General features: G+C 41.6%; 1 protein-coding gene and 1 non-coding gene across 6 annotated transcripts; one reads left to right on the forward strand and one right to left on the reverse strand.

Annotated features, from left to right (window-relative positions):
• Positions 1 to 18,783: 18,783 nt before the first annotated feature.
• Setx (senataxin) lies at positions 18,784 to 105,049 on the reverse strand. Of its 5 annotated transcripts, none has more exons than XM_046451418.2 (26): positions 104,908 to 105,049; positions 103,535 to 103,636; positions 95,579 to 95,762; positions 91,092 to 91,299; positions 88,999 to 89,108; positions 81,897 to 82,116; positions 80,810 to 80,929; positions 78,041 to 78,212; positions 77,854 to 77,941; positions 73,215 to 77,393; positions 62,436 to 62,535; positions 51,569 to 51,742; positions 48,911 to 49,143; positions 47,746 to 47,913; positions 47,022 to 47,178; positions 41,403 to 41,504; positions 41,189 to 41,304; positions 40,077 to 40,148; positions 37,186 to 37,335; positions 35,137 to 35,244; positions 31,766 to 31,953; positions 30,908 to 31,000; positions 28,792 to 28,956; positions 24,395 to 24,493; positions 22,871 to 22,958; positions 18,784 to 19,850 (listed from the first exon to the last, which is right to left on the reverse strand). In XM_046451418.2, the coding sequence occupies exons 2-26, from the start codon at positions 103,609 to 103,611 to the stop codon at positions 19,128 to 19,130; spliced, it is 8,094 nt and encodes a 2,697-aa protein (XP_046307374.1). In that variant the 5' UTR covers positions 103,612 to 103,636; positions 104,908 to 105,049; the 3' UTR covers positions 18,784 to 19,127. The 5 variants fall into 5 exon arrangements, with proteins under 5 accessions (XP_046307374.1, XP_046307376.1, XP_046307375.1 ...); XM_046451420.2 differs by lacking the exon at positions 104,908 to 105,049 and adding an exon at positions 104,459 to 104,531; XM_046451419.2 differs by lacking the exon at positions 104,908 to 105,049 and adding an exon at positions 103,916 to 104,200.
• Positions 67,512 to 67,584, forward strand: Trnaa-ugc (transfer RNA alanine (anticodon UGC)). Its single transcript has one exon. It is a non-coding gene; the product is annotated as a tRNA-Ala (tRNA).
• Positions 105,050 to 105,897: the final 848 nt, after the last annotated feature.

Here is a 105,897-nt window from a genome sequence, read left to right on the forward strand (position 1 = left end):
TCCCACCCCGGCCAAACGAGCGCATCTTGGCATTTTGCTACAGGAGCCAGAGGAAGTGGCCCACAGTGAATTCTCGAAGGCCGAATCTAATGCTCTGATCTGTAATCTGTCTCTACAGCTGTCCAGCATGGGCGTGGCATCTCAGCCCTGTTGGACCCCAGGCCTCAGGTCCAATATCAGGTCACAGCCCCCCAACCCCACACAAACCACACTGCTACCTTGGCCATGGCCTGCCTGGCCAGAGCCCTTTTGCTGGTCAGAGAAACCAGAGATTCGCCCTGCAGAGATACACCTCAGGCCATCCACTTCTTCCCCTTACCTTCAGAGGACCAGGGAGGGTGGCAGAGGGGAGAGGGAAGTGAGTCTTGAGAGGAAGCCGCCTAGAATTCAGGGTTTAACTCAGGTACTTTGCTATCTGAGGACCCAAAGGTCTCTGCAGCCACTCAGCACTCCAGCTTTGGGGGGTCACCATCCCCACTGCCTGCCCTCGCTTCTCAAGGCTTCTCCTACTACCTGTTTACTTCTGAGTAGCACCATGGCCCCATCTGGGTTCCTAATTGCTCTCACTATTCCTGCTGGTCACCCCTTATTCTGGCTTCTGCTAGCTGCGTCTGCTCTTTCCAGGCTGGGAAACAGACCTGGATCCTTTGCTCAGGTTCCTGGAGTGAAACTAAGACTGAGCTGAAAGAACTTGGCCTTGGGAATAATAAGAGATTACACCTGGAAAAGGCAGAGCATCTAGGATGGGTATTAAATATGACTTGAGGCCCAATGCTGCCCTCTGCTGGCCGCTCTCCACTGCATTCACATCACCAGGCTGCCTGTCAGCTCCCAGCCCCAAGGAAGTGCCTTCTGTCAGTTCCCCTGCAGGTCTCCAGGCTCCAACTCATCTTCAGAGAACCCCACTTAGAGGGACCAAAGTGCCCAGGTAAAAATAAAACACATATGTGGGGCTACTTGTGGGCCAGAGTGGTCATGCAACACAATTCTGGCCAACAAAGTATAAACAGGAGTGATGGATGGTGCTTCCAGAAAGTTCCTAAAAGTCCTCCCCTCTTCCCCACTCCCACAAAGCCTCAGTTGGACCCATGTTGGGCCCTGGCTCTCTCTTCTCTCCCTCCCTGGCTCTGTTCAGGCTAGGGCTGGGGTGGGCCGAGGCAGGAGCCCTCTGGCAACATTGATATGAGCACATCTCCCTCTGGATGGTGGAGCCCAGAACTTGCCTCTGAAGATCTAGCAGAGCCGAAGACATCAACTGTGCTGCTGCCCCATTCTTCAGATTGTGTGAGAAAAAATAAAAAATAAACCTTGATGTGATGCAAACTTTGGAAATGAGGTTTTCTGTCCTGTGCAGATTCACCAATTCCTAAATCTGAGGCCCTCCCTGCTTGACATCCAGGCCCCTGAGTCTCCAGGCCAGAGACTAAAACCCACCCCTGCTGCAAGGCCCTGCCCCTCAAGTCCAAACACAGGCGACAGCTGTCCAGAACAGGGCCTGCTGCTGCTTTCAAGGAGAAGGGGGCAGCTGGCCCAAATCATCTTCCTTCTAGTTGCCAGGAAATTAGATATGGAAGAAGGGGACATCAGTTAGAGCCACACAGCAGGGGCAATCCCACCAGAGCAGAGTGCAGAGGAGGCCGTGGTGCAGGACCTGTAGAGGGCGCTATTCTCAGAAAGTCGTGAGGGAGGGGAGCTAGGAGAGGGCCGGGGAAGGAGTGGTCAGCGTCCCTGGAGCCAGGCTTTGTTCCAGTAAAGGGGCAGTGTGTGCACGCTAAATTAGAGTGGCAGCCCCAGACCCAGGGGACCCAGCTGGCCCTGACCTCTGGGCCTGACGCACAAGGACAGCGGGTGGGGTCTGGGGGTCTGGAGAATGAATGCCACTGCAGCAGGGCGGTGGTCTTAAGGCAGGGGGTACTTCCCGTCAGTCACTCCGTGCCGGAGCGCTGGGAGCTGTTAGGCTAATGGGGGGGGGGGGGCAACAGCTCCTTCCGCAAAGCTCCTGGGGTCCAGCAGGAGAGGGCCCCCATGGGCACCTACCCACCCTCCCTGACCTCCCACCACTGGGATCTGCTGTGTCAGCATCCTTGGGACCAGTCTTTGCTCCCGGGGGACGCGGCTCGAAGGTCGGGCCCTGACCTTGGCCGGAAGGTGGAAGGAAAGCTGCCAGTGGCCATTTGGAAAACTCTGACATCCTCCAGACTGCGGGGAGAAGGAGAGGACAAGGTCATTGGAACCAGAGTCGGAGCCCCGCCCCTTTCCTAAGGCGCTCCCTCCTCCCCCAGCTCCCGTTTTGACGCCTGGTTCTGAGCGGTACCTGAGCAGAACCGAAGCTCCCACTTCACAGCTGGGGTAGTGCGTGCCCCTTGTCCTAACCCTGCCCTCACCGAGGCACCATCGTCGTTCAGGACTGGACCATGCCGACGGCGGGTGGGTGGGGCCTGCCCTGTACGCCGGGGATGTTTAACAGCACCTCTGACTTCAGCGCGGCTACTAGATGCCAGTAGCACCCCTTCCTCCCTTCTGGCAGCCAGCGGTGTCTCCAGAGCTGGGTGCAAAATCGCCCCAAGCTGAGACTCACGACTTTAGGAGGAAAGGCTGTTGTGCCCATTTTACAGAGAGGTAAGTAGAGGCTAAGAGAGGGGCAGTAACTGGCCTGAAGTTGCTAAGGAGCAGGGGCAGGGCTGCACTCAGGGCTGCCTGAGCTGGTAACCCCCAGGCAGGCATCCACCCTTGCCCTGCCCTGCCCTGCCCTCGCTGCCCTCCTTCCTCTTCCTCACCTGCAGCCAGGGCAGGCTAAGCCAGGAGCCCTATCCTGGCTTCCTCAGGAAGCTCTGCTGGGAGGGGCGACTCCCCTACCACCCCCTAAACTCCATACCTGCCTTCCTCACAGCCAGGAGGTAGTGTGGGTGCCTGGGAAGCAGGCCACTGGTGTCTCAGGGCAGGCCTGGGTGGCTGGGGCTCAAGGGGGTTCCCCTGCCCTGGCTGCCCCCCCTGCCCTTCCCAGCCCACCTTGGGTGGGGAGAGTTAAGGGAAGACGCTTCTGGGGAAAAAGCTTCACTTATTTATTTATTTTTTCCTTTTTAAAACATAAATCACAACTTGTAGGGAAGCCAGAAAATAGGAAAATGAGCTAGCAATAATTTTTAAATTAAAATTATCCACAACCTCCATCCAGAGCTAATAACTGTTAATAATGTTTTCAGATAGATATTTCTAGTATTTTTCCATAAAATAAACCCACACACAGATATTACCCCTGCCTCAGTGTTTGTTAAGTTCACGTGCTCAGGTTCAACATTTCCTTTTTGGTTTTTGGTTTATTTTATGAGATGGGTCTCGCTCTGTTGTCCAGGCTGACCTTGAACTCATGGGCTTGAGTAGTGGACCTCCCAGGCAGCTGGGACTACAGGCGTGAACCACCACATCCAGCTGTTTTTATTTTTAAAATTTTTGGAGGGATACAGTGTGATGTTTTGATACATGTATGTAATGTACAATGATCAAATCAGGGTGATTAGGGCTGGGGCGGGGCTCCATGGCAGAGCACTTGCCTAGCATGTGGGAGGCACTGGGTTCCATCCTCAGAACCACATAAAAATAAGTAAATAAAATTTAAGAAATCAGGGTGATTAGCATACCTATTACCTCAAACATTTATTATCTCCTTGTGCAAGGAACAAAGTTATCCCTTGGAGCTATTTTGAAATACAGGAGAGATTTCTAACCACGGTGAGTCGCCTACCACACTAGAGGACAGGGCGCTCTCTCCTCCCATCCACCCTGGGAAGGCTGCCGGCGCGGCTCTGTGGTACACCAGTGCGGATTCAAACCTGTCTGGCTGGGGATCTTCATGACCAGCACCAAAACCCAACTCCAGGGATTTAAGCAGCAAAAGAGATTGTTTAGAGGTTCCTGGGACCCATGGACACATGCCAGGAGAGCCAGACATGACTCAGAAGCCACAAAGCTGGGAACCACAGCCAGCATCCTCCCATGGCAGAGCCCAGAGATGGAGCCCAGGGTTGCCCTGGGCGCCTCTGTCCAGGCCCCTCTGTCTGGGCCCCACCAGGCTTCCACTGCACTCCATTCCCACTCCCTTGAGGGAGGTGGAATGTCTTTCCCCAACTAGAGGAAGGCCACGAAGAAAGAAGCCCTGGCCACCGCTGAGTGGGTGTTGCCTGTGCGCCCTTCTGCCCCGACAGGACCTGTGTCTGGGTTCCTGGTGGCAGGGCAGGGCAGGCCGGAGGCTGGAAGCCTGCAGACAGCCAGTGGGTGACCTGCAGCCACAGTGCTCCAGGTGGCTTGTAGCCAGAGGATGCTCTGTGGCCGATGGAGTAGGTGGCCCTGGGGACCCAGCCAGGAAGAGGCGGGAGAGGCTGGAGGCCTGGGTGCTGGTGTCTTAGACAGCTGCCCGGTGCCCACGTGGTGGCTCCAAGGGAGGGATGATTCCAAAGACAGAGATGGCCACAAAGGGCACCGGGTCTGGAGCCCGGCCAGCGTTCCAAGCTGTCTGGCACCACCTTGCACTGGCTGGGTGACCCTGAGCAAGTCTCTCAGTGTCTCTGCCTGCGAATTCTCAACAGTAAAATGTGTGCCCCTGTCCCAGGGCTGTTTTGAGCAGTAAGTGAGTCACACGTGGAGTGCTCAGGGCGGCGCCTGGCACACGGGTGGTCTCCACTCATGCCAATGCCAGTAGAGCTCCTCCTTCCTCCCTCTCCAACACCCGCCAAGGGCGGCAGCCACACTCCCTCGCTCCTCCCCCTCCCTTTCCTCATTCACGTGAACTTGAGGACCAAACCGCCAGGCCCAGGCAGCACAGCCCCTGCCCTGAGCCCAGCCCTGGGGCTGGCAAGGTCACGCTCCCCACCCCACCTACCTTCCTCCAGGCAGGGCCCAGATGCCCCAGCTGTGGTACCAAGAAGGACCAGAAGTCTTGGCAAGCCCCGCCCACCCCTAGCTCCTCCAAGGCCCCGCCCAGGCCCTCCTGGCTCCTCCAATGCACACCTCTCCCCCCCCCACCCCCCCCACCCCCCCCCCCCCCCCCGCCCAGGCTCACCCCACCTCCCCAACCCCTCTCCAAGGCCCGCCCAGCGCCCTTCTCCTCCAAAACCGTGCCTCCCCTCCAGCTCCTGCCCTTGAGGTGAGAGTGGGGAGACTGGCAGGACTGGAGTGGGGACCAGAAAACACAGGTCCTGGGAGAGGAGGTCCTGGTGCCCTGCCAGCAGGTGCAAGGGCTGTGCTGAGCTCCCGCCCAGGAAAGCCATGGCAGCTCCTCCCAGGCCACCAGCTCTTCTCATCTCAGTGTCACTTTGTGACCATTGTCCCTTCCAGTGCTCCACCCTGACCCAGCAACCCCCAAAGAGGCCTGGAGGGGCTGGCCTGAGGACAGAGGCAGGGCCCTTCCTGAGAGGCCTTGAGAGCCCAGGAACCCCGGAGCCTAGGGGGGCAGTGGGGCTGGCCCCTAAGTGGGTGTGGAGGGAGTCCTGGCCAGCCCCGCTGGTTGCAAGGTGTGGGGGCAGGGGGGCCGGGGACTTGGGCAGCACCTTGGCCTGGAGGCAGCCATGAGCTGGGGGGACCGGGTTCTCTGCTCCCACATTTCTGGAGCTGGGGAGGGCACAGATGAGACCAGGTCTAACATCTGAGGTCCTCCAACCAATCTGCCACAGGCAATCCCCGCGACCTGCACTCAAGTGACCCTCCCTGGACGGCTCCAGACACAGCCAGCATATGATGGGCTGAGGCCCCCCAGGTCCTGGGCAGTCTAGAAGGGGTGCAGGCTCTGGTGGGCATGCCATTGGGCCCAAGTAGGAGCAATAACATCTGTAGTATTAGGGTAGGGCCGGTGGGAGGCCAGGGTTCCGTGGGGCAGGGAAGAAAGGAGGGAGGGGGCCTCTACTGCTTGGTGCCAAAAGCCTACCCCACCCCTCCCAGGCCCCCTGATCCCCCACCTGACACCCAGGAACTGGACTGGGAGCTGCCCTAATTGTAGCCCTCCTCCCTTGAGTTTTACGAACTGCTAAGAACTTCTAGCAGAGGAGTTGGAATTAGAGGCCTGGAGAAGGGAGGTCTGGGCCCTGATCGTGGCCTCTTAAACCCCCTTTTCCATGAAGAAAAGGCAGGACTCTGGGCAGCAAAGCCTGATTCAATGGCTGGGCACCGTGCACACAAGGAGAGCCTTCTGATATCCTGAAGTCAGGAGGCCTCCCAGTTCAGGAAGGACACTCCCAGAGCCCAGGGCTAGCTGGTGGGGCTCCCATTGCCCTGTTGGAAATCACTGAAGTATAAAAAGAATACCATTGTAAGGCCAGATTCCTGGGACCCCAGTAGACCTCCAGGAGCCGAATCCGATGCGATCACACAAGAGTCTTTATTGCAAGCTCGAGCCTGGACTCACAACCGTTCCCGACGCAGCGGTCCCAGGGAGTGAGTCCCGGTCCTTTGTTCAGTGAGATTTGATAGGTTTTGGGGGATACTCTATGCGTCACAACATCACACAGCAAATCATTCCACACTGCGGGAAAGTCAAACAACATTGATTAGCACATTCCCTGGCGGGAACAAGTTGGGTAGGGGTGATTGGCTAGTACAAGAGGGGGTTCCTTTGAACTGATCGGTTTAGGCCATGAGGGGTGTTCGTGCTGAACGACCTGGTTTCCCAACATGTTATCAACCACCATAAACTACTGGGGGGTCATCTGGCTTCCCAGGTATTTCCCTGTCTCATGCTGATTAGAGGTTGCTAGGGGGCTGCTTTGGGTCTTCACCTAGCCTGACAGAGTCGGGGACACCTGGTGCCACAGACCTCTCCTGTTATGTGCAGACAAACAACTCAGCAGGGTGGCTATCTGCCTAGAAAAGCTTTGTGTGTTTTCCAAGGACAAGGGTCACACCCCCTTCCTTAGGACAGGCCTTGAGGTAGAAGCTGCTATTCTTTATTTTCAAAAATGGAGTCTCATCAGTTTCTCACCATCAGCAAGGACTGTTACACCACATGAGTTTTCTTCTTAAAGGAAATCGTGTGTTAGGCAGCCTTCCATCCCTGTGATGAAATACCTGAGAAAATCAGTTTAAAAGGAGAAAAAGGTTTATTCTGGCTCATGGTTTTGGAGGTTTCAGTCTGGAATCCCTTGACTCTTGTTTCTGGGCCTGTGGTAAGGCAGGACATCATGGAGGAACATGTGGGGAGACACCTTATGGAGGCCAGGAGCAGAAAGAGAGGAAGGGTTGGGGACAAGATTCCCCCTTTGAGGACACGCTTCCAGTGACCCACTTCCTCTGAGGAGGCCTCACCCCTACAGTGTCCTTCCCACCATCAGGGACCAAGCCTTCAACGCAGGTCCCTGGGGCACATTGTAGATCCACCTGTAACACCAGGGATCTGCAGTGATATTTAAGAAGCGCCCACAGGGCGTGGGAAGGGTGTGTGGAAGGAGAGGTACAGGGATGGGAGGGGTAACCCCCATGTACAGCACAGCAGGGAGATGTGACATCCACTGACCCAACCACTCAGAGAGCCAGAGGACAGGGCTCTGAATGCCCCCAGCACAAACGATAAATGTCTGCAGAGACAGATGAGCCAGCCACCCTGATGTGATCCCTGCCCATTATGTCCACGTACTGAAAATGCCACACTGGGCCCCAAGAGTGACGACTGTCACCAAGTGTCAATCAAAATTAATAAACAAGGACTGGGGCTGGGGCTCAGAGGTAGAGCGCTCGCCTAGCATGCACGAGGCACTGGGTTCCATCCTCAGCACCACATAAAAATAAAATCAAGATATTGTGTCCAATAGGAAGGGCAGCAGAATACAATAGACACTAGTATGGCCCTGTGAATACACGTGGCTGTATACCAATGTGATCCTGCAATTTGTACACGTGGAAAAATAAGATTACGTACCCCATTTGAATCAAATATATGATATGCCAAGTTCATTGTAATGTTTTGAGCAACTAATAAAAAAATAAAATAAAATAAAATCAAGTTAAACCTGAAAAAAAATATTGTGTCCACCTAAAAAACTAAAAAATAAATATTTTTTAAAAAGTAATAATAAATTTACAAAATGAGCTGGAGGAGAGGTGGGCCGTGGGGAGCCGTTCTTTCTAGAAGAATACCAGCCAAAGAGTTTTAGAATGACACATTCAGGAGAGGGCACTTTAGTCGGTCACTCTTTGGCAGTCTCTGGTGTGACCACTCATGCAGACAGGTGCTACGGCCACTGGGTCAAGCTGCGGGCACTGTCATGGCGGCAAAGCTCACCCTGCAGTGGCTGGTTAAGGGCCAAGAGGGGAAGCTGCTGAACACCCCCCAACAAGTGACCCAACCCAGCGGCACCAGCAGTGGGAGCAGCAGGTGTGCTTCCTCTCCTGATGGGATGCGGCAGGACATTGCTTATTTATTTTACTTTAAAAGCAAAGAGTTTCACGCAGCTCAGGATTACGGGAGCTGGAAATCCAAGCCTGGGCAGCCGCACTGGTTTGGCCTCCGGTGAGGAACCTTGGGCTGGGTCACCACATGGTGGGTGGCATTGAGGTGGGTACATGGGTGAGGCAGGAAGCCAGAGCCTGCTGAGAATATCTAACCTGACTCTGTGCGGGATGTTTTAGTCAGTGTTTGGCTGCTGTGATGAAAGGACCCGGCCAGCACAATTGTAGGAGGGCTCACTGTTTCAGAGGTCTTAGTCCCTAGAAGGCCGGCTCCATTCCTCAGGCTGAACCTCAAGGAGGGAGAGGGTTGGCGGAGGGAAGCAGCTCACTTCAAGGTGATCAATAAGCAGAGAGAGACCCCACTCTCCAGATACAAATATGTACCCCCAAGCCAGGCCCCATTCCCACCTCCTCCAGCCACACCCACCACTTTAGTTACCACTCAGTTAATTCCTGTCCGATTAAATCACTGATTGGGTTGAAACTCTTACAACCCAATCATTTCTCCTTGAACTTTCTTGCATTGTGTCACACGTGAGCTTTTGGGGGACACCTCACATCCACGCCATAACACAAGAGGACAGGCAACTCAAATTTTGAGGCATCTGGTAAAATCAGTGGCCTTTACTCTTCAAAAATGTGTATTTCATAAAAAAGGCCACAAACAACAAAATGAAAAGGGAAGCCAGGCACAGTGGCGCACACCTGTGATCGCAGCGTTCAGGAGGTTGAGGAGGAGGATCCCAAGTTCAAGGCCAGCCTCAGCAACTTAGGGAGACCCTGTCTCAAAATAGAAAAGAAAAAGGGTTGGGGATGGGCTCAGCGGTAGAGCACCCCTGGTTTCACCTTGGTACCAGAAGAAAGGAAGGAAGGAAGCCGAGTGAGCTCTCCCATACAGAGGGACAGACATCTGCATCAAAATTGTTTTTAATGTTTTAATGATGGTGCAAGCCTGTAAACCCATGGCTCAGGAGGCTCAGGAGGCTGAGACAGGAGAATTGCAAGTTCAAAGCCAGCCTCAGCAACTTTGAGGCGCTAAGCAACTCAGTGAGACCCTGTCTCTAAATAAAATACAAATAGGACTGGGGATGTCACTCAGTGGTCGAGTGCCCCTGGGTTCAATCCCCGCAGCAATAAAAGACATTTTAGGACAAATGCAGAAATTTGAATATGCCTGGCAGATAACATTATTTACGGCCAGATTTCGATGTGGTGATGCCATTGTGGTTGCGTAAAGATGTCTTTATTCCTTGGAAATGCATGCTGAAATATTGAGGGTATTGTGACATCATCCACACTTTCAAACTGCTCAGTGAAACTCAGGGCATGGAGAAGAGGGTGGGTGAATGGAGAAAGAGCACGCTGAGGTCAGACAGCAGGATTGGCGCTGGGTGTGGCTCAGTGGTGGGCACATTCCTGACATACAGGGGCACTCTCCCACAGAGTCACACCATCAGTCCTTTAATTTTTTATTTTGAGACAGGGTCTTGCTAAGTTGCTGAGGCTGGCCTCGAACTTGCAATTCTCCTGTCTCGGCCTCCTGAGCATTGGGATTACAGGTGTGCACCACTGTGCCCAGCTTCAAATTTTCTTTACATTAAAATTTTTTTCTACTAAAAAGTTGTATAAAAATAAAAAAAATATAGGCTAGTTAACCAACTACAGCTAGAACAATGTATTTTATTTATAAGAAGTAGGGAGTAAAATTATGTCCCTTCCTCAAACCTTACACAAAAATAAATTCATATGGTTAAGGACATAAATGGGAAAAGTAGGTTTTTGAAGCTTTTAGGAGACTGATCAATTCAACAACATTAAAATAGAACCCTCTGAACAACCAAAGACATAGTAAAAAAGCAGGAAGCACAGACTGAGGCAAAATATTGGGAATGGATTTGACAGGAAAAGGATCAACACTGAAGATATATTAAGAATTTGTAAAAACTCAGTGAAAAAGACAAATAGTCCAAGAAAAAGTGAGCCAAGGATGAGGGCAGGCAACTCCTAGAAGAGGCCCGTGAGTGGCCCACGAAAACCCGGACCTAAAAGGCCAGGCCTGGACGGTCCAGCAGAGCCAAGGTGCGGAACTGGGTTCTGCCTAAGGGAGGTGAGGGGCTGGCAGGCAGCAGGCAGGGGGGCAGTGACCAGGGCCAGCTTCCTGGGGAGGCCTCCTGAGAGGAAGCTTCTGGAAGTGTAAAGAACATTCCAGAGGGCCAGGGCCCTTGGAGAGTAGGGGAGGTCTGGGAATGGCCTCCAGGGCCTGTGTGGGGTGTTCTCTGTGATAAACAAGGGCTACAGGGTGAGCCCTGGTGGGGCCTGGGAGAGGGTAGGTTTGAGGTCAGGCAGGTTGGCGGTGATGGAGGGTGGGGATTCTGTAGCCCTGCAGGAGCTGTTGGCTCTGGATGCCAGACGGTGTGTGGATAGGGTCTCTGCCTCCAGCCCTTTGAGGATGAACTTTGCGGGGTCACTTCTCACTGGGGAGGGGTTTAGGTCTGCACACCCTAGCCAAGAGGGCAACTCTCCCCAGGTGCCTGCTCTCTCCTGGGGATTTGGCCAAGAGGCTGGACAGGTGCAGTTCCCATCACAGCCTCCCCAAGCAGAGGGAAGACCCTGCCAAGCACAAGCCCCAGGTTCTCAAGGCAAGAAGGGCCTGACATTCAGCTCACCACTGCTGGCCAACGGGCCGCGGGCTGTCCGCCTTCCGAAGTGGTCAAGGGGAGGACCCGGCAGCAGGCGCCTGGACAGCCAGAGACCCACAGATGAATGTGTCCAAAGCCCTAGTCCTCCCCATTGCTCTCCTGGACGAAGAGCATCTATCCAAGGAGCCCAAAGGGGGAGTTCTTAAGGGTCAATATCCATTGAAGTATTAATGAACTAGGAGGAGCACTCAGTGCAGCTCCTGAACGCCGGGTCTGTGCAGCAGCGGGAGTCGACGTCCTCCGGGGCTTCCTCCGCTGTCTGCACCACGCAGGCTGCTGGGACGCAGGTGCAACCTGTGCGCAGGCCTGCAAGCCCGCGGGGCTCCAAGGCCCCGAGCGGTCGGCGGATTCCGCGTGCACGCGCTCATCTCCTCCTGTAAGCAGTGTGACTGTTGCCAGCAACCAGGTTCCTTTGTCTTTCTCCTCCTGAAAAGTGGCAGGAGTTCTTGTGCTCTAAGGTGTCGTTGGTCAAAAGCGTTTGAGAGCCACCCACGTAGAGCGGTGGCTTGCACACGGCTCCCCAGAGACCTCACTCCCTATTCCTCGGTGCTTCATCGTCGCCCACAACTGCCAGGGTGTCTCCCAAAGGAAACGCCCCTGCACTGCTCTGCTCCTCCTCTGTTCCTCTGGCTGCACCTCTGCCCCGCAATGGGCAAGCTGGACCAGCAGCTGTCTAGGTCCCGGGAGATCCTGACCTGGGGGCGCAGATCCCCAAGCAGAGGGAAGACCCTGCCAAAGGCGCCGCCCTGGCAGAGCCGGCCGCACCTGACCTCAAGGGGCGCCCTTGGCCCCAGCGTCTGGACACCCGCGGTGCGCGGGGCACAGGACCATGGGCGGGAGTCCCGGCCAGTGCCCAGAAGGCTGGGCAAGGACCGTCGCCGCCTCCGAGCTCGCCCCTGCAGGGTAGACGGCTGAACACCGCTTCCTGCGCAGCTGCCCCTCAGGCCATCAACAAGCCCTTTCCTGAGCCCCCACTGTGTCCCAGCCCCGGGGGCCCAAGGTACAGGAAAGGAGAAAGGAAGTCAGGGGTGTACTCAGAGTTGGGCAGATCTGGGGCACCTGGTGAGGAAGAGGTGTTACACTGAACCCAAGATAGGTGTGTGCCCGCTAGCGCCCCCCAAGGGACGCTACTCCAGGACATATCCTAGCTGGGACCTTGAGTGGTCCTCAATGCCCACCGGGAGAAATCCAATTATCACATGGCAGAATGGAGATTTGCCAACTCTGTCAGGTTTGGGGGTCTTTTTAAAAAGACACATTGGCTAAATAACTGGTGTGTTTTCATTGAAATTACTATTATAAATGCAATTGGCCTTCATTGTGAAATAATGGAATGTGAAAAAATTTGCATACAAATTATCACTTAGAATAGGTGGAACACAGGATTTTTAGGGGGTGGAACCAACTCTGATGCTGTAATGGTGGAAACATGCCATTAGCCATTTGTCCCAAACCACAGGAGGCCCAACACCATGGATCTACATGACTTACTCCACCGGAGATGCAGTTAACCCACCTCATGGACTTCGGACTTTGGATGACTAAGACACAGTTCATCCACAGGAATAAATGGATCACCTGGGAGTAGGGGAGTGATTGCCAAGGTGATTGGTGATTATCAGAGAGGTGTAAAAACAGCTGTTATAATCATGCGAAGGTAGAACCTCTTGAGACAAAAGAGAGAAGTTCTCAGCAAACAGAAGGCATAAAAAAGAACAAAGTAGAAATTTTCAAAAACTCAATATTTCAAGTAGAATTTCACTGGGTAGGTTCAATTGTAGAAAGATTCAATGAACTTGAAGATCAAGAGAAAATTGCCCAATTTGTAAACAAACAAACAAACAAACAAAAATGAGATAATATCAGAAGGTCCTAGGAGAATGAGATCGATGAACAACAAATTTGAAGAAATAACAGACATGAAGACGATGGTATTTAAAGTGAATTTCTAGGGGTGGGGCTATGACTCAGTGGTAGAGCGCTCACCTAGCATACTCGGGGCACTGGGTTCGATCCTCAGCACCACATAAATGTAAAATAAAGATATTGTGTCCACCTAAAAACTAGAAAATAAAAATTTTTTAAAAAAGAGAATTTCTAACCAGCTCTCACTGTTGTGGTGTAAGCTAATCAATAAAATCAGTAAGAGTTTAAGTTATAGGTTATAGTTTTGAACAATTGTATTCGCTTGATCATATAGACATAAGGCTTCTAGATATCGGTAGTAAAAGGATGAGTCAATGAGAGAACTGCAAGCATCAAATAAGTTACCAGTACTGGGTCAGCGGGATGGAGTCACTGTGGCTATACGAACAGAGTGTGGCTGTGGGGACTCCGTCTTAGCTGTTCTAGACTCCATTCTAGTTTCTCTGTTACTGCTCCTGTCAAGAGGGATCTGCAGATCCATTTTTGAGAAACAGAAACAAAAGCTGTCTTCTTTTAAAAAAAATTGTTTTCCTGCACTCTGTACCCCACAGAGTGTACCCAACTCAGGGTATGGCAGTTTGTAGTGCGCCATGTCCTGGGTTTGAGTCCATTTATGGGTCTACATGACTTTGAAATAGATGATGGCCCCGCTCAGCTGAAACTCGGACTTGAGATGCAGTTAACTAAGTTGTAAGCTAACTGTTTTTTTTAAAAAATATTTTTTAGTTATAGTTGGACACGATACCTTTAATTATTTATTTTTATGTCGTGCTAAGGATCGAACCCAGGGCCTCGCACATGCTCGGCAAGTGCTCTACTGCTGAGCCACATCCCCAGCCCCTAACTGCTTTTTTTTTTAGCCTCTGTAACTTGCTTGCTTGCCTGATGCTGAGAAAAGCCCCTGAGTTGTGGTTTTCATCATTAAATTCTCAAGACACAGGCCAGGAAGTTGCTGCTCTCCCACAGAGAGTCTCTGTTTGAATTCTGACTTAGGGTGTTTCCTGAGGCGACTCCCCATGACACCACCACTGTAAAAGGCCTACTCCCAGTAATCAATGACATTTATTTTTTATAGAGGTCCTGCCTCTTTAATGGAAATCTGGAATCTCCTCTTACTACTGTCATAGGGAGGGAGGACACAGACATTCAGGCCACAGCATAAGGGAATAACTGTTGCAATGACTGGATTTTTCATCAGGAACCATGGAGCTCAGAAGAGAGTGGACATCATCTTTCAAGTGCTGAAAGAAAATCATATTGTTGACCCAGAATTCTACATGCAGCAAAACAACCCTTGGAGAGGTGACGTGAGCATTCTTATGGCAAAATGGGAGAATCCATTGCCAGCACAAGTCCTCAGTTCTCTGGCTGAAGCAAAATGATGTCAGAGGCAACTTGGAACACCACGAACAAGGGAATGTGCACAGATGTGTTCCTAGCCGGTGAAGGCATTTTTCTCCTTTGACATTCTTTAACACTTAGATGTCCGTGGAATACAAAGCTCACACTACTGTCCACTGGGGCTTTTGAATGTATGCGGTTGTACTGTACTTCATCGGACAACCACACAATACAAGAGGGAGGGCAGCAGGACACTATGATGGCTGAATGTGCAGTCTCCAGGTAGGCATCAGGGAGAGGAAGATGGGTGTCAAGTGAGGAGCAGGGAGAGCTGGGTGACCAGAAGCCAGATCTGCCTGCCTCCGACTTTGGAGACAAGTGGTCCCACCAGACACCCACCTGGCAGGGACTAGAGCACAGGAAGCTGAAGCACAGGATGACCAGCTTCAGGCCAGCCAACAGGCCAGCAGGCAAGGTGACCCTGTTGCAACCTCCTGAGCCTAAGGGCCACAGGGCTGCCACTTCATTTCTGCCCTCCAAATCTCATGAACAGAAGTGTTTCCTGGGGTCTGCCCTGAGGGTTTTGGGAATTCAGCATGGAGGCTGACAAATTACAAACCCACCACACCCTTCTTGTCTCTTCCTCCCAGATCCCCAGAGGTCAGCGGCTATAATTTTAGATCTTATTGGTGAAAGGAATCACAAGAGAACTCAAAGCCCAATTTTCAGGTAAAGTAAGTAAAATGCATGGAGGAGGTGAACTGCTCAATGTCAAGGGCAGAGCTAAGGCCATCCCCAGCCTCCTTTCCAGGGGACATCAACTCCCTCCCAGGCTGATTTTTGCAGCTGTACGGCCTCTTTGCTCCTCAGCTGTACTGCCCTGGGCAAGCCAGTTCACCCACCCAATGCTGTGTGCACTGGGGATGAGGCAGTAAGCACATCTGGGCTTGGCACATCTGGCTGTTACAGACCCATTAAATCAGAAAATTCTGGGGTGGAGTTGAAGTATCAGAACCTTCTAGAAATTTCCTGACTTGATTGCATCCCCAAATTTGAACACACCCAGTGTGACAGCTTGGTCTGTGGCAGTGCTGCCTAGAAACAAGGCAGCCATCTGCCTCTGCCACCAGGGAGCAGCTCCCTCTGTGGCCTCAAACAGGGGACATGGCTACTGTGTGTGCCAACTGACTTGGCCCAGGCCTGTGTGCAGTGGTAATAAGGGCGAAACAACGCAGGTCTCTGAGGAGTTGTGGAGGGCTGCCCATGTTTTGTGGTGCTGCCTAGTACTATAAATTCCTTTTAAGCTGAAGCTAAATTTTAGTTTCCTCCCTGAATTATTAATTCCTCAAGCAGATGAATGGCAAAACCCAGAGGCGGGTGCTTTGGTAGATGTCTGGTGATGCTAAGAATCACTGCGATGGCTACTGCAATAAGGAATCCACAAATGAAGTGACCATCATGCAGCACCTTCTCTTTAGGCCATTTGCAAGAATGATGACTCCCGCTATGGTGCGCACACACCACTCGCCCATCCACCATAATTAGTGTATGCATACTGAAAGAGCTCTGGGTGCAGCACAGGACATGAGGTCAAGTGCCTTTAACAGCCATGAGGGTGGGCAAGTGCCTGCATTTCCTGAAGTCTCCGTATTTATTAAACGTGTTCCACGTCTGCAACCACTGGCAATTATGCTGACCTGGACTCCACGCTGCCCCCACTAGTGCCTTGGGGAGCTTGACTTGCTCACTGATCATTTCCTCCTCGGCCCTGCCCCCAAGCTGAGCAGTGAGCTTGCTGTGGGCTACAGGGTCCACTGCACACCAGGTGGCCTGTGCACCTCCCTACTGCCGAGAATTCCAACAGGAGCTGCTGAGCAAGGTGAGCTGGACTGGGGATGGATAGTGGACTTTTTTTATATCCAAATTACATAAATCCCCTCCAAGAAATTTAAGCATGAAACAATGAAATGGCAGATTAAATGGATTACCTGTTAGAACCTTGTATCTTAATTCCATAACATATAACTTATAGCCTATGTCAATTTTCTTGTTTCCACTTTTAATTCTGCCATTGTCTTAAAATTTAGGTTTTAACAAAGAGAACAGGTCCATTGTTTGTCAAATCCCAGCTATAAATATACAGCATAGAAAGTCAAAGCTACAGGAAAAAAATTGTCAATCTGCACAACTAAGTTCAGAAAATAGTTTAGTACATTTCTTATAAAACTAATTTACAGGAGGTTATTCACATGTACTTATCAAATTTGCTCCTGATAATTCACAAAACATATAACTAAACAAACTGAGCACAATAAATCTAAGGGAAATATATACAAAGAAGGTTAAATAGACTATATTCATTTTGAAATTACCAATACTCAAAGAAGACAGAGCACTTTCTTTGAACGTTGCTCAAGGACGCAGCAGCCATGTCTCCATCTTGCAGCAAGATGAGCCACGTCTGCAGCAGCGCCATGACAGACACGTCAGGAAAGGCCACGGCACACACACCCAATGCTTCCTGCAAATACTTTACCAACTGAAACAAATAAAACTTAATGTCAAGTACAGTGTATTCTGGGGCACAGGTTTGTTTGCAGGGATCAGGGATCAGCTCAGTGGCAGAGCACTCACCTAGCACCCGAGGTCTTGGTTAGATCCCGGCATCCCTACCCCCACACAAAAATTAAAAAAGGAGGATGAAAAAAAAAAAAAAAAAAAGAAAAGAAAAAGAAAAAAGGCTGCAGTTCTTGACAATTTTCAGGTGACTGGCCTCTGAGCAGTGACCCAACAGATGACCACAACCTGAGAACAGGGATCAAACTGGATGGAAAGAATGCTGTTCAGCGTGGGGCTGTGAAGGATGTGCTTGGGGGGGAAACACTTGGAATTCACGAGTCAATACGAGCAGACTGGGATATGTCCCCATACCAGCTACTTTTGTCATCTCCCTTAGAAGTCCACAGTTTTTAGACTACCGAAGCGGTCACTCCTACAAGTCTCTGTTGAATTTGAGCACTTTCCCAAGATAGCAGAAAGTAAGCTGAAAGGTCACATGAGGTCTCTTGACCAAGGCACGGGGAGGAAGCCCACAGAGCCATGGCCCAGGCACAGCAGGGCTCACCCAGCCCGACCTGCTCTTCCCTGCACCCAGGGCCCAGGGCAAACTATACCCGCAAACTGGAGGCAGTGGCTGACCCAGGGCCTAAATGCTCTAAGAAGGTGAGCTCCCTGGTTTCAGGAATGTCCCGCTGACATTTGTCAGGCATCCAGGCACCCACGGGAAAGACACAGGTGATGGAACAGAAAACTCCAACTCTTTTCAAGGCTCTTTAAAACCTGCATCAGCAGGATTTCTAACACAAAACCCTTTTTGCTGAAAAAGCGGATGACAAAGAAAATTTTAAATAGTGCACATTTATCTTCAGGTATTTGTGTTCCTGCCCCAAAATCAAGTTAATGGGCTGCACAGAATTCACTGTAAGTGACTGGTTATTACAACCGTCAGGTAAACAACTTTGGAAATTTGGACAAAATCAGGCATGACAGTTGGCACTCCCTCCCTATCCTGAGCCAGTCCTCTTGCCACCCTGCTTTCCTCCCACAGGGACCACCAGCTCCACAGAATCAGGGCCGCTGACCGCACACGGCCCTTTCACCCTTGGATGTCCCAAAGCCAACAGGAATCGGTCAGCTCTCTGCCTGGTTCTAAACTCTTCTTTGTTACCCTTCTTTTTAAAGGAGTCTCTTTCCTGCCTAAAATACTCTGCAGGGCCTACCCCAATGGTTACCATGCTGCCTGGAGACTGGGATTCGCTGGGAAGGGTTGACTTTCCCTGGCAACCCACCAAAAGCTCTAACAACCCACCCGAGTTGATTCTTCCGTGGCAAACCCAGTCCTCCTTATCTGGAATTCAGTAACCACATCCACAACCGTTTGCAGGTGCATCTGAATGGTGCTTCAAGAACTTCTTCCATCTCTTATTCTAGTATTTCAGGAAGTGTAAGAATTTCATCCAGAGAACAACATGTACTCTACAACAGGTAACTAATTAGATATTTAATACCCTGTGCCAAGGTGCCTGGTCTAAAAATGCAAACACCACATAAGCAGAACTTTACCTAGCATAACTGATCCTCAAACATCCCCAGGAAACTCCAGTTGTTTTTATTTAAGAAGAGCTAGAGGCATCTGATCCACTAGCACTAACTCAGATTATTCCAAATCATCTCAGCTGTTAGGGAAACTTGTCTTGCCATAGCAATGGCTGAAAGGACCTGCCTCCTCTTGCTCCCTTCCCACCCTCCCACCCCAATCCCCACATGAAGTTTGTTTTGTTGAAAATGATTAACATTTAAGCAGGGGAAAGAAAAGCGGCCTACTAGATTAAATTTTAAAAGGATTTTGTTATTTGCTATACAAATATACATTTCAACTTTTACAACATCCACTCCAGTCTGACCTCCTCTTCTGTAGAACAAGAGATCAACATTTTGAGTCTCTGACTTCAAGGACATTATCACAGACACACAAACGCCCTCTGAAAGCTTTAGCAACTGACAGGAATTACTGAAGATGACCAAAGGCTCAGCTGTTAGGATGCACGCCCATGTTTTCCCACAGCACAAACTCCTTTCAGGAAGAGACGGTCTTGTCCAGATGGTCCTACTAGCTGGTCACCTTGAGTTTAAGATACCGCCTGTGGCTGGCAGTGCAGGCACCTGGCTTTGCTATAAAAGCTTCCTCTTCTTGGAATAGCTCTCCTCTTTCTCCAGTCTCCTCTTCGTATGATATGAGACAGAGCCATGCTTCTCCTGTTCCCCCTCACTGAAAGCCCTGGTCTCTCTCCTGTGACAGAGCCCTGCTTCCAGGTCACATTTGCGTTTACTTGTGGAAGCATCCGAGCTCGCAGCTGGAGGCTCACCCGGCATGGGAGGTGTGTGGTTGCTCTGCAGGGGCAGTTTAGCAGCAGACAGTGGCAATGCACTGCCAAGGTCCTGGTGAGTTACGGGAAAGCCTGGCTCTCCCAGGGGAGATGTTGCTCCAGGATGCTGGGGGCTCAAGGGTTGTGGATCTCTTAGGAATTTTCCCTTGGCATCAGCACCCAATCTCCTCAGCAGTCGTGGGTCCCGAAGTCGGTCCTGAAGAGGAGGCCTTTCAGGGTCCTTTGAGGTCACAGTAACAGCAACTTCCCTACAGTCAGAGGGTGTGTGGTATACAGAAGATGCAAAAGATGTCTTGGCAAATTCACTGTCTAGCTTGTTGCTGGGCAAGCCACCTTGGGGTCTGGACACCTCTGGGGCAATGGTAGGTGGGTGCGTCAGACTTCTCTGTAGCACAGGCTTAAGTTTCAGAATCTTCATTGCATCATGTCTATAGTTTTTGTCGCAGGTCTTAATGATGGCACCACGCTTCTGAGCATCCTGAATCAGATGATTCCAATGCTGGTTTTCCTTGAAACAAAGGAAAGGGCGAAACGATTATACCCCAAAGAAACACTCCTATGGATGGGGACCACGGGGTTCCAACATTCATTTCTGAACAAATGATACATATACTTTTATGTGTAGATTCTCAACAATGCATTACTCATCAGACAAGGCTGAAGGAAAAAAGTAAATTCAAATACATAATGACAGACAAAAACTTTGACCATTCTCACAACTGTTACTCACGCTGCAAGGTGATATACCATCATGCAGCTCTGCACTACTCTCTGGAAACTTCATGTAGCTAAATTTCCATGAAAGAAAAAATAAAACTTAAGCTCCTCAGCTTCTGTGCCCCGTTTCAAGTGTGCAATGGTCACACACTTCTAATAGCTACTGCACTAGATGATGCAGGCATAGAACACTCCCGTCCCCGGGGTCCTTTGTATAATGCTGACCTAGGGTACTGCCTGCCCTTGGCAGAGCTGATATTCGGCAGCAGGAAGGCTTGGTCTCAGAAGGCAAGCTTGAATGCAGGTGGCTATTCTAGAAAGAGGCACGGAGCTTTACTGGCTTCCCAAAGGCCTCCCAAGCCCCAAAGATAGAAAACATATTAACTGACTGAGATAGTATCCCACAGGTATCACCCAATTTCCTGACTCTTTTCTGGAGCTTAACCATGAGAAACACAGCTAAATGTGGAACAGAACAACATGTTTCTTCTCTTTTCCCTTTATAATTTTCTCCAATAGTAATTCCTGATTTACAACCACTAGAACTTGAGTGAGTCACTTTACTAAGAACAAACAAGGGAAGAGATTAAAAGAAAAGAAAATGGACAGCGACCCTCATGTGGGCTCCTACTGAAAGGTGGTCAGGGCAGTGGGGCTGCAGTTCTGCTTGCTATATATAGGGGCTTGGTAAAGTCACTTGACCTCTCTGAGCAACTTTCCTCAGTATAAAAAATAGGAATAATATTTCATTTAATATTCACATTTCACCACTCCTGACTGTGGGCTGCCTCTTGGCCAAGCAGCAGTTTCCATGTGCTGATGCCAGGCAAATTCATGACTCAGCAACTCTAACTCCTTTGTAGTCAATGTATCATTTACAGATCTTCTCTGAAAACCTTCCATGGACATCATCTGATCGACACAAGAAAGCTACCACCACCTGGGGAATGGAATCAGGGGTTCTAAGACAGCCCTGGAGACAAGTGGCGGTGCTCTCTGAGGAAATGTTGATCCACCAACCTTTTAGGTGGATGAGGAGGACACTGACCCTAGGAACTGGGCAATGACTGGATCCTAAAAGTGAAATCCTTTCAAGAGTATCTTGACCTATTCATTTTACCTGTACGTCTGCTTTTATGTATGCACAGAGTGAAATGATAAACACTTGTCTCAAGTCCAAGACAGCAAAAAATGAGGATTCTAAGTGCGAGTCAGCGCTGCGTCACAGCCCAACAGCAGCGCACAAGGGTGGTGTGCACTGTGCTTGGTGGCTTCCTGGGTCCAGGGGTCAGTCACGTGAGCAGGGTGGGTGACGCAGCGAGGGCCATGCGGGCAGCCAGGTCTGGTGGCTCAACTCTTCCTCCTGCTGGGAGGCCTCTCCAGAGCCTCAGTCTGTGGCTGAGACACACGTGGAACAGATGGCCTTGCTGTTTTTGCCAAGACTATCATACCTAAATTGGCACCTAATCCAATCCTAAGAGCACAAAAATAGTTTTAAGGAGGGACTATTAATCTTGGCTTCTCAGAGGAAACCAAGTGCTTTCATGACTGATTCCATTTTCATGAGAAAAACAGAGCTAAAGAACTGCGGGGGAGGGGAGGCACCAGTGGTGGGGGCAGGCAGGTGGGACCCAAGAACAACAAAACAAGTTAGGTGGAAGCCTTGTCCTGGCCTCCCCACTCTCTGCAGTGCTGGGCTGGGTGGTGCTCTACCACGGGCCACTCCCTATCCTCCCTCAGTGGGCTGTTCTTTGTAGCACTGCCTCCCCAGAGTGAAAACACCCAGGCCATCAAGGGGAGGCCAGCGGCCAGCAAATTCATGGAAGTACGAACCTGGGGTTCCCAAAGACTACACGTCTATACTGGGGATTGAATCCAAGGGGCTCTACCACTGAGCTACATCTCCAGTGCTCTGCATTTTTTATTTTGAGAAAGGGTCTTGCTAAGTTACCCAGGATGGCCTCAACCTCCAATCCTTCTCAGCCTCCAGGTTGCTGGAGTTACAGGCATGTACCAGCACTCCTAGCTTGTAATCGTTTTATTTTTAATTGCTTTATTTCTTCTTCCTTATTTATCTATTTTTTGTGGCATTAGCGATAGAACCCAGGGCCTTGTGCATGCTAAGGCAAGTATTCAATCATTGAGCTTTATCCCCAGCCCACTGCCTCATTTAAACATGTTAACATTTACCAATCTTCAGCAATACTAAAAGATTTTTTTCATATCAACTTTTGAATGCCCTCTAGTGGTACTAACTAAAATGAAAGGCAAAATTCTGAATTTCCTTCTCTTCTAAGATGACTTTCAACAACAACAAAATCCCAAAAGTCATCAGCCCTAGAGAGACCAAGAGCAAGTACGCGCTGCATCTTGCTGTGACTCCACCAATGACAGCCCCCCACTTTACTACAGAGGCTTGGCTCACACTCCCTGCAAAGAAGCAGAGGAACTCTGAAGGCAACGACTTCAGCGGATGCAGGCGCAGGGCTCCAGGTGGCTCAGGACAGATCGGAGCACACCTTGGGCCACATTTGCTCAGTGTTGACTAAACATCAAGCACTGAGCTAACACGCATAGGTGTGATCCCACAGACGTGGGATCATTTTAAAAAGGTACCCTGAGAACCTAGTGGAAATACCTGGGTTGAGAAAGGGTAAGTGGCTTATGTGTACACAAAAACTTCCAGGGAAAATTTACTGGAGGACATTATAACCTTTATTTGCATTTTGATGGAGAAATAAAAAACAAAAACCTACTGATAGTAACAACGGGCAAACTTGAGCTCCCTGTAGCCCCCCAAAATGTACCTACCATCAGAGTCCTCAAATGCCCGAGGATGAAGAGGCTGTACTTGGCTCGTGTAATGGTGACATTCAATCTCTGCAAACTGGCCAGGAATCTAAGCAACAAAAAGAAGTTACTTCTTCTTAGAGGAAGGCCTCACACATTTGTTTAAAGGAGGCAGGTGGCATTTAAGACAACTCCTGTGCTCCTTTTAAGTCTTTTGAAGACAGTGAGTTCTTAGCCTTTTTGTCCCAACCCAGCACAGAAGCAATTCCCACTAAAAACAGTAAACAAACGTCAATCTCCTACTCTGACTTGGATATAAAATTTAACAGTATGACTTTTAAGTCTTAAAAATATCTTTAAAAAAATCATTTCAATTATTCATTCTTAAATTTAAATACATTTAAATTGTTGAACTATTGTGGAACTAGGGCAGAAACACAAACATCAGTCAGACAAATTAATAGAAATAAAATGGGAAAGAATCGACCACTTACAAAACAACCCTGTGGTAAATGGCCTCTGTGTGTACATGCAGCCCATCCCAATTATGGACAAAGATCATTTACATTACTAATTATAAGAATAAACAAATTTACAACCTGTAAATTCCATTGAATTGAACCCAGGAGTGATATACCACTGAGCCACATCCCCAGCCCTTTTTATTTTGAGGCAGGGTCTCACTACATTGCTTAGGGCCTCACTAAATGGATGAGGCTGGCTTTGAACTTGTGATCCTCCTGCCTCAGCGTCCTGTGCCACTGGGATTACAGGTGTGTGCCACCATGCCCAGCTCCCTCTGTATCTTATGAGAAGGAACAGAGAGTGATATGAAGAGTTACAGGCCTGGAGGTCGAGGGAGTCCTGAGCTAGCAGGTTAGGCTACTAAACTAAGTCAAAGCAGGAAAACAGAAGGGGGAAAAACTGTTTATGACACATACCATGTGGGACACACATATCTTGGAAAGAAATATAATCCAGCTGTTATTTCTTATTAAATGAAAGAACAGAGTCACACTATGGAATGGGCTAACATACAAGACATCAAGGAAAGCCAACCTAACAATGGATCTATTTTACAAAAAGAAATCTTCATGATATTATAAAAGTTTTCATAAAAAAAGTTAAGAGATGGGACTGGGGATGTGGCTCAAATGTTAGCACGCTCGCCTGGCATGCGTGTGGCCTGGGTTCGATCCTCAGCACCACATATAAACAAAGATGATGTGTCCGCCGAAAACTAAAAAAATAAGTATTAAAAATTCTCTCTCTCTCTAAAAAAAAGTTAAGAGAGCAAAATAATGGTGTTTTCCAACAGTGATAGATCTAATCTTAAAGGCAGCCAGGCACGGTTGCACATTCCTGCAACCCCAGAAACTCAGGAGGCTGAGGCAGGAGGACTCCAAGTTTGAGGCCAGACTCAGCAACTTAGTGAGACTCTGCCTCAAAATGAAAAATAAAAAGGACTGGGACATAGCTTAATGGTAGAGTGTCCCTCGGCTCAATTCCCAGTATAAGAAAAAGGGGACCGTAACAGCTACTCACCCAATTGAGCCCTGCATGGCATTTGCCCTGACACATGTAACAATGACACAGTCCTTCTGACGACCCTGGAAGGCATCCACAGTGTCCACTTCTGCTGGTCTATTTGCAAAAGAAAGACATGTTTACAGACAAACTATTAAATATTAAAACAGAGTCACATTTTAAAGCCTTTTCTTTTTTCGTGAGATTCTTAGCAGTTAGTCTTAACTGCACTATGTCTCACCCCTGTGCCCTGGCAACCATGAATCTCCTTTCTGTCTCTAAATTTTCTTATACCAAAAACATACAAATGGAAGCATAAAACGTGATCCTCTGGCACAGGCTTCTCTCCCTTAGCCTCACCATCCAAGACTCATGCATTGCTAGCCCATGGCACCATTCCTTCCTCTTTTGACTAGTATTTCACGGTAGACATACCACAACTTAGCCGTTCACACTGGATGGGCACTTGGGCTAGTTCTGGTTTATGACTACTACAAATCATGCTGCTATGAATACTCATGCAAAAGCTTATGGGTGAATACCTGTTCTAATCTGTTGGGTATACACCTAGGAGTGGAACTGCTAAGTCCTGGGGTAACTCTACATTCAACTACTTGAGGAATCATTAAACTCTTTTCTACATTCACTATTTTACCTTTTCACCAGCAACGCATCAGGGTTCCATTTTTTCCACATCTTCCCCACTTTTTTTTTGGTCTAGGTTCTTTTTTTTAGGTGATCTTAGTTGATGTGAAGTGGTATCTTGGGGTTTTGATTTGCATTTCCACAGTGGCAAATGACACAGCATCTTTTCATGTGATTACTGGCTGGGTTTATATCTTCTTTTGAGAAATGCTTATTCAAATCTTTTGCCTATTTTCGAAATTACTGAGTTGTTACAATTCTTTATGTATTCTAAATATCTTTTTTTTTTTTTTTTTTTTTTTTTTTGTGGTGCTGGGGATTGAAACCAGGGCCTTGTGCATGTGAGGCAAGTGCTTTGCCACTGAGCTATAGCCCCAGCCCCTAGGGTCTTAACAGATAAATGATTTCCAAGTATTTTCTATTTGAGGGTTTTTACCCACTTTGGGTGTGAGGCTAGGGATGGAACCCAGGGCCTCATGCATGCTGGCTAAGCACTCTATCGCTGAGCTATACCTTTCCACTCTTTGACACTCAGAAATATTTGAATTATTTTTTTTGTGTGTGCTGGGATTGAACCCAGGGATACTTTACCATTGAACCACATCCCCAGCTCTTTTTTAAATTTATTTTTTGGAGTACTGGAGATTGAACTCAGGGGCACTCAACCCTGACCCACATCCCCAGCCCTATTTTGTATCTTGAGACAGGGTCACTGAGTTGCTTAGTTCCTTGCCATTGCTGAGGCTGGCTTTGAACTTGTGATTCTCCTGTTTTAGCCTCTCAAGGTACTGGGATTACAGGCATGCACCACCATGCCCTGTCTCTTTTTACTTTTTTTTTTTTTTTTTAAAGAGAGTTTTTTAATATTTATTTTTTAGTTATCGGCGGGCACAACATCTTTGTTTGTATGTGGTGCTGAGGATCGAACCCGGGCCGCACGCATGCCAGGCGAGCGCGCTACCGCTTGAGCCACATCCCCAGCCCTCTTTTTACTTTTTGAGATGAGTTGTTTAGGGACTAAGTTGCTGAGGTTGGCCTTAAACCTGCAATCCTTCTGCCTCAGCTTCATAAGTCACTGAGACTACAGGTGCATACTACTACTGCATATAGCCAAAAAGCTTAATTGTTATGAAGTCCAATTTATTTTTTTTCCTTTGGTGTCACATCTCAGAAATTACTGCTTAATCTAAGGTCAAATAGATTCATACTTATATTTCCTTAAAAAATATATTTTCCCCCTTCGTACTAGACAATGAACTCAAGGCCTTCTTTCAAGCACTCTATCACACCCCAGCCCTTTTTATTTGTTGAGACCAAGTTGTTTAGGGCTTACATCAGTCTCCTGAGTAGCTGGGATTATAGGTGTGCACAACTAGGCCTGGCTTCCTTAAAAGTTTTATAGTTTAATCAGCTTAATCATCTCCCTAGAAAACATACTTGGAATCTTTTTCTAAAAATTTTACACTTTATTTATTTTTGGATTTGTTATAATATATTCATATGTGCAAACAGTATATTTTGATCAACTTCATTCCCTAGCACCTCCCCTTTCCTTCCCTCCCTCTCCCATCCCCTTCTTCTATTCTACTGGCCTCCCTATATTATTTACTAATTTTTTAAATATTTAAAAAAATTTTTTTAGTAATAGGTAGACACATACCTTTATTTTGTTTATTTATATGTGGTGCTTAGGATCGAACCCAGGGCCCCACATATACTAGGTGAGTGCTCTACTGCTGAGCCACAACCCCAGCCCACCCCTATATTTTTAAAAAATTTTGTTCTAATTAATCATATCAATAGAATGCATTTTGACACCTGTACACAAATGGAGCACAACTTCTCATTCCTCACACCAGTAGTGTAATCATACATGTATATAGGGTAATAATATCTCATTCGTGTCCTTCCCATCCCACAGCCCCACCCTTCCTCTCCCCTCTGCACAATCCAAAATTCAGGTACTTGGAATTTTGAGAGATTATCCTATCAATGTGGGGAGTCCTATTATCTTAACATCTTCAGATCCTTGAACACAGATGTCTTTCCATTTATTTTGGTGTTTTAAAATTTCTTGCAACGTTTGCAGTTTTCAATGTATAAATCTTAATCATCACTTTTTTGGTTATATTTATTCCCTAATTTATTCATTTTGATGCTATTGTAAATGGAACTGTTTTTATTTCCTTTTCAGACTAATCATAATGTATAGAAATGCAACAGATTTTTATATATTGACTCTGCATCCTGCAACTCTGCTCCGTTTGTTCATAAGCTCTAGCTGTTTCTCTGTATGGCTTCCAGAAGGTTTCTAAAAATAAGACATGCCATCCACAAAGGGTTTTTTTGTGTGTGGTGGTGGTGCTGGGGATTGAACCAAGGGCCTTGTGCATGTGAAGCAAGCACTCTACCAACTGAGCTATATCCCCAGCCCTATGAAGAAAACATTTTTACCTCTTCCTTTCAGATATAGATGACTTTTGTTTTTCTTGCTCAACTGCTCTGGCTGGAATCCCTAGTATAATGTGGAAAAGAAATGGGAAGAGCAAAGATCCTTCATGGTCTTAGGAAGAAAGGCTGTCTACTTTACTGTAAGAACAATGTTAGCTATAGTTTTCCTAGATGTCTTCTATTAGATTAACAATTTCCTACTTTGTTCAATGTTTTTATCATAAAATGGTACTGAATTCTGTCAAATGCCTTTTCTCTGTCTACTGGGATAGTCATGTGGGTCTCTTACTCTATTAATATATATATATCACACATATATATGTATATCACATTAGTTTCCATATGTGGAACTAACCGTGCACTCCTGGATAAATCCCACTTAGTCATGATGTACTATCCTTTTAATATGCTGCTGACTTCAGTCTGCCACTCTTGTTTAGCATTTATGCATCTATATTCAAGAAGGATATCAATCTACAGTTTTCTTGTGATGTCTTTTTTCCTTGGCTTTGGTATCAGGCTGAATTTTGCCCTCATAAAAACGAGTGCTTGCCTTGCATGCAAAAGGCCATGGGTTTAATCCCCAGCTATACACACACACACACACACACCAAAAAAATAAAAAAATAAAAATAAAAAAGAGTTAAAAAGTGTTCCACTTTTTGGATCCAAGGACTGGTGTTCTTTATTTTTCTTTATTTTTTTTAATTTGGTAGAATTCACCAATGAAGGCTGGTCTTGAGTCTTTCACTACCAGGAGGTATTTGATTACTATCTCCACCTTTTTACTTGTTATATACATCTGTTCAGATTTTCTCTTTTTATAGAGTCAATTTTGGTCATCTCTGGGTTTCTGGGTTAAAAAACTCTTGAGGATATATATACATATTAGTTGTTGATGAACCTTTATTTTATTCACTTATTTATATGTGGTGCTGGAAATCAAACCCAGTGTCTCACCTATGTGAGGCAAGCACTCTACCAATGAGCCAAATCCTTGAGTTAATGGATTTCTAGTATCTGATCCTTAATTTTCACTCTACATAAAAAACTACTTATATTCAAAATGAAATATGACTTTACTAGTCTCTCTAGAATTAAAATTCAGGTCAGCAAATCATGGAATAAAGTGAAAAAATCGTGTAGATTTTTTAGCCAGTTCCACTGTCAAGCACAATGTTGACATTCCAACTGGCAGGAGATGCCCGTCTCCAGGGCCCAGGACCCACCCAACAAGTCTAGGGAAGCTGGTGTCCCAGGCTCCTTCTGCCCTGTTAACACTTCACCGCTGCCTAGAAACAGATGTAAATATATCTCACCCTTTCCGATCAAACTCTTTGTCCAAATCCTTCTGAATCATTGTCTTCTGAGCCTTGTAATGGGTTATTATGCCAATGTTTCGAAAAGTGACGTCTCTTCTTTTGTCTTTAATAAGTTTAATTATTTCCATCACCAATTTTATTTCTTGAACATTTACATATGAGCTAAATAAGATTTAAAAAAAGGACACATGAAAACTAATAGCATTCTAATTGCTAACAAGTCCCACGTAGTTTGCTTCCCAATACAATGAAGGGCAAGTAAGACAGGCTCTCTCTTTTATTCAGCCAGGACTGACTCCAGGAGGATGTTATAATGACCATTAATATTGGACATACAAATAAGCATAAAACTGCACAGTGAAACATGAAGATTTAGAAAGGGGAGAGTCTGGAGTCAAATGAAGTTTAGTCACCAGTATTTCCACCTGTTAAAACACGGATAGCAGTAGTGAGAGCAACAGTATCTATAATAATGAGAATATACACAACGAGTAACACCATTTAAGGATGTGCTACCCGCAACACACTGAGAAAGAGCCTGGGATGTGTATCTTCCTTAATTCCCCATCACTAGCCATGTACCATGGGGCCAGGAAAATGCCACCTGCAGAGGGTAGATATGGACACTGTGGTCCCAGAGTTGAACATGGGACCCTTGCTGGCCTTTCTGCACTCCCAGCCCACCCCCCAAATTATGTGTTCTCTCACTGGTACACCAGACCCAACACACACCAATACCAAGGGACAAACTTCACCTGCACCATATGCTTGAGGCTGTCCCGTCTTGTTCTACAAGTCTCAGATAAGAACCCACTATTCTCACTCCCAGTCTTACTATACTATCTAGACAACCCTGTCACCTGGCAATGTCTCCAACCCCTAAAATCGTCATTTTCTTGGGTTGCTGGTGGGAGCCATTAGCCAAGTAGGTATGACAATTTCCTTGCCAGCGTACCCCATGTTGCTTAGTGGAAGGACTCAGTGGAAATAGGACATTTTGCAGTGACATTGCAGTTAGGTGACCTTGCTCAAGGACCAGGGCGGATCTGGGATTAGGGTGTTCCCGGTTTAAGATTATTCCTGCTGGGAATAGGGCGTATCCTGCTGCCTGAGTTCCCCTTGAGTTCTCACGGGATTCAGACAGTATTTTTTGGGAGTTAGAAACCCAGTGGAGGTGGATTTGGGCAGAGAATGTGGATTTCCCCAGAACGTGATTGTAGACGGCTGGTGTCAGTTCGGGAATAAAGAGTTGCTGTTTGAATCTATAAGCTGTGTGGTGGCTCGTGATTGTGTGCCCAGCCAGACTGTGGCATTTGTGCCCAGCCAGACTGCGGCAGGTTGCTTCCTGGGTCAAGCCTCTCTGGTCAATATTACTCCTACAAGCTGTCAGGGCATTATCTGTAATCTGACAGCTGACTCCTTCTCTGTCTTAACTTCTGTACTGAACGTTTCCCCTTCCCCCTCTTTACCTTAATACCTGCTTCTCATCTGAGGATGGTACCTGCTCTGCAGTCCTTTCTGGCAGAGTGGAAGCTGCATTTCCTACCTCATGTTGGGGAGGCAGTGTTTGTACGTGGGTTAACAAATGCTGCCTCTGGACTATTCCTCCCCTGCTCTCTCATAAGAATCCCTGGCTCCTCTGATATCTCCACTACTTAGCAATACCACCACTCCTTTCTGCTGTTAGTTATATAAACAGCCTGAACATGGTCCCTTATTCCTCACCCCAGATTCTTAAAGTATCCCACCCAACTTTTGTCTCTACTTCCTTACTCCCACTTCCACTTTAATTCAAATGAATCTATCTTTTCCTTCATGGCATTCAACGCTTCTGAAATGACCACTCATCTAGGAGACTGCCTGATTAACACCTGTCTCCCCCTCAGACCACAGCAGCCTCACAAAGGGGCTTGTCTGCTTCACTCACTTCCCCAACTCCACATGTGGCTCCTCAAGTAGGAACATCACCCCTTGACACAGAGAAAGGACAAGCTCTTGACAGTGCTCTGGCACGAGGCAGAGATGTGCATGGGAAACATTTTTAATACAAATCTAAATCAGAATAATGTAGAATTCTGAAACCTTCACTGGGGAATAAATAAAGAGAACATACTCATTATCCCGTCTTTCTGAACCGTCTCCAACGTCAAACACAAGGTAAGGTTGGAATGGCCAGTCTGATGAACACCGGTTGGTTTCAGTCAGCCTATAGAAAAGCAGTACCATTCAGAATGTAAGATACAAGTACAAATTTTATATTATTACCACCATTGTGTGTGTGTGTGTGTGTGTGTGTGTTCGGGAGGGCGCAGGGACTGCAGAAAGTAAGGGAATAAGAGAGACTTTCTGGTAAAACATACAAAATAGATTTTACTTCTATTCTGGTGCTAGGAAAAGTGATCATTATTATTTTTTTTGGTGGTGCTGGAGCCTTGTGCATGCGAGGCAAGCACTCTACCATCTGAACTATATCCCAGCCTTAGGCAAAGTGATTTATGTCATCAAAATGTAGAACAATTATGACTGGGAAGTTACTCATAACACTGTAACAAAAAAGCAACCCACAGAACACTATGTAGAGTAAGGTTCAGTTTTTTCCCTCAAAATTTAAAAAGAAAGTAAAAGACATGCACAGAAAGACTGGAGGGCTGGGGCTACAGCTCAGTGGTAGGCGTATAGCCTGAGGCCCTGGGTTCCCGCTCCAGCACCACCACCTCTACCCCCCAACATGAGACTGGAAAGAGAGGCTGAAACACCTTCAGTGATTACTTCTGGGTAAAATAAATATGGGTGAGTTCTCGCCCTTCTCACTTTGTTCATCTGCACTTGATCTAGTCAACATGTTGGCACCAATTATTAGAGGAAATTAATAATAAAAGTTAAGGACAGTTAAATGGCTATTTAAACAGTTAAACCTACAAAAATAAATACACAAAACAAAACAAAAACTTACAAGCAATGGGAAACCCACCTATTTGTTTTCAAACTTCTGTTATAAACATAATTAGAAGGGAAGAGACATATGTCTGGATGCATCCTGTACTGAATAGTGAGCTGTAAAATCGGCAGTCTGCCAATCGTGTTCTGCTCTACTTTCTCTTCCAGCAGTTTGTAGAAGCGAGCCATCATTGACTGGTCATAGCCATACTCCTGTGCTTTCTAAGAGGGGGAGAAATACAGCAATAATTTTAAAAAAATTGTTTATACTTTTTTCACAATTATAAAAGCAACTACTGAGCTCTAATATGAATATGGCAGTTCAGGTGGTATAAGATTACCAACAATCACAGATTCAGAGAAAGGAGATGTGTCTGGTTCTGATTCTCAAAGACTCTTGAATATAAATTAATGTGTGTGGGGATGTAGCTCAGCTGGTAGAGTGCTTGCCTCGCATGCACAAGGCCCTGGATTCAATCCCCAGCACCACCAATAAATAAATAAATAAATAAGCCGAGGTACTTTCTCCTTCTTTAGAACACCTACACACTGTTTATGAAAGGGACATGATCTTGAAAATGAACACAACCAGTGCTATTGTGATGTTAACAAAAGCCATCCAAAAAAATCAATGATGAATGAAGCCAAGAAATTTAATGCAAATTTTAACAATTATTTCTGGGGTATACCCTTCATTTGTAGAATCACTGAATGCCATTACAAGACCCATATCTTCATTCACTCATGTAGTATGCACTGAACATCTACAATCTGGAGTACTGAGACTGCTAAGGTAAATCAGATCAAGTGTCACAGAACCTACATTCTAGTGGGGGAGCAGACTGCAAACACACTAAAATGATTTCACAAATCAAATACTGAGTTACAACCAGCATTGTGAAAAACCATGATATAAATGACAAATGAAGAAAACTGACTTAATGTTATCACAGTTAGGCCTTGGGATATAATTTTCAATGACAGCATCATTCAGAATTCTAAAAATCTTCCTGAGTGAGGCTGAAGATATTTGCTTTGAAGAAGTCTGTGTAAAACTTGAATAAGGCTGTTTTACAACCTATGATACTGAAAAACAAAGCCATACTTCTTAATATATACTTTTTATTTATATATGTTATTTTGAATAAATTTGTGTAATTAAAATTATTATTACCAGAAATTTAACAGTTTCATCTATATCCCCCAAAGTTTTTATTTATTTGAATTAACCCCAAATCTAATTTGGAATCTTTGGGAAATCAGAGAAAAAACTTATACAGGATAGCACATCGAACTCGAGGAAAAAAAACTTGAGTCCAAAATGACATAGATTTATTTATATATTCTGACATAAAAGAATGTCCCTGGATCTATTTACTGATTGAAAGAAAGCCACTGTGCATAGAACTATCCCACCACACTTAAAACAAAATCCTACATATAAACCCATTCAGGCATACAAACCTTATAACCATCTTATACTGTTATTTCAGTGACTTGTTTTACTGTCTGTTATTCACTGGAACAGAAGCTCCAGGAGGGCAGGAATTCTGTCTGTTTTCTTCACTATTAAAACTCCACATCTGAAACAGTGCTGAATTATGCTGGCACTCAACACACACATACTGAAAAGAATGAGTAAGTGTGCAGAGACTGTCCTCAAAAATCTGGTGAAACACTACTCACAGTAATTAGCCCTGGAAAGAGATGGCTAGAAAGGCATTGTATGGAAATTAACTTTGTAATAAACTTCCCTCAATAAGCCTGTTCTATTTGTTTGATAATTAAAAAGCACAAATAGACAGATTTTTACCATTCTTGCAGTTTTTATCAAGTATCAAAGTAGGCAGTCAAGTCGAAACCAACTAACAATTCCTTCTCACTGCATGTTGAGGCCCCTCCAGAAGTAACATCAAGTAAACTCTGGGAGCCCTACATGATATGGGAGAGCTGTGGTAGTGCTCACTCTTCACTCTTCTTCATGAGCAAAGCCGCAGCCGCTCTTCTCATAGACACAGGCTTTCACTCGGAGACAGGTGTGTCTCTGGGCTACTAGCCTGCTCGTGTACCTGTGCTCAGATGTCACACAAGGGGTTGTGCTATGCTTTTAAATAATTTGAAGGAAAAAAGCATTAACAAAAACCACATGCCAATTATGTCCCAAAATTGAAAAGAAATACTCTGAAAATGACCCATTCCGAGGGATTACAAGGCCACTACTCTTTTATTACTACTCTCATATTTGTATACATCATATATCAGTAAAGAACACACTAAATTTCAAAACTACAGTCTAGGCCTATTCAGATGACCCCAGCCGTCCACTGAACGCCAGCTGTGATGTCCATCCCTGGGAGGCACGTTAGTAGGAGTAAAAAAAGCCTGGATGGACTGCAATCCAGGTACACACTCCCTGTAGGCAGGATCTACAACAAGGAAGATTTCTTTTTCTGTTATCTTCACTTTCAAATGATGTGAGGGCATAGCTGTTTTCTTGTTCAATTGAAGAAAGAATTCTAAAATTGAATATGTATCCCCAAATAATCTGTTTATGGTGCTTTCCTCAAATTTGAGCATAATTAAATATATCAGGAAGGCTCAGATTCTTTTTCTTGCACCATAAAGTTTTTCTTTTATGTTTTAGTGTTTGTGTTATTAAAATATACCAAATATAAGCTGGGTGTGGTGGCGTGTGCCTGTAATCCCAGCGGCTCAGAGGCTGAGGCAGGAGGATAGTGAGTTCAAAGCCAGCCTCGCAACAGTGAGGTGCTAAGTCACTCAGTGAGACCCTGTCTCTTAAATAAAATATAAAAAAAAGGATGGGGATGTGGCTCAGTGGTAGAGTGCCCCTGAGTTCAATTCCTGGTACAAAATAAAATAAAATATACCAAATATAGCCCTTAAAGTAGCTGCAGTTTTCCTTTTCCCTGGAACACTGGTGCACATGGACTAGTCCATCTAGGATTCCTGTCTCCAATGCTTACGTGCTCTAAACCCCAACCATAATAAGCCCAACAATGGACAAAGGGACCCTAGCAGAGATTTTTACTTATTAAGACTCAGACAAGCACTTATTCTGTTTTCTCATGTCCTACTATATTTTACCACATAATCACCATGCCAATTTTTTATTTTTTTGCAAAAAAATGGGGTATAACCATAATGAGATGCTTAAAAAAAAATTGTCAGTGTTACTTAAAAATCATTTACTGCTTAACTGTCTTTGGTGCAAGATTAGGATACATAGAATACCTGTGAATATGTGTTAATGCAGTGGTGATGATTATGCAGTGAAATATGGCATTTTCCCTCCATACAAGAAATGACAATCTAAGAAAGAACCACCTTCTGAAAACCGACGACAAAAAAGCCCCTTCAGCTTCTGTACAGAACAATGCAACGCACCATGGAAATGACTGTGGGAGGGAGCTGCTTGGGGTCGCCCACCAGGATGAGCTTATTGCAGCGGTGAATGAGCGGTGTGAGAGTCTCCACTTCACAAGACTGCCCGGCCTGGATGAGAGCAGAGGGAAGAAGCAGTCTTAGTTACCTTTGCTACTTATTTATCCACCATTTATAAAAGTACCACACCATTTCTATACCAAAGAGAAGGTTTTTTTTATGAGAAAACAAAAAAACAGCTGGGCACGTAATCCTAGCAGCTAGGAAGACTGAGGCAGGAGGATCATGAGTTCAAAGCTTCAGCAAGGGCAAGGCACTAAGCAACTCAGTGAGACCCTGTCTCCAAATAAAAATACAAAATTGGGCTGGGATGTGACTCAGTGGTCAAGGGCCCTTGAGTTCAATCCCTGGTACCCCCCCAAAAGAAAAAGAAAAAAAAAACACAACAGGGGCTGGGGCTCAGTGGTGGAGCGCTTACCTAGCACGGGTAAGGCACTGACTTTATCCTCAGCACCACATAATAAATAAATAAATGTTTAAAAAAAAAAAAAAAGAAAACAACAACAACAAAAATCAAATTTTCTAAGCACAATTAAAACAAAACAACATATTTTTTGAAATTAGCCACAACAGACACTACTATCACTTGGGAACCAGCAAATTACAAGGTTATGCACGTTCTAGGTTTGTGTTCTTTGTTCCTGCTGGGCATGAAGCTGGGAAAATTTTTTCCCCTCTGAAATTCTTTTAGAACCTTCATCTCTGAAGTTCAAGAGATACACTAGGTGTTGTGTATCTTTCCTCCCTGTCCTCAGTAGGATGCTTCAATCACGACATTCAAGTTTCTCTTTAATCCAGTGGCATTTTCTTCAATTATTTCATAACTTTCACTTTCTCTATTTTTTCATTTTGGCAAATATTGTTTTAAAATTTATTTTTATTTTTTATTTTTTTTGGTGGGCGGGGGGGCACCGGGGATTGAACTCAGGGGCACTCGACCACTGAGCCACATCCCCAGTCCTATTTTTGTATTTTATTTAGAGACAGGGTCTCACTGAGTTGCTTAGCACTTCACTTTTGCTGAGGCTGGCTTTGAACTTTGTACAGTTATGAGCATAACTGTACATATTTATGGGGTATGATTACTGGATCTTGGATCTTTTGGATCAATTCTCTGTTTCTCATATTCCATACCTTACCTGACTTTTCATTCTGGAAAATAGCAATTACCCAATAAAGGTATGCTAAATGAAAATAAACTAAGAATAAAGGATGTTAGCTGTAAACACTAAGGCTGAAAGTCATCTGAAGTTATAAATAAGAAAGCCAGAGATGATTTAAAGCACAAAGGAGGAAGTATGTAGGTTAGATACAAATAAGTACTTCTAAAGGTAACCAGAAGTTTCAAGTAGGATTTAAAAAGTCACTCAAGGGCTGGGGACGTGGCTCAAGCGGTAGCGCGCTGGCCTGGCATGCGTGCGGCCTGGGTTCGATCCTCAGCACCACATACAAACAAGATGTTGTGTCCGCCGAAAAGTAAAAAAAATAAAAATTCTCTCTCTCTCTCTCTTTAAAAAGAAAAAAAAAGAAATAAGAATTAAAAAAAAAAAGTAAATAAAAAGTCACCCAACAGGGATTTTGTTAAAAAAACAATCAGGCAATCTTAAAACTGCACTCCCAAACTGGGTGGTGCATGCCCATAATCCCAGCGGCTCAGAAAGCTGAGGCAGGAAGACCACCAAGTTCAAAATCAGCCTCAGCAATTTTGCAAGACCCTAAGCAACTTAGGGTCTTAAAAAAAAAAAGAGGGCTGGGGATGTGGCTCAATCCTCTGGTACCAAGGGGAAAAAAAAAAAGAGTACAATCCAATACTGGAAAGGCAGTTTCATTAGAGTGGACCATTAACAGCATATTACAATGTAAGAAAATACACATATAATGGCAAGTAGAAATCAGATGTTAAATATTTTATTAACATCTCAGCACCTACAATTATTTAGGACTCACTCCTCACAGCACAAGTCAAAGCAGTGTGGCCAAATGCTCACTGACCTCATCAATGATGACACAACTGAAGGGGACACCCCCCTGCCCTCGAAAAGCAGACTCCAGCAGCAAACCACCACTTGTGCTCAGAGTGCAGCAGATGATATGGGACTCCAAAATGATGATGCTCTGTGTTTTTTGTGGGCGACCTTGAACCTAAGGGGACAAAGAAAGGTCCATCACTCTCAGTTGTAAATAAACCCTAACCACAATAGGGTTATTTACTATAAATCACCCACTATTTTAATTTTAATATTTTTTAATTTTTAATACTCATTAAAATTTAGGGGACGCTTCTGATCTACAAAACAGCAGGACAGCATTCAAGATAATCAGAAGCTACCAAAAAGAACACTGTACTTTGCAGTCTAAGCTCAAAATATGACTTAGGCACAGGTGTATTTTAAAAAATTATTTACAATTTGATTTGGTCAAAGTAGATTACAATGCTTCTTGTAGCCTGATGTATAAAAGCAGGCATCAGCACAAGTAGACATTAAATAATTCTGAGTTGTGAAGCAATTATCTGAATAAAACCAGGATTAGAAGTAAGCGTGAATGAACATTTTTTCTCTTAGTTTTTAAGTATCTACTATAATATTGTAGCTTTATAAAAGCTAGTACCAACAAAAATGCCTGTGAACCAGACAAATATTTTACTTCCACAGTAAGAAAAACCACCTTGGTCTACCTCTCTGATGAAGGCCAATAGGCACAACACCTCACACTGTATACCAAGTTCCTTTAGCACTCAAGTTAATAAACTGACATTCTTACTAGAGGTTCAGTTTGCCTAATTTGGCTACTTGCAAGTAGCAGCGACTCATCCCATTGGATTTCAAGGTATGTGAGCTTTAGGAACAGGGTGCAAACAGGGCCCTCTAGTGCACACAGGTGAAATATTGTCAGATACTTTTCCTCTCAGCCATTCAGAAAGTAACCTGCCACACACAATTTTAACAGCCCATAGGAAAATGAACTTCATCCTTAAATTTGTAAAGATTAATTTGGGGCTCAGTTTAATTTTTTTTTAATATTTTTTTCTTTTTTTGTTTTAGGTGGACATAATATCTTTATTTTATTTTTATGTGGTGCTGAGAATCGAACCCAGTGCCTCACACTTGCAAGGCAAGCGCTCTACCACTGAACCACAACCCAAGTCTTCACATAATTTTTTTTAGTTTAAATAAAGAAATTGTAAATGGAAATATGAATTAAATTGAACTGCTTTTTCTCAGCTCAAAAATACTAACACTAGCAGTTGCTATTGCCCTCTCCCCCTTGAACCTGCTTGACTTGACAGGGCTACATTCTGATGATCACCTGGTTCAGCCTAGCTTCAATTAGTCTAATTTTTATCTAATGTTTTTACATCCAAAGAATATGAGAAACAGCTATATAGTTAGTTCTCTGTACCTGTGAGGACCGCATTTAGGAAGCCTACCAACTGTGGACTAAAAATATCTAGCAAAGAAAATGCATCCATACTGAGTATGTACAGGCTTTTTCTCCTTGTCATTATTCACTGAAAAATACAGTTGGGTAACTATTTACATAGCATTTATATTATATTAGGTATTATAAGTCATCTATCTATACATGAATGAGCATAGGTTATATACAAGAGCATCCTTAGATTTTGGTGTTTGTGTGTGTGTGTGTGTCCTGGAAGATAAGCACAAAGAGCATGCTTTAAGCCAAGAACGGGGCGGGGCATCAAGCTGTCCTTATGCCCAGCCCTAACTTAGTGAGGCCCTAAGCAACTTAGACTCCATCCCCCAAAATAAAAAGGGCTGGGGATGTAGCTAAGTGGTAAAATGCCCTTGGGTTCAATCCCAAGTAACCCCCCACCCCCCAAAAACCAAAAAACAAAAATCAAGACAGAGTGGAACTCTAGAGGCCTCACAGTTGCCACCCTTGTCCTAAAACTCACACATGTGATTTTCTTTCTTTCTAAAGGAAAAAAAACACCCACATACCTAGATTCATCAACTATTCATTTGAGATAGCAATTATCATAACAATTGTTTTTTGCAGGAGGTAGGAAAGAGAAAGAAGGCACATTCTAAGAGGTATTATTCATATTTATCCAGGTCTAAAAGAGGAAAAAAACCAAAAACAAAACAAAACAAAAAAACTACAATCACCTCTTTCTTAGAAATATCAGAACATGCAGGGCATGGTGGCTCATGCCTGTAATCCTAGTGGCTCAGGAGGCCTAGACAGGAGGATTCCAAGTTCAAAAGCCAGCCTCAGGGCTGGAATTGTGGCTCAGTGTTAGAGTACTTGCCTTGTATGTGAAGCACTGGGTTCAATTCTCAGCACGGTGTATAAATAAATGAATAAAATAAAGGTCCATTAAATAAATAAATAAAGAAAGAAAGAAAGCCATCCTCAGCAAAAGCAAGGCCCTAAGCAACTCAGTAAGACCCTGTCTCTAAATAAAATACAAAACAGGGTGGGGGATGTGGCTCAGTGGTCGAGTGTCCCTGAGTTCAAACCCCTATACCCTCCCCACTCTGGGAAAAAAAAAAAAAAAAAAAGAAAAGAAATCTCAGAATGTGCAAATTCATTCATTCTTGGGTTAAAGGGAGAAAGGAGATTACACTATTTTTTTTCCAATTCTGTAAGTGTTTGCACAATGAATACTTTTAAAAATACAACTTGAGGGGCTGGGGATGTGGCTCAAGCGGTAGCGCACTCGCCTGGCATGCGTGCGGCCCGGGTTCAATCCTCAGCACCACATACAAACAAAGATGTTGTGTCCGCCCAAAACTAAAAAATAAATATTAAAATTCTCTCTCTCTCTCTTAAAAAAAAAAAACTTGAAAAAAGCCCATAAGTTGTGTGAACTATTTCATAACATGAGAAAACAAGAAAATGCCATAAGTACTTACCTCTTTAATTTTAGAAGCAAGTTCTTGCCTTTCTTTTGAAACTCTGGCAATTTTTTCATCTAATTCTTGCCTCTGGAAGAAAATCAGAATGCCATCATTAAAACTAAACTCAGCACATCACAGTGCTTTCCAATGGACTGTTCATATGTGAAAAGAATGAGCCTAAAAATATTTTACCAATGACAAACTTAACCCAGCTTGTTTTCTCTTTACCAGTTAAGTCTGGACCCACTCTCGGCATTGCTGGGCAAGACGCAGTCATGCATGCTATTTGTCTGCTTAGCATTCTACCCCTGGGGCATCATTCCTCCACTCATCTCCAGGTGGTTCAAATGAGGTTGCCAATCACACCCCAACCATTCCTCCAGCCACAAGATGAGCACACAATACAACGCTGGCTGGCAAATCATGGCACCCATTCCCTTAATTACAGGGATTAGACCTGCTTGGCTACCCAGGGACTAATCAGAGTACTTCCTTGGAACTGATGCATAGATGCTGGGAGAGAGACCTTCTCTGGGGTTTCTAAGCTGGGATGGTGGAGCCCAGAGAATGCTGGCACTTGTCTTCTCCTGGAGAAGAAATGGTGACACACAGAGAAAAACAGATCAAGGGGTGGAGAAATAATATCATTTGAGCCTCTGGATCCAGCCATATCTGAAGCTAATCCACTCCTGGATTTCCCAGGTATATGAGCCAATAAATTTTCTTCTTATTTAACCTAATTTGAACTGGGTTTAACTTACAACTGAATGACACCTAATAAATTCAGTGTACCTTTAATATAATTTGGCCTATGGGCCAAATTCAATACACCATCTGGTTTTGCACATAAATACAGCACATCCATTTGTTTACACATTATCTATGATGGCTTTCCAAGTACAACAGAGCTCAGTAGCTGCAACAAAGACCAAATGGCTCAAAAAGCCACAAATGTATTTTCTTGCCTGTACAAAAAGCTTGCTAACCCCTGATATAAGGAATACCACTTTTGTATACATCTTTACATATGAATCATGCCATTTGCCAATAAAATGACATAAAATCCTCATAAACTGTGCATCTCTGAATTATCACTAAAGATCAAGCATTAAGAAATGTTTCCATACCTGTATTTCCCGTCCTCCTCGGCACAGAGCTCGCTGGCGTGAAAGCTCATCAAGCTGATGATCTAGATACTCTTTTCTTCTATGCATCTCCTGAACATGAGAAGGTAAGTCTTTTTCTAAAAAACAGAAAAGAAAAATCACATGCTAATTCGAACAATATCTTTACCACACAAAGGAAACAAAAACACAAGGGTATGCCATATTTAGCACTTACTCATTCTGTGGTTGACTTGGCTGTCCAGACTGAATTTCAGGACCTCATTGTTAATAGACTTTTCTGGACCCAGTCGTACTAAATTAATATCACCACAGTTTCCTGTTGATAAAAATCACAGTTAAAGGGCTGGGGTGGTGGTTCAGTGGTAGAGCGCTTGCCTACCATGCATGAGGCACTGGGTTCGATCCTCAGCACCACATACAAAACAAAGATATTGTGTCCACCGAAAACTAAAAAATAAACATTAAAAATTCTTTCTCTCTCTTAAAAAAAAGATATTGTGTCCACCTGAAAAACTAAAAAATAAATATTTTTTAAAAATCACAGGGGCTGGGATGTGGCTCAAGCGGTAGCGCGCTCGCCTGGCATGCGTGCGGCCCGGGTTCGATCCTCAGCACCACATACAAACAAAGATGTTGTGTCCGCCAAATACTAAAAAAAATAAATATTAAAAAATTAAAAAAAATAAAAAAATAAAAATCACAGTTAAAGATTAATAAGGACACTATCAATAAATCCTGTCTCCATAAATAATATCTATTTCTAAGCAAATATATTAACAGTCAGAAGGGGGTTAACACAAACTGTTAACTAGGTAGCAGGGGCCACAACAGATTCTCAAATTCAGTGCTGTTTCAGATATTCTTCTCAACAACCCCACAGGGCGAGTACTTATCACTTCTACCTAATAAAAGCCAGCAAGATGGGGCTGGGGATGTGGCTCAAGCGGTAGCGCGCACGCCTGGCATGCGTGCAGCCCGGGTTCGATCCTCAGCACCACATACAAACAAAGATGTTGTGTGCGCCGAAAACTAAAAATAAATAAATATTTAAAAAAAAAAAAAAAAAAAGCCAGCAAGATTACATAAACAGTACACTGCAGAGCTGAGATTATATTATACTAATGCTTTTCAAATTATGTTCTGTGTAACAATCACAATAAAATACTTGGGAAATGGTGAGTTAAAATAAAGCAGTTTTCTTAACCAAAGACTATTTCAAGGATTTTCATGTATGACTATGTATCTGAATTTCCAAAACAATCTTATTTGATAATCAAATCCTTTTTTGCAGAATACTCAGAAAGGTTTTAAAACTATGCTCCAGGGACTGAGGATGTTAGTTTAGCATGCTCAAGGCCTTGGATTCCACATCCAGTACCACAAAATATAAATAAAACTATGCTTCCTGTTACATTTGAGGGACACAAGATGATGAAAATTTCACAAATGGTAAACATCATATAGCTGGCCAATTTATTAACCAATTTTTATTTCTGGTTACCACATTTTATTATTTTTATTTAAACAGTTCTAAAGGCATCACAGGGATGGGTTAGAGCAACCCTACAGATTCATCAGCACTTTATCCCTACTGATACACCACACAGATGCCTGTTCACTGTCCTTCCTAAGTTCCATGAAAATAGGATTTTGTTTTGGTCACTTCCTAAAATAGTGGCTGGTACACAATACACGCAATATATGCTAAGTGAGTACTTTATTTAAATAGCCCATTCTTCTTAATTTGCAGCCACCTTCTCTGGCCAACATTTTCTTGGGGGTTTCAAAACTGCACTTGTTTCACTTGTGTGTCCAGCAGAAAGGGAGATGACATCACCTGGAGGCTCACCTCCTCTATCCAGAAATGCTCCCAAAGCTATGAGAGATATCGTTTGCATGATGGGGGAGTGTTTGTTTTGCGCTTCAAATCAACATTACTAAGTATGATCTATGTTCTGTAGAATGCAGAGATTTCTAAAATCTTTAATCCTATGAACTCGGAAAGTGTCTCCATTGGCAAAACTACCATTCCAATAAAAATACAGAAATTTTGATAATGGGGGCTTGGAATTTAATGCCCATCAGGAAGCAAAAGGACCTGGAAGAAGTAGAGGGATGAAAAAGAAGTGTATCTGTCTTGGTATGGGATCTGCTGGGGAAAAGAAATTTCTTCTGGAACTTTCCAACCACAAGTCTGTGCCACATGTGGATTTAGTTAATAAACACATAATACAGGGAATGATAAAGGGGAGCCAATCATAAACAAACAACAAAGGGAACCAATCAGAAACACAGTTGTGCTTTTTAAAAATGAGAACAAAATAAACAAATTTATACCTATCTATATATATAAAAACCTAACCTAAAATAGAAAATTATCTTGAAAAACTGGAATTGTTATATATATAGGATGAATTCTCTTTTCATTTTGTTAGTATTTTATTTTTAGTCTAATTTTTGACATAGGTAGGTTTTTAATGTATTAAATACCTTTAATAATTATAGCTCTATTCAATTTTTCTAAATTTGAGTGAGTTTTGCTAATTCATAAGAATAAATACAAAAAAATCAATTCATTTAAAAAGTCTGAATAGCTTCAGTACTCAAACTAGAGAAAGATATTATTACTAAAGAAAAATTATAGGCTGGCTTCACTTATGAACACTACTCTTAAAAAACCTAAACAAAATATTAGCAATTGAGCAATTTGTTAAAAACACTGAAATGCACGAACCAGGCATGGTGGCACAGGCCTATGAACCCAGTGACTCTAGAGGCTGAGGCAGAAGGATTCCATGTTTGAGGCTAGACTGGACAACTTAGCAAGACCCTGCCTCCAAATAAAAAAAAAAAGGGTTGGGGATGGGGCTAAGTGATAGTGCTCTTGGGTTCAAGCTCCATTACAGCATCCCCACACACAAGCTAATACAAGACAAGTTGACCCTATTCTAGGAATCAGATTTTAACATTAGACAAAATAATTTGCCATATTAAGAAATTAAAAACTTCATTATAATTTCAATAGATGTAAAAAAAACCATGAAATTAAATCCAACATTAAAAAAAATACTTTTAGTTGTAGATGGACACAATAACTTTATTTATTTTCATGTGGTGCTGAGGATCAAACCCAGTACCTCACACATGCTAGGCAAATGCTCTACCACTGAGCAACAACCTCAGCCCAAAATCCAACATTTTTTCAGGAAAAAAACTCTAATAGGACTAGAACTCTTTAACTTGCTCAAGTGTACCTATGAAACCCAGAAGCAAGCATCATACTTAATGGAGCAATGTCCAAGACATTTCTTTAAAAACACCCAGGACCACTGCAATTAGTGAAAAGTGAAGAAGAAAGCACTGGAGTCAGGCGGGGTGGTGCACACCTGTAATGCCAGCAACTGGTGAGGCTGAGGTAGGAAGACCCCAGTGCAAGGTCAGCCTGGGCAACTCAATGAGATCCTGTCTCAAAATAAAAAATAAAAAAGGACTAGGCATGTACCTTAATGATAAAGTGCCCCTGGGTTCCACCCCAGTATCAAAAGAGAGAAAGTACTGGGAGAAAAAAGTTCTCTTTTCTTACAGAAAAGATAATATTTGCTCTCTGATAAGAAATAAAAACATCCAACCTAGACACCTGGCTCATCCTCACCCTGGCCCCTGTGTGCCATTCAACCACAAACATGCCAGGAAGCTTACCCTCAGGCAGGCAGGGAAAGCAAGCTAATACTGAATCACCACATGTGCGCTACGTGGGAACTGTGCTCAGGAGGGCAAGCAAGCACAGCCACTTTTAAGAATCTGACACTATTTAGGAAACGGGAAATGTACAAATACTGCAACCACATTTTCACTTCTAGACAGACAAATGTGAAACCCAGAGTATTCCCACACCTCTCAAAACAGAAACAAGTTTCATTAGGCAGTATTTATCCTCAGACCTATGGTCTGATCCTTCTACTTTCTTCTGTTCTATTTTAACTTTCTAGGTATCCCTACGCTGACTTTACAATCCACTAAGTGATCAAAGCCCTGCACACACCAGATCCAATTCTGCATGCTGTGCTGGGAGTGCTCCACTACATTGCACACCGTGCACAGCAGCAGGCGTTTCTACACCCACACTGGAGAACATGTGCAAGTACAAGAACAATTACTGCAATATGAAGTGCGAAATGAAAACTGACGAGAACCCACAATTCTAATCCATGGCTAATGAATAAATTGTGAACCCATACAATGAAGGTAGCCTGTAGCTGTCAATACGAATGACCACAGCTATACATAAAATCACTAATCTAACATGCAAAGGCAAGTTGTAGACTGATGATGTACTGGAAAGTTTTAAGAATAAATGCACTCTGTGTAATAGTAAAAGTGCATATGTTGTAGAAGAAAAAAGAATATGATCCCTCACAATAAAGATCACATGTCCCACTCTTTCTTGTACTGAGGTGTCCCACGTCATTTCTGGCCAAGAGGAAGTAGAGTTGCTACTGACAGTATCTAAGAACCCTTCTTAAAATATGGCTAGTACACTCCCTTTGTTGCTTTATCAACTCTTTCCTCATGCTTAATAGATGTGATTACTGGAGCTGAGGCATTATTTCTGACCATGAGATTCACTAAAGTGGCCAGACACAATGGAGCAACAAGATAACAAGGAGCCTTGGTCTCTAAAGACTGAACCAGTGTTACTAGTACCAAGTCCTCAACTGCCCACTTCTGGGCTTTTGAATTTGAAATTAGAAAAAAAAAAATCTATATCATATTTAAGCCACTGTATTTAGATTATTTGCAACTGATTCTAATTCTAATTGATAAAAGGCAATGTCAATTACCCTCAAGGAAAATAAAATCTGGTGGAGAACACAAGGTATTCCACGAGCTTGAGAAAGTAGTATAACATAAAGCCAGGGCAATATCTCTGAAAATCAGTGGTATGAAGAGAGAATTAAAATTAATTAAAAAAAAGAATTTTACATCTTCATCCAAGTATCCTGAATCACTTGTAGCAATACTCATCACAATTATGTGCATTTCAACAAAACGTTACTCCTATGGTGCACAGAACATCTCTACACTTCAGCTTCCCCCAGCCAGACACAGAAAGTAGGGCTGTTTGACACCAGCTCCCAGGATGATTCTGAGGACTGCTCACACACAAACACGCAATAACTATGAACTATGATTGTTTTTATTGCTTTCAAAAGCCATTGCTCAACGTCAGCCTATCTTCATCAGCCCCCAAGGCCCTAGCTCTTCAGTCACGTGAGAGCCTTGACTGAGTGCTGGGCAGTGTTCTGGAGGGGCTACAGTGAACACGCCGGAGCCCCTACCTCATGGACCCTTTACTTCCCAAGGTTCTCTTACCTGATTTTTATTTAGACCTACCTCTGCCTGAGTCCCCTCCTCCCTTATGTCCTGTGGCCAACTCCTAAGTGCTCTTCTGTTTTCATCTTAGATATCATTTCCTCCAAAAGCCCTCCCTAACCCTCAGACAACTGAATCAAGGGTCTCTCAGAATTGCCTGAAAATATACCATGTTTAAGTCCCATTATAGAAGTTATCACTCTATACTATAATTGCCCATTGACCTCATTACATCGTATGTCACCTTGAAGGTTTCAATGTTGAAACTTCAGTATTTGGCACCATGACTTCCACAGAGTAAATGCTCAATAAAAAATATGCTAGATGAACCAGCAAGTACATATGGGCAGTGACCCAGGCAGATGTTGTCACCAGGAATAACTGGCTCTTTTCATTCAAAGTTGCCCACACCAAACACTGAAAACAGAAAACAAATTAAAAACCCATACGATTATCATACCCAAAGGATTCTTCTTGTCTTTGCATTTTTCTTTGAACTCGAGGATGATCTTTTTCATGAGCTCATCAACAGCTGCATTAGAAGGTGCACACACAAGTACACGGTTCTGTTTGATTTTGGCATTGGAGTTTTCATCTGAATGCCCCTTCCTCTGGTTCTACAATTTGCCATAAGCCAAACACACAGACAGACACACACACAAAATCTGATGAGCTCTATTACAAGGTTTTAAGGTTTTTCTCTATTTCCATGTATGTTCAAAAGCTCCCATAATAGTTAAAAATAAGTAAAAGCATCTACATCTTACATTGATATTAAAATCATTGCCATAAAATTTTATCCTAACTGCTATGCACCTTACTTACTGTACATACCATCCACTTACATTAATCACTATTCAGTACAACCAACACGTAGTTCAGGAACACATTTTGAAATGGTTTCCTGGTGTCACATGTGGCCTAAAATGAAGCCTGAAGAACATCCTCTAGTTCTCAGGACTTGCTTCACATAAGACAATGCCCTTCTGACTTCTTTCCTCCCTCTGCCACCCCTTCCTGATATAGTTCTACAGAGTTGTCAAAAATACACATCCTAGTACTGCAAACAAAATAAAAAACAAGGGGAAAATATACTACTTTAATACTTATTTATATGTCAGTTGATTCAAGAAAAGTAAAATAACACACCCAGTTAATAGCACCAGTGTCCTCCCCAGACCTACCTCTGTCAATAATCGGTAAAGGAGGCCAACAATAGTTTTTGATTTTCCTGTGCCAGGTGGCCCATGAATCAGACAGATTTTGGCAACTGATGGTGACTGTTTCACCATGGCATATGCAGTTTCTATTGCTTTCTTTTGGTCTTCATTGAAATCTCTTAAGTAGGCAATCTGTAGAAAAAGACAGTTGTGGGAATGAGCTGTTTTTTTTCCTCCCCTGTAGTGATGTGTGAGAAAGGTAATGGAAAACTTTTCAATTTCTTCCAATCTGTGCTACACAAAAGCTTTGGTTGGAGCTAGGCAAGATCCTAAAGTGACCTTAAATCCAAAAACCACTTTAACTACTGAAAAGAAAGCTAATTAGTTGCTAATTACTAATTAGCACTTGTAGTCTTCAGCCTACTTACAAGTACAAGTGTATTTTTAATTTGTAATTCTTACAGAAATAATTGCAGTAAATTTCATTTACTAATTTATATTTTTCTATTTTCCATATTTTTCTTCTATTTTTTTTCCCATTTAGTGAATTCTCTCCTTGCATAGTAGAAATATTTCATGACAATTTCTTTTTTTACATAATGTGATGTAGTAGAAAAAACATGGATTTCAGGGTCAGGTCTGAGACTAAATTTTAGTTTTATTTTCAAGCTAGTTCACTAAACTCCTAAACTCTCTGAGTCTCAACCCATCAATGAAGTCCAGGGTTCTCTGAAAGGTGAGAACTGACTGAAACAATGCTCCATACATTGAGGGGTTCAATATTATTAGCTTCCTTTTGCCTTTCTGTGTTGATTTTCTGGAATCTATACACTGCTCTTTGGTGGAAAACACGTGTGCATACTTCATCTTTGCATCTGCAACAGTACTATCAATCATTCAAAGGCAAAGCTCAGTCCACGAAACCAGAGACGACTCCTCTTGAATTCTGGTCACCTACTAAGCCTTTCGGTAGGATGCTGACTCTTTATTGTCCTGTACCTTCCCTGGAGTAAGCAGCCTAATTACACATTTTGCAATCCTGAAGAAAACTAAATACCAAACACTACTGCATACACATAGTGAGCACATCTTGTAGACACATAAAAGTGCACAAGCAGCTACAAACATGACATTTTAACATTCTGACATAATAGTGCCTGACCTTCCCTGGTATACAATCAGCACTCACAATTCTCTCAGACGTCATAGTTGGTAAATCTGTAGTACAAAAGTCCATAGGGTTTGGAGACAGAATGGCTCTGGCTAGTTGGTTCCGACCACTCAGCAGAGACATGGCTTTCAACTTCCTTTGTGTAGTTACCAGAGAACTGATTACAATGCATTTCATAAGGTCATTCAGGTTGGCTGGCAGGTTATCTTGAGTCTGGATGCAAAGGGAACACTCCGATTTCCCGTTACGCACTATTATCAAGAAGGAGAAAAAGCAAAATTCAGTTACCAGTGAATTCAGAATACCTAATTCAGAATTAGATATTCCCCATGTCTTTGTATGATATAATATTTGAATAATTCACTCAATAAATATTTACTCAATGCTTCCTAAGAACCAGGTAATGTGCTTCTCTCACCAGAGACTTATTTTCTAGACAAGGGAGCAGATACCAAATAAACATTCTGTGGTTGTAAGTACTAGAAAGAGAAAAGGGGATGAGAAAGGGAAGAGGAAGGGCACAGGCTGGTCAGGGAAGGCCTTCATGCTGGAGGGTCCTGGGCCCAGACTTGAAGTAAGGGAGTAAGCCGCACTGTTAGCAGGGAGGAAGAGAGCTACTGGTGGACAGCCACCAACTAAGGTCACCAGGCACAGATGTGTTGCAAGTATTTTAGAGACATGGCTAGAAGGAAAAGAAGGGAGAAAACTGCTAGAAGAGCTACAACATAAAATAGGACCCACAGACCATAGTGATGACTGAACACTATTCAGAATAAGCTGCAATGAGCGAACGCCAAAATCCACTTACAAGTTGCAGCACTTCCTACTGCAGCAGTCTAGGAAAAACTACTGGCAGTTTGGACCAGAATGTAGAAGTGAGGACCAGATTTTGGATACACTGCAGAGAAAGAGTCAATGGGATCTGCTGATGAATTAAATACAGTATGAGAGGAAGAATGGACCATGGATGAGCCCAAGGCTCTTGGCCTGAGCAAATGGAAGAATGGTTTAGGACAGAGCAAAGGAAGAGCAGATGACCGGCAGAAACCAGGCGTTCATGTTGGCTTAATAGGTTTGAAACACTTAACCTTTCTCCAGATGGAGAAGCCAGAAAGTTTTATCTGTGAGGAATTCAGGGAAGGAGATCTTCTTAGAAAAATAAAGTCCTACATCTTTTTTTTTTTTTTTTTGTACTGGGGATTGAATCCAGGGGAGTCACATTTCCAAATCTTTTTATATTTTGAGATAGGGTCTCGCTAAGTTGCTTAGGGCTTCACTAAATTGCTGAGGCTGGCCAAAAACTTGAGATCCTTCTGCCTCAAACTCCCAATAATTTGCTGGAATTACAGGTGTGTGCCACTATGCCTTGTCTGCAGCTACTCTCCTAAATAACCTCTACACAAAGAATTAAGCTCTGGTCACACTAATGAACATGGGATATCTGTCGTATAGTCTAAGAAGGCAAGCTTATTGCTACTTTTTAAGATACAATGGGCTGGGGCACTGGGTTTGATTCTCAGCACTGCATATAAATAAACAAAATAAAGATCCATCAATGGGCTGGGGATGTGGCTCAAGCGGTAGTGTGCTCGCCTGGCATGCACTCGGCACTGGACTCGATCCTCAGCACCACATAAAAAAAAAAAGAAAGAAGTTGTGTCCACCGAAAACTGAAAAATAAATATTTAAAAAATTCTCTCTCTCACTTAAAAAAAAAAAAAAGATCCATCAACAACTAAAAGAATATATATTAAAAAAAGAATATATATTTTAAAAAAAAGATTCAATGGAAGAAGGAGAAGAAATAAAGAAATCATGTTCTTCTCTTCATATTCAAGTTGCAGATGTTAAAAAGGCAGCTTGTCATAAAATAAAGAATGTGGACTCTGAAGTCCAACAAAAGGAGGTTTCAAGTTAGATATCGTGGAATATGTTTGTGGCCCTTAAAACCTCGGAGGTGGAGGCAGGAGGACAGTTTGAGCCCAAGGAACAGTTTGAGACCAGCCAGGACAACAAAGTGAGACACCTATATCTCATGGGGGGAAAAAAGGTTACATTTCAATTCTGGACTGACCTCTTGATGTTGACAACAATCTTGGACAGTTACTTAATATTGCTGAGCCATGGTTTCCTACTGAACAAGGAATAATTCCTACTGACTTACAGGGCTTTGGAGAAGTTTATAAATGTGCATGAGTCACATTGATATATTAGAGGTATTTGTAAAATTCAAATCCAAGCCTGCATTATTTTTGGTAAAGAAGTCCCTCTCATATAATAGACAAAGAATGATGGAAAGAGCATATTCCTCAAGCCACCTTTTAATGAGTTTCATGTTTAGTCTTCTTATCAGTAATTAGTCAAAAACCAAGTCTGGAATGTAACTCAAGATACAACAAACAGATGGTTACAAATGATCTGTGTAATAGCAAACATAATTTACAGATAAAGACATGAAAAGAGGAGGATACTGAAAAAGCAAGCTTTTAAATCAGAAAGCTATAGCAATAAATATAGGGTACTGAATCTAGAAAAACTCTGACAAGGAACTCTGGCAATACCAAGTACCTGTTTGACAAATAGGCAGCAAATACAGGGCTAGGAAAGCATGAGTTAGTTAGGAAGGAGATGAGCTTGTATCCACAGACTTCTCACATTGCCTTATCATCTGCTTACCAACTGAAGTGCGGCGGAATTTATGGACATAACCACAGTGATATTCCTGGAGATCGTACAAGCGGTTTCTCTCTGTATCTTTTTTCTCTCCATTTAGTCTCTCAGGAACCAAAAACACCAAATCATTTTCCTTTGGATGAAGCTGTTTAGCCAGTTCACATTCTTCCAGATAAACTACAAAACAATAAGAAACTGGCATTTATGTGACTCTAAATAGCATTATTTTAAATAAGAGTAACAAAATTAAACCCTTGTGTTAAGTTCCAAAGTGTACAGCCCTAGTAGACTTTGCATATACTTTAAAATGGTCATCTAATCCTATAAGAAATTAAAAACATCAATTAATAATATTAAAAAATTTTTCTTAAAAATGACTACTAGCTGGGTAGGGTGGTGCACACATATAATCCCAACTTCTTGGGAGGCTGAGGCAGCAGGATCACAAGCTCCAGGCCAGCCTGGGCAACTTACAGAGACCCTATTTATCTCAAAATAAAAAATAAAAAGGGCTGGGGTGTCACTCAGTGGCAGAGCAACTGCCTGGCATGCTTAGACTATGGGTTCAATCCCCAGTGCAAAATGAGAGAGGAGGGAACCATCTACAAAGTCAATATTAAGAAATAACTGATTTGGGGCTGGGATATAGCTCAGTTGGTAGAGTGCTTGCCTCACATGCACAGGCTCTGGGTTCAAACCCCAGCACCACATACATACACACCAAAATAGAAGTAACTAATATATTTCATCTATCTGAGGTTTATTCTGGCATTTTAATTAAAAAAAAAATGCTCTTGTTTGTTCCCCACTTTCAAAACCTCAGAACAAAATTCAGAAACAGATTCAAATACACAAAAGAACTTCTCTTAAACCTATTAATGGTATTCTAAATAAGGGAGATTGAGAAGACAGAGCAAGCAATGAAATAAGAAAATTCAGTGTCAATTGTTGAATCCAGCAATAACGCACTGATTTAAAGGACTAAGTACTGGGACTAGGTAGACTAGATTACTAATCAACAAATTTGGCGTAATTCCAATAAAATATGTGAAGAATTATACCCTGAAAAATATAAAACTCTGATGAGAGAAATCAAAGATAGCCAAAAAAGGTGGGGGGAATATATGAAGATTAAAGATTTGATACTGGACGGGGGCAGTGGCACACACCTGTGATCCCTGCTACTCAGGAGAATGAGGCAGGAGGATCCCAAGTTCAAATGCAGCATCAACCACTTAGTGAGACCTTGTCTCAAAATAAAATAAAAAGGGCTGGGGGTGTAGCTCAGTGGTAAAATGCCCCTGGGTTCAATCTCTGTTACTGCAAAATAAACAGACTTGATACTGTTAAAATGCCATTTCTCCCCATGTAAATCTGTAAGCCCATAACAACCCCTGTCAAAATAGCAAGGATTTTTATACAAAGTCTCATACCGATTCCAAAATCTATAATGAAAAAAAACTTTTTTGAGTGTGGGTGGTACTGGGGATTAAATCTGGGATATTTAATCACTAAGTTACATCCCCAGTCCTTTTTATTTTGAGACAGGGTCTTGCTAAGTTGATGGGGCTGGGCTTGAACCTGTGATCCTTTTTACATCAGCCTCATGAGTCACTGTGATTACAGGCATGCACCATCTCACCCTGCAAAGAAACTTCTTTTTAAAAACAGCAGAACTGGAAGGCTTAAGTCATTATTGAAATTAGATTTCAATACTTTTTAAAAATATATATTTTTAGTTACACATGGATGATATCTTTATTTTGTTTATTTATTTTTATGTGGTGCTGAGGATTGAAACCAGTACCTCACATGTGGGAGGTGAGCGCTCTGTCACTGAGCCACAATCCCAGTCCTTCAATACTTTCTTTATGGTATAATAATCAAGAGTGCAGTGCTGGTGTAAGGTACATATACAGATGAAGAGAACAGTGTCAAAAATATACCTGCACTTAAGGTCAAGTGAGATTCTGACACAAGACCAGGAAGACATGAAAAGAGGAGGATACTGAAAAAGCAAATATCAACAAATATCACTGAAACTGATAATGTGATTTAAAAGGGTCGGGGGCATCCCCAATCTTGCATTGTATCATGTACACAAATAAACTCAAGGTGGATATGGTCAAAGTATATATGACAGATACAATGAAACCCATTATTCTGTATAATTAAAATGCATTTAAAAATGGGATTACATAACTGAAAATAAGCAAACTAAACCACTAGGTATCAACATAAACATGAAAGCTAAAATTATAAAATTTTGAAGAAAACTGTTGTGATCCTGAGTTAGGAAACCATTTCTTTCTTTCTTCTTTTTTAAAATATTTTGTTTTTAGTTGCAGATGGATACAATACCTTTATTTAATTTACTTATTTTTACGTGGTGCTGAGGATTGAACCCACCGCCTTGCACGTGCTAGGCGAGCGCTCTACCACTGAGCCACAACCCAACCCCGGGAAACCATTTCTTAGGACACCAAAAACACAAACCAAACAAGAAAAAATCGATAAAATGGTGCCCTCAAAATTTAAACTTTTGCTTTTCAAGACACTATTAAGAAAAATCAAGATAATCCACAGACCAGGAAGACATATTTACAACATATCATCTGATAAACACTTACTTCAGAATATATAAAAAATTTCATCAACTCAAAAAAAAAACAAAAGGACAAGCCAGCCAACTAAAAATACAAGAAAAACCAGAAGGGGACACAGAAATGGCCATTAAGTCAAGAAAAGTCACTCAACATCATTCTTTTTTTTTTAGTACCAGGGATTGAGCCCAGGGGTGCTTAACCACTGAGCCACATTCCCAGCTTTTTATTATTTTATTTTTAGACAGGGCCTCCTAAGTTGCTAGAGCTGGTTTTGAACTTTCAATCCTCCTGCCTCAGCCTCCCCAACCACTGGGTTTACAGGTGTGCACCACCACACCCAGCAACATCATTAATATTCCTGAAACAAACTGAAGCCACAATGGCACAGTACTACATACTCACTGGAATCACCAAAATTAAAAGCACCAACAGTGCTGACAAGGTAGTGGAGGGACTGCAGTGCCCACACACTGCTGGTGGCACTATTCAAGGACTCAACCACTCTGAAAACAGTTCAGCAGCTCTTTATAAAGTTTAACCTACTCATTGTACTATGTAACAATCCCACTCCCAGGTTACCACAGAGAATATAAAACCTGTCTCCATGCAGATCTGTACATAAACATTCATAGCCACTTTATTCATAACAGTCACAGGTTCGAACTTAAAGGTCAATCAAACTAGTGAACGGATACACCACTGTGATAAATACACAAACAATGGAATGCGAACAGCGAAAAGGAACAACTATTGGTACATTCAATGTGAAGAAAAAAAATCTTAAAAGCATTAAATAAAAGTAGCAAGACATAAATGACTACATACTGTAGAATTCTATTTATATAAAATTCTAGAAAAGGTACAATGACAGTGACAGAAAACAGGCCAGTGACTAAAAGGGACAGGAAAAGAGAACAACCACAGAGAAACATGGAAACTTTTGAGGATGACAGAAATGCTCTATGTATTTTAACTGAGTCAGTGAATATTTAAATGTATACATGTGTCAAACTTTTGAATTGTGCACAAGTGTTCACAATAGCTCAAATGTTCACACTGAAGAGATGAACAAATTATGGTACATAACCATACAATGAAATATTATCTAGCCATAAAAGAATGAAGGGCTGGGGGAAGAGCTCAGTGGTAGTCCACTGGCCTAGCCTGTGTGAGGACCTGGGTTCAATGCCCAGCACGGGTTAAAAACAAAACAAAACAAAACACAAAGTTATACTCAACATCACCAAATGGAATATTTAAAAGTGGTTAGATCACCAGTTTTGCATTGTCTTACAATTTAATTATGTGAATTTCACTTCAAAAAAGAGTCTATGTTTTGGAAGTAAATTATACTTCTGTAAAAGTGCCTTCCATAAGCAGATGTAAAAATACCAGAAGTAGCCGAAAGCAATGGAGCCTCCTAGCTCAGCCTCTCATAATACTTCCTCCCAAAACAGTATAGTAGAGGATTTCTTAATGTTGGAGTATCAACTCCAACCCTTGACCCCAGTTTTGATAACCAAAAATATATTTTGAATATTACACTAAATACCTTCTGCACCAAAACCTGTTATGAATGACTGCTAGCAACAAGAAAAAAAAAATGAAGATGCAAGTCATGCTCTACAATATGTGAAGATAAGCAGTGCCCAAACTTCAAATTTTCTGTAAATGATAAATTTAAAACTACCAAATCCCAGCAAATGATTATTCAGCTCTCCACTCACTTCCCATCCTTGCAGTGAGCCAGGACACACGGGAGAAAACAAGTGAATAAAAGGACAGTCCATCAGCCTAAGGCAGCTTGAAATCCATGGTCTGAAGACTAAGACTACGTTAAATGGGAAAATACTACAGACAGCCTGATAGAAATCTGTTCACAACAGAGAGGCTAAGGGCTCAAAAGTAGATGTGATTTAAATGAAACAAAAGAAGGGAAAGGGGCCCTTTTACAATTGTGTGGTGCAGGTAGAAGCAAGAAGAAAATTTAGGGTCCAATGAAATCAGTTGTAATGGGTTAAAATACAATTATACTTAGAGCCATACATGAATCTTTGAGCTTACTAGAGTGGTGAATCAATTTATTATTTTGAAAATTGGTCAGGAATTAAGTATTTTTTCTTCCTTTCCTTTATAAACTATATTGCTGAGTAACCAAACAGATATACAGAAATTTCTCTCCATATAAGTATTTCAGTTAAGGAAAAAATTATAAAATTAAAATACCATTATTTTGACTTTTGTGAGTTAATGAATCTGGTCATTAAGCATCAACAGATGCAAATATTATTAAAAAAAAAAAAAAAGAAGAAGCTAGACATCATGCACCTGCTGTCAGAGGAGCATAGCACTACTACAAAGAAATCACAGATATTAAACCTGAATCTCATCAACCATGTATGTCAAACCTTGATTTATAGGAAATAATAGAGGACAGAGGAACATTCTAAATACCACCAAGTGAATATAATCAATAAAATCTAGACGGTGATTAACTCTATATAGAGTCAATGACCCAATGTTTTAAACAAATTCAAGAGGGGAAAAAATGAAAGAATTACAGTTTTAAAAAGACCTATTAATAATGTCATTTAATGGAAGTAATCTGCAAATTGATTCAATAAGCTTAAAAAAATTGGTTACTAATGAGAATAATGGAAATCTGAATATGGATTAAAGAATTACTATTAACTTTTTAGACTTTTTTTAAAGAAGTCTTAAGTTTTTAAATAATATGTATTTTTAGGTATATTCACTGAATAGTTACCCAAAAAATAAGCTGTTATACGAAACCTCTCCACAGGTCTGGGGGCGGCTCAGGGTTAGAGCACTTGCCTTGCCTGTATCATGTTCCACAAACAAACCTCTCCACTGAAAAAATTAAACCTAAATAGTTCAAAATACATGCCAGAAATGAAATAATTATTGTAAAGGGATCAATTCTTCCAAATTTCCACTTTTTTCCCTCTAAAATTCACATCAAAATGCAAAGGCCAAGAACAACGGAAGCACTCAAAAGTACAAGTTAAAAGTCCTGTGGAAGAATGGAATTTCTTATGAAGCTAGATTAAGTAAGCAATGTGATATGAGCAGGCACAGTTATCCAGATTTAAGAAACACACTCTTGCATCAAATGGACACTAGATAAATATGATAAGCCAAGCACTGCAGCATAACAGGATGGTCTCTCAGCAAATATTCCTGAATTAGAATGCCACTTGGAAATAACAAGAAACACAACCCCTACATCTCAGTCATAACACAAAATCGACCTCAGGTTAGAAAAACAATGGTGAACTGTAAGGTCTACCAACCTCCCCTATAAAGAGCCAGACAATTAGTAAACTTTTCCAGGCTTGGAGCCATATATGCTATCAATTGTATATTCTCCTCTTCATAGTTATTTAAAAATGCAAAGATCTTACTTTAGGGCAGTACAAAAACAAAACACAGGGTAGGGAGATGGGCAAGCTGTGGTCAGCTGATTGTGATTCTATAAAGTTATTAGATTATAGTCTGCAGCAGAGAAAAGTTTCTTAATCTTCATAATAAGAAATGGGACATGGAACACTAACCATAAAAGAAAAAAATTGATAAACTTATTATGTTAAGAATAAAATAAGGGGCTGGGATTGTGGCTCAGTGGTAGAGTGCTTGCCTAGCACTGGCAGGACCCGGGTTCGATCCTCAGCACCACATAAAAATAAAGGCATTGTGTTGAATCCAGCTACACCTAAGAAATAAAAAAAAAAAAAAAAAAAAAAAGAATAAAATAAGAATTTTTGTCACATCACTGAAAGATTAAAAAATAAGCCAAAGTGGGAGAATAACTTATTTCTAACACCGATAAGAAAAAGATCATGGGGCTAGGGTTGTGGCTCAGTGGTACAGTGCTTGGCTAGCATGTGTAAGGCACTAAGTTTGATTCTCAGCACTGCATATAATAAATCAATAAAGGTCCATCAACAACTTAAAAAAAAAAAAAAAAAAAAGACAAGTCACAGAAAAGGAACAAGAGACTCCCAATAGGTGCTTTTCCACAGATGCATTCAGCTTCACAATAAACTCAAGGGTCAACTCTGTACTTCCATTGTAACAGCTAAAACTATAACAACCAGTACCAAAGTTCTGGCAAAGACAGAATAATATTACTTCTTGTGCACTGCTGGTGGGATTTAATTTTATACAAAAGGCTTGGCTTTATCTCCTAAAGTTGGACTTATGCCGACTCATACTCCATGATCCACTTCTGGTTGTAGACTCAGCAAAAATGCCGTTATTCATCAATGCTGTGCAGAAGAAGAGTATAGTGCACCTGCTACCTTTTGAAAGGCCTGCTTGCAAGACTGCCCTTGGCTGGTGCCTGGGAACTTGAGTCTCGGGACAGTTCTCATCATTCCCTGGGAAAAAATGGCTTACTATGTCTAACTTGTTTGTGAAAATAATAGTCTCATATCAAACACTGTTTTTCCTAAAGACTAGAACTTTGGTATATTTGGTACATACTTACCTTGGGCTTAAGTCTCTAATGAGCTTTTCTAGAAGAAACATTTCTTGTGTGTTGTTGCAATGGATTTCTGAGAGAATACAGCCCGTTCTTTGTGACTTCACTAGAAGGGAACTCGTAGGATACTGATTTCTTCTAGACTTGATCCAGCACGCCCCCTCCCTTTTCTGTTGCTTTCTTTCATGATTAAAAATCATAGCCATGAATATGACTATATGGTCAGTGTCATGACTCCTCTTTTTTTTTTTTAAGAGAATTTTTTAATATTTCTTTTTTAGTTTTCGGCGGACACAGCGTCTTTCTTTGTATGTGGTGCTGAGGATCGAACCCGGGCTGCACGCATGCTTGGCGAGCGCGCTACCGCTTGAGCCACATCCCCAGCCCCTCATGACTCCTCTTAGTAAATCATCCAACACAGCAGAGGGGTTGTCAGAGACTCCCCATTCCCACCAGGGTTGGGGTCAGAAGTAGAATTCACCAGAACAACCCTGACTCACCAAAAGCAGTGTTTGGGAAAAAGGAAGGATGTAGGTGGGTATTATAAACTTTTGGCTGGTACCTGGGTAAGTTACGAAGTTATCTAGTGTAGGAGAGGTAAAAGTTACCCCAGGAATTTGAAAACGATAGAGCCAACTCCAGGAGGGCTGACAGCTGGATCCCCCCGTTGCTTCTGGCTGTGCTGGCTAGAATAAGGGGAGAAAAAATATAGCCCAGGAAATAATAACCTTTGTTTCCGTTTTTCCTTCCAGGTGTGAAGAGAAAGGACACAAATTTCCCAAGGGCGGGCTTTGGGTGGCACAAATGGTAAACATTTTCACATTTCTGTCTTCCAAGCGGAAGGGAAAAAAATTAAATCAGTCCCCAGGATTGAGACAAAAATTTAGATAAACTAGAAGCAAAAAATGGTGAAAACAACCCCACTGGATATGGAAAATAAAAAACCCCAAAATAGTGAGGCCTTGGAAAAGAAAATAGAAAAGAAAGTCATACAATGATGACTTTCTTCTCTTTCAAGATAAATCATTCCCAGACACTGGCCACAGGTGGGGAGACAGAGTGTTATCCAACCTAGAAGTGATACTAATCTTTTCAAGACAACTTCACTGACCCCCCCAGCTCAAGGACTCAAATTCTTGAGTGCCCAGACTGGCACACTCACTACATCACCCACAACCTATATAAAACCAGTCCCCTCCTTTGTCTGGTGGCTCATCTTCCACAGGAAAGTGGATCCATTCCCATAGGTGTAGTCCTGTTCCTGAATAAAGGCTGAACTGATTTGTGAAGTTTGTGTCTGGCCCGGTCTCTTTGTTCTAACAGTGAGTAGATGCTAAGACGGGCTGTGCCCCAGCCCTCTGCATTCCAGTCAGGACCTCCCCAGCAAGCTGAATGCACTGCTAGGAATCTGTACCAATTTACAGAGAGATATAAAACAGATGTTTGTGGCAGGGAGGGGGGACTTATATTTAAATGGCTTTATGTTTTGTGGTTATTGCACCTAGATACATAATAAAACTATAAAGAAATAAATATGGTAGTTTTGAATACATAAAAATAAAAATTATCTATGCCTCCAAAACAGCAAGACAAAATGGAGCAAACAATGACACTGAAGAAAATAACTGCAATGAGAGCTACAAGTGAAGAGAAAAATAATACCCCAATATAAGAAAAAGGAGAAAAGGCCATAAATAAGCAGAACTATTCCCAAGAACACAAATAACCAAGTAAATGTTTGGTAACAGAAGTACAACCTTAAATGATATACATTTTTCACACATAAAGTGTCAAGTTAACAAATGTGAAAAATGTACATCCTACCATTGGAAGTGAAAGTGGTATTCCTTTCAGTAGCCAAGACAATATGAATCAGAAGTCTTAAATGTGCATATGGTCTGACTGAGCAAAGAGATTCATTTACTGTTTAAAATACTAAAAAATGATACACAAGGGCTGAGGCTGTGGCTCAGTGGAGAACACTTGCCTAGCACTGGGTTCAATCCTCAGCACCACATACAATTAAATAAAATAAAGGCATTCTGTCCATCTTCAACTACAAAAACATTAAAAAAAAAAAAAGGAAGAAAAATGATACATAAGATAGATAAGTCTAAGTAGGAATGACTGGTTGATGAATATGCTCACAATGGAATAACTATGACTATTAAATATACTATTGTTATTATTTTATAACACTGAAGATACTTACAATATGTTAAATGAAAATATGTCAAATATGAGCTTCCTTGGGCACAGTGGCACATGTCCATAATCCCAGGCACTTGGGAGTCTGAGGCAAAAAGATGGCAAGCTCGAGACCAGCCTCAGCAACTTAATGAAACCCTGTCTCAAAAAATAAAAAAAAGGGGACCGGGGTAGAGCTCAGTAGTAGAGTGTTTGCCTAGATGTGCAGGCCCTGGGTTCAATTCCCACCAATGTAAAAACAACCTAAATAAATAAATAAATAAAACATTTAAAAACTAAAAATAAAAAAAGGGATTGGGTTGTAGTTCAGTGGCAGAGTGCTTGCCTAGTATGTGTGAGGTTCGATCCTCAGCACCACATAAACAAATAAATAAATTAAAAAAATATTTAAAGAAAGAAAGAAAGGGCTGGGGATGTAGCTCAGTGGAAAAGCACCATTGGGTTAAATCCTCAGCACACACCGTCCCTCCAGAAAAAAAAAAAAAAGGTGTGTGTGTGTGTAACCTTCCTGAAGGCAGGAATTTTATGTTTTCTTCACAGCTAAGCATCCTGTACTAGATTCATCTATCAGGTCAATAAGTCTGTATTTGCTGAATAATGAATGAAAACTGTTGTGAAGTAAGTACAATGATTTAATGTGCATACTCTTAATCAGGAAAAGGATAAAGTTTGCAATAAGATAAGTACCAAAATGTTAATAGAGCCAGGTTTGGTGGCACACAACTGTAATACCAGTGGCTCAGAAGGCTGAGACAGAAGGATTGTGAGTTCAAAACCAGACTCAGCAACTCAGTGAGATCCTGTTTCTAAATATTTTAAAAGGCTGAGTATGTGTTCAGTGGTTAAGTACCTCTGAGTTCAATTCTCAGTACCTGCCCCCCCCCCCAAAGTTAATGGAAATAACTCTCAATGATGGGAACTATGTGGGGGTGATGTTACTGCTTGCTGATATTTCTTAAATGGCCTACAAGGAATGTATATTACCATTTCCCCCAAAGAGTCACATGTGCTCATTTTTCCTAAGTGGACCTATGGAGTAGGATGGGATTTGCATGGTGGGGAAGATAAAGAGGAGTGATGCAATTTATTTATTTATTCAGGTGTTAGGGATCAAACTCAGAATCTTGTGCATACTAATGCGATTTATTTTAAGGAGTTCTGATGTTTGGTTCGTTTTTGTAACTAAGCATCAAAGCCAGATGGGGTCAAACCAAGTATGAACCAAGACTACAGACACCAGGAACACTTACTTAGAATGTATAGGCAGCTACTCTCACACCCTCACTTAAGTCTTTTCTCACACTCTCCCCTCCCATCCACAGCTTCCACTGATACTTTAGCCTGCAGTATTCTAATTACACAGTGGGAAAGAGAAACCCATGAATTTTATATTCATAACTGTCCTATTACTCATTAACTAAAACTTCACATATTGTCGTAAGAGGTTGCAAAGCTATGTCCCAGAAAACTCAAAACAACAATAATGTCTTTTCTTATATGGAAATCTCTAATTACTGTATTATATACTCAAGTTACATAAGAAGAAACTTACCCACAAATTCCCAGTTTTTCTTATAATCAGCTGGAAATTTTCGTAAATGCAACTGATAGAAATTTTCTTTATTTGGAGAGCTGATCCATTCCTGTGCCACCTATATATAGCAATAAAAGAATAAAGAAAATTAAGAATGCAAAAATATTGTGGAAAATCACGCCAAAACAGCACAATTTCCCAAAGTTAGCAAAAATAAACTTAGAATCCTAAGGGACAACCTAAAAAGTAAACTGTGGCAGCTTAATGAAATTGTTTAACACTCCCCTGCCCAATTCAGCAGCTGTTAGCCGAATGTGTCTATTTACACTTATGTTAGTGAAAATTCTAAAATTAAAAATTTCTCTTCTCAGGAACTAGCCACATTAGAGCGCTTGACAGCCACCTGTGGTCACTGCACTGTATACTGCAGAAACAATAAAGCTCTGCTAGACAGCACTGGTAGCGTGCTCAAGGCCAAAGGACCTAGATTTATGGCATCTTTGGGATTTCTCACCACTATATCATCTCACCAGTTTCTAAATCGGTCTGTATCCCTCTCCCAATTTGCTGAAGCCCCAAACTCAGAAGTGCTCTTGAGGATCTTCAGAGAAAGAAGACTCCTCCCAAACCTCAATTTATAAGACTACAAGTACAAATAAGTCATTCTATATTTCAACTGTTTGAAAACAAATTGTTTAGGCCGAAAGAAAAATTTTATCTAAATATAACATTATAGTCCTGAGTAGTTAAATCTATAACTGGTCACAGTTCCTCTGATAAAATTTAACATAAAAAACTATTGATGGTTGGGCTAGGGATATAGCTCAGTTGATACAATGATTGCCTCGTATGCACAAACTGTTGGGTTCATTCCCCAGAAACACACAAACAAACAAACAAACAAACAACAACAAAACTATTGATGGTCAGCTGCTTCTGCACCCAAGTTAGTAAACTCAAACCCACAATGACAATAGGGACAGGGTATGGGAAAGGAACTGAATGTGCATCATCTTCTAATAAGGTAGAACTGTGGGCCACAGTCAGTCTGTACCACCCAATTCACAGCTAGAACACCCCATGGTACTACACGTATTGGAATCATCTTCAAAAATGCATCACTTGCTCCCAGCATTATTCACAATCACCAAAACCTGGAAACAACCCAAATGTCACCAACTGGTGAATGGATAAACGAGTGAAGTACGTCCATACAATGACAACAGAATCTCATTTGGCAATAAGACCATGAAACACTATGTAATAGACACTTCAACATGGGTAAGCGAGAGGAGCCAGACGCAAGAGACTAATGTACTGCCTAGTCCTGTGAGGTGACATGTCCAGAAAAGGCAAATCTACAGATGAAGAAGATCAGTGTCTGCCTGGGGCTAGTCCTAGGAATGGGAAGTGACTGCAAAAGACATAAGGGATTGTCACAGGGCTACAGAAATATTCTAAAACTGGATTGTGGTGATGGTTGACTGACTCTGCAGATTTACTAAAATCACTCAACTGAACACTCTAAAAGGGTAAATTTATACATTACACCTCAATAGCATCCTAGTGTGTACAACAAAGAAAAAAAGATTGAGCCAGTAAAACTTCATCACTGCTTATCCTAGAGAACATGAGATGTGCCTAAGACTGCCCAGAAGATCCTAGCTAGTTCCCACCCTGGAGGAAAGAGGGCAGACAGTTTTATTTTGAAATTATTTGGGCCTAATATGAACTTCTACATGAACTCCACAAGTTATGATAGCCCACCAATGATTACTGAACTTCTGCAGACATCACAGAGAAACTTAGCTAGGTAAGAAATCCTAATTAATATACTCAACATAATATATAAGTCACTGGCTTGTGTATTTGATGCAGTTAGTTTTATGACCCATTTGGTTCTTTTTCTTTTTCATAACCTATTTGAATCTAAGAAATTTAAAAATCGTGAAAGGCAAGAGCTAATCTTTTTAAGCCAAGTAACAGCTGAAAGTCAAACAAGTGGATGCTGTGGTCTACCAGAGTGTTACCAAGGTGGATGTAATCCCAATTCCACAATTCACCAAGTTCAGAGGATGAAAAGAATCACACACAAAAATCAAGCTCCCTGAATATAAGAACATTTAGAATACACTGAACAGAAACTGACATTCAGTGCCTTTACAAATATGAAAGGAGTGGTAATGATGTAACAACCTTACAAAGCACTGTAAATGAACAAAGAACACCCTGCTCCTTCCTTCCTCAGTGTGGGAGATGGAGACCTAGGTAGGCTTTTTTCTCAAAGGAGGTCTGAGTCGCCCCCTGTCTAATAACTACACAAAAAGGATCATTCTAGCTAGCAATTAGAGAAATGCAAATCAAAACTACTCTTAAGGTTTCATCTCCCTCCAGTCAGAATGGAAGCTATTATGAAGACAATAAGAAGTGTTGGTGAGCCTGTGGCTTTGGAAAAAGGTACACTCATATACTGCTGGTGGGACTGCAAATTGGTACAGCCAATATGGAGAGCAGTATGGAGATTTCTTGGAAAATTCGGAATGGAACCACCATTTGACCCAGCTATCCCTCTCCTCAGTCTATACCCAAAGGACTTAAAAACAGCACACTACAGGAACACAGCCACTCAATGTTTATAGCAGCATAATTCACAACAGCTAAACTGTGGAACCAAACTAGATGCCCTTCAGTGGATGAATGGATTTAAAAAAGTGACATATACACAATGGAATATTACTCAGCAACAGAAGAGAATAAAATCATGGCATTTGCAGGTAAATGGATGGAGTTAGAGAAGATAATGCTGAGTGAAGTTGGCCAGTCTCCAAAACCCAAATGGCGAATGTTTTCTGTGATATGAAGAGGCTGATTCATAATGGGGTAAGCAGGGGGAGCATGGGAGGAATAGATGAACTCTAGATAAGGCAGAGGGGTGGGAATGGAAGGGAGGGGGCATGGAGTTAGAAATGATGGTGGAATGTGATGGATATTATTATCCAAAGTACAGGTATGAAGACACGAATTGCTGTGAATATACTTTGCATACAACCAGAGATACGAAAAATTGTGCTCTATATGTGTGATAAGAATTATAATGCATTCTGCTGTCATGTATAATTTTTAAAAAATTAATTTAAAAAAAGAAAGGATCATTCTAGCAAACAGTGTTCCTAATAATTTAACTTTTCACAGAGAAACTAGTGTAATAATATGACCTGATTAAAGTATTTCCCCACATACTAAGTATTTTGGTTATAATGAGATGTTTGTGTTTCTAAGGAAGTTTTCTTGAGGAAAAAAAAATTACATGAAAATAGTTGTTTCACTGGGGAAAAGGAGTTCCTGCAGCACTGGCTTGGCTCACAGTACCCAAAGTCACCCTTGCCTTTCAGGAGACAGAAGACAACAAAACCCAAAATAGACAAAGCAACTGGCATTCAAACCCATGCCATCATCACAAATCTGCAAACTCATTAACTCGCCTTCTCGATCTCTCTCCTCCTCTTTAGAACTCAAACTCTATTATGGAGTCATCCATTTCTCATATCGATTTCTACCTACTGCTCACTCCCATTAATAATGAAGCTTTAGCTAACACACACACGAAAAGCTTCCTTATCTTCTAATCACCATGTAGCGTGACTTTTTTTGTCGTCATTGCATAGGTTAGCAAAACATCTTTCTGTTCACTACTTTTATACCAACTTCTTTCTTAATCATTACTCCACCAAATTTGCCATTCACCAAATTCAATGCTTACTTTCTTGCTGTTATTTTTCCTCCCCCTTGATCTCATGTGGAGTTAATCCAAATCTTCAGTTCATGATGCACTTCCATTAGTATATAAGGCTCTTTTGACTTTTCCTGCATTCCAATTCCATCACATCTTGTACCTTAGGCACCCACAATCCTGTATCTGGTATAGTATCACTGAAAAATCCAGTGTGTGTGTGTGTGTGTGTGTGTGTGTAGAGAGTGGGTGTGGTTTACCTAAAATAGTATTGTATTACAAACCAGCTTTCTTTTCCAATCAATATTTCAAAGTCTCTCTTGGTATCAACAATTGCATAATACTCCCTAGTATGAAACTACATTTTATTCATCCATTCTCTTAACTGGGTCTGAGTGCATAAACAATCTCATGAGAGAAAATCCCAAGACCAACAAATTCTTATGGATGGATGGATCTGTGCACATGATCCTCTGATGGGTAAACCTAGGAGTAAAGACTGCTAGACAAAAAAAGATCACAAACTGCCGCTCACCACTGTGTCTTCAATTTCCTTCTTAGTGTGAGCTAATATGTCATAACACCTAATCATCACTTGTACTTCCCTTCTGCAAACTGACTTTCTGTTATACATCTTCTACTGACTTCTATTTTTCTGCTAACCTGTTAAGTCCTATTAAAACTTCCAGTTCTTAGGACCTTGTGAATTTTGTAATGTTTTAACTCTCTTCACCAGTCAACTTTGAATATGAGGTCCTTCACTGAAAACATAAGTCTTTGACAGAGTTAAATCCATCATCTCATTTTGTGGTTTAATGCTTCTTAGAGTTTTATGATGAACTTAGTTTTTCTGATATTTTCCTCTTTCATCAGGACTGATCAGGTGTTCTCCTGGGCCACATCAACCTCACGAAACTTCTTTATAGCCTATCTGGCTTGTAGGCCTTGATGTCCACAAGGAACACTCATGTGCTGTTATCTTCTCTCCCCTTCACAGCGATGGCCCAATGGTCAAGTATGTTTCTCCTGGGCACTTTTTCAAGGCTACCAGGGCTGCCTCCTGAACCAGTGCCTAGGGCCACTGGAAAGTGGTCATGTGCATACTTTCTTTGCGTGGTTGTGGATACCTTTCAGCACATTCTTTTGGGTCTTGAAAGCCCTTGCTCTGGCTTCAGCTTTGGGAGGGGCAGGAGCTTTCTTCTTAGCTTTCAATGCCATCTTGGTGAAACAGGCTGACAGTTTTTTCTATTAGCAGAAAAGTTACATTTCAAATATGTAACAATTCCCCCTTATCTGTGACTCCCAGTAGATGCCTCAAAGAGCATATATCAAACTCCAAATAAAGATTCAGAACTTCAGGAGCTGGCAATATAGCTCAGCTGGTAGAGTGTTTGCCTTGCATGCAAAAGGCCCTGGGTTTGATCCCCAGAATCACCAAAAAAACCAAAAACAAAACCAACAACAACAACAACAAAAAACAACCCAACAAACAAACTCAGAACTCCTATCTTTTTTTTTTTTTTTTAAAGGAATCAATTTATGGTTTCTCTTTGGCATAGCCAAATTATCAGCACCACTCTTCTTGTGCTTTGATAAGGGTTATTTGAACACAAGCACTGTGATGCTGCAGGTCAATCTGGAGAGCAAGGTGTCTGCTAAGTGACTAGCAGACAGTACTTTCATCGTGGATACATGGGACAAAAGGATGACTCACATTTGGAGCTGGACTTAATTGTGTTACCAGGGAAGGGGCAATATTATTCTGGGATTTTCCATATAATATTTTTGGACCATGGTTGTCTGTCACGGGTAGCTAAAACTGACATCATGAATGAGGACCACTATGGGTGTATTAACTAAAGTTTCTGGGCCAGAAGGTACAGATCCAGCCTATTTTTTCCCAATGGAGTGGGTCAGCTTTCTCAGAACCACCCATGTACCCTTCCCCATGACCTGTGGTTCCCTATTCATCTCATCCTAGATGATAATCAATGTGAGGGATTCATGCTTAGGAGCCATGGGTCTCAACTGCTCTTGTGCCACTCTCTTATTTGTCTATTAGTATGGCTTTAAACTATCTTTACATTAGATGAGGCAAGTTCACCCCCCACCACCACCACCTATTATGCTTCTCTTTCCTTTTTGCTTTCTCATCTGACTTTATTTCACTTTTTTCTTTCTATAAAACTCCTCCGTACTTTCACAGACACAAAGTTAAAAAAAAAAAAAAAAAAAGCCTTACGCCTTACAGTAAGAAAGGTATCCAACACCTTTCTCTTTCTGCTTTCTGGCATTGGAATACATTTTGTTCAGGGGAAAGTGAAAAAGGATTTGTGCTGGGGCAGGCGGCTTAACTTGAGATACATGGCAATAACAAACTGAAGTAATTATATTAGTAGATTTCACTCTCCCTTAAAACATTTTAATTTAAAATATTTAAAGTAAGTTTAACTCAAAACATTTTTGCTTGAATTTTTAAAAAATATTTTTAGTTGTTGATGGACCTTTATTTTAATTCACTTATTTATAAGCGGTGGTGAGAACTGAATCCAGTACCTCACACATGCCAGGCAAGAGCTCTACCACTGAGCCACAAGTCCAGCCCTTTTGCTTGAATTTTACTTGAACTAAGTTTTTGGTTTTTAATTTGGATTTTTTTTTCCTTGGTATCTGGAATTGAATCCAGGGTTGCTTAACCACTGAGGCACATCCCCAGCCTTTTTTATGTTTTATTTTGAGACAGGGTCTCACTCAGTTGCTTAGGATCTTGCTAAGTTGCTGAGGTTGGCTTTGAACTTGTGATCTTTGTGACTCAGCATCCGGTGCCACAGGGATTACAGGCGTGAGCCACCATGCCTGGTTTTGGATTTTAACTTGAACAAATTTTCTTATTTTAGTTTTGATCAAAGTCTTGATCTCGACTTGACCAAACTTTTTATTAATTCAGAAAGAAGTCATCTCTCTATAATGGGAAAACATCTCATTCATGAATACAGCTAAATAAAGGATGAACTATCTTCCATTATGATTTTCAAAATCAAGAGTCTTAAAGTGTTCTCCATAAATGGCTTGTGTATTTACTATTAGGATAATTCCTAACAGGTCTGCAGCTTCGGTTACTATTGTGTATGATGTTTTCTTCCATATTTTCTAACTGCTTATTGGAGCCATAAAGGGACACTAACCTTTTTATACATCAATCTTGTGCTCAACTATTGATTTTATTGGGATTTCTATGTAGACCATCTAGAAATGATCAGAAGTGTGTCTTCCAATTATTCACTGCTGTTTTTCTTCATCTTAGTGAACTGTATTATTGAACACCAGGTGGAGCGCTGTTCAGACCTGCAACTATCCTGTCAAATGCTGCCTGTACACCTTGAGACACACTTGTTTACCACTGAGGTGAGCTCCTGGGTTTCTGATCCCTCCTTGGTATCTACTTTCTTTGTCTCTTCCAGTGTGTCCATGTTAAAATTGGCTTGGACTGCAAAGCAATTCGGGCTTTCTTTGGTTCATGTTTGTCTTTTGTATCTTTTTCCATACTTTCATCTTAAATCTTTCTGGTTCTTTTTATGTGCACCTATGGCAGATATTATTATTATTGGAACTTGTCTCTTTAACACATTCATAAACATATACAACTATCTGTGTGTACACGTGGTTCAGATTCCTTTGGCATTATTAATGAGTTTCTGGGAAAGTTTCAGTCTTAATTTTTTTAATCATCCTCTTTTCAACTCCCACATCCACTCCATCAGCAAGTCATGACAGTATCTCTCCAAAGTCTATCCCCAATACCTTATTTCCTCTACCTTCCCACAGCTACCACCCAAATCAAACCACCAGCATATATCTCTGGGTTGCTATACTTCTACCTGCCTTTCTACACATTATTCTCCACCCAGCAACAAGAGTGACATGCAACAATATGTAAACTGGTGTCTATTTCTACTCTCCAGTCCTAACACCCACCAGTGAAAAATCTTCCAACACCTTCCTAAAGAACTCAAAATGAAATCCCCTGTAAGGCTTCATACTTAATCTCCCTCTTCATACATACCTTAGATCCTATCTCAAAGTGCTGTTTTCTTGACATCCCAACCCTCTCCTACCTCTTCTGGTTCTCAGCCAGTTTTCAAGAGCAGCCTCTCAATGTCACTCATCATATGTTGTTTCATTTTCTTCTCAAAACAAATTACAATCTGACTGGCTGAAGAGCCAGAGCCATCTCTCTGATTAAACCACTGAAAAGCAAAGCTAATGCACCAGAACATTCCCTTCCTGCCTGCTCCCTCTACCCGACTGGCCACAACCACAGTATATTCACACAGAGGTGACAGTAAAGAACCGCAGACAGTCAGCAACCTAACTTTTAATGTAAAAGAGCATTTGCACAATTGGCTACAAAAATTTAAAAAAGAAATAAAACTAATCCCCGCTCACATAGTGTACATTTATCTAATTAATACTTTTATATTTTAAGTGCAATAATTAAAACAAATACTTCTTTTAACCATATCAGTATAGAAAAGATTCACATCTCTAAAAACTGAATTTGCTCCTGACCTTTGTGTTGAGGGATAATTCTACATTAATATCATTATATTCCACCTGTACTAGGGCATATAACTGGATAATCAAACACTACACTTTAGATTCTAAATAGGATACCAATGTTTTGTAAAAAAGAGTCAGTACTTGGGCCAGGGATGTAGCTTAGTGGCAGAGCACTCACCTAGTATACACTATTCTCTGCATTCAATCCCTAGTTAATTAATTAAGTCTATACTCACTACAGTATTCCATTAATAAGGTGCAAGTAAAGTTATAACAAGTATACCAGAATAAGGGTGATGACCCCTGGTCCAGGACTGGGGTTGATGTCACAGCCTTGACTTATTAGAAAAACTAAAAATCAAAACTAAACAATGCTGGGCTGGGTTGTGGCTCAGTGGTAGAGCACTTGCCTCACATGCATGAGGCACTGGGTTCGATTCTCAGCACCGCATATAAGTAAATAAATAAAATCCAATGACAACTAAAAAAATATATATATATATATATACACACACACACACACACACACACACACACACAAAACAAGGTTATCTTGACACCATAAAAATTGTTGGTCTAATAATTTCCATCATTCTCCCAAATATCCTATACCTATTATAGTCTCAATCCCTTCACCCACCCACTCCCTGACAACTACTCATCTGCTTTTTGTCCCTATGAACCTGCCTTTTCTGGGCAACACATGGACAGAATCATAAAACCTGACCTTCTGCACCTGACTTCTTTCAGCAGCACAATGTTTTCAAAGTTCATCAATGAATATGAATCAGAACACCTTTCCTTTTAATGGCTGAATAATATTTCATTGAATGAACAAACCATATTTTGTTTATCCATTTGTCAGCTGATGGACATGTAAATTGTTTTCATATTTTGGCTACTATGAATCATGCCCCAATCTACTTTATGGTTTCCTGCTCTTAAACATCAGTAGACCACCAGAAATCAGCCAATTGAAAGAAGGAATTAAGAAAAGAACTACAAACACTAAAATGAACAGGAAAAAACTAGGGAAACAAGTATACAAATTAAGAAAAACTTCTAATTTTAATATTCTTTAGCTAACTGAAAGTACCACATACATGAAATAAGAACAGAACCCTATAAAAATGGCTAAGATTTGGGGCATTACTTTACTCAAAAGATTTGACATAAAGTTCATTTTAAAGGTTGAAGCTGAAGTTCATTTTCAAGCTTTACAAAAGCCATTTATCTTGCCAAGTATTAACAATGCCCTGAACACCCTCTTACAGCACCGGCCCTTGTTCAACACAGGTCCTTTCCTCCAACACACCAACCCACTTGCTACCGGCACCAGCACTCCTGTCTGGAGGACACTCCTGCAGCTGGCTCCTTCTGATCCTTTGGTCTCTGTGTAAACACCATCTGCTCACAGAGGCTTTCTAACCTGCTATCTAAAGCACACTGCTTTCTTTGTTCTAGGTCACACTGAAATGCTTATCCCAACATGAAATAGTATCTTGTAGAAGGCAGAGACCACTTTCCCTCCCTAGCCTATAAATGCGTGTGGCACATAATGGGCACCTAAATATCAAGTAAGTGAATAAATTCATGAACATTACCTCAAAATTCTTGTATGTACTTTTAAGAAACTTAATGAACACCCAGGTCTTGTTTTTTCCAAAGAAACATGAAAAATAAAAAATTTTACTCCCAACTCCTTTTTCTCCTTGAAAATCTCTCTCACACACACACACACACACATCCCTCAAAATGTAGTTCTGAGGTTCAGTTTTTTTTTTAAGACAGGATCTAACTATTTTGACCAGGCTGGCCTCCAACTCTATCTAGGTCTGTACCACCCATACCTGGCTCTGAGGTTCAAATTTAACCGGGAACCTTGTATTTTACTTGGCAACCCTAGTCAAGAAGCTGAGGAAGAAAAGAACCACAACAGGATGCTGGGGCTGAGGAGTCGTAAGAAAGACTGCCATAGCTGGGTGTGGTGGTGCATGCCTGTGATCCCAGACAGTTAGGAGGCTAAGACAGGAGCAAATTCAAAGCCAGCCTCAGCAATGGCAAGGCGCTAAGCAACTCAGTGAGACCCTGTCTCTAGATAAAATACAATACAAAACAGGTCTGGGGATGTGGCTCATGGGCGAGTGCCCTGGTTCCTACCCACCTCCCCAAAAAAAACAAAGCCAAGAATAAAAACAAATGCAGCCGGAAGACTCTCTCCTTGTGCATTGGCACTTCCCCTTATATCCTGCACAAACTCTGCATGGGTCAGCTCTCCCCTAGGCTACCCCCAGACTCGCCCATCAGTGCAAGAACTGGGTCTGTAACTGCAGGGGTCAAAGGTTAACAGTACCATCAGCATCTGGAACTGTGGCTCCTACAAACATCTGTTCAACATGAAATCTAACAACAACATGGAATCAAACAGGTCCCTAGACTGTCCTCTAATTATGACTCAGCAGTAAAGCAACTTGAAAAGGAGAGGCAAATGACAAAAGCATACTTACTGTTTCAAAAGTATTCAATATCATCAAAGGTAAAAAAACATTAAAATACTCTCCACAATCTTGAAATCGGACAGGCACAGGTCTTGAGATGGACTGACAAAGACTTGCTGGGGGCCCACACTGATCAAAGTTCAAAAACATTTCATATTTCCATTTTAAGACCTCTTTAACAAAGGTGTCGGAGATAGACTGTGATGACAAGAGAATATTTACTGGAGAAGAAACTGAAAAAGATTTGCTTTCACCAAATGGAAGCTTGTATCCTTGCTTGCTGGAATTATTTGGAGCCTGAGAATGAAGCACATTGCACAAACTATTCCCATCACCTGCTGGCTTCTGAGGTACCAGGGAAGCAGGCTGTGGTACTTTCAAAATAGACTGTACTCCATTTGATTTATTTTTTAGAGCTGATGGAAGTGAAGTATTTTCCAAAGACTTGGAAAGATTGGCAATGCGTGAAGTACTCTTTGAACTAAAAACCTTGGTGGTAGAAGGTCTTAAAGGTTTGGCTGCAGAAAGAGGCAAGCCAGGCTTCCGAAACACATCTTCATCTGCTTTGATTTCAGAGGGTCCTGAGCAGCATTCACCCTGGCTTTTCGTGGTTTCGATACCATCTTTGAACTTACACTTTGTGACACTCAAAGATTCCAACTGAGGCCGACTCACAGAATTTTCTTCTACCTGAACTGTATCTTTTCCATGAACCAATTCAATGAGCTTATCATTACCATACTCCATTTGTGAACATAAATCCATATCTTCAGGATCATGCTGTGTTAAAAATAAGTTGTCATCCTCTGCATCGCTGTTGGACTCAGGATCCACTTCTTTCAGAGCTGCCATCTCGACACGGTGTGCTGCAAGATCACCTCCAGCTAAAGTGGTTTCTAAAGTAGAGATCACTCCTTCGTTGGCTGGCAGTCTTCCATTCAACCCTCCAGAATCACACTGGTTCAAAACACAAGCACCCTCAGTTACCTGAGATGTGTACTTTGCTGTTTTGGTCTCTGGTTCTGAAGGAAAGTCTTTTATTAACTGTTTTTCATCACCGCTGGCAGGTGCATCACTGCTTTTATAATCTGACCTCTCAGACTCAGGTACAAGTATGTCAGAATTATGTGTTCTACGTGTCCCTGCCCTTGGAGCATCCGCACTTCCGTAACCAAAAAGTTCTTGTCTGTTTTGCTGTGACTTAGGTCGTGCCTGCCTTGGTGAATGAAGATCCTGACTTGTCAGCAGTTTCTTATTATTTTTAACAGAAAGAGTCTGAGGAGAAATTAACTTGGTCTTTTTTTGGGTGTCTACTACTCCGACAGTTTTGCCATGATCGCGTAACTGAACTAAATACTCTAAAGATCGTTGGGACAACTCAAAGGCCTTCCGAGGAGCTTTCTTCAAACCAAGCTTCTCAACTGTGGAAGTTGGTTCAGGACACTGGCGAAATTTCTTTGGTGGAACTACAGCAGGAGTCGTCCTACAACTTAGGTAATGTGAACTTTTATTCTGCCCTTTTTTGGCATCTGAATGTGTTTTCTTAGTTTTAGAAACTGGGACTCTCCTAATGGGTTTTGAGTAAGTCCGAAGCTTTGGAGACTTTTTTACTGAAACCGCCGTGGCCCTCTGAACACTTGAACTGGGAGTTACAGTCCTCACGTCTGTACTCTTTAAGTCATTTTCAGTAAGCTCTCTCTCATTAAGAACATCAGAATGGTCCTCATTTCGGACAGAAGATGAAGGCCTGAGAGGATCTTCAGACACAGGTTTTTCAAATCGTTTCCTCTTAGGCTTTTTAACTTGGATTTCACGAAGATCCTCCATGGAAGCACTGCTGCTGTGAGGCTCTGGGTGCTCCTCGACACTCTCCACGACCCTGCACACCGCCTCTTCAGATGCATACTGTGTACCATAGCCCCAGTTATTGGTGCTGTCGGCTACATGAGTCACACAGGAACTTTTTTCAGTCTCTTGAACTGAATGCTTGTCCACTTTATGATCTTCCCAAACTGAAAACACTTCAGATGGACTTTCAAACTCAAAAAACTGAGAATCAGATTCCTCAAAGTGCAAAAGGGAGTTTGTCTTTTCTTCCTTTATAAGTTTCTTTTCCACAGTAGTAGTAACTATTGAATCACGCTGTGCCAGAGATTCTTTCTCAATAGATACTTTGCCCTGTTCAATGCATTTTTCAAACCCAAGAATTGTCTCATCATCATCATCAGAATCTGAAATAACAATAATTTGTCCATGGCAGGTATCCACAACATTATTTTGGTTAGCTGTGAAACACCTTTTATCATCCTTTACTCTTCTCTGCAGCTGGGATGTACTTTTTAGAGTTGAATCTGATGGAAACTTAATAACACTGGCTTGAGCTATTAAAGACAATTTGTGGAGGTCTCTATCCACTTGAGAATCTGTTAAGGTATCAGACTTAGGACTGATGCCAGGGGCCTGCTCTCTTACCAAGTTAGAGGAAATCAGACCCACACTCTTATTCATATCCTTATTTCTTGATTTCAGTATAGTCACAGGATCTTTAAAGGGAGATGTTTTCTTCACCAAAGTATTGGTAATTTCTGTAAATGAAACCAAATCTTTATCATCAGCATAACAATCCTGTACTTTGCAATTATTTCCGTAAGAGAACATATCCAACTCTTCGCTCTTTAAGTGTTTCTTTTTCAGTGATAAACTGTTTTGAGATTTTTGTTCTCCATTTTCACCATCTGGAATACCATTAGGGTTTAAAGATGGGTCATGTGTGAAGCCATCCCCTTTCTGAACTCCTGCATCTTTTCTTAAATAGAAAGTCTCCATATTAGATGCAGTCAGATTTTCCCCTAAACTGATAGCATCACTGATCGAAGTACTTTTCCTGTGTTGCTTCTTTATAACATGTGATAACTTTGCACAGATTTCATCTTTCTGTGCTTTAGATTTTGGTTTTGAGGTTTTACCAAGAGCATCATCCTTTAAAGAGAAATCCTCACTTGATGTGGTTACTTTTGCCAGACAATCAGTGCAGGAATCAGTCAGTGAACGTGTTGATTTGATGATTCCCCGGCCACAGCCCTTGTCTGGACCATTTCTTGAAGGACAGCTCTGGGGCGTATGAGAGCTTTCCTTCACAGACTTCTGTACCCCTCTGCTCGCTTTACCTTGGTTTGGAGCTCTTTCAGCAAACAGGCTTTTACTACACTGCTGTAAGTGTGACTCAGCTGAGGGATGGTCTTCCACATTCAAGTCCTTCATGTAATTCTGCTCGTTACTGTCTTCTTTCACAGTACTACTTGCTTTAATCATTATGCTCTCTTGCATTTGATGTGTGTCAATTTTCATTGGTTCTTTAGAAAATGTTGGGCTGGAATTTTCAAGACAAAGCATGTCTTTCTTAGACTTCTCTATCTGTTCATTTTCTTCTTTAAAAGATGTAGGTGGGGTCTTACATGGAGTCAGATCCACAAAAGTGCTACACTGAGGTACTTTGACTTTTATGTTTCTAATAATTTGTTTTAAACACGTTTGTAACTCATGGGTCTCCTGACTAGTCAACTGCCAACCTAGAGACAAATTTCCTCGAAGGAATAAGTTAAGCTTATCCCAGAACCGCTTACAAAGAGTCTGTTGCCCAAGCTGGTACCCTTCTTTCAGGAGACTCCTGATCAGCTGCACACAAGCAAGCTGTACAGAGTTAGATGGCATTGAATGCAATGACAGTGATGATATCATTGCTGTTCCTTTGGAGCAATTTCCAGATGATTTCTCTGTACTCCGTGCAAATGCAGTGGTAGGGAGCTTGGCACATTTTACAACAGCTTCCACCCACTGCTGGGAGCTAACCCACAGCAAATGCAAACACTTTTTATTTCTGTGCAGTTCAATTACTGACACCAAAATTAGAAGAAAAAATTCAGTGACTTTGTCACATACAGCATCTGTTTGGTTGAGGACATCTTTAACTTCAGAGTACAGATGATGAATAACCTCTACTATGTAAGCCACACCCAAGTCCTTAAGATCCATGAGGGACTGAACAAAAGGTATGAACCACAGAAATGTGCTGTTATGGACACGCATGTCTTGACCAATGTCTGACTGAAGTACATTGGCTAATGTTTCCATTTCTTCATACATATTAGGACAATAATCTGGACAAATGGCTGATCTCCACCCTGAATCCTAAAACAAGAAAAATACATTCAGATAAATAAGTACAGTAATAGGTTTAACCCCAAATTGTAAAAAAAAATGTGTGTGTGTGTATCCCTAAACTTTCCTATTTTTGTTTACTATATATCAACATATACAACCCCACAAAAATTGAAAATATAAGTTGAACACTGACACTAAAGCTTCATTAGTGCAAGTCTACCCCCTTCCATGCTGTGCCCTTTTCATTAGCTGGCTCTGATTATTAGTCATGCCCCTTTTCCCCATCCCCAAAACCTTCTGTCTTCTCTAATTCCAAAGTATGCACACTAATGTAACAAGTTCATCTTCCCAAGCACAATTCACCTGGCTCCATTACCAGGCCTTTGGTAGCAGCTAATGCAGAACAGGTATATATCATAAAACCATCATGCAACTAATTATGTAAATCACTATATAACAGAATCTGAATTTTCAAAGCGTTTTATACCTTTTTGGCCTTTTCAGGATTATAATTGTATACAATCTGGCTGCAAGTCACCATATCATCCAAATATGACTCCGGTTCTAACTTGGTCCTTAAATATGAACAAAAAAAAAATTACTGAAATGAAGCAGGGGAAAAAAAAAAAACCCTTGTTGAGTCAACTGCAACAGAATTCCTGACATTAACTAACCTTATAGAGCTGTTCCGTATATTTTTGATCTCCCTATTATAGCTCACGTTGTTGATAATGGTTTGAAATGCCTCAATAGGATCAATAAGTTGACCCCAAACCTTAGAACCAAGGCGATCCAGGATCACCATGAAACAGTGTAAGGCTGGCCAGAAAGGATCCACACTATCATCTGAAATACAATGTAGCAATTGCAAAATTACAAAACAATTAGAAAAATACACTAAAATGTATTGAGAATTAAGCATTCTTTACCCGGCTAGTAACAAAACTAAAAGCAAAGTAGCAAATAATTTAAGGTCATACCAACTCTTAAGAGACAGATTTTTACAAAGTTAGCAAATTTTCAAAATTTTATCAAATAACTACTATAACCTCTAAAAAAAAATTTTTTTTTTTAGGGGAACAATTGCTTAATAGGCAATAAAACAGTCTAGATAAACACAACCTTTTTACCTTGTTTGCTACACCTGACAATACTTCCTAATCAACTTCTCACCCCATTCCTGGAACTTTATACTCCCACTCTCCACTAAATAACAGAAACAAAGAACGGGTAAAAAGGGGAAGGAGAAACTTGTTATTTACAGATCAAAATGAGGCCCATAATACAAGAAATTCTGCTTCAATATAGTTCTGAATTTTTATATGGCATAGCTGGTAGGAAGGACTGAATCCTTTCACCAATGGGGTAGAGCAAAGATACATACCCCTCCGTTCATCCGTATTTCAACATAGCCCTGTAACTCATGGGTCTCCTGACTAGTCAACTGCCAACCTAGAGACAAATTTCTACTTTCCTTTCATTTTGTAGAAATCCCTGTTGCTCCTCAATTCTTACTTCCAGTACTTTCCCTTCTCTATTAGAAGTACAGTGGGCAAGTTACTGCCCTACTTAAAGACTTTCAATGGCTCCTTATGTCTTCAAAGAAAATTCTAAGTCAAGAACTTGCAAGATATTGCTCTATTGTTTCTCTCTAGGTTTTTCATATTCCCACAATCTCACACTAAAAAAAATCACTAGCTTTTTCCCAAATAAGCACCATCTATCAAAATTCTATCCATCTGTCCAGCTTAAATGCCTCTTTCTTTATTAAATATTGCTCAGCCATTTCATTTCCTACAGAAAGAACTCTTCTGGGCCAAGGACCCTGTTATTGACAATATTTAGTCACCCTTGAATGTATAGCTTTATTTCCCTTAGACTTCCTAAAACTCTGCCTTTTTCTTTTTTCTTTTTTGCTGGACATGGAGGTGAACACCTGTAATCCCAGGTCCTTGGGAGGCTGAAGCAGGAAGACTGCAAGTTCAAGGCCAGCCTGGGCTGCTCAGCAACATCCTGACTCAAAATATAAAAAGGGCCAGGATGTAGTTCAGTGACAGAGCACTTGCCCAAAATTCACAACTCCCTGGGGTTATTCCCTGTTTGTCTCTCTCTCTCTCTCTCTCACTGACACATACCCCCTCTGCTTTTTTATCAGTTATTTGTGCAGCTCTTCTTAGGCATTTTGTATCCCTCACAATAACTGATGCTGCCTCATGTTTAATAAGCTCTCCTATAAGAAAAAAAGTAGTTAGGTGAAGACAGTTATAAAAGATTTCTTAAGAAAGGTGACTCACATTTTGAAGAAGGTAGGTAGGTGAGATGGATTAACAGAAAGGACAGAATTATATGTGCAGATATGCACAGGAAAAGTGAACAATTTATGAAGCAACTGCTGGCAAATGAATTAGTAATCACCCTAATCAGGAATAATATATCAGGAAACGACATGCTATGAATAAAATAAAACATATTTCTTTTAAAATCTCCAACCAGTGAGTTCATATCCAGTCAAGCTGATTGCAGAAAAGTGAAAGGTGGGAAAATATGTTCATTATGTTGGCATAGAATCTGGTATGTTTTGTTGATTCATTCCTTCATAAATATTAGAAGCACTCTGTTATCAGCTTAATTCAAGCAACAGCAAGAGTGTGGTCTAATAAATACCATGACAAATTTTAGGATCTTTTTTTAGAAACCATCTAAGATCAGCACTGTCCAAGAACATCTTCTGATGATGGGAAATGCTTCTTATCTACACTTATACTGAATCCCCACACATGGGTGGTGACTGAGTCTTGGAATATGGCTAGTGGGACTGAAAAGGTGGATTTTTAATTTTAATTAATTTAAATTCACTAAGCACATGTGAGGCAGGTGTGGTGGTACACGCCTGTAATCCCAGTGGCTCAGGAGGCTGAGGCAGGAAGATCATGAGTTCAAAGCCAGCCTCAGCAAAAGCCAGGCACTAAACAACTCAGTGAGACCCTGTCTCAGATAAAAAGCAAAATAGGGCTGGGATGTGTCTCAGGTTGAGTGCTGAGTTCAATCCCCAGTACCAAACAAACAAACAAAAAACAACACATGTGACTGGTAAAATGAACAAGCAGGTAAAGACTGTGGGCAAAGTGAGGCTCTGCCCAGTGTTAGTTACCACACCTGTGTAAGGCCCAGGGATTCCAGGGCTCATTCCAGCACTAACTGCTTCAATGTGGAAGTTAAACCACTTTGAGTTTCAGTCACTTCTTCCATAGTAAAAGGAAGGTACTTAAATTTTACTCTAAAGGTCCTTTCCAGTTCAAAAGTCTGTCTCTGTGATGTAAACCATAAACAAATTAGTTTCTTTTCTCCCCACAATATCACACCCCACTCCTTCTAGTGACACTAGCATTTTAGAAGTGCATCATCACAAGACTCAAAAGCAGTTAGCAAGGGAAATGTGTTACCATCTGATTGCCTCTCCATGGTGTGAAGGATTGACTGCATAAAGTCATTTTGCTTGTCTGAGCCCAATAACAGTGAGTCCATGGCTTGCTCTTCAAGAATGGTCAGCAACATGCAAATACCTGTAAGATCATTCACAGTGTTCTTGAAGTGATGAAATAACACTATTCTAATGCCTTTTCTGGTTTTGTTGGCAAAAGGGGGAGAAAGATAAACCAAAAAGAACCCCATTCCCCAAATATATATAAGTCTAAGATATTTGAGTACAGCAGCTCCCAAGTAATAGAACCTAAACTGTTTCAAGGGTAAAAGGGCAGAATGGGACGGGCTTGGTTAAAGAACAGTCTAAGATGACTACCATGTAACCTGTATTTCATCAAGTCTAAGATGCCTTCGATTTTTAAATGTACCAACTTCATACATCACTAAGAAAGAAAAATTAATGCCATTTATAGTACATGACCTTAGGACCTGGAATTGATGAAATGGGGAAGAACCTTTTTGACTCAGTACCAAACTTGTAAATAATATTCATGTTTCTTTAGACCAGCAAATATTTTACACATTGCAAAAGAGTTGTTAATGATCAAACCCTATTTAAAGTCAACCACTATCAGGTGCGGTGACACACCTGTAACCCCAGCGGCTCAGGAGGCTGAGGCAGGAAGATCCTGAGTTCAAAGCCAGCCTCAGCAAAAGGGAGGCACTAAGCAACTCAGTAAGACACTGTCTCTAAATAAAATACTAAATAAGGCTGGGGATGAGGCTCAGTGGTCAAGTGTCCTCGAGTTCAATTGCTGGCACCCCCACCCCCCAAAAATTAACTACTTAACTTATACTTTGTTGTTCTAATATTGCTTTAAACAAGAGATTCATTTTCCAGTGCTTGAAAATGTACCTCTTCCACAGGTATCTAGGATAAGTAATGTTTAATGATAATACACATAATGTTTAAGTCAATTAAATAACAGAACAGGAACTAGGAACAATGAAATCCTGAATTTTGAAATTTGGACCAGATAACCAAGAGATTACTTCCTGTTCAGGACACTCAGGAAGAATAATTATTGGTGTAGAAACAATACTCACCTAACCAATAGTTTTTGTAGTTGGTTGTATCATACATGTGTGAAGGCAGAAGAATCAGTTTACCCTTTTCGAGAACAGAAGAAGTATAGATGTCTGGATTTTCTAAAAGCCCCAACTCTATGACTTTGAAGAGGCAAGTTAAAACCTCCTGTAAGTCATAATAATCATCTCTGTCCACTTTTCCCAAGTTTCTTGCAGTCAGGATAGCCCAGCGCCGAACCTAAATGCAGAAACAAGAGTATGTTTATGACTTCATTCAACAAAGGTCTACCTATGTACAGCAACAGCCTAGATAAGAAAATTGGACTTTCTCTACATTTTAAGATACTAATTAAGACAAAATATAGATCTTGTCTGATCCCGAACTAAACTTAATAGACTTAACAAGCCATTTATGAGACAATCATTTCCAATCATTTAAACACCGACAGGAAATACAGTATTAAAAAAACATTATATGTGAAAATGGCATTTTTTACAAAGTTCTTAATTTTTAGAAACATATACTGAACTATATTGTGGATAAATTGCTTTGATGTCCAAGATCTGTTCTAAACTGATCCAAAGCAGAGTAAAATGTTGAGTACATACTGGTAATTGATAAAGCTTACTGACTGATAAATGGGATAGTTCACTGTGCCATTCCCTCTATTTTTGTATGTTTGTACTTCTCCATAATAGAAAGTTTAAAAAGGCGAAGAGCCAGGCAAGGTGGCACATGTCTATAATCCCAGTGGCTTGGGAGACTGAAGCAGGAGGATCCTGAGTTCAAAGCCAACCTCAGCAATTTAGTGAGGCACTAAGCAATTCAGTGAGACCCTGTCTCTAAGTAAAATACAAAATAGGGCTGGGGATGTGGCTCAATAGTCAAGTGCACCTGAGTTCAACCCCCAGTACCCCCAAAAGAAAATAATAATAATTTAAAAAAAGCAAAAACCAGACATCTCCAAAGAAATCACCAATCACTTCTAAATGACAGCAAAACATATAGAAGTGACATTAAATTTCTCAGAGGCCATAAATTAAATTTAGTGATTACAGACTAAAGTCAATAACTAAATAAAGAAGAAAAGAAAAATATCAAGAGTGCACCCTGTATAGTAAAGCCTTTCATGAAATACTTTGTTTTATATGCTATGTATGTGTGCACTCAATTAATGCATTTTTAACTATAAGTTACAGTTAATGAAGTTTGAAAAAGACCTAATGAGTAAAAGCCTGAGCTTCAAGCCAACATGACTAATGAATTACAAACTCCTGAAAAAAAAAAAAAAAAAAACCCCACAACAAAGGTATCCATGAATCTATACTGATAATAAACAGGTAATTGAGGAAAAGGGAAAAGGATCTTGATTTCAGTATAATTAATGTCAAGTGCTGTCTGATAAATATCAAGACACTGCTGGAGTTGAAAATCACTATTTTGCAATCACAGAAAAAAAGATATATGGTTACATTTAGGAAATTGTGGTTAGTGGCAGGGTATTCACATGTCTAAAGCATCAACAAATTAAACTGGACAGCACCTTAACTGACTACAATGAAGACCACTGTAAGCACCTCTTCTCTCTCTCTCTCACACACACACACACACACGTATTCATTTTGTTTTGTTAACCCTGTGGAAAGGGTTTTCTCCTATATGTAATCTTTAGGTACTTTATTTCACTTATAATATTACTAAGATTCATCCACAGTTTCAAATTGGCAAGTTTGTCTTAATTGCTACATAATATTCCAATGTCTGACCAAACCAATTTCTTCATCAACCCTCCTACTGATGGTATTTGGGTTGTTTCCAAATTTTTGTTCACCCTGGGTAGCATGCTATGGAATTTCTTATATAGGCCTCCTATTACAAAAATTGTAAGTTCTCTTTCACATACTAAGCCAGGAATTAAAATGTTGATCATGAGATATGTGAACATCTACAAACTATTCTCTGAAGTAGCTGCACCAGTTTATACTTACACAATTATTCCTTACCAGCAATAACAAGATTCACAGAAGTGCAAAATGATATGACTCTGTGCTCTTATTTCCCTGACCTTTAAATTAAAACATTCCTTTGTATGTTTATTAGATGGACATATTTTTTTCTGTTGGCTCATACCTGTTCAGATCTTCGTCCATTTTTCTTTTGCAGTATTATTAGTATCATACAAATCTCCCAATTTTTAATTTCTATTTTCACTCTCTTAATTGTATATTTTGATTAACAACAGTTATTAATAATAATTTTGTCTATTTTTACTTCATAATCAATGCTTAGTTTCTTTTCTACGAATTCTTTCAAACTGTCACTAAAGTATGTTGAAGTATTCACTATGGTCCAGTATGTGGTCATCTTTGTAGTATCTGAAAAACTGGTTAGATGCACAGCTCATATATGTAGCCCATAAGTCAAGCTTATAAATTGTCTTATACAGATATTTAATTCCCTTCCTGGATTTTGTCTACTGATTCATCAATAAAGAACAGAAAGGGGGCTGGGGTTGTGGCTCAGTGGTAGGGCGCTCACCTCACACACATGAGGCACTGGGTTTGATACTCAGCACCACATAAAAATAAATATAGCTATTGTGTTCACCTACAACATATATATATAAAAAAGAACAGGAAGGTCTAGGTATGTGGCTCAGTGGTAGATCACTAGCCTAGCATGCACAAATCCTGGGTTCAATTCCCAGCACTGCAAAAAAGAAAAATGAATAAAATGACGACTAACAGGAGTATGTCGAAATCTCATACAACATTAATGAATTTACATATATCTCCCTGTTAATTCTACCAATACTTCCAACATCTACTTTGATGTTACTTTAGTATATTACTCACTTGACCACATACAACCCTTTCTAAAAAAAGACTATGTGATAATACTATAACTTCACCAGTATTTTTTTAAGGCTAGTAGTTGCCTATTATTTTTCTATCCCTTGTAATCAACTTTTTTTGTCCTTATTATGTTTTAGGTGTCTCTTAGAAACAGAATCTTTCTAGATTTTACGTCTTCAGTAATTCAATCTATTGTTTAACTGACAAATTCAGCCCATTTACATTAAATATTGATGTCCTTCAATATGTTTATATGTATGAGCCTTTTTTCTATTTCTTTAAAAGCATTTCTTCTTTCTTAATAATTCTCAGCTACCTCTGTCCTTAGGATAAAAACTTAACAGCATGCTGCCACATCCTTGATCTCCTTGCTGGTCAAACCCATCATCATATTGCTATTACCTATTCCAAATTATTGCTAATATATTCACTTTCTTTGAATTTAACTTTAAAAAAGAAATTCAACCACAGTATTTATCCAAGTTTATGTCTCTCTTATAATATCTCCTGGATTCTTATCTTTTATGTACTTCATTTGGTGCTGGCCTGTGTGTGGTAGACCTAGAACCTTATACAAACAGGATATTTTAATTATGTTCTTATATTTAAATGAGTCGGGTAGAGGTACAAATTTAGGTTTTTAAGCTCTCTCCCCATAAAAATACTCCTTTACTGTCTTCTTGCACACAGTAGGACTGCTACAAATCTGGCATCAATCTGATTCTGTTTTCACAATATGGTCTTCTCTTAATCTTTTCAAAATTTATTTTTGCCGCTCTTAAATTTCATTGATTTGCTGAGGTTGAGACCTGGCTTTTCCTTTTCTTCTTAGATTTTATATAGGTCCTTAGAATCAAGTGATCTCCTTATTTTAATTCCAGTAAATTTATATCCATTATTTTTCCAGTATCTCTTTCTGATACTTCTTTTATCTACATTAACATTACTACTTTTTTCTTATTATGTCATCTATTTCTCTTTTTTCATTCTTAAGGATCTGCTCAATCTAGTCTTCTCAGTAACTCAATTTCTTAGCCACAGCCATTCTATTACTCATCCTATCTCCTATCTTATGTTTTCTTTTTCCTTTTTTTTTTTTCCATAATACCAGGGGTTGAACCCAGGGCAGTTTACCACTGAGCTATATTCCAAGCCCTTTTTATTTTTTATTTTGTGACAAGAGTTTCTCTCAGTTTCCCAGGATGGCCTTGAACTTGTGATCCTCTTGTTTCAGCCTCCTGAGTCATTGAAATTATAGGCAAGCACCATTATGCCTATCTGGTTCTTAGTTTTCCAGTTCTCATTTAACATTATATCTTATTTCTTCTAGCATGTTTATTATAGTTTTTAATTCCTGGACAATGCCCTGGTATTATCGCTTCTATTGAAATCTTTTTCTCAAATACCTTCCTAACTATGCAAGAAGGCCAGCCCCCAGCCTGGCTTACTCCCAATGAATTCAGGGATAAGAGTGGTGGGGGATAAACCCAAGCCATAAAAAGAATAATCAGTCACTGCCACACAACTTACATTTCCAAGGTTAGGGTGAAGCAATATTAGGAGAAAGCACTAGTAGGCTGCAATTCCTCAGTCCTGAGGGTTCTGATGGGATGGCACTGAAGTAACTACCAGTGTTAGCTGCTCCCCAACTGCTTATCTCAGCACCTCACAAACATCAGGGCTCTGTGCTGCTCTGGTTTTTTGTTTTGTTTTTAATATCTATTTGTTTATATGCAGTGCCGAGAATCGAACCCAGTGCCTCACACATTCTAGGCAAGTATTCTACCACTGAGCCACAGCCCACTGCCTGTTTTATTCCTATCATCACCTGGATCAGATCTTGAATTGCCACAGATACAGATGCAAGCACTGCTTATCCAAGGAAATGGTAAAGGAGAACTCAAAGCAAAATCTTAATTCTTTTCCCATTTTACAGCCAAACAGGTGTGTGAAGTCAGTTTTTTGTTGCTGTGACCAAATTCCTGACAATAACAACTTAAAGTTTCAGAAGTTTCAGTCCAAAGTGGGCTGGCTCCATTGTTTTGAGCCCGAGGAGAGGCAGAACATCCTGATAGATGAAAGTTACTCAGCTCACACCAACCAGGGGACACAGATACAGTCCTCAAGGGCACACCCACAAAGACCCACAGCTCCCAATAATGCCTTCACATCATTACTTCACTGATGGGGTTGAAGCACTCATGTTCCAGTCACTTTCCAAGGCCCACCTCTGAACACTGCTGAACCTTTAACAGGTAAAGGTCTTCAAGGAACATCCTAGATCCAAACTGTAATACAGCTATCTCCTACATACCTCTCACACCATTCACAACAGATGTCCTCCAGAGCTGACCTCAGTGGAAGGGCCAACAGAACTGGTCTGGGCAATACAGCTTAACACTCATGTTCTTCATGAGTTATTCAGGGATCTGGTTTGCAAGCTCATCCTACAGGGAGGGATTCCACATTCCTCCACTACTCCTTCCATACAATTTCCTAACTATAAAGTTGGGATTATCTCTATCTAATCCTCAGAGTCCTACTCCAGAACTCAGTCTATTGTCGGCAGGTCAGGGCTCCCTGACTTTGGTTTACACAAGACACAATGTAGACTCAGCCACCAAACCTGCAAGTGCTTGTCCCAGAATCTGATTATGAGTTGAGACCTATGCTATAGTTTGCATCTGAAATGTCCCCAAAAGCCCACGTTAAAAGCTTGGTCCTGGGCTGGGGTTGTGGCTCAGTAGTAGAGCACTCGCCTAGCATGCACAAGGCCCTGGGTTCGATCCTCAATACCACATAAAAATAAATAAACAAAATAAAGGTTTTGTCTAACCAAAAAATACATAAAAAAAAAAAAAAAGGCTTGGTCCTTAGCTTAGCTCTATTGGAAGATGACAGAACCTTTAAGAAGTGGGGCCTAGCAGAAGGTCTTCAGGTCACTGGGAGCATATCCTCAGAGGGCATTATGGGACTCCCAGTTCCTTCCTTTCTTTTTCAGTCCTTGGCCACGAGAACTGTTCTGATCCACCATGCACTCCTGCCATGATGTGCTGCTATAGGCCCAAAGTAATGGTGCCAACTAATCATTGACTAAAACTTCCAAAATTAAGACAAAATAACACTTTCCTCCTTATAGTTGATTATCTCAGCTATTATAGTGATAAAAAGCTTACTACCAAAACCTGCTTCCTCTGTAGTTAGACCTTGGTACTCTGTCAGCCTTCTTTCACAGAGGAACCCCACCTGTCTTGTTCTAGACACAGAACTTGGCCTGGTTCTTTGTCTTGCCTGGAGTGCACTTCTAATTTCTGTGATACTGCAAAAGCTGAGCCCCAAGCTACCTACAGCCACGCAGGCCTACAAGATTCTACCCATTTATTACTTTGGGCTTCTTCTCTTCCTTTGCTGGACCACGGAAACAGTTAACTTCTAAGAATTGTGATTATATTTTTTTAATGTCCTCATTTTTTACTTTTCCTATAATTGTTGTGTTTGGCACAAGGAAACACCACCTGGACTGGAGATCCCAGACCATGCTCTTTCTCAGCTGGGGAAAACGAGCCCTTTGTTCTTTACCTAACTTTGTCAGAGCAGCCTCTCATGGCTTGGTGCAGTAACTCAGTTCTAAGTGTGAGGACCAGCAACACAGATTGCCTCACTATAGGGTGATAAAAGCCCAAACCTCAGCCAGAAGACCATGTCAGGTTTCAATGCTTCAATGTTGCTCTCTCCATCTGTTCCTGCTCATTGTTTTGACTTTCACGTTCTTCTTTGTTTCTGGCACCTAAGAATTTCCCAGCCCTTCCCTGCCCCACCTTTTAATCTATAAGCAAAATAATTTTTTCAAATATTTAAACTAGTATTTCAATGTTTTTGGAGTTGGGTAAGCAAGTAAGAAACAAGAGGAGTCTTTCTTCATTAATTCAACTGACATATTAAAAGAAAATCAAAATTATTCCCTTACTTCACTTTTAAGTTCAAGTATCACCCATCATACTACCTTTTTCTTAGCTTTAATAATATAAAATATAAAAATTTTAAAATATTTTAGCAAATATCTTAAAATAGACACCAAAAACCTCCACTAACCCACTATGGGGCTGGAGACATAGCACCCTGAGGTAAAGCACACTTGCCCAGCATACCTGAGGCCCTGGGTTATATCTCTAGTGCAAAATCAAACAAAACCAAGCCTCCATTAAAGCTATCTGTATGTACATAAATAAAATATGTCCTTCTATTGCCTAACATTCCTACTCACCGTTTCATTGGGATGGACCAAAAATAAATAGATCCCTGGATGTTTGTCAAAAACCTGAAAGGAGCAATTGGCTTGTTCCATTTGACAAAGTGCTTCAACACATAATTCATCTAAATAGGAAAAAGGAGGCAGAAAATAAAAATATAAGTCTTATCAACATTTTAAGAGTCCCTAAATCTGACTCCTTAGTTGTTAATATTAAGTACATGAAAAGTTGTCAGTTGCCCCCAACTTTAATCAAGGTATGCAAATGCTTACAATGTAAATGGAAGCACAATATTTATGATATATGCCTATTCATGTGATCACGGTATGTTCTTAGCATACTCTTTACCTCTCTCTATATATTTCTACACTTGACAATTATCTCCACAGGGTATTTTTGAGAAGTATGGTTATAGAGCTGGTCAATTCCATTTGCATTTTACATTTTGACCTAGGGGCTGTATTTAGTATAGGAGTGAAGAATGAGTTAGCTTATTCCCCAAATGGCTATTTATGAATTATCAATTACCCTATAGATCAACTAACTTTAGTGTTTTAAGCTTCAAAAAGTATTAGTAACAGTAGTTGGGATGGGAAAGAGGGATGATGACTAGAAAAAGAGTTCAAGGCATGTTGATAATGTTTTGTTTCTTGATCTAGATAACTGGCTACATAAATGTAAAAACTCATGAGATATATTTTTCTGAATGTTGTTATTTAATAAATGTTTTTAAAATGCCCTGTTAGAATTGTTGAATCTAATCACTTTGAATTCACTGACTTAGAATTTGTTCGTCCAATTAAATCTTTAGGTCTACTTTTCAGTTTATTATAGTACAAAGAATAGAGACCCAAGTTAAAAATCAGAAAAATCCAAACTGTTTTTCCACAGGGCAACTAGATAGTCTCTTTAACAAGTCAAACACCTGGTAGGGAAAAAAATAACTAGACAAGGTGGTACATTCCTGTAATCCCAGTGGCACAGGAGGCTGAGGAAAGAGGATCGTGAATTCAAAGCTAGCCTCAGCAAATTAGCAAGGCCCTGTCCCCAAATAAAATATAAAAAAGGGCTGGGGATGTGGCTCAGTAGTTAAGCACCCCAAGTTCAATCCCTGATACCAAAAACAAACAAAAAAGAAAAAAAAAAACAAAAAACAAGGATATGTTTTTGTACCTGTACAAACATACAGGTGCATGGTTTGTACATGAATTGTACAAACCAAATTCAATATATAGTCCCTGACAGGACTCTTGATTTAAACAAAAGAGACAAAATCCTACATTTTTGCGACTATTGAGAAAATATAAATGTGGACGAGATGTAAGATGCCTTAAAAGTATTCTTAATTTATTACATTTAATAGATGAAGATGTCTTTGAAGAGATCTATATTAAGAAATACTGAGGGGCTGGGGATGTGGCTCAAGTGGTAGAGTGCTCGCCTAGCACATGTGAGGCACTGTGTTCAATCCTCAACACCACATAAAAATAAAGGTACTGTGTCCTTCTACAACTAAAAAATATAAACTGGAAAGAAAGAAAGACTGATATAAACAACCAAAGTCTAGACAACCACAACATGCGATGCCATGGAGATCAGTGAAAATCACTGCGGACCAATGGCTTTCATACACAGGGATTGTGCTCTCATCCCTTTCACCAAGGGACATTCAGCAATGCCTGGAGTCATTCTGGATTGTCACAACAGCACAGTGGGGAAGAGGAAGCCACTGGCATAGTACACAGCAGCCAGGAACGCTGCTGTACATCCCACAATGAATAACACAGTCCCCCACAATGAAGAATTATCTGGTCCAAAATGTCAGTAATGCCAAGGCTGAGAACATTATGTCAATAAACATTAACTGAATGAGTAGGTATGAGACAAAACAAATTCAGCAAAACCTTAACTATAGTATTTATATGGCAAGTATCGGGTGTTCACTCTTCTTACAGAGTGTGTGTGTGTATGTGAGAGAGAGTGTGCGCGCGCGCACACAAGACAGAACCCAAGGCCTCATACATACTAGATCAGCACCGAGTTATATCCCCAGGCTAATTTTTTAAATAATAAAACATGTAAGTTGAGAAACACCCAAGATACTCACTAACACGCTCATGTAGAAGCAGATAAGGATATTTCAATATTTCCAGTAGAGGAACTCGAAGTTTATTTTCAAAGTCTTGGCCAGTGAAGTCCAACGGCTGTGCCTCTCCATTGTCTACTATATACAAGTCAACATAATCTCCAATTTCTGCCTTCATGGATTTTTCAAAGTGATTTATGAGACGTAAAGTTTCTAATTCCCATAAGACCTACAGGAAGAGAAAAATGGACAGTGTATTTTATATCAACAAAATATGCTAGAAGGGTGATCATTCTAGAAAACCTTTTCTTCAGTATACAAATTCAGAAGTTTAAAGTATTAGCCATTACACAGACATGCCTGACACACTGCAGCTTTGGTTCCAGACCACTGCAATACAGTGAATACTGCAATCAAGTGAGTCACATGAATTCTTGATTTCCCAGTGTATGTAAAAGTTGTTTACACTATACCATAGTCTACAAAGCAGCAATATATGTAAAAAAAAAAGCAATGTAAGTACCTTAATTTAAAAATGCTTTATTGCTTAAAAGTGCTAAGGATCATCCGAGCCTTTAAGGAGCCGCAATCTGCTGCTGACAGTCTTAATGTTGATGGCTGCTCACCATCAGGGTGGTAGCTGCTCAAAGGTGGGAGGCTGTGGCAATTTCTCAGTGATGAAGTTAGCTCTTACTTTCATGTCGGATTTCTCTAGAGCAAGATGCTACCAGATGGCATTTTATCTACAGTCCTTCTTTCAAAATAGAGGAGTCAATTCTACCAAGCCCTGCAGTGCTTTATCAACTAAGTTTATGTAATATTCTAAATCCCTGGTTGTCATTCAACAATATCCGAAGTTATCTTCACCTGGAGTAGACTCCATCTCAAGAAAACTACTTTCTTTGCTCATCAGTAAGAAGTGACACCTCAATCATTCAAGTTTCACCAGGAGATTGAAGCAATTCCATATCTTGAGGCTCCACTTCAAGTTTTCCTGCTAGTTCCACCCCATCTGTAGTTAGTTATAAGGTCTTGAACTCCTCAAAGTCATCCATGAGAGCTGGAATCAATTTCTCCCAAACTCCTGTTAGTGTTGACATTATTTTTTGGAGAAAGGCAAGGCTGGCCTTATACTGGCGATCTTCCTAACTTCAGCCTTCTGGTAGCTAGGATTCTGGGTATGCACCACCACACACAGCTTTTATTAACCTCTTCCCATGAGTGCTTTTAATTATATTTAGAATGGGGAATCCTTTCCAGGTTTACAATTTACTTTGCCCAGATCTAGCAGAGGAAATGACCAACTATGATAGCTACAGCCCTATGAAACACATTTCCTAAATAATGACTTGAAAGTCAAAATTATTCCTTGATCCATAGGCTAAGAATGGATGTTGAGTTAGTAGGCATGAAAACATTGATCTTGCCAGGAATGGTGGTTTTATGCCTGTAATCCCAGCAACTAAGGAGGCTGAGGCGGGGGGATCACAAGCTCAAGGCCAGCCTGAATTATTTAGTGAGAATCTGTCTCAAGATTTTTAAATAATTTGAAAAAGGGCTGGGAATGATACAGCACCCCTAGGTTCAATCCCAAGTACCATAAAAAGAAAACATAAATCTTGTACAGCTGTACTGTCAATGAGCAGTAACATTTTGAAAGGAATCCATCTTACTATGCATAACCAGTGAGCTTAAAATATTTAATAAACCAGTGTGTAAAAAAAATGTACCATCATCCAGCTTTGTAGAGAAGGCTTTGCTTTGAAGCTTTCCGGTATCTTCTTCCTGGTATTTTCTTCCAATATAATGTTATTTCTGCTATACTGAAAATCTGTTCAGTGAAGCCACCTTCGTCAACCATGTTACCTAAATCTTCTGGGCAACTGGCTACTTCACCTTGCACTTATATTATGGAGATGGCTTCTTTCCTTAAACCTCCTTAAAACACGGGCAGATCAGGCATGGTGGCACATACCCATAATCCCGGCAACTCAGGAGGCTGAGGCAGGAGGATTCCAATTTCAAGGCCAACCTCAGCAACATAGAGAGGCCTCAAGCAACTTAGCAAGACCCTGTCTCAAAATAAAAAATAAAAAGGGCTGGGATGGGAGCTCATTGGTAAAGCACCCCTTAGTTTGATCCCCAGTACCAAAAAAAATGAAAAAATAAAAATAAAATATAAAGCACAGGCAGAGTCTATCTGGTATAATTCTTAAGAACCCTAGGGTTTTTTTCAGAATGGTAAATGAATATTGATTTCAACCTTAAGTCACCAGCCACATTACCCCTTAATACAACAGTCAGACTGTTTTTTTTTTTTTTTTTAAAAAAAGAGAGATGAGATGAGATGAGAGAGAGAGAGAGAGAATTTTTTAATATTTATTTTTTAGTTTTCGGCGGACACAACACCTTTGTTTGTATGTGGTGCTGAGGATCGAACTTGGGCCGCACGCACGCCAGGGAGTGCACTACACTTGAGCCACATCCCCAGCCCCAAGTCAGCCTGTTTTTTGAGGCTTTAAAGCCAGGCACTACCTTCTCTCCAGTTATAAAAATACTGGCTGGTGTCTTCTTCCAATATAAGGTTATTTCTGTTACACTGAAAATCTGTGCAGTGAAGCCACATTTGTCAACCATGTCAGGAGATCCTCTGGGCAACTGGTGCTTCACCTTGCACTTCCATTAGGCAGATGGCTTCTCTCCTTAAACCTCCTTAACCAACTTCTGCTAGCTTCACTTTTCTTCTGCAGCTTCCTCACGTTTCAGTCTTGAAGAACTAAAGAGAGGGCTTTGCTCTGGATTAGGCTTTGGCTTAAGGGAACGTTGTGACTGGTTTGATATTCCCTTCAGACTAATGAAACTTTCTCTGTATCAGTGATAAGGCTGTTCACTTTGTCATTCACATGTTCACTGGAATAGCATTTTTAACTTTCTTCAAGAACTTTGCATTTACAACTTGGCTTTTTGGCACAAGAGGATGGCTTTTATTTTCTTTTAGAACTGGGGTTTTAACCCAGGGGAATTTTTACCACTGAGCTACTCCTTAGCCCTTTTTCCTTTTTTGAGATAGGGTCTCATCAAGTTACTTAGGGCCTTTCTAAATTGCTGAGGCTAGCCTCAAACTTGTAATCCTCCTGCCTCAGTCTCCTAAGTCACCAGGATCAAAGATGTGTGCCACAGGGCCCTGCCAGAGGCATAGCTTTTGACATGCCTTCCTAAACTTATCTTTTCTAGATTTATCTTATCTTTTCTAGACTTTGATTTAAAGTGATGGACATGTTACTCTTTCTTTCACTTAGACACTTAGGCATCATTGTACAGTTATTACTTGCCTTAATTTCAATACTATTGTCATTCAGGGACTAAGGCAGCCCAAGGAAAGGGAAAGAAATGGGAAATGGCCAGTCAGTAAAGCATACATACAGAATACACACAACGCTTACTGATTAAGTTCTGTCTCATATGAGCATAGTTCACTGCACCCTACAACAATCATCAAAGACCAATGACCACAGATAACCATAACAGATATAATAATAACTAAAAAGTTGGAAGTATGGCGAGAATTACCAAAATGTGACAGAGACACAAAGTGAGTGTACTGGGGTTGCAAAATCAAACTGGTAGACTTGCTCAAAGCAGGGTTGCCATAAACTTTCAATTTGTTAAAAAAAAAAGAAAGAAAGAAAGAAAGAAAGAAAACCAGCATCTGTGAAGCACAATAAAGCAACAAGCCAAAGGAGGTATGCCTACATTAATTTAAGGGAAACAGCTTCTCAACATGGCCATGCTTATGAGATATGAGTACATGAAGTATGAGATGTTCAAACACCTCTCCTGCAGTTTTGCTAAAAGTATCCCAGCAACCCTATCCACCTGGTTCTACTCAAAGGGCAGGAGCAAGGCCCTCTCTCTCTTTCCTTCCATGTTCCAGCCATAGCTGCCTACCTTAGAGCATCAGCTTCAGCATGAAGAAAGTGGGCTGCTTCATAATTAGCAAACTTTATAAATTGCAAGTCTCTCAACAGATTCATAATTATCCCACCATCATATACTGTACACAGCTCTATGTTCTACGTTCTTTTCATCAAATAAATATAATAAACCAAATGCTTGCCTTCAGAGATCTGTAACCATCTACCCATAAAAAAAGAAAAATTAACAATTAAAAAAGTCAAGTCATTCCAATTCATGAAGATAGCACCGAAAAATACATTGACATAAAAAAAAAATATTCCACACGACTTCATTTTATAAAATTATGTCATATCAAAATGACAAGTGATAAATTATAAAAAATTCTGTTTTAGATTCCAATTCAATTCCATCAGTGGTAAGTATTTATCAGTACCTGCTACATACCAACTAGTAAGCTAGGTACTACCAAGGTACATTATCTTTTAAATTTTAAACTCCCATCATTTCCCTGAATGCTTCTGATAGAGTTCAAATTTATTCTCTTCTTTATTATTAGCTCTGAAAAACAATGCCTATCTCATGTAAATTACCTTATGCAAGAATGGCAATTCATCTCTTGCTTTGTGGTATTCAGCTACACATTCTAAGCAGTAGCAGAGGTCTTCATCAGCTGTCTGGAATTCACTGGTTAGGGTCTTGGATGCATAGCACTTGAGGAAGTCAATGGTGGAAATACCACCTGGTGTACACCAACAACATGTGCTCATTCTGTACCTATACCCAAGAAAGGAGACATTTACAAATTGAAATAATACTTCAGATTTATCTTTTATGGAATATGGGTATCCATTCTACCTAAGAACCAAGTTTTGAACTTAAAATGTGCCTCCACTGCTAGAACAGTCTGCTGATCACCTTATCACTGAACCAACTAACTGAAAAATCCGAAAGCAGAGCAGGGGACAAAGCAGTGGTAAAATGCTCACCTAGTATACTCGATGCTCTGGGTTTGATTCCGAGCATCACACACACACACACACAAAAAAAAAAAAAAAAAAAAAAAAAACCCTACAAAAAACTGAAAGCACTTTGGTAGTAATAAATATCATAAGGCAATGTACAGTTGTGCTACAGATATAACTCTGATGAAAAACACAGAGGCCATACTCATCAATGTTTTTTCAAAGTACAAATTTTGGAGTAGCCTAGTAATTTATGGGAGGCAAGAAACCTTTCATATTTCCAGAAGCCCTAGTCTAGAAATCTCTGGAAACGAAAACCCATGGATCTAAACCTATACCAATAACAAAAATACATATAAACAAAAGATCTTTCTCTTGTTCAGAAAGCATATATACGTGAATTTACGTATATATACATATATATTAATTGTTGCCCATACTCATTATTCTTCAATATGCTATAAATTCTTATAAATGCTAGCAACCTACTGTTGCTAATTTTAATGTTGGTTTTTGAGCCTCTTCAACTTTTTTTAAATATACCATCACAGCCTTCACCAAACTTAAAAGTTAAAGGATTAAAATAATCATCCAAATCTTAGCAATCTCAAAAAGAGCAAAGTAGCCAAATAGTACCAGGAAGGAAGAGGAAATCTCAAGAACCAAATATGTCAAAGGTTTGAATGAAGATACATAAGGCGGGTCCTGTCAGAATTGCAGATGGCATGAAACAGGTTCAGTAAATAGAAAGGATACCAGATTCCAAAGAGATCTCCAACTCCAATGAAGTACAACCAAAATAAGCTAAGACACTATGGTTTTATCCCTATAACTAAATGCATATAAAAGCTAACAGAAATCCCACTGTTAGGAAACAGTGTACTATGGCCAAATAAAAAAGAAATGTATACAGTGATAATACATTAAATAAATAAATAGGTTACAGCAGGGAAAATACAAAGTAAATCCAGAAGATTTTGTAAAGCCAAAGAGTCAAACTTAAAAAGAGTTTTCCATGGCTAAAGCTGAAACAATTTGAACAAAATAATGTAATACTGGATTATAACCCAAAGGATAAATGAGTACAAATTCATCTATACTGATACAAATAAGTGACTGAATGAATCAACAAACTTAAGTGAAAGTACACATCTTCCTTGTATAAAAATTCCAAATAATACATATGATATCCATGGTTGCAACAGGTGAAGCTTAACCCTTATCCCACCTGAGTATGAACTGAAATTTTAGTCAATCACCTCCAAAAAACAGAAATTGGAAACCCAGCACTTTATAATGAAGACACCTGACAATCACAACCTTAAGGAAGGGATCAAGACCAACCATCCTCAACCAGAGGAAGGAGTCATGTCAACACCCCTAACAAGGAACTTCAACTCTCTGGTATGCTCCCCAACAATCCTGATTCCAGTCCAGTAATGAGAAAAACAGACAAACCCAAAATGAATATGCCTAGCACGCATGAGGCATTGGGTTCGATCCTCAGCACCACATAAATGTAAAATAAAGATATTGTGTCCACCTAAAACTTAAAAATATTAAAAAAAAAAAAAAAATCTGACCTCAGCCAGGTATAGTGGTACACACCTGTAACCCCAGCATCTTGGGAAGCTGAGGCAGGAGGATTGCTAATTCAAAGCCAGCCTCAGCAAAAGCCAGGCGCTAAATAACTCAGTGAGACCCTGTCTCTAAATAAAACACAAAATAGGGCTGGGGATGTGGCTTAGTGGTCACACCAAGTTCAATTCTTGTTACCAAGAAAAAAAAAAAACTGACCTCAAGTTAATTATCCTGTAGAAAAATATCAGCCAAATTGGAAGGGTGGGGGCAAACCCAACTGTGAACTAAGTTTCTTTCTTAAACAGAATGGACCCAACCATAACCTGTGTATTCTCTTCAGGGTTGAATCACTCTAAATATAACGAAAATTGATTAGTGGCATGTAAAAAGGCTCTGCATTTTTTGTGTATATACATACAGCACATAAAGAAAGACAATCTATTGATAATATTAGAATTCACAGAAGAGAAAATTAGAAAAAAACCTCTTAAGAAGAGAAGAAGAGACAAACAGTCAGGAAACTTAAGCAAAGTCACTGAATGTTTGAAAATAAAAATTTGGCAAAGCAAGGCTTTTGAATAAGTATCACCATAAAATTCAGAGTAACAAAGTCTCTGCTAGTGGGAAATTGATGAAGTTTTGAAAGAAACTATACTTTTCTTCTAAGGCTGCCACAGTCTGGCTGGGCACAAAATAACAGAGCCACCACGAGGAACTTGTAGGTTCAAACAGGAACTCCTTTATTGCCTGAACTCCAGCAAACGCCACCCACTCGGCCCTTCTAGGAACACCACACACCAACCGGAACTCCCTCCACCTGCAGGCAGCAGGAGCCGCCCTTTTGCCGGACAGCAGGGGTCTATATACAACTGAATACACAGCCTGTTTCAATCCAGCATCATCCAGTCACAGCAATTATACATAGCTTAATTTAATCATCACCTTCTTAATGGCTCGCTGGCATCACCTCTCAACCACTCCTTCTGGCAAAAATGCCAGGCTTCATCCAACTGGGCTGTGGCTCTCAACATAAGGCTTTTTTAAACTCCCCAATTTCTCTTTAACCCGTGATTTAATAATTACAAGTGCATAAATATAACCAAACACATGTATCTGTCTTGTAAAATGATTTTTAAAATTTACTAAATATTACTTTTACTGGACTGAGGATGCAGTTTAGTGGTAGAACACTTGCTTAGCATCTGCAAGGTCCTGGATTTGACCTCCAGTATCACCAAAAAAAGAAAAAAAGATTACTTTTACTCATGCTTCTGAAAGGAATTTAGGGTGGCTTTCATCATGTAAGTACACTGAAAATAAGATTTCAAAAAATGTCAAAACTTATTTTGGAGTTCAATTTCACTAAGTCTTTAATTAGAAGCTGACCAAAGAATGGAACAAAAGAATAAAGTTCGTTACATAGAAAAAAAAAATAGTATGTAAGTTCAGAGGCAGAGTCCTGCCTGTTCCTGACACTAACTCTAATTTACATTTAATTAATACCTACCTTTCACAAGGAAACTGCAGACTAGGGAATACCAAAATACAGTAATTTAATTTAAACAAAAAATTCTTATATCTGAAAAGACATCATCATAATACTAGGATGTTTACAATCTTGCAGAAACTGGTTTTCAGGTGATCTACTGGGGAAGTGAGCTAACAAGAATAGAAAGTGAAACTTCACAGAGATTGTTTCAAGCATGACTTTGGCAGATAAAAAGATTACAGTTGGCTGGCACCACTGGCACATGCCTGAAATCCAAACAAAATGGGAGGCTGAGCTGGGCACGGTGGCACATACCTGTAATCCCAGTGCCTCCAGAGGCTGAGACAGGAGGATATCGAGTTCAAAGCCATCCTCAGCAATTTACCAAGGTGCTAAGCAACTCAGTGAGACCCTGTCTCTAATAAAATACAAAAGAGGGCTGGATGTGGCTCAGTAGCACAATACCTGATAGTTATTAAAAAAAAAAAAAAGGTGGGGGGAGGCTGAGGCAAGTGGATCCCATTTTGAGGTCAACCTCTGCAGCGGCTTAGCGTCACTCTCTCAAAAGAAAAAGTTGTAAAAAAGGAGTGGTATGAGCACCCCAGTTTCAATCCCAGTACTACTCCCACACAAGATTATAGTCACTTTAAACTTTAAAAACCTGAAGGGATTTACTGGAAATAAAATGTGTACTTTAACATAATCAACAGAGCAGAAAACTAAAGAAATCTATTGAGGGGCTGTGGCTCAGGAGCAGAGCACTTCCCTAGCATGTGTGAGGCACTGGGTTCGATTCTTAGCACCATATATAAATAAAGGTCCACCAACAACTAATAAAGTATTTAAAAAAAAAAGAAATCTACTGAGAAAAGTAGCCTACTTCATCATTCATCTCAAAAAGGAAGAGTAGGCTCAGCGGTAGAGCGCTCATTTCACACGTATGAGGCCCTGGGTTCAATCCTCAGCACCACATAAAAATAAATAAAAATAAAAATAAAAGTATTGCGTCCAACTACAACTAAAAAAAATAAATATTAAAAAAAAAAAAAGAAAGAAAGAGTACAGCAACCTACTGTCAGGTGCTTTTGGGAGCTCTGCCTATTTTCTTTGTGCTTGAATAAATCCTACTCCTTTCAAAAAAAAAAAAAAAAAAGATCAAATTTTCTCAAAGTAGATGGGAGTCACTGCCACAGAACAGGTAAATGCCACGGAATAGAATACAGAAAGAACACTGCTGTAGAGCATTATCAATAACATGCTACCTTGATTTCTCTCAAAATTTTAGATTTGTAGCTACGGCCCCAAATGTAAAATCATCCTGGTCCAATGGCTAAACCCAAGAAATCTCATTAGGGTGTACTTTATATTTTAAGAAAAAAATTTTGCTCATAAATTACTATGAATCCTGTAAAACTCTGCAGAACACAGTCCTTCCTGAGATGTGTTTTATTCTCACTGAACTGCTACTGCTTGAAATCATTACCAAACCCTAAACGGATTGGGGGGCGGGTGTTGGGATATAGATAATACTGGGGTTTCAGAAGAGAAGTAAAAGCCACTTTCTGAGCATCAACCAAAAAGAGAGTTGATGTGTCAAAAATGCAGGGTGCTTCACCAGAGGTATGGCTATACCTTTCCCCAGACTCATCCTTGGAATATCATTCCTCAAAATTAACTAGCCAGAAATTTAAACAACAATCTCTTTCTTCTACTCTACCCAGTTAAACACCTTTAAAAAGTAATTTAAATCTGTGGGCTCGGGTCGTGGCTCAGAGGTAGAGCACGCACCTAGCATGCGCGAGGCACTGGGTTCGATTCTCAGCACCATATAAATCAAAATAAAGACACTGCACTGTATCCACCTATAACTAAAAAATAAAAATTTTTTTTTAAAAAAAGTAATTTAAATCACCATCTCCCACTTCGTCAGCTCCTTTCAATTCTAGCTTCACCCTTCGCCCACGGAACGTTTCTACAAAGTCCAACAATCACTCTATTGGGTACCCAATTCAATGGGCTCCTTACTTGACTCTAACTGTATAAAAAAATGCTGGCCATGTATTCCTTAGCCATGCAGACATACCATTTTCCTGACACTAGGTCTACCAAATTCCTTCTGCTTCCCTTCCTAATATGAGTCTCCAAAGGTTTGAGCCTTCTAATCTCTGCATTCAATACTTTTTCTGAATGGCCTTACTCAAACCACTGTTTTAACTACTACCTGCACTGAAGCTTCTCCAAACCTAAAAATGTCTTTCTTTTTTAGATGGTGGTCTCAGTATGTTGCTCAGGCTGGCAGTCTCGAACTACTGGGCTCAAGTAATCAATCCTCTTGCTTCAGCCTTCTGAGTGGCTGGGCCACAAGCACCTTACCCAGCTTAAAAAAAAAAAAAAAGAGAGACACTAGGTATCAAACCCAGGGCCTTGCACATGCTAGATAAGAGCTACATCTTCAACACTTGAAAAACTATGAATGCGGGGCTGGGGATGTGGCTCAAGCGGTAGCGCGCTCGCCTGGCATGCGTACAGCCCGGGTTCGATCCTCAGCACCATATACAAACAACAATGTTGTGTCTGCCGAAAACTAAAAAATAAATATTAAAAAAAAAAAAAAAATTCTCTCAAAAAGAAAGAAAAAAGAAAACTATGAATGCAATGCATAAGTAGGTTTCAACTACTTAATAATGACAGACTAGCCCAGAAGTCAAGATATATTCAATACCCAACTACAGTGTATCTCTACTTACAGGACTGACAGCCACCTCAAAGAAAACATGACCTGAACAAAACAAAATTCTTAGCTTAAATTTGTTATACTTTGTCCTGTATTCATTATACTGACTGCAATACCATCCATTCAGTTTTCAAACCAGTAACCTAAAAATTAACCTACACTGTCCATCAATGGATGAATGGTAAAGAAAATGTAGTGCATATATACAAAATGGAGTTTTACTCAGCCATAAGTAAAAATAAAATAATGTCATTTGCAGGAAAATGGATGAAACTTGAGAAAATTATGCTAAGTAAAATAAGCCAAACTTAGAAAGTCAAGGATTGCTGTCCTATAAGGAAGGTATACAGGAAAAAGGAAAAGAACGGTGGAAGTAGATCTCATGAAAATCCAAGGGAGATCAGTAGAGTATAGAAAAGGGACCAGAGGGAGGGAAGAAGAGGAGAAAAGGGAAACACTGGAGAATAATATTGGCCACATTATATTGTTATATCATATATAAACAAGTAACAACAAATCCCACCACCACATACAACTATAATATGCCAATAAAAGAAAAAAACTTTAAACACCAAAAAAAAAAAAAAAAAAAAAGCTTGGGGGCTGGGGTTGTGGCTCAGCAGTAGAGCGCTTGCCTAGCACGTGCAAGGCCCTGGGTTCGATCCTCAGCACCACATAAAAATAAATAAAGGTATTGTGTCCAACTACAAACAAAAAATAAATGTTTAAAAACAAAAGCTCTACTCTCCTGCCTTTATCCTCACCCGAGTTCCACTGTCTATAGTTTCTTAAACTTACACCTGTAATTTTTTCTCACTGCCATCACCACTGCCTTAGTTGAACATATTTTCACTATTTACTTGTATTACTAATGAAGCCTAAATGATCTCTCCGCCTCTTGTCTGATCCACTAACAATTCTTTCTCCAAAATGTTTCCAGAAGCCAAAAGACAAACTAGATCTCAAAAGCACAGAGGGGGGCTGGGGGTGTGGCTCAAGCAGTAGTGTGCTCACCTGGCATGCGCAGGTTGCTGGGTTCGATACTCAGCACCACATAAAAATAAAATAAAGATGTTGTGACCACATAAAAATAAAATAAAGATGTTATGTCCCACCAAAAAGTATAAAATAAATATTTAATAAAAAAAAAAAAAAAATCACAGAGGACTCCTCCACAGTTCTGGGACAGAATGCAAACTGTTGAGTTCAATACACAGGCCTCCATGACCTGGCTTCAGCACCATTCTAGCCACTACCTTCTCTCTCTCCACCTGCTCATCCTAAAACAACTCATGGTGTTTACATTCTATAATTTGATGGAAGCTCTTCCATCTGTCTTGTACACTCACCTTTCACACCTCTGCCTGGTTAATTCCAGGAATTTAAAAATTCATTTTTTATAAAATTCAGATTCATTTTTAAAGTACTCCACTATCGATTCTGATAGAATCCTGGATTTGAGAACCGCCAGGATGCAATGCATCCCCAGTGTCATCACATCTGGGAGGCTGGTCTGACCAAACCTCACTTCCAGTTTGTCTTTGATGACCTCCTTCTCTATTCCCTCACGACTCCGTTCAAATTTCTATCACTGCACTTCTCAGGGTGAACTTCTGTTTACTTACCTGCTTCCTCCACCCGCCCCCAGCAAATGAAAGTCTGTTAAGGCAAAGACCTGCTCCATATATATCCATACTTTACATTTACCTCCAGTGATGGGTATATGTTGTGATTGAAAAACAAAAAGTCTTAATAGTTTAAAAGAAATAATAATAATTACCTTGGCAAACAGCCTGCAGAGATGTGCTCCTCAGTTGAGATTGCTTGGCTTATCTGTGAATGAGTGACGATTTGCATTCATATATATTCAGACTTTGGCCCCCTAAAAAACATTTCTGAAATTAAAAAAAGAAGTACAAAGCACGAAGTGGCTTCTATATCTTATGCGGACCTTGCATCAACCCTCCAGAGTGGGCCACCTGAAGAGGAAGCTCGGGCAGGCTACAGGAGATGAATTCAAGCAATGAATGAAATAAGGGTAGAACTGCCAATTCTAACCCGTAGGTCCTCAGGGCACTGTCCCAACTCAGGGCCCTGTCCCAACTCAGGGCCCAGCTAGGCACTGGGGCAAACATTCCCCAAATTAACAAGTGCTGGTAACCTCCGTCCCAGGCTCTCCAGGAACTCGGCGCTGCCACTTATCAAACTCGCCCTCCTCCGGGTTCTCTGCCCCTGGGTGTCGGTCCGTTTCGCGCAGGCGGCGCAACCTCGGGCACAGCTCCCTCCGGGACACAGCCCAGGGAACCGAGCCCCTGTGGCCGCTGTCAGCGCCGCGTCTCCTGCAGGCGGGGCGGGCGGGCAGGCCTACGGGCGAACCCCCTCTCCGGAGCCAGCCGACGGGGACTGCGTCCAGGACAGCCGCGAGGAGAACCCCCAGCCCGGGGCCACCGCGCAGCGCCAAGCCCACAGTTCCGCGGGCGGGCGTCCCGGCGCCTGGGCCCGGCGAGCAGGGCACAAAGGGCGGCCGGCCGGCCTCCGGGGACACTCCCGCCGCGCGCCGCGACCCCGCTGGGGACAGCGCCGCCCCACCCCCACCTCGGCTTCGCGCGCCGCGACGGTTACTCGTGGCGACCTCGCGCGCGCTCACGCAAGCCCGGCCTGCTAGCCCGGTGCCCGCCACCCTTCTCACCGCGCTCGGCCCTACCTTCATGCCTGAGCCCAACAGTCGGCCGCGGGCGGAAGTACGGGCCCGCGGCGGGGCGCCCAATCCGCAGTCGCCGCGAGCGCAGACTCCGCCCCTGAGCGGCGTCCACCGTCCGCAAGCCCCGCCCCCTCTCGGCTGGCTTGTTTTGGTGCGCCGAGGGGGCGGGGCGTGGGAAGACAAGCAGCTGGGCGCCGCGGGCAGGCCCCAGCCGGATGCTAACGTCACTTCCGGGACGCAGGGGTTTGACCAGAGGAGCCCGTCGAAGTGAACTGGAAAGCTGGACCTGGGGCCACGCCCCCAGGTACGCTCCCTGGGCGGGGCGGCTCCCCACAAGCGCTGCCCAGGGCGGGTTCGGCGCCCACCTCCCGCCGTTTCCGTTTCGTGGTTGCTTTTAGTGCCTCAGGTGTTTCGGGAGTGGTGATAAGGATGGCGAAGGAACGTTTCCTTACCTTCGGTCTTATTCTGGAGACCTAAAACATGCTCTCACCCAAACGCGTCACCCGTGCAGAACGCAGACCCCGAGTCCCCGGAGACGGCGAGCGTCATGGGCAGTGCACGCGGTGCGGGTGCCCCCGAGGCGCAGGTGGCTCGCTGTGACCCCGCGGGGGCGCCCCGTTGCTCACGCCGGGGAGCGCGGGCAGGAACCCCGTGGTGCGACTCGCGCCAAGGGCGAGGGCGCTGCGACAGTCCTGCCGGGGACAGCCCCAACCCGAGACTGAGCCGGGGCCGGCCGGGCAGAACGGGACCCCGGCCGGGGAACGTTCCAGAAGGGGCGTGGCCTGCCACAGGGGCGGTGACCGTTGGGGCGCCCGGCCTGCGAGCCAGGACCGTTAAGGTTCCGGCCGCCTGCGCTCCCCAGCGAGGGTCCAGACGGTACCCGTGCGGTCGCGGAGTCTTCTTGGAACGGTGCTTCCGCCCGGCGCCTCTGACACGCTGGAGCTGCCCGGGAGGGTGCCAAAGCCACCCGCGTCGTGCCCGCGCAGAGGTCATGACGTGGGCCGGGCCGGGCACCAGTCCAGGGAAGGACGTGACTGCGAGCTGCCCGCCCGGTTCGGGCGGCCCGGCGCCGGGGCTTTTAGTGCTAACGAAGATGTTTCTTCTTATGGCGGGAGGGAGGGGTCGAAGACCAGACCTTAATGCGTCTTCGCACCAACACGGTCATAAAATGTCTGTATTTTTTTGGTACCAGGGATTGAACCAAAAAGGCCCTTTACCACATCCCCGACCCTTTTTATTTTTGAGACAAGGTCTCGCTAAATTGTTGATACTGGTCTCAAATTTGAGATCCTCCTGCCTCAGCCTCTCCAGTCGCTAGGATTATAAGCGTGTACCCAGCGCTTGGCTTTGTTTTCCTTTTTTAATGGAGAAAAACACCATAAAGACAAAATTGTATAGGGCCTTTCTTTATAATCATCCCGCTTTTGTGATTATTGGTGAAC

The sequence above is a fragment of the Marmota monax genome, unplaced genomic scaffold (genome assembly GCF_021218885.2).
Source record: "Marmota monax isolate L192 unplaced genomic scaffold, Marmota_monax_Labrador192_F-V1.1 WCK01_AAM20220418_F8-fsc00020, whole genome shotgun sequence".
NCBI classification, from domain to species: Eukaryota; Metazoa; Chordata; class Mammalia; order Rodentia; family Sciuridae; genus Marmota; species Marmota monax.

Excerpts from the sequence above, each read along its gene's own strand:
- Setx (XM_046451418.2), bottom strand. The coding sequence starts at position 103,611 with ATGCAAATCGTCACTCATTCACAGATAAGCCAAGCAATCTCAACTGAG. Across the intron at positions 89,109-91,091 it reads GCTTCTACATGAGCGTGTTA|ATGAATTATGTGTTGAAGCA; the intron begins GTGAGTATCTTG and ends TTTCCTATTTAG. Across the intron at positions 40,149-41,188 it reads GAGGAGGACGGGAAATACAG|AGGCAAGAATTAGATGAAAA; the intron begins GTATGGAAACAT and ends ATTTTCTTCCAG.